Raw genomic sequence first — 108493 nt, forward strand, 5'->3', positions numbered from 1 at the left:
CCACTGTACGGCAAATGCCCTCAATCCTCACTTAGGGCAGGTCCCTTGGAAAGCAATTTCTGACGACTTTTGTTTTTTAATTAGAATGTGGCTGCATAAAAAGTTATAAAGAGGTCGCTGTTAAACTATACTTTTTACAGCTGCGCTGTGGGGAAAAAAGCCTTTGCTTTAAAGCACGAGGAGGAATCAAGCGGGTAAGAAAGGCATAGCTTCCCCGGCACTCTCCTGATGAACTCAGGGCAGCTGAGCCTGGGGGGAATGCCAAAACAGGCAGCTCAGCTCCATCGCTCTTGCCTTCACCCACCCAAAACCACCACCGTGCCCCCGCCACGGCCATGCAGCCCCCACCTTCCCTCCTGCAAAGGATCTCCTGCACGTTGACTTCCACTCAAGGATGGCTTCAAGAGGCTTGATTTAGCAACAGATGCAGGCACCCGATCAACCCCGCCGTTACCTCCGGTTGTGCACCCAACGGTTTCCCTCTCTCTTGCGGACGCACGTTTACTAAAAGCCAATTGAAGAGAAAATTACAAAGAAAAATAACAGAAATTGTTTGTTCCCCTTCTGCAAAGGATGTGGGGGGGTTCAGGGACCTCTGTGCAGGTATGGCTGCACTGCCACTGATACCAGCCTGATTGAAGGTAGACTTTGCCAGAAGTTAACCGCTGGCAAAAACTTCAGAAGAGCAGCCCAAGTGCATTTTTCCATCGCCGGTCGCAGATGCGTCATTGAAGGTTCTGCAAAATTTCTCCCAGCGTTTTTCTTTTCTTTTTTATAGCCTCATAACCACTTGAAAACACTTCTTTTGGAGGAGAAGGGGTCTCTTTCTTTGTTCAGAAGCAAGGAGTGGATTGGTAGAGGACAAGGACAACCCCTTTCAAATGACTCACCGTGAATCAAGCAAAGCGCCTGGATCTACAGCAAGATTGAGGCAGAAATCTGTCTTTGCTGGCTCTCTTTGGAGAAAGAAACACAATAAATATGATTTATACAGCAGCTTACATGCTTGACAAAAGGCAGGCAACAGTTCAGCAGTTTCCCTGCTCCTGAAGGTGGGAAATCTGTTTGGTTACACTCACCCCTTTCCCGAGTTGTTGGCGTATCCCAAGGAGAGCGTGATATTCCCGTGTTTCATTGGAGCAGCATAATATGACAGAGACCTAGAAATCAAGGGCCAGCACAAAAGCAATGAATACCAGCCATAGCACTGAGCCAATTAGCAAAACAAGAGAAAACCAATTCAGCCTTGGGTTTTCATTTAAAGGTAGCAACACCACTGCTGCAGCCTGGGAAGTTCACAGGCATTGGCAGCTCTCTAAGTTCACCTCGTGTAAACTCAGCAGAAAGATGAAAAATACAGTCCTGCTCCAGGCAAAGCTGCTGAGAAGCTGCAAAGTGGCTGAAAGAGGAGTCTGCAGGCAGATTAACGTGGGGATCGACGAAATAGCCAGAGCAGCCAAATGAACTCAGCTGGACATGTGAGCGGATCGATCGGGATATGTGAGCAGCCCCCAGTCCGGCCAGTTAGTGAGCGCACTGGAAACGACAGACCACCTGGGTCAAAAGCAGTATTTGGAAAACATGCCCAGAAAATAGGGCTGGAATCAAGGCTGATCTTCTCTCCTCGCTGCGTGAGGAGGAACCCAACACAAAAATCAAAGCACCCAAATCACCGTGGTACTTCGAGAGCGCTTGCATGGCGGAGAGCAGAGCACCGCAATATCCTACAAAAGATGTACGTGAAAGCATGAACAGAGGTTTTTGTGTCAGTAGCTCTCACCCCTGATGGAGGGATGTCTTCCAAGTTGGGACTTTAGTTCAGTTCCTGAGTTTCTACACAGGGAAATCAATGTCTGACGTGCCAAGCAGCAGCTCTGTTTTGCCTTTATTAACCTGTAACCGAATAAAAGGTTTTAAATAAGCTTTTTTTTTTTTTTTTTTTTTTTGCTGCAGAAGCCATGGCTCTTCTAAAATCCTCTTTGCAAAAAAGAAGGCACCAGGAACAGACTCTGCTGCTGCATGAAGCTCCCCTACTCCAGAAGCTTGTGAGAAATCTCTCTCCTCAGTGGGAGCATCAAGCCCCGCTAGCAAAAAATAAATTATTTTAATTCATTAGACATTTCAGCATTACAGCCAGTCTTCATCAGTAAGAGCAAACATAATACTGCTGACTTCAATGCACCTTGCTGAAGAACAGGCTTTGAAACTCCTCCCGATGCTGCTGTCCTTACGCCCATCGCCCTCAAAAATGGGGATATTTGAGATTTAAAGGAGGCTGTGCTGCACCAGCTAACAGCAGCCCCGGTCTGCAGAGGACAGAGCAGCCCAACCTGACCCGAGGGGATGCAGGAGCATGAAACCCTGAGCCAGTGAAGGCTGGGGACCGGTCTGAGCACCCCAACGCTGGGCAAAGTGCCCAGGGAGCACCAGCACGGGAGGGCAGAGGCGATGGCGAGCGGCAGTAAAACGGGCTGAGCTGGTCACCTAACCACGGCCTTACGAGAGCCGGTATTTATCACTCCACAGGTATCCGGGCTGGCAGGTAATGGCTACACAGCGCTGGCATCAGCTCTCCGCAAAGCAGAGTCTGCAGGACGTCCCCAGTTCTCCGGCCAGCGGGGAAGTTTTTATAGCTGGGGACCTGTTCTGTTTCAAGGTCTCCTCATGGTCCCCTCTAAGTGTTTTCACAGTCCGTTGCCCTCTCCTCCGCAGCAGGGAAAGGAGCGGGGCCTCGTGGCTACCTCGCCTTTCCCACGCTGGCTCTGCCAGGCTGCGAGCGTCAGCAGCCGCCTGCCTTTCCTCGGCCTCTCCCAGCTGAAATCAATGGAGCGGCTTCGCTTTTTAACCCCCACCCCGTCTTACTTTTGGAAACTCTGGGCCCCACCCAGCCGAAAGCTGCCGTCATCCCCAAGATAGCCATCGGCTCCCGGAGCCGCGGTACCTCTCGCTGGGATGCCGGCAGCAAATCCGGGAGCCGCTCTGCCGACTCGATCCATCACGTCGCCGATAGCTTTGATCGGGAGCTCTGAAATTGAAAATACTGTTTTAAAAAGTTGTTTTCAAATGCAGAAGGATATTCCCACTGGGGCTCGGAGCCAGGCTGGCCACCAGCCCTGCCTTGCAGGGCGATACGCAGCAGCACGGACCCGCGCGGTCTGGGGAGCGACGAGGGTGCATCGGGCAGGAAAGCGGAGGCTTTGCTTCATCTTCTGACAAAGCACAAACCCAGGGATTCCCAATTATTCCCCATTACCTCCGATGATGCCTGAAGGATGCAGGGAAGGAGCAGGCGATGCCGGCCGGGAGACGAGAGCAGGAGATCCCGTCTCAGCTCAGCTGGAGCGGATGGTGCTGGGGCTTTGGCACGTTCATCCTCCGGACATCGCCCGCGCAGGGAACGGAGCACACATCCCTCCTCGCCCCCCAGCACAGAGCACTCCCACCTGCCCCCGCCATCTGCAGCAAAACCCTCGGCTGGGACAGCAGCAGAGGACAGGGAGCGGCAGGAGAAATTATTTTATTTCATCTCCGCTGCAAGGATCAGGAATCCGTGTGTAAACTGGCTTTGCAGCAACAGCACCTCTAAAGACGCGTTTGCTGGCTGAGCGAGAAAGCTCTCTGTTTAACTAATGGACTTAATAGAACACAGCTTAAAAACTGTCTATTTCTAATTGAACAACCCAAATTCCTAATTTCTGCATACGCTCGCTGCCCTGAGACACAGCACGTAATACATCTACACATACCGGCATGCAGTCTGAGAGCTGAAATACTATACCCATCAGTTTGTCTGAGGGAGGAAGAGTTATCAGATTAAAGATCAGCAAGATTTAAGAACTGGTAGAGGATTTATCACAGTGTCTTTTGCACCCATCTGCCTTATGTACTCAGCTGGGATTTACTCAGAGTTGTCACTATTTGGGCTCTGAGGAAGAAGCACGCAGAGTCCCTCTATGTTTCTCATTCAGTGAGATATCTGAGCCTGTGCCTAAATTCACCCAAGTGAAGGGTCTCACTAAAGCCAGTACAAGTATTCATATACTTAAATGTAGGCATGTGTTTTAAATATCTCGTGAAATTGAGGCTTGGGTGCAGTAATCCAAAATACTTTCACGTTTCTAAGCTTGTCCCCGGCCCTTCTCCTTTCAGAGCTTCTTTCAAGTTGATCAAAACCCTTGCACATTAAAATCTTCCATTTTGTGTGGATACTGTGTCGGTTTTACTAGCAGCAGCCGCAGCCCCAACAATTCAAATACTTCCAGGGACAAAATCACAGAAACCCGGCATTCGATCAGGTACTTGGGCTGCATCAGAAATGTATGCATTGTCTTTATTCTTATTTATTCCTTGCTGTAAGAGTTCAGCTTTGCACCCCTTAAATCACCCAATTTCTGAGCACTGTTTTCTTCAGCTATTTCACTTGCCATGCAAAAGTTAAGTATCACAGATAAAAATTCCCATTACATCAAACACCTTTTGAAAAAAACCACAACAAAACAACCTTTTCCCTAACAAAGATACCTAGCAAGATACAGAAATAGCTGTAAAAATAACAAACGAAGCATAATGGCTGTCCTGCATCCCCCTAATTTTGTGTTGTGTCTCTGGTGGCGGTCACCGGCAGATGCCCACAGCACAGGAAAAGTAAAAGCTGTGACAACTGTCTCACATTTTCTGAAAAGGATCCAAATTTCCAGCTAATTACCTTGTGTGAGAACGGGCCTTTTAAGCCATCTCATAGCCTAGGAAATGCTCTTGCAGATAGGAACCGGGAAGGAACATTTTTACGCCAGTAAAGGCTTTGCAAGAGGACCGTGCTTCCCCGCCACGCAGCGCCCTGCCTAGAAACTCAGATCAGTTTTTCTCTGCTTCTGTTTAAGAGCAGCATTCCCAGGCTGCATTTCCAAGAGGTTTTTGGTTTTACAGCTGTCATGACAATAATTTTCTCAGCTTTGCAAAGTTCCCTCATATCCTGTTCGAACCGGCTTATCTCTGTTTAGAAGTGATGTTCCTACACGGCATTCTTCAGGAACAGATGTTCCAGCTGATCCCGCATTGCAGCACTCAACGTATTACACGGCCCCATTTTGAAACAATTAGCCTGTCACCGTTGAAAGAAACCTAATGGTTGGCTACTTTACATTTTTGAAACAAACAAACAAAAAAAAATCAGAAGTAACCTATGGTTTATACTTTTTCCAAGTACGCTAAGATGCTCTAAATTTACAGTTCATTAAAATGGCAGCATGTCCTGGTTCAGCTGCTGGTCCCAAGATTTGTTATCTGGAGAAACAAATCTCTGGGCAAAGTTGCTAGCAAAGAGCTTCCCCAGCCCCACAAGTGACTGAAGAAAAGCAACAAGAATCTTTATTTACACAAATTAAAAGCTAATGAATTAGCAAGGAGGGTTTAGAACAGTGGTGCCCATAGCTTTTGGACCACAGACTGCTGTCAACACACGGAAATTATTGTGGAATACAAGGCAGTCTAATGACTAAGTCTTTAACAGAAGATGCTCTGGAGAAGATTGCAAACACCCAACTGAGGGCCACGTAACCGTGGTTGTGACTCCAGTCATCCGCAGACAACAGCTCGGGAACTGTCCGTGCAGGGCACTAACGCAGACCCAGTAAATCACAAGACGTGGTAAACGGCTGTAGCGCCATAAAAGTCAATGGAGCTACAGGCAGAATTAGATCAGCCAAGAACTTGATCCCCTACATTAAGCGGCAACAGGGAACTTGCAGGCCGCTGTAATAAAATTATCTCCCTTTGATCTCGTCGAGATTCCTCCAGCCTAGTCTCACTCGGTCATACAGATCCAGAGCAAAACGAGTAAGCACCCAGCACAGAGCCCGCCTGCTGCCAACACACGTCCCCTACTTGTCCCTATCTGCTTTGCACCTTCCTTGGTATGATTTTCTTGTCCTCTCCCTTTCTCCCTGTATCTCCCTTTCTCTTCAGGACGCATGCATACAGCAAGGTGGGCGGTTGAGCAAAGCCGGAGCTGGCAGCCCCACGGCTGACGTTTCCTGGCCAGCACTGGGTGCCGTAACGAGGAAGACGACGGCAACAACCGAGTTGACGGCAACAACCGAGTTTCCAACATGGAGCAGCTGCCAGGCCACGTGTCCCTGCTGACACCCAGCCTGGCAAGGCCACGTCCAGGCTGCCAGGACCAGGCTGAGCAGGAACAGCATCTCCAGGAGCAGGCTGAGAGCCCAGGCAGGAACAGCATCTCCGGTGACAGCTCAATAGCGGCAGACGGAGATAGGAGACGAGCTGAGGGTCAGGAGAGGGCTTGCAGTAACCACGAGCTTCAATTAACTGAAAACAGCAGAGGCTGCCTGAAATAAAGCTCCTTCTCATATCAGCCAACACTCAAGGCAACTGCATTTTTGACTATCAAAGCAAAACCAAAAAGCTTTGCTCTCTGCAATTGCTCACAGACCTTAGCTGGGAAGTAATCCTGCCACTCAAAATTTTAGCGAGAGAAATGCTTTCTCAGGCTCCTGGAAGGACCACACAGCACAAACGTGCCAGAGACATTCCCAGGTATTATACATGCATATCAGATGTGAAACTCTTTTCATGAGTACATTTTACTCTCCAGCAGACAGCCCTTAAAATAGGAGCAGCTGAACTGAAGGGCGGGAGCGGAACAGTGGAACGTTTGCAGGGACCCATCCAGGTCACTGCTAACTCCAAGCACGCATTTAGCAGGCAAAACTCCTCAAAGAAAGGTTAGAAGACGAGGTCTGCTCACTTGGAGGCTTTCAGGCCAACGGTGCTATTGGAAAATGACCCTTGGCGTGGGTTCATTTCTCCCACCCCCCGATCCCTGCCATCCAGGGACGCTGAAGGGAAAGACACCAAAGGAGGTGACTCCAAGAGCAGAGGTGACTGGCATCCTAGAGGACCTGTTCCAAAAACCATAAGGAGGTGCAGAGGGCTAGCAGAGATATGGACACCTTCATTGCCCAGCAAACTGAATCCCACCCTCAAGAGGGACACGGCAATAGGACCTCTGTGTAGGCTTCCTTTCGCATACACAGAAATAGTTGGTTTGTAATGAAAGGCAAAGCACGGCCACTGCATTTACCCCCTGGAATATTCCTACAAGGTTCATCACTGATTAAAGTGATTTTGGCTCCCCATTCCCCCCCTTCCCCCAGACTGGCCTTTCTGCCTCTGGGTTCTTGCACATACCCGGGAGCGCAGCAGTCAGGGACCGAATTACCGGGGTTATAATTCTTGGCTGTGTACTTTTAACTACAGTGAGGCATTGGCAGAGCTCAGCGCACTAATTCACCTCCATGTAAACATGATTATTTTAAATGAACTCCAGATGAGGTTTAACTGTAAAAACATCTCCAGTTTTTGTAGCATTTTTTAAGTGTTCAGCTCAGAGTTGTTTTCATTACGGCAAGAACTTACCCTTTCTTCGGTTTACAAAGAATATTTTCAGAATTAATGATGTCCCAACACCCCCCCAACTATAACATGACACTTGAACGAAAGTCACAAGTCTGAAAATTAAGCTGCAGTGGGATTTCATGGTCAGGATTTTCCCTTTCTTAGCCGGCCATTCCTTTCCTTACAAGCAAGAATGCTTCGCTACAAAGTGAAGTTGAAGAAGAGAAGTAAAAACAGTAAGAGGTATTCACTTGGCCACATTTCTTTCAATGTTTCTGGCATAGGGTTCCCACTATAGCTTGCAAGGAGAAGTGGCAGAAGAACTTTGTGTATACATTGTAATGGTTGTACTTTCTCTGAACAGACATGCTTCCAGGAGGCGGCAGATTAAAGAACTGGTGTTACTTCAGACAGAGAAAAATAACATCTTGCCAGTTGTGTTTATTTGTAGGAACCCATGATTTATGCTTTCCCATTTGTAGAGGGGTTGAGAGAAATGGATCACGTGGGCTCTGTTTAGATAATCCCTGAGGAAATTCAGACTACATCAGGCAGGGAGAGAGAGGGTTTGTTCTCGTAGATGAGAGACGCTGGGAAATGGTAGGAAGACACGAGATTTCCTCGAGATCCTGGAATGAAGTTCAAGGCTCCGATTTTCTGAAAAGATTGAGTGTGGGTTGTGAGAATGAAGCAATTAAGATAACAACAAAAATAGTCCAGGTAGGCAGGGATGAGCAGTTCTTTGCTGTGATTTATTGGGCCAGTGCAGAGAAATAAAATGTTCCTCCCTAAAGCATTTTTACCTGCCAAACGGTACAACAAGAAGATGCAAAACTGTTCCTACAAGCACGAGAGGGATCTGTTACCCACCGACCCACACTCCTGCTCTTTGTTTTCCATAAGGATGCCTCTTTGTGGTGTGGTCCCCATCTCATCTCTCTGCACCCTCCTGGTTTCAGCAGGACTTGCAGAAACCAGCCACTATTGCCCTTATAAAGGTCTATAAGAACCTAAACAAAACCACTGGCATCTCCTGCCCTGAACAACATCCTTGTCGAAATTAGAGGAGGCAAGAGTGCGACTGCTTTTAAAAAGAAAATACTTATTGCAAAGATGGCTTTAGTTAATTGATCTGGAGAAACAAAAGAAAGCAAAACAAAATCAGCTGTTCAAAGTTTAGCATCGACAGAGGCAACAGCACAGCAGCCCATGCACAGAATGGGAAATCCTCCTCAGTCTTGAGCTGCAAAGCTTATGGGCCAGAGGAATCCTTTACTCTACAGCACCTGGCACTATACTGCCTGGAAAGCTGCATTAAATAATCGGCATTAACAGACATAAGTGCTATTTAAGCAGATGCTGGGTTTCACAGCAAGTAGCACGTTTGATTCGTGGCTCGGTGCCCGCTGCTTTGCCATAGGTGCTGATTAAGGAAACGCAGCGGGGAAGGAGACGTGACTCTGTAGCACGGAAAGGGAAGACAGTATTTATGTGACAGATGCAGGATGCTGAATGCCCTTCTCCAAGGGCACATCATGCTGGAAGATCACAATTTCCAAGACTGTCAGAATAAAAATAAGGGGGGAAAAAATGACAGGATGCCACTCACATAGCAAAATCCCCAGTCGCTGCAATAAGCATCACCCAGAACCTATTAAAAATAAGCTCTAAGTCATCATTTCAGTGGCAAGATTTTCACATGGTGATCAAACAGTCAGCTATCCAGGTGATAACAGGCGGCGGGGTAAGTACAACTGTACATATATTAAGCAACAGGCACCAACCTGGGGAGCATTTTTCAGCTGACAGTAAGAAATCGGTGCGCCGAGATGGTAGAGCAGAGAACGACCCCACCGATACGACCGCAGCGTGTCCCTGCTCAGGGGGGTCTGCCTTCAGCCAGTTCAAGGCAAAATGAAGTGTTAGCAACCCTAAATTTCAGGGCCGGGCGCTCCTGCCAAGAAAAGACAGAGCCGAGGGAGGGTCTGAAGCGTCAGAGCCGCTGCCTTGCCTGCCTGGGGCAGGCAGGATAAAGACGGGGAGGGCTGGGAGCGCCCTGCCTGCTGCCTGCAGCGGTCACTGCCTTCCTCCCCATCCCTCCGGGCAGCTGCCCATCGGCAAAGCAGGCGGCAGTAGCAGGATTGCGACTTTCCAGTTGGTTTTAGTTTTTTGAGTTCTAGCAAAGTTCTTTGCTCAGCGCCCACTCAACTCTTCAGATGGCTGATTTTTTGCATCTCTCTTTTTCCCCAGATGTTTTTCTGAGAACTGCCCTGGACCTGCAATGGCAACTACATGGGCGAGAACCCCACTGGCTTTTAGTTCAAGCCATTTCAGGGTCTTCATGCATCCCATCAAGGTACTCAACAGCTTGAGTGCAAGACCCATCATCCTGGAAGACCTACGGGCCTTTGGGGTGAAGTCTGATCAGAACGACGATGCTTCTCTGGCCCAAGCAAGCTCCACAGAGGGGTGAAAAAGCACCTCTTCCCAAAATGGCCCCTTTCTTGGACTGGAAATATTGGGGAATGACCTCCCCATGAACATGGTACCTCACAGGATTCTGGTTCCACTTTTGATTTGACTTTTCTCTTACCTTCTTGTTTCTAACACAAATATGAATCAACGTATAAGAAAGAAAAATAATCCCTAAACTATAAGTCTACTTTCTGCACTCCCCTCTGAAGGCAGAGGATGAAAGCAAAAGGGGGTTTCACCTTCTACCCAAAATACAACAAAAGCTCTAGACTTGGACACAGGATTGTGGGTTTGTATTATTGCCATCACAGCAGCAGGGCCCAGGGCATTATTATGGCCGTGTCACCGTAGTGACACTTCAATTTTTTTTTTAGATTTCTGTCAAAAAGCTTCTGTTGCAGTTCCCTCACCTGTTTCTGTAAAGAGATGTCAAAAGGATGACCCTGGAGAGGCAGAGAAGAGCCCTGCCTGGCTGAAGAAGCCAGAAAGAAGTGGCCAGAATTATCTCAACATTTTATAAATAACTGTACCACTGTCTTGACAGAAACAAGAAAATGTTAAAACACACAATGGTGTGGCTCAAGGAGACCACAACATCAAGATTTGGATAAATGATATGGCCACATTTGCAGGACCAAAGCAGCAAAATCACATCCAATGCCTGGAAGATTGGGGGAGGCATCAACACACAATCACAATAATGAATATTTTAGAGACAACTTTTAAAGACATGTATCTAAATCAGGAGTGCAGCAGAAGAAAGGGAGGAAATAAAAAAGAGAGCTCCATAGGAACACGCCTGCCAGCCAGTACAAATATCTCAATGCTTATACAATAGCTTTCAGTCCCACACACAAAACACTGTTGGGACACCCATAGAAAGGATGAACTTCTCATGTAGTACAAATTCCGTAGGATGCAATCCTCTTGTCTTTCTGTCTTAAACTCTTGTGTCAAGTGTTAACAGCGAGCTGTTAAACAGCCGCGGGTTCCAGCTCTTAAATGGCTACATTTCAGACTGAGATCCAGCAAATTTTTGCACATGTGTAATTTTAAACATCTGAGCACTTAATTCACAAGGAGGAGGTTGGCACATACATCTTTACCCAGTCAGGACAGAAACATTATCCTGTAGCGATTTGTAAAGCACCTTGGAAGGTTAGCACCTGTTTTTAGCAGCTAATTTTGACAACTTCCATCTCTGAGCTAGGAAAGCGGACAGGAATAACAAAAAAGTCACTTCATCCTATTTCCCACAAGTCAGATAAGATTAAGCGTGCACGTGAAATTTTCTGCTTCCTACACTGAAAACCAAGGTAAGTTAGCTGACCAGGGGAAGGGTGACACTGGCATCAGACAAACCACCTACCAGCTTACGGCTGGGATCCTGCCCCAAGAGCCTGGGCTGGCCTGGGAGCGGGGATCTCTGCCTGTGCCAGGAATTGCGTGATGTCCCAGTAGATCCACCCATTCTCTTTATTGCTGCCACCCTCACCATCCAGCATCTCTCTTTTTTTCTTCAGGGAGTGGGAAAGCAGGAGAAAAAAAACCCCTGGATTTTGAGCACCTCACTTCTAAACTGCCAGATTTTACTTATCAAAGTCAGAAAAAGATGCTCTGCAAATATAAACACTTCTGACACTTCAGTTTTGCACTTTCCTATACTGGAAGTCCAATCCATGAACAAATACCCTCCTTCTAGTGCTTTCCTCATGTAAGACACGAGCAAGCTTCACCAGGAATTCAGTCAAACCAAAAAATAAAGCCAGGGTTTTGGTTTCCACACTACAATCCTGAAATCCAATAACAGCCCTCTCGCCCCCACCTCTCTGCTGCTGAGAATTAACTGAAAAATATAGCTGTATAGAGGTGGTTTTTTAATACTTTTCCTGGATGGAATTCTATTTGATGCTGTTAAGCTTTGATGACATACCCCAATGACTTGCTTGGAAGAAATCCATTTAGCAAGCTTGCAAATCATGCTGTTTCAGTTCTGTGAGTGCCCATGAGAAATGTGCATTTTCAATCATAAAAGCCGTAGAAACAAAATGGAACTTGGAGATGCAGACAGATGAATTCCTTATCACGGCTTGGCTGTGTTCACAGAACATGTGCTTACCATTTCAAACTCCGGAAAACTATTTACAGGAATCTGAAATACAAGACTGAATCCAAAAGTAAGAAATAGATAAATTTCTAGAAGATACTTTTTTTTTTTTTTTCCCATTTCAAAGGAAAAATGGAGACTGATTAAAACCAAAGGACCCCCACCCCCTGCCCCTGCAGCCTTTAGCTTTTCCGAGGAATATAAATACTTGTAATACAATCTATGCCCAGGGTGCCAGATTTACAGAGGTCCCCTTATGTTTATGTGGCAGGATACTTCATTTTGGGGAAGCTTGGGGAAAGGAAAAGCAAATAGTTTGCAGTTTCTTCACCTCTCCAAAATTCTCTTTGAACAGGAACCGTGGACGTTGCAGTGGGAATGAACAATTAGCAAGATCCCACTGCCACAGTGTAATCCCCACTGGCAGCCCATCTTTGAAGCACAGTGCCAGGAACCCAGAAGCTTCCAAAAAGATCAGTCACATTGAGTTGGGAGAGAACATAACTCTACGGGGAGTTTTCAAAACTGACTGAAAATGGTCTTCACTAGGCATTTTCTGACATACGTTCCTAAAAACTCAGCTCATTTCTACAGGATTCAGTCAATGACAATACCTTTGATTTAAATGCAGTTGTTCCCAAGATGAGAAAAAGAAGAGAATTAGAGAAAAATGCAAGACGCTTAGCACCGCAGACAGTAAGCCCTGACACAGTTATTTTCCCCGTATGATGAGACGACTGCCTCATCCTTTCTTGTGCACTCTCCTTGCCTGTGTATCCATCTGCTGTCTCCTGTCCCATCCCTTAGTCTGTCAGCTGCCTGCATGTTCTCCATTTGATTACTGTACTTCGTTTAGCAAAGCGCAGTCCTGATCCAGGCTTACAGCTCTGGGCGCAAGAACAGTACAGCTCCTTTGCTTTTTACACTGCAACAAAGGGGACCTCAATTATATATTAGCATCCTGAAAAAAACTAGCAGATTGACAGAGCGCTGGAACATAGTTTCATGAAGGTTTTCTTTTGCAGGAAAGCTAGTTTAAGAAGCTCTTGCCCTCCCCACTGCATTTTGTTATCCTCTCACAGTTGATCTAGTGCAAACACTTGATGCCCTGCTGTAGCAACCTGCTGCAGGGTAATAGAACATCTCCACCTTCCTAAAAAAGGCTGCCATTTTTTAAAGCACTGATCATATCAATAGTCTGATTCCTAGCACAGTTCCACAGACAGCAGCATCAGCACAACCTCGCAAATACTCTCCTCTGCTCCTGGGTGTTTGTCACAGCATAAGAACACCTAGAAGCAGCTTTACCACTGCAGACAACGTTCCTGGCATCACATGCTGAAAACCAGCTCCCAGTAATGCTGTCTTATTTGTACCTTTTCTTTTTTTAAAGTGATGTTGCATTTTGCATGAAGCCTGCCACGCTTTTACCCCTCACCCAAATCCACTATTTACAAGTCCGTCGAGAGAGACAAGAAATCAACTCTATAACATACTAAAGAGATTCCCTTTAAAGTTGAATCCTCTGGATATTACCAAACTTGAACAGTTGAAACTCTTTCTTTTTCCATTTACCTTTGCAGATTCCGCAGCAAATCAACTGAACCTTGTGGTCAATGAGATCAAAATAAAACCAAGAGGAACTTCTAATCTTTCTCTGTTATGGAGAGGTGAAATCAGTGCAGGCTCCATAAAATAAGAGTAATGGGAACTGTTGACGGTTATGAGTGTCTGCAACAACAAAATGCCTCTCATTAAGTGATGCAGTGAAGCTGTGCAGATGAAGTTATATGCTCCGGTCACAAGGTACAAGTCAACCAAAAAGGAGTTATTTTTTCCTAGCTTTTGAGAGATGCCTTCATGCCCCGTGTCTTTGAAAGTGCCACAGTATCTCCTCTTCTCCACAGACATCCCATGAAAAGCTCAGACTGGATGAGCAACAGAGCAAAAGCAGTGTTTGCCCTGCTTGGAAAAGAGCTCCCTTCTTACTTTTCCTACTGGAACATGTCTGAATTCCTCTTTTTTTGTTTCACTTTGATGCTGCTTGGGGCAGACGATCCTACCTTCCTCCCCAGCCACTGCTGGATCGACCATGTTGTCCTGATTGAGGCAATAAAAAACTGAGCAGTCCCTGCAAGGGTGACTAGACATTATCGCACTTCTGAAGGGTTGAGACTGCAGCAACTAGCTCTGTCCCTTGAGAAGGAGAAATTTACATTAAAAAATATAAACAAATAACCTTACCCACACAATCTCTCATTCAGACATGTTTCAAGATGGGAAAAAATCTTTAGGGAAACAAACATCAAAATGCTGAAAAATTCCTGTAGTTCTAAAAGAAGAAATTCATCATCACAACAATACAAAGTCTACTGGTCTCTTTTACATACAATTTTGAATTACTGTCTTGTGATAGCAGTCTTTTAAGGATGAACAAGCTCTGAAGATACCCAGAAACACAATTTTCTTGCAAACTTTAGTTTCAAATGTATTTCCCTTTGGCTCAACATTTTGACATTATATTGAGCTAAGCATTTTTTTTCCATCAGCAAAACAGACTTTTTCCATGGATTTTAATATCAATCACCTCCACGTTCAGAGAATCACAGAACGGTTTGGGTTGGAAGGCACCTTAAAGATCATCTAGTTCCAACCCCCCCTGCCATGGGCAGGGACACCTTCCACTAGACCAGGTTGGTCCAAACCCCATCCAACCTGGCCTTGAACACTGCCAGGGATGGGGCATCCACAGCTTCTCTGGACAACCTGTTCCAGTGCCTCAACAGCCTCATTCTGACAGAAACACACAAATGAGAGTACGTACAATAAATATTTAAATTGCCTTTATTGACTTAAGCTCACAATGATTCTGAAAGAATTGCATTTTATTTGCTTAAAAATACCTGATATATTCACAAACAGAATCATTGCCTAAATTTATAATCATAACAAAATTATAAGAAAAGTAGTAGAAAATAAACAGTACTGAAAGACTGGTATTTGGATAAAACACCCAGACTATCACACTAGGCAAACAAATGTACCAATGACAAAAATCTTCAGACAGCGACTGTCATAAAAAGCCACAAGCTTTAAAATGTATCTGTCCCTGAAGAATCTGAATCGCCATGTATACTACTTATACTCTGTTCTTGGTCATCTGTGTTCATGGAAGGCAGCTTCACTGACACCTTTGCCGCAGAAACATGTGAATTTAAATGTGGGGCAGCATCCTCTCCTAAAAAAAAAATAAAAAAAGCAGAACAAAACACATTATTTGCTGTCTATGACAAACAACTAAACTGTACTGAAGTAATCTCCATATTGCATCACTCCATGGAAATACAAAGACACAGACATCCTTACTGTCGACAGCTTTGAGGCATTTGAAAGAGTGCTGTTTTAGCCATCACAGTTCTCTTTATCAGGTAACAAAGGGATTAATTTATTTGTATATACAGACTGGGTTGTATATACAGATACACGCACACGTACATATATAAACTTCAAATAGATATACTGGCGTTTTCCACATAAATGAAATGAGATTCGTAGATACTAACGGTATTTCTAAATTCCATCTATATGTGTATGTCTGCTTGCATCAAACCCTTAGAAAACATTCAGATTGTTCAAGGCCACATATCCATGTACAATCATAAAAATCAAAGCAATACAAGTTGAAGCTATTGGCTACAGGTCCTATGGAGAAAAACACCCTATCAGTGCTTCAGCTGTCCAAAACACAAGCGAGAAGTTGTTTTAGCTCTTCCCTATCTCCAACCCATTTCCCTAACTCATTAAGGGTCCTTCTTGCTACTCCTTTGTGGTTTATCTCCCTTCTTTCATCCTCTAACAGACTCCAGAGAAAATGTACACAGCCTCCCCCTTGGAGATGTGGCTTGCAGGACCTTACAAGCCACGTTCATCTTCCAGCAAGCCTGAGATGGCTCCTTGCCACTTCCCAGTCTTGCGATCTGACCCTGAAAAATGTGGCAGAGGGACAAGCCCCCGCACAGCCCCAGCCAGCGCCGTGCCAGCAGCCCCTGCAAGGAAGAGAGACGCGTCGTGCAGAGCTTCCAGCAGCACTGGCTGCTGAGCAGCTGTGAAAGATCACTGCAGTGCTGAAAAGTTCTCCCGTCTGGGAACCACGGGAGGGGTAGAAAACAACCTGCAGCCAGACAGCAGAGATGGGAAGGGAAAGGGGTCACAGGCCAAAGTTACTATATTTAGCCAGAGGAAAGAGACAAGATGAATCAATACAGGGAGCAGCGGGAGCAAGACAGGAATCAGGCTACAGACACGGAGTGAAGGAGAACAGGAGAAATGGCACTGGATGAATGGTACAACATTCACAAAACTACAGAAAGAGCATTTTGAGATTTCAGTTGCCCTTGGGACATTTATTTTAAGTGCAGCAGCTACAAGCGAAACAAACATATATAAATCTGTGTACAACAGCAAAGGCTCTCTTGGAGTTTGTTCTTATTCCAATAAGCTATAACAATTCTCCCTTCCTCTGTGATAGACTAGGTAATTAAACCACTATTTTCCCAATAAACCCAAGAAGTTAGGCTTTCTTTCACCCCAGTTAATTATCTACTATGTCACTGTAGTAGTAATCTGCTTTCATCTGACTTGTAGCTAAGCATGCTTCAAAAGGCTAATTAAAACAACAAAACCCCACTGCTAAAATAAAATTTCATCCGGTGTTTTTCATGCTCGAACAGCAGCCAAGAGCCTAGGATGTCAAACACGAACGAGGCCAAAGACAGTAAAGCCAGTACATGGAGCGACCTGTGCCAGCCAAGCCTCCTGCCCCCCGGGAAGGCAGGGATCTGGAGAGGTAGCAAGAGCACAAGAGCATTTTTTTGTGCCCCCAGGGAATCAACACGTCACCTGCTTGCCACAGCTGCTCCCGCACTTTGTCCATAGTTTCACTAGACTATCCTCGGTAGCTGGACAGCTTTCATCACCCCCAGCCCAAACTCCTCTACAAAGCACAGCTGCCAACGTTTGGGTTGGCGTGGACCTGAGCAAACCTAACACACGAGCAGTAAGAAGACATGAGAAATCCTACGTCTTCTGAACATGATTTGAAAGCACATTTATGGTAACCCCACAAAGGTGTGCGAGCAGTATATGTGTTTTGTTTTTCCAGAAGTACTTCCATAAGCTTAGTCTGTAGCCATGTTTGCGTGATAAAAATAGGTTATTCAGAAGGGGAACTGAAGAAATGCAAAGTGTTTATTTGGTTAGACATGAAGCTGACACACAGTAAAGACATGAATGTGTAATGCCTGAGGAAACTTTGTAAGTCATCCTAGACGCTAAAGCAACTCTCCAACACTATATGTAGTTTGATGCTTTCAAAGCTTGACTTTGTTAATAATTTCCACAGTCATGTCACATTCCATGATGTCATTGTTTCAACAGCTGTTTTCAGGTTTGTTAAAAAAAAAAAAAAAAAAAAAAAAGAAAAAAAATAGAGGGAAAAAAAAGAATATTCCCTTATCCCAAGGCTTTATAGCAACTTCCCAAGTATGTGATTCTGGGGTGCTGAAAGTAAGTATCATATTAGTCTACATTCTTCCTAACACATACTCTAATATATTTTACAGACATACTATAGTTCAATTTTATGATAGATATAAAATACTAGAAGGACAGAAAAATTAAAAGAGTAATTCCATCTACTTGCTCAACAGAAAAGTTACCAGGTCCCGAGTTATCTAAATAGCCTTAAAAATAAGCTTATAAATACCCAAAGTAAACATTTGCCTTTTTTAAAGACAGAAATCTGAAGTCTTTGACTTTGTTAGACACATGTAGAAAATACAGAATCTGGATTTTCAGCATTCTAACTGTAAAAAAAGTACAGACATCCTATTTCAGCTGCACGGGGGATTCTGCTCCATGACTGTAACTTTCCAGGATAGAAAGCTGCTAGTCCTGAAACTCTACGTTGGCCCAAAGATACAACTACTAAGTTGTTCTCACATGTGCTTTAACATTATCACCTCTTGCTTAATCTAACCTCGTGCATGCACAGTGCATAAAACATTCACATATACATCTAGAGATGGGTATGTGAATAAATACACAAAAAGAAGCACACAGGTTTAAATGTTTGTATTCCTGCTCACATAATGTTTTTAGGCATACGTATTTACTGATGGCAGGATCTGCCTTTTGCTGTACACCAGTGATAATGTTTGTATAGTCCCTGGCCAGCTCCTTGTTTAACAATGGGATATTCCATTTTATTTCACCCCCCATCAGAGAACAGCTCATAACCAATGCTAAGACGGTTTCCTCTTAAACATTGAGCTCTTCACCGCCACAAATATGCAAATTGCAATGGTGCTTATAATCTTCTGATATGCCATAAAAATGGAATGGAAAATTCCTCCATTTACAAAGCAGGGCAGGGCAGGGCAGGAAGGCAGGTAATCTTCACAGCTTTTTTCCCCTCTTTCGAGGCTCTGGAAGTACTCAGTACAATTTTGTAATCATGTGCTTAGATGTATTTATAAAAGTTTTCCTTGTTAAAATCCAATAACTGGAACATGTGACCTGAGGTGACCTCCAGTTCTCCAAATTCATTGTCACTGTCTAATAGAATACATTCATATAAACTGTGAAAACCGACACTCTTATTAAGTGTGTAAGGGTGCTTGACTGGTAGAAACTCAACAGTGACTGAAAACATCTTGGTGACCCACTGACGGAAAAGGTCAGATTTCAGATTAGAGATTTTTCCTGTTCTTGGCAATCTATAACAAATTCATGTACAGTACTAAATTTCCAGATCTTTGTTTAACAGAAACATAAAAATTAATGGTGTGTCAACCATCCGGTGACCTGTGAAGGGAGTTTTTCTCTAAGAGGTACCGTCACACAGAGAGTATGCTATATACAAGTGTATCGCGAATGTATGCCAAATGGAAAAGGAATTAAACACACTGAAGGGAGGTTTGGTTACTAATACCATATGGCAACAATAAGAACAAAGAAAAATGTTTAAATCTTTCTTTTTTAAATTTTTCTATTTGGCAAAATAAAAAGACTAAACAAGTCTGACTTTTAAGCCAAATAAAAACCACGTGCTTTAACTCCTTCAGGTCGGTGTACATACATTAAATAAAACTTCTATTTTTAATCTATCCGGATGTAAACCAGACCCATATCTTGTACGTGAAAAGAGCTATCTTCAAGACAATAAATAGGGAGGGGTTTGAAGGATCAGGACCCAGGTTATTGTTTCAGTATAAAACCAGAATCATAATTACTGTAATTACCTACATATTACTTCCTAAAATTTAAAAACAAACATCACCCCCCAGCAACCCTCCCCTCTACTCTCTAATTTAACAACTGAAGCAGCTAACTTCTAGAGCAAGAATAAACTTCCAAGCATATACAAAAACAACTCCAGTGCAGTGCTCTCATTCCTTTAATAGCACGGGTTGATATGAATGGCTTGTTTCTTCTTCTGCCAGATTCCAGCTGCTTCACTTTGTTTATTACTGACTTCAAAGTTTAAAACACTGTCCTGTCCCAACAAATAACTTCCTCCAGATGGCATTATCTCAAGTGTTCAGAGCACTAGGGATAGCACAGCACCTGCAGATCTGTAACTCAGCATCTTAAAATCTTCAGTGAAAGTTCCTTTTTTTTTCCCCCTGTGTCATTCCCCCATTTTGCTCTTTCCCTACAAAAAAAAAAGATTTACATCTAGGATATAGCTACAAAGACCATTAGCAGGGAAACAGAGTTGTCAATTCTGTCAAATTCTTTATAGTAATGACTGTAAAGTAGAAAACCTACAAGTCCAAAGGTAACAGAACCACTATCAGTAGAAACACTTTATCTGCCCCTCTTACCTCTAAGTAAAGATGTGAGATATGTATTTGTGCCAGTGGGTGTCCGCTCTGTGTCTCCATGGATGTCTGTATGGTATCAAAGAAAAAGTCACTCATTTTCGTATGTGGTTATACAGGCAAGTTACCAAATACAGCAACCCAAGAAGCAGCATTTTCAGCAAAATCAAAATTATTCCAGACTCGCTGGGCTAACATATACTGATAAGAAACATCCATATTTTGATGTAAGCAATTCTGAAGGCTACACTGAAAGGAGAAAATACACGGCAATGTCCGTCATGTTACTAATTATAATTATATATAGTGTTTCCAGTTCAGACTCATATCTAGCTATACTCAGCTATTAATTCAATGCTTCTGGAATTTGATGGCTTATACAAAGTGGGTACAGTAAGGAACGAGTCACATGGCCTCGAGATGGTAAAGAATACAACATTCTCAGGAATAATCAGGACCATCAACAGTTTCTCAAATAATCCAATTGTTTGGACAAAATTATTCTCCATTCATTAGAAATTATAGCTCCTCCACTTTTCTAACCTTGGCCACCTTGAATCCATCTGCATATTTATGTTACTGTGGAGAAGATGTCCTTTCTCAGCTCTGCCAGAAATGAAGCAAAAATGCTTAAGTGTGTGTGCTTTTTAGGGCATGGACTCTGTAAATGCTTTGCTAAGCATAGGGCTCCTGCCTGCAGGTCAGACCGCCCACCACTAGGATAGAAATACAAAAAGCAAGAACAAGATGCTCTGCAAATGCATGCAGTTCTGTTTTCGTAACTCAGAAAGAGACTGCTCCTAACTTAGCCGGTTTCATGACAAACAGAAAAGAATCTAGGCAAACTTAGGCCAAATTTCTAGGGCTGAGTTACATGAAAGGGATAGATTTACAATTAAAACACTTCAGTTGTTTTACAGAAATGGACTGACATCTGTAGGACCTGAGCCAAAAATGTCTGGATTTAAAAGCATGAGTCTACTGCTTGAGCTGAAAAAACACGGTTTCATTCTCAAAGGCTTCAGCCAACTCATAAACCTCCATAAGTGGGCCACAGACACCAGTGGAGACAGAAAACTATATAGTATGAGTTCAGTTCAAGTTTTGACCTAAACTTGGCAAATTCCACCTTCCCATGGTGTAATGTACTTACAGAAACTCTGCATACAAGCACACAGAAGATAAACATGCATACACACACACACTTTTCTTTTTGTTTGTTTGTTTAAACGCTAATGTATATCCTAGCTATAAATATTTCTGAAAGAAAATAAATTCAGATCCCGAGTCAGTAAAGGAGGGTGGGACGCAGGCTAAACAGCTAACAAATTTTCAAAGCAGAATATTTGAAAATTATTTTTCCTCCTCTCACATCTGAGTTCAAGGTTCAGTGTTTTTCCAAAACATGTTATATTCCCACCAATAGCAACACTAAACAGAACAAAAACTAGGAATACATAAAATAAACTAGAACCAGATTTTTCAAAATCCTAACACAGAGACCGGTAGGGAAGGGCAGACAGAAAGCAGCTCCAAAAACATCTAGGAATGAGATTGCAGAGTTTACTAAATAAATATTTCCTTTTGGTGCCTAAAATCTGCTCTGCTTTTTTAGGTCTGGCATATTTTGCTCTGTAGAATATCTCATTGCTTAACAAGTTCATTCCCTGGCCACAACTCTTGCTGTTGTTTCCCAGCAAATCACTTCCAAAAGATGTGTAATGATCTTTCCAAATAACTACAACAATAATTAATAATAAGAAGAAATATTAAAAGTCAGTTTGATTTTTTCTGTACAGATGCCTGTGATTTTTGGATGTGCAATTGGCTAGAAACAAGTAGTCTTTTCTTAACTTTTAAGCACTGCTGTTTCTTGACTGCAACCATTTTCTCGAGGCGAACCAAGATGAGGAGTCTGCGGTAAACGTTGAACCAGCAGCTTTTATTTCAAAATAAAAAAGGAGAAGGAGTTGGTTCATTACTGGTCCAGAGTCCTTGAAAAACACCAGGAAAATGTGTATCTTGTGCAAGGGCTGGGGGGATGAGTAATCTCTAAATCCACAAGAGACAACCTAGGTAAACAGCTGGTGGAATCAGGAGAATCTGACAAGTGATAATTAAAAACTGCATATCTAATTGTGTAATTAATATTTTATTTCTTCGGTAAAATTAAGTGTCACCTACATACTAATCTTTTTCTCATTTTCTGCAAGATCTAACAGGCAAGTGGACAGGAAGGTAATTTTAAAAGTATGCTTCTAAAATATATTCATCTCTGTTATTCACACCTTCATGTTTGGGGATCCGAGAGATATTTTAATGCCAGTATCTGAAGCAAAATAAAGAAGCTCAAAAAAACCCCAACAAACCAACTCAAATGATCCATAGTGGGAATTTACACTAAATTCTAAGATAAAGTTATGCAGACTTCCCTCAGGATGCAGAATCGTTCACTGCAATCCTAGCAGCAGGACTGGCTCCACAGAGACCTCATATCTTAACAATATTAATTGCAGCAATACTGCCTCCAGCTTATCTACATCATACCACAGTGCTAGACATAATAGCATTCATAGCCTACATGGGGAGTGGCAAGTAAAAAAAGTAAATTAAAAAAATCAAATCATCTTTTTAATTCTTAAAAGTTACATGGCCTGTTTTTATTTAAAAGTAATTTTAAAATAATTTACACAAATAATTAAAGTTGAACAAACAAATCCAGTGATGTTTCATCATGAGTAAGGGTTGCAGTGTGTTTGAAGATGAACATCTTTCCAGTTGACACTTAAAATGAAGATGGGCGTCCCAGTAAGGGGATCCCCTAAGCAAATGATGTTCTTTTATAAGTTAGCCTACTGGCCAGGATACATATTGAGTTACTCTGGAGTCCCATCCTACCTTCAGATAAATTTGGCCCACGCAGTTAAGTTACCAACAGTTGCCAAGATGCTGCTTTTACGTAGTGTTGGATGCGTGGTTGTCCGTATCACTTGGGATGCACATATGACAATCTCTACTTATCAGACACGTTCAGTATGTTGCAGGTCAAGACTGAGCATGTTATCTGCAGCAATGCTTGCACTGCATATGCTTACTAAGCATCGCACGTTATCCAGCCCTATTAACTCCTCAGCTACATGACTACTAAAAAATTTGTTAGGAATGTTAAGAGCACAACTTTCAGTGAATCGGTGTGCGAAGTCACAAGGTACTTTCTATCACTTAAGAGTGTGATGGGAGACCTTGATGAGCTCCCTCAAACAGACAAGAAGATTTTGTGGGCAAGGAGGTTACGTCCCCTCCAGCCATGGCAGCAATCTGCACCCAGATTTGAATGAAAGCTAGGATGGGCATCAGGAAGAAAACAGAAAACTTTCTGTACTGCACTAACTGAAGGGCAGTGCTGCAGGGCAGAATTTTCTCAATGCATGTCACTCTTCACATGTAATGGACTCACTAAACGCATTCTTATAATAAAAAATTAAATAAGATATATTCAGCTTGAAAAAACTGTTCAAACAAGTGTTTTTCTAGATGGCCACAAACAAAATAGCTGTGTTTCTCTGTTCTGAATACTTAAATACTCACATGACCCTATTTGTTTTGATGATTTTCACTTACAAAGTCATGGGATTCTCCATATGGAGACAGTTTGCTAAAACTCCTATTACTGCACTACCATTACAAAGATCTGGCATATTAAAACGCTTATACCTACAGCACAATTACTCGATTTTTGTAATTACGCCTTTTAAAAAGGAGATGATGAATATTTTTTTCCCAGAAAAAAACAAAACAAGACAGAACAAAACAGGCCCTACACAGTTAGCATTTTCCAGTGATGCGTTCTAATAAACACTGGGATGTCTCTATGCACATTTCTAGCACGTATACTGACAAACTTGTTAAAAAGACCTCCTTTCAAGCCATTTGTTTAACAGCAGAAGATGACCACTAAAGGTCTTACCATTTGTACATATCAATTAACTTTGAAAAACGTATCAGGAATAAGCAATTCTAGGAAGTTTAGAGAGGCAAGCAATTTTTCTATTAGCTCAGAAAAAATACTGTAGTAACCTACATAAGCAAGCATATGTTCAAATAAGGAAAACATTAAATGCCTTTACTGGAAGATCTGCTAGGAGACCACCATTATGCAAGTGTCCAGAGCCTATTCTGCCAACGACTGTCTAAGCCTTCTTGAAATGAGTACCTGGTGTGATGACAAGCAACATTGCCTCTACAATTTAATGCTCAGGACCAGGAACTTGGAAGGTCTGAGAGTAAATATATGTTTTTATCCTGTGCTATTTTAAAGTTTGTTAAAATCTAAAATGTTTAAACTTTGTGCAATAAAGATAAGCATTCCTCCTTGTAAAAAAAAAAATAAATACAATGCAAGAACCTTGGCCTGTTACATGGGAAAGAGTAAAACCAGAATTCCTTTGCAATACTTGGGTGAATCTGAGCTCTAAATCAGTAGAATAAATGAACTGCAGAAACATATTGCTCTACATCTATACTGCATATTCATCACACTACACCACCTTCTTAACTCTTTCTTGGGCCCATCACTACTGATTTTAATATGACGCACCCCTCCCTTTCTACTAACCACTATAAAAAGCGTGGAAAACACTGCAGACTGCTCCCAGCAACACTGTGCCTCTTAGAGATTTCACTACCGACCAGCAGTTCCCCAGCAGCAACAGTGAAACCAGCAACTGTTGTTAGCAACCCAGGAGCTGCACTGCACAAATCTTCGAGCAGCAGTCAAGCAGTGCCTTCTGAGACACTGAGCACACTCGTTTGCATTAGGGTCTCATTTGGGCAGATGTTCTTTACCTCTGAAGCTGCACACACACACACACACACACACACACACAGAGAAGTTGAAATTTTGAACGCTGGCTGCATTAACTGATGGTGACAACTCCTTCTGCTATCTACTGCCAAGTTATTTTAGAAAGCATTGCAGCTCTTTGACATTCACTTTTCCCAGTTCAAGCTGTTGGTGCCAAACCTGGCTTGCACTCAGTTCATCAATACCTTTCTTCATTGCTTTGGGCCACAAGCATGATTAATACAGCCTGTAAGCCGCCTGAACGAAAATCATTTATCAGTTGTCTGGGTTTAAATATTCTTGGCCAAAATACAGGGAAATCTGCACTGCCAAGGAGCGTGTACGAAAATCCAGTCGGCACGTGTGGGAGCAGCTTCCTTGCAGAGGTGTGGGCTACTGCGTGCTGATGGGACACGACTTGTGCAGGTGAACGGCACAGACGCCTGGGTCTGTTCACTGCTCTAGAGCACACGCTGCAATTCCTGAAGTTATATAGGGTTCACAGGAAGAGCAATTATGGAAAGCTCCTTAAGAAAGCAGCTTTTGCAAACCCCCCATATATCTGACAGTGACATAAACCCAATTATTTAGCACAATCCTAATCTGCCACAATGACACCCAGTGTCTACCAGTAGGAAAAGCACAAAGGCAAAAAGAAAAATCTTTCATGTGTCTCATGGGATTTAATGGCTCCCCAGTATTTTACTTGAAGCAAATTCATTCACATTATATGCACACACACATGCACTCCCAAGTTCAGGAACGCTTACTCTGCAAGTATTAGATAAATCAATCTGCTTTCTAGGAGTTTCTTGCACACGCTCACAGTAAGACCAGAAATCTTAAAAACATTATCCATTATTTTCTTTCTCTCCCTCTCTTAAATATCATGAAAGAATAGGCTCCAGAATGTACTTAAAATTCAAGGCACATACAAGTTGGGGAATATGTTTCCCCTCATCATTACTCTGTCATTGAGAGTTACACGGCCTACACAAGAGCAGAAGAGAACAAATGCTTAAAGATTATCTTTCTTTACACAAGACAACATTTGAATGTCACTGTTATTTGATGCTATGTTGGGGGCTTTTTTAAATCTTGGAGGGAGAGAACGCACGTGTTGCAAGGTCTCTCAGCACAGGACTGTCTCCTACCACGTAGGAAGCCTGGCAGAAAGGGGCCAGGATCATGCCTGGGGCCTCAGTCATTGTGCAGTGCAAACTGTGATATAGTTTTACTGCCCAGGTTACAGTTATCCAATCCTTCCCTATTCCTTCAGAGGAGAAATAAACAGGTTAATGCAGACTCATTGTCCATTGCTCTGTATTTTTAGATAGCTCCTTGGAAAGCGAGTAGCGCAGTAGCCAAGGTGTAGCATTATTCACACAACCTACCTTTATCACGCACAGAAAGTTTCCTGGAAGCGTATTCTAAATCTGATAAGAAAAATCCTCATTAAGAATCATTTGCTTGTTTAATTTTCACTTATTGAGCTTTAATGTACCATAAAAGTAAGTAATAACAACAGTGCCTTAAATAAATATTGCTTGTCTTGTACTCATTAATGTTTTAGAAGAACACAAAACTGCCTCTAGATACAGGAAGCTGCTGGAAAATAAAAACTAACCAATCATATAAACTCAAATGAGAGCTTTAAAGAATTTTTTGTTGAACACGGAGTTCAACAAAAATGTATTCTGTTCACTGTACACACGACACCAATGGGAATAAGAGCCAGTTCAAGTTCTAAGTTACCATTACTTGGGTAATAGTTTCAAGCTGCAAGGCACAGCTGTATGGGCCCAGCCAGACAGGCTATCACAGCAATGCTTTGATAGCATGGGGCCCTTAAGTGTCAGGATATAGAAAAGGCAGCAGTTGTTGGCTGTGAAAACAGTCTGATACAAACCAGATGGGGACTTACTTGATGGGCAACACAAAGGAAAACAATTGGCTCATTCAACAAAGTCAGGCCACTGCCCCAGAGAATTAACAGAAGACAATAACAGTCAACCAGAGTTGATGCAAACAAGAAACAGCCATGTGGTTACGGTTTAAGGAATTGTTTCTCCTCAGACTAAACATAAAGTTTTGATTTCTAATTCTTATATTCATTAATTTCAGTCTCGTTTACAAGCCCCCTCTTCCTCCAAAGTCTTCCGTATAATTCATTTATGTAGCACCAGCCTTCACACACCTACTTAAACAAGAAAAAAATTATATGACAAAGGCAGCTATATTAATCTAATGTTTCCTGAAGAATGCCAAGACCACAGACAACTTTCTGAACCATGTCAGAACAACATTGTAGATACACGGTACACAGCGTGTTATTAGACACATTTGCATGCATATGGCAGTATATTTACTGATTCTTCTTGATTTGAAATGCATAAAGCCCAGTAGGTCACATGCTGGGTTACCAGAGTACAGATGTCTTCCAGTTTTGTGAAGAGTTCTTCTGGTTTCTTACTTAATTTTTTTCAGAAGTAAACTTCAGATCAATTATGTTACCACCTAACAGTTTTGTTTGCCAGGCTACAGTTAAAAATCTATTAAAATAGCTATTACCAAACATTTTTTTTAAGCAATCAAAAATTTAAAAATTGGCTATTTCAGCCATAATCCAAAAAATCCCCAACCCATTCATTTTTAGAAGCTTGTAGAAGATTATGGTCCAGAATCTTAATTGCTCTTGCTGTTTTATTACAGGAAATATGAAAGTGACATGTGCAAAGGTATTTTGATTACAAATTACTTACAGAGATTGCAAAATAAGTCAGACCTCTAAGGGCTTTCTGCAATTTCACTCTCAGACTAAAAACATCTGAACTTTCTTTTCATATACTTCAAAATATTCCCTCTGGCAGGCTCTGCACTGCAGTGCTCTACACGAGTGTGAACGGTTGGATGGCATGCTCTGGAAGACAGTCACATACTCGGATACCCAAGCAAGTATGTCTACAAAATGCAGTGACATACAGATGTCCTGGATGCCTTATGAAATTCCATCATCCTGGGACCCGTCAGTTTTAACACACCACCACAGGTCCCCTGAGCTTCACTGCCTCTGGAGATTGCTTGAGGACTAGTTCACGTATTTCCGAGCTAGTGGTGTTGCATGATGTAAACATCTCCTAAACACATCACTTGGACCTACGATGTGTACACATGAAGTCTACTCTTCTTTATAAGTGCGTCACTTTCCACGCAGACTTGCAAAAAGCAGCTGGGTTAAAGAGCTGAATGTATGGTTCTCATTTAACAGCCCACGCTGGACAGACAGAGCAAGGGAGTTTGTCCTTAAGAAAAAAACCCTACTGAATTAATGAAGTATAGAGTCAGACCCTAATTGTCATCTTAAGCGGCTCTAGCTTTTAGCTGCTGTGGTTCTTAAGCCTGTTAGCATGGTTTTACTTCAAAAAAATTGCAGCCTTGGCTGCATTCAAAACAACCACCACATATTGTAGGTAGAAAAGTAAGGTTTTACTTCAGTTTCCTGCCATAAGCACAGAGCCAACACTCCAACAAAGCCGTTGTGTGCTGTGCTCTGTCTGAGCGAAAACATCTCTCCGGCAGAATCATGAGGCTTATTTCCAAAAGCGCAGCCAAATTCTTGAAACCTCCAATGAAGGGGTGGGTTGTCACATCGTAGCAGAGAAGTTTTTGCTTGCAGTGCTGCTATTATTCATTTTTCACATCATATATATCTTGAGGTCAGAACACATTTTTTACATACAGCTGAAATTTGGGGTTGAGTCTCTTCATTAGGCCATTTCTAGAAGATTACGAATCTCGGGAACAGAGCAGCCTTTATCAAGCCTTAACCTCAGAGATACTGGCTGTTGTAGCCTTCCTTTTAAAAGCAGATGAGAGAGCAGCAAAAACCTCTTTAAATCCCAGGGCTGCCTGGACAGGCAAACCCCAGTTGCTCTTGTGAAAATGGTTTTGGACGTCGTTTGTCAGAGAACGCCTCCACAAAGGACGGCGTGTAAAGGCCAGCTGGAGCAGGGGGAGGCACGACTGCCCAGTCTCCATTAGTTAAAGTGAGGACTCCAACAGGAAACTGCTCCCCCCTTTCTTTTCTCCTTCTTTTTTTTTTTAAATCAGGAAGGAAGCTTCATCTTCAGAAACAAGCATTCCCTGTGTAATCTCCCTGCTTGCCTGTCTCTAAGAGCGGGTCCAATTACTGAAATAAGCAACAAGCACTTTTAAGAAGTTAATCGTGTATTTACACTGTAACTCAAACTAGTAAATATTTCCCATTTATAATTTTGATTTACATAACAGGGCACAATGGCAGCTGCTAAGTAAATAAAACAATTTTCTCAAGATCTGTAATTATGGTTTTAGGATTATAAAAACAAACTAAAAAACCCCAGAAATTAAGCAACTGCCAGCAAATTCCATGCTTTTTACTTCTACTGACGATACAATGGCCTGACAAGGACAGAAATTGCAGCTGTTATACTGTCTTTAAACACACACAGCTCTGCCTAACTCTTGCAGTATGTACAGTATATAAAACAAGGCCACGATATGCAACCCTGAGATTATTACTTTACTGTACCAACCTGAGTTAGGATGGAGGTCAGCAGATCATCCCATATTAAGTCTAACCTGCTTTGATTACATAATTTTGAGCCAAAACATAAAGGTAATTCTACCAGACCCAGAAAATGCGAGATACACATTTTCATTGTTCGCATATGGTTGATGATTTGTTATTTTGTATTAAAACTACATGCCTATCTGACGTTAAAAAAAGAAAGAGTTAATAGAAAGTCAAAGTCATGCCATACACAAAAAGAAATAGTTACCTCCCTGCGGCCAAAGCATTGGGAACAAAAAAATATGCATTTTACAAAACTGCTACGTATTTTGTGCCACACTCAACAACTTTCACCCAGGTTGTTTAGAACTGTGCTTAAAAACAGTTCTTCCTTCTTTAAAAGCAAAACATAAGTTTCAGATTAGAGAAGAATGACAACACAGATACAAAGGTTCTAAATCTAAATTAAGTTTTTCTAGGTGTAGGGCTTTTTTTTTTTTTCCAAATGACAGCATTCATGATGAAAACCAGAGCACAGTAGTCCACAGACAAAATTTAACCCATCTCCATCATTTACTACTGTTCCTTGCAAATGTTGTCACCAAAAGCACATTTATAAGCGGTATTTCAGAGACGAAGATTTGTTGTATTTTACTTTCAAAATTAGTTTTATGGAAGATGAAAAGTGTTTTAACCAAGTTTTACATTTGCACATTTGCACTGTGACAAAGTGCAGTCCCATATGCAACCTCAGCAGTGAGCAACAGGTCACGCATGACAACTTTAATCTTCACTCACCATTCCTTACCCTATTTTTAAGAAGAAAGCTACATTGGCAGACTGCGTTTCTCAAAATCAGCATGTTACCAGAGTAGCATTACCATTATTTAAATAGTATTCTTCATTTGGAAGACATTCTAGATAACATTTGCTCCATGCTGTTGCCTTATTTGAAAGTTTCCTGGGCTCCTAGTCTTAAGAAATGAATCATATGGGCACTGGAAACATATATTTATATTTAATTATAGGCAGTCTTTGTATCACTGTATTGAGAAGGTGGTGCTGGAAAAACCTGGCCTCTCTTCAGTGCATGAAGTAGAAGGTCTGTTTACTCCTAAAGTATCTAGAAAAATAAGCAAATAAAGTACCTAGTAATGACACTGTTCATGAGCATGAAAACTGCCTGTAAGTCAAGCCCTTTCACAATATAATAAGCAGTAAAATTTAAAAAATAACATTACAATTTGACTGTGGACACCAATCATCTAAATATCCATCTTTATTGGCCAGTTAGGCTTTATTAATGACTTTATAGCTATGCCTCGCCCCTGATAGCAGTGCAAAAATTTACAATGCATTAAAAAAGAAAAAGAAAAAAAGTTTAATGTCTGAGATTGACAGCTTTTGTAAATCCCCCATCTCCTTTATAAAAGAGGTTTGGGGGCAGACAGTCACAATCTGTGGGTTATTCATCACTCACATTAAGCTACCTCCACTCTGCATATACAATCTTGTCCTAGTAATTTCTCTTCTACCCAGCCACTCGCCACACAAACAGCTGGCTCTTTCCAGTTTTTATGTTGTGCTTTAAAAAAGCTGAATCGAGAGCTCCTTAAGAACAGGTAGAGCTGAAGGGAGTCCAGCTGCCTCTGCCAAAGGATCCCCAAAATCAACACAGTGGGGAAAGCAGAAGCTGTTCCTTCTGTTGTGTTGCTCTCAGACATGCACAAGCCACTGAATTATAAAGGGCAACATCTGCCTTCCCTGCCAACCAGAAAAATAAAACAAACTCAGCACATACTGAAGACAGAAAGCCTACATTTCTCCTACCACAGTGCTATATATGTTTCTCCAAGTTGAAATACATGTTTATAATACTCCTTGTTTTCACCTGTCACCATACAGTATCCATGCAATATGTTGACAGCACCCAAAGGCATCAAGACTTTCCGGTCTGATACTGATGCCTTTTATAAAAGAAATGCAACTTTCACACTAAAAAAGAAATGTGAGATAAGAGACCTACTTAAATGACTGTTAATCCAAGTAAGGATGGTCATCCTAGAAGATCCTGTAGTGCATCTGCCAAGTGAACTAACACAGAGTCAGCGGCACATCTACCTGAGAGAGCTGGAATGGTTCCTGACTCCAGCTTAGCTGGCATTGATGTACCAGGCTGAAAACAAGAGTGACTGAGGCGTGTAAATATATCTTATTCAGGAATCTGCCTTTGCAGGCTGTAATCTCTGGCAGAAACTGTAGCATACTCCTGGAGGTAGTAACTCCAACCATATGCTCTGCTGAATAAGAAAAAGACAATGCTATTTCTTACAACACATCTTGTTATATTGACATACTGACGCACATTGTTTAGAACAACTAGGAATCTCAATTTAAATGCATTTGCTATCATTGCTAATGAATAGGCATGTGAATTAAAATAGCACAAGACCATAAAAATCGAACACCTCTTTATTATGACAACATTATGACAGAAGACACTGTGTAAAGGGACTTCAGACTCAATTATATGCATATAAATCAGTAGCAGGTTCAGGAGAGACTATTCTGATCATTTTCTGTGACCTACCACAAGACACAGGCCACAGACCAGCTAAGAACGCTTACTTTCTAGATGCACATCAGTTCTTTTTTATTAAACCATGGGCTCAGAGCTGTGGAACCACTAATTTGTGAGAAACTTCTCCCTCCAGAGAAGAGCTAACTGGAAACAGCCCTCAGGCTGATGTAAGCATTAAGTACATGGGGAGTCTCTGTCCTTAGGTGGCTTGCCCAAGCCCATTAGTTTTTTGTGTGTGTCCCCCATTTATATAAGCAATGTTTGCATGAAAGGGGAAAGCAGGTCAGCCTAGTCAGCTTGCTACCATCTGCTTTTATTCAGAGTTACTCAAGATCAGTGCCAGTGGGATCAGTGCCCATTAAGGGGGTTTATTGTGTGTGTTTATTTTTTGCTCTTTACAATGAAGGCAACAGCAATTACTGTAAGTTTGTAAAAGTGCATACAAATCATAATACACAATACAAAGCTGCTTCAGTCAGATCCTAGCGTGTTTATGAATCCTACACAGGCTGTGAGAAAGACTGCTTTGGCACAACAATTTGGATACACTGGTGCGGAGTGTGTTAGTGTCCAGGAGATCTAAGACTGTATTTAATACTTGCTATCAAGACCATACCCTGCTTGCAATGCACAGCGGCTTCATCTGATTCACCACCCCACAAGAATCTCACACAAAAGAAGCAGCATCACATTCTAGCTTGGCCCCCAGACGGGTTGACAATAGGTGGATTTATACAACTGGAAACTGCAACTGGTAAAAGATCAACGATAGATTGCCAAAGTAGAAATAGCAATTTAGGGCTCTCAGCTAGTACATTCCAACTCTTAAGCGTGGATATGCAGCAGCAAGAGGTACTCTCCTCTTAGTGAGATTTCTGCCTAGGATATGGCTGGCCACTTGAGACAACTACAAAAAAACCCAAACCAAAACAAAAAAACCAACTCCCAAACCAACCAACTATCAACAACACCCCCTCGAAACCCTAAACTGGCAAAAAAACGAAAAAAAAAAAAGGAAAAATATGGAGAAAGTTGCATTGCAGGGATGAGGCAGTGGTGCTACATGCAGCTTAGTAGAACTGTCTGGCAGTCTGGACTGCTTTGGTTCTAGCAGGTAGTTACAAGTGTTTGAAAAGCAAATGCAATTATGAATTGAATTTTTTTTTAAGAAATTCTAATAAATTTGGAAGTAAAATCCTTTACATTATTAAGATACACTCAAGAACAGAAGATCCTCAGAACCCTCTGGTGTCTGTGCAATGTGATAAAGACAGCTGATGCTCAGCAGACAGCCATACTGGGTAACACACGCTATTCTGAGGCAAAAAGGACGTACAGACTCCAGAATGTACATTGGATGCTTTATGCAGCAGTACCATGGGTTTTCAGCTCACAAGTATGAAAAAGGGACTGGTCCCTCATTATTTGCACATTACAACCCCCATGTGTGAGTGAAATAACAGGCTTAATTTTGTCATTGCCCTGAACTTTAGTTTATGATATATAAAACACACTTTGAGGGATGCCACAGGTCACTGGATTAATTCACCTGCAATCCTGTAAAATCTAGGCTTGAAGAGGGAATCAGATGAGATTTCTGGATATTTACCTTGAGCCCCAGTAAATCTGAAAAAAGACAAGTAAAAATCCAAGTGTTTGACAGTCTCCATAGGAAGTAATCCTGTAAGTAGTGATCATGTCAGTTTGAATAAGTCTTTCTTTCCCTATGCACATAAAAAAACCCAACCGGTGCTGGAATTTCAGTGAAAATCCCTGCTGCTGTGTACAGACCAGAGGAGGTACTTTGTACAGGAATACATCCTGAACCTCAGCAAAATAACTTTAAACACAAAGATCTGATCAAAAGGGAGAAAGAAGCAACTGTGAACTGCTTTTACCTGCTCAAGCAATGGGGCTATAGATGCCAGCTTCACCTCACAAACTTAGAACTTCTGACCGGGAATATTCCTTAAGCCCACACTGGAAGATTTCCTGCTTTATTCTTTTTACTGTACAAGAAGTGAAAAATACCTTCCCTACAAAGATTAACCATACAGACATCCAGCACGGCGCCAAAGTTGATTCTCATGCGGACTGTACAAGGGAAACTTGAAGATATACAAAGCTGTGCAAATTTCACGATGGGTGTAAAGCATCATCTGTATAGGTACCAAGGGAAGACTAAAAGTGGAAGTTTTCTGCCTTTGCACATACCTCCCACAGCAAAAGCCTCAGCACAAGGTCAGAGAAATGTCTTGACGATACTGCAGCAGTGGGAGAGTGCTGTATCCCTCTGTGCCATTTAAGGAGACATGCAGTAAGAGGAGAACTAACTCTCAGCCTCTTAGAAGTTGAAGAAAATTGCTAAGTGAACAAAAACCTACTGCACGTACGTCTGTAAGAAAAGGGCCAGGTGATACATGGTGTGGAACTGGACTCCAGATGAGAATGACTTATACCTGAGCATGCTAGTCTGTAGGAAACCCTCAGACCGCAAGGCAATATGAGCCTGCTTGGTACAGTTTTCTTTAAGTATAAACTGAGGGTTTGGGGGGTTTAATTTCTCTGATTACTTTGTTTACAATTAGTTTAGATGCCTCAAAAAATCAAATTACATTCTAGGACTCTAAAAAACATATGAGGGAGATTTGTGCTTCACCTGCTAGTAGCTCTTGTTGTTCATGCCTTTTGCACAAATAAGTGAGGGGAAGAAATGACAGGTCCAGAAGACCGGAGGATCATTTCCCAGGAAGAGATCTCTTGGGAATAGGTGCAAAGATGTGCACAGTCCCATGAAACCCACACCAGTTCCTGGTGCTTGGTTTCCCAGCACCCTAACTTGAAGCAGCAGAACACACCCATAGCAGAAGGGCATCATTGTCTACAGTAACAATTCTACACAAGACTTTGCCTTAAGCTATGAAAAAACAAACTTCTGTTTTAACATTTTGTCTGAAAAATAACTGAAGTAACTCGGTGGGAAAAGAAGCAACCATAGATATAAATGGCAATTCTCAACAGATAAATAATACTTACAAAAGCCAAGAAATTCAAAATTCCTGTTCCAAACATACTGTAACACAGCTAAATATTCACTTACAGTAATTCAAACTAGAAACTCTGAAGTGTGGCCACTGAGGATTTTATGTAGGAATATTATGCAAAAAGCATAGTTACTACTCAGATGCATGTTTTCTAATGCATGGCTATCATGTAACTGCTATGGACACGTGCAGAAAAAGCTAACGAAAACTCTTTGAGAATTGGTGTTCTAAACCACTTGGAGCACCTAAAAGCTAATCACTACTTAGAGAAAGGACAGAGTTTCTGTGGGAAACGCAGCTTAGCATTTCCTGACTTGCCCAAATGTAAAATATATTAACTGAATTATGTCAATGAGCCATCTGATAGCATGGGGAGGTAACTGTACAGGAAAACCAGAGTCAAAATACACCAGAAATGAGTTCTGAAGAAGCACTGAAAAACTTACATAAACCTCTAACGGGACATTTGCTTGAAAAATGCCATTAATTATAGCTAAGTGATTTCATTACTTCAATTTCCAAGATATTATCTCAGAAATTAGTCAAATTCAAGGAGCAATGTAGCCTATGCAAACTATTTCTACGCCTCAGGTTATGGTGGTACTCTCTACAGTGTGAAAGAATAGCTCTGTTTTGCTTCACGAGCTGCTATTTTCAGGGTGGTATGGACAGTCTTTAGCAAAAGTTTTTAGTGAAATTCAGTCCAAAAAAAGAAACAGCAGGATATTAAGGAGAAAGTAAACTTTCAGTAGAATAGTTAAGAGTTTGACCAAAACAGTTCCAGTTCCAAGGAAAAAAAAAAAAAAAAAAAAAGACCTTTAGCCTTATCCTAATCTTCTTCCTTCCTTGAAGCATCTGTTAGAGATTTGCCTCATGCCACAATAGTTTTAAGAAAAAATAACCCAAAACCTAACTCAGAGCAATTCCTGGCTAAAGAAGAGGCAAAGAAGTATTTAGTTATAGCCATATTTTCAGTATTACAGTTTTCAATACAGCGTAATGTCAATGTTAGCACAAAAGTAGCCCATTTTCAATACTGAACGGAGACTCTGGAAACTTTATTTTTCACACAGACTGTTTTAAGGGCTTCTTGCCCTCTTACTCATTTCTTGCACAGATCATCTCCTCCCACAAGCAATTGTGCAATCTCTCTGTGGCAACAAAGCCAATTGCTTAGTGTCCCAATATTACTTTCCCATGCACTTATGGCTGGCTGAATATAATTCACTAGCTGGAGATAAAAAGGAATTACTATCATGAAGCTGTGCTCTCTAGCTCACATTTTGAGTCTGTGCTGTAGAAAAATAATTAAGTGAAGGTACATCTACTTCTTGGTTCTGAGCCACCCGTATTAAAGTTTAAAAATGCTCTGCAGTCAAGCATTGCCACCTGTTCCTTCATTTTAATTTGAAAATTCTGAATCATGTTCATGTAAGCCTGAAAATGGTTGTATTCTGCAAATATGTGCATTCACCAACCATGACAATTATTATCATATTAAATTTATGAAGATATATGAAAGAATGGTACAAAGATTAAAGGGTATTATAAAGCCAAAAATATATATGCATGTATATTATATACTACAAATATATGTTTTCAAACCACTGTCTCCACTATGTCTAGAGAACGCACACATTTCAATTAATAATACATTCAGGCTTTATTTTCATTTGTAACTTTCAGGAGACATTACCCTTTCAGGCATGATATTCTAACAGTCCTACTGAACTTCAGCTTTCATTAGAAGACATCAATCAACTTTCTTTCAGTAAAAACATATGTTCACTGTAGACCACAAAAATTTTTTAAACAACAAAAGAAAGCCCTATCATACATATATTTATGACCATAGACAAAAGATGAACCAAATCTTGTCATGTATTTATCAATTAAATATAAAAAGCTTTATTTACATCCAACTCTTAAGACTAAAACAATTTCCCTTTTCTCCCAACACCCTGAATTCACACTTCATTTCAGGGCTCTAGATTTTCTAAGCTCTAATACCAGTATAATCACTTACCCTTTCAACTCTGAAAAAATACCTAAATGGTCCTGCTGCTGAAATGTTTCTCCATTTTCAGGCAAGCACTCATAGTGCCTTGCTATCTCAGTAAAGGCAACTGTTTGACATGAAGTTTTTATAAACAGGGTGCTTTGAACTTACAGTAACAGATGTGCTTAATTTTAAAATGTTGTATTTATTTAAACCCACGTATACTTATCATGTTGCAAGTTTTCATTTTCTTTCAAATGATTCCTATTAATTTTTACCCTCAACTTTTTGCCTGATTAAGGTCGCTGTGATGAAGCTTTTAGAGACAAGACCTTCTGGTTAAAACCGACAGACAGTTGTTTCCATTTGCAAATCCTCTAGATTTTTATTGGCTTATTAAATATGTATACTTTGAATGAGATTTAAATTATCCTGGTATATAAATCATCCTTTTTTGTTCCTTTCAAAGAAAATTGACTACTGCCATCTCGTGGTCAAACATTTTCATCTGGCATGTAAACATAGTTGGACTGTGCTCAAATACCTTGTATTACAGTATAGATAATTTTTTTTTTTTTTTTTTTTTTTACGATAAACATTCCAGAAAACATCAGACTCAATAAAAATAATATTTTTCCATTTCCATCCCTCACTGACACCCTACTCAACAATACAGACTGAAGTACATTCTTGTTAACACTTTGAGACAAAGCTGAGGTATAAAATCACGAAGTACAGTGTTAGGAAGACTATCCCCCCTTTCCTCCTCCTCTCTGATGCTTAATAGCAAGTGTTGGGAAGAAGAAAAGGAAGATTCCTATAACCATTATTAAGGAAAGCTGCTTTTAAAGTTGGGAACGGGTCAATCCTGCAAGGCAGACCTGCCACGTAATTTCCTTTTTGGCAATTTAGAGGTCATACTCAGCTTACTGGAAATTCACTTTCCTCAGGCAATTTGGATTTTCTGAACACCAGAGGAAAAATACAGTTCTTCCTATTAGAACTCATTGCAATATTTTCCACTAATTTTAAATAAAAGGGTTAACCCCCATTTTTTAATAAATTAAGTCTTTTTTTACCCACTTTCAAAACACGTTGATAAATGTCCCTACAACAAAACACACGCATGCACTAAGGTGTGACACTTCAGTTCTACAAGCTTTTCCACTAATTGTCCATAGAAGCTAAGTTTTGCATTATTCATAACTTTCTTCATATGTAAACCATGGTTTTGAAATTAGGTTCCAAGTCCCATGACCAATAACATTGGCCTAGGGCTTTTCTTACCACTTATAAATATTTGAAGCAAAATAATTCCATCAGAATTATAATTCGATTAGATGTTTTAAAAAAATTAAATGGAAGCAGTTCAAAGAATTATTTTAAAAAGAGCTTCAAGGAAGAATTTGTCTATACTGGGGTGGAGCAATTATAATTGCATGTATTGTAGACATGCAAGTTTTTAGATTCCTGTTCTTAGCACGTAAGATTACAACTGCTACATATCTTATTCCACCACCTCCACAAACTTATTATCTGCTAAAACAATTAAATATGGCAGTAATATGCACAGTTTATGTCATTCCAACTCTGACTTAAACTACAGGAAAGAAAAAATATTCTCTCCCTGTCATGCAACATACTTAACACTTTTAATACTGTTAAGTAATCTCCAAATAGCATGGTTATGCATAGATAATACATAGCGTCCTCCACAAAAGAAAATCACTGTTACACACTAGCTTGAAGCCCATCCCAAACCAGGCCATTTTAACATTGAAAAATCTCTGGGTTTTTTTTCGCATTTGCATGATCTTAACTTTGTATTATCCTTCAGTTCTCCTCTAGTACCCCTACCTTTTCTCATGCATATGACCCACTGCCATCTCTCACAACATTATGAATATTTTGTTTGCTGAACAGCATTCTATACAGCAATTAAGATTCAGTTGACTACATAATGTGCACACTGTAATACTCTTAGCAAATACAAATTTAAATAAATACTTAACTGCAAGGATTCTGACAACTTACATACAGATACATTTCCGATCCTTTCAGTGCACCCCCAACAATATCATAACTATGTACACAGATTTATACACACTATATATAAATGCTTGGAAATTTTGGGAACTTGGTAGTAATGAAAACCAAAATTTTAAATATCAGAACTTTATTGTACATCAGTATACAACAACATTTAAAAGTGATGTCTTAACTGATATAACTGTTAGCTTATTGACATTGATTTACCTTCTTGTTGCATCTCTTCAGGCTTCCTTCTCACATGAATAACTCGGGGTCTCACAGTCTCAACTTGTGCAGCTCCTTGGCTTTCCTGCTATATATCATACATTAAAAATCACATTACAAGTCTGACTTTTGATGTAAAAGCAAACTAAAATTACGTGGAGCTTCAAGAAACATCCAAAGAGGTTTTTAAAGATTCATTAAAGGATATGCACTTATTCTCCTTTGACTTCAAAAGAATTCAGATCTGAATTAGCCTACTGCAATACTATTTCCTCTAGATGAACATCCAGGGAGCAGTAGGTATGGCAAAGTGCCTTTTAGACCTGAGGATACAGGAGACCCTCAATTTCTACTCAAGCATGTGGTGGAAAGAACATAAGATTTCTCTGGCTTTCTTTAATACCCAGGACTTCTTCCCAGGTATTATCCTCCTGAGTGAAAAGAGAAAGTTGAAAGGGAAAACAAAAATAAAAATTTCAACACAGGTTGGAAAACCCATGCCAAGTATAAAATTTATTTCCTTGACCGTGTTTTTATAACCATTTTCCACTCTTCCTGAAATGCCCTTCAGGACCTAGGCCTGCAACAATGCCTATAGGAAAACAGTTTCTTAGAAGCAACAAACGCTTTGCGTGTTAAGAAGGGAGACATCATATTTGTCAAGTACGCTTGTTATCTTATGTGTTAACTAGAACAGGAATTATGGCCCAAGGACATTCTACTACATGTAGACAGGAAACATGAGAAGTGAAAAACACAGTCATGGAGTCCTAGAAGACTTAAGCATTCTCCATGACAGACAAATTTGAGTTCATCAGTTGTTCTGTTGATTCCATAGATGAATATAAGTTTTTTAATGAGGATTCTTAAAGAAGGAGGAACATGAGAAAGACCATAAATGTTTGCATATCACACAGCATGTGGAGCGTACAGACAGAATTGCTGTATGACGTCTGGAAGAATTATATGCCCTGAGAAGCAATGGCACAGATATTCTCTTGAAGACCTGATGACAAAGTACCAGTGGTATTTTGCTCCCCAAAAGCTAAAAAGGAAAAAAAGGAAAGTATGCTTCAATTTTGTAAGAGAAACCCTCCACTACTGTGGAGGCCACAAGTGAAACAAACAGCCAAAAATACACATGAAAAAAAGAAAATTGTCATGTCTGGCAAACGATAAGCATGGTGCGAACTACGCAGTCAGGGCTTCCCATTTCTTTCGGCTAACAACTGTCTCCTCTAATAATAGGAATCTCAACAGTAATGATATTGCTTCTTATGTAATTAACCTTCATTTAAGCCACTGTTGCAAAAATCAGGAGGAACAAAAAGATAAGCCATTCAGTCACTGTCTTTTCCTCAACGGCTGCATGGACTTGTTTACACTCCCCAGTAGACAAAGCACAGAGTGGGCTACGCTAGTAAACAGCATGTCATCTCTAACAAGCACCAACACAACCTCACCAACACAGTGATGAGCATAGGCTGACAAAAGTGAATATACAAGCACCTGAGATCAAGCTAGCGTCTCCACAAGGCACTATGTGCATGGATAGACCACTTAGGATTGGCACTAACTTGGGCACCTCTACACACCATGATGTTGACCAACCCTCTTCATCGTTTAAAGCTGACAAGATAAGAAAGAGTTGAGATGACTTTCTGAAAGGAGGAAGGTCTCAGGTAAATGTGATCAAAGGCCACCAATCTTACAGAACATTAAATGTAAGCAGCATAACAGTATACTCATGAGTCCATTTGAAGCGTTTTTTGTTTAGTTTTTGATTTTTAATAAGACAAACCAAAAACCAGTTTAAACTGAACTGAGGTGAAAACAGAAGTTGAGAGATAACATATAGATTCATAACCTACAATTATGCATTCCTGAAGATTACAAAAACACGTCTTTTGAAATACTAAAAATGAAAGCTAATGAGAATACCAAAGTGGCAATCCCACTTGAAAAATGTTGATTGTATGAAAACATTCATACTCCTATAACAACATTATGAAAATATTTTGCAACTAACTGATTTTCTAAGATTTTAACAATGCATTTGAGACTGGAAACAATTTAGATTTACCATCTTTGAAATGTTTAGCCACACAAATAGGACTTCAATGTTCATGTTCCTTCCACGATCAAAATAATTTATCTAGAACAGGAAGAGCCCAGTTTCTCCTAGCCATTCTGTTGGTTCTTAGAGCTAAGAGCACAGGGGCAAAGTGGCCACAAGTAACAGTCAATTCGTATTGTTGCACAAGAATGGACAGAAGGGGTCAAACTGAAGATGCATTTAGTCTGGCATTCTGTCTAACAGTGGTTAAAAGCATATATAAATCTCAAAAAAATCCAATGCCAGAAATGGAGGAGCAGCCAAGGAATTTGGGTAGATAAGAAAATTCCTGTATGACTCAAGCCATTTGTTTTGGAGTGAGCGATCAGACAGACTTCACTCCTCAGGACTAAAAGGCATTTGCTCCTGTCCTACGTGAAAAAACAATGTCATTTCTGTTGGTCAAGATCTGATCTACACACCAGTGCCAGGGAGCAAACAAGTAGTACCTATATGGCAGCTCCACATCACTGCCCACAGCTCCCTGAAACGAGGATCGTGTTCAGACAGATTACAGAAACCACCCAAGCTTTGCCATAATAAACCCTAACATCCAGGAGGATCGTATCCAGTTAAATCAGAACAAAGGTCTACCAAACCCAAGGCCCAGCTGAACACCATCTGAAATACAGTGTCTTTTCTCAGGTCTCTCAGCAAACACCATGAGAAGCCTAGCTTTGCTCCTAAACAGATTTGTATGTAGCTGATACAGTTTCTTTTCAGTGAAGGCAAACACTGCCTAGAGATGAAAAACAAGATGTGAAACAACTGATGTGAGAGTCAGTGACTAACTTGGCAAGAAATCTTTTAAGAAGTTTAAAGTGACTGTCACCTTAAACATTGCATAGAATGAATCATTCTGAAAGCCTGAGTATCTCTTGCTCTCTTAGCTGATGTTACCAGAAAAAAAATCTGTTCCCTACAGGCAGGTGACAAAACAGATCCAGCCATAGATCTGAATACAGATGCCATCCCTAACTGAAACTAGGAGAGGGGTTCATAGTTGTTACATGGTAGATAGATACTGTCAAAACAAGCTTTCAAATCATCTGGTACAAGGATATTTTTTTTTTTTCACAGAAGGATGTACACATCTAGTAGAGGATCTTATGGAGCATAGCTTTACCCTATCCAGGACAGACATTCACTGCGGTTATTGCTTATAGGTATGGTCACGTCATAGAAAAGCTAAAAAGTTAGCTAGTGAGAAAGTGTGAGTTAGAGTCTTGCATCAGGAACACCCATGTACAGGAAGAGACTATTTTGTTTGGGGGAAAAAACCAAAACAAACAAAACCACACACACAAAGTTCAGGCATTTGTTTGTTTGGTTTGGAGGGAGGATGAGTTTTACATGCCAGCAGGCAAAAAAAAAAAAAAAACAACCAAAAAAACCAAAACACACTAAAGGTTCAGATGCAAGAAAAAGTTTCTAAAGATAAGATAATATATAACTATCTGTATATTTTCTATGAAAGACACTGTGTCAGATCACCTTACATTTCTTGCATAGGTAAGACTATGTACATGAGTAATCTTATACATGGTACATTATCATTTGCCTGTACCCAGGCAAACAAAAATCAATCCTAACTCCATCAGCTAATTCTCCAGAGCATGAGATGCAGGTATCATTACATTCTTTATCACAGCTAATGGTGCTAAAGAAGAAAACACGTTTTACCCTCTCTATCCCTTTTACTTTTGGCTAGTGAAACTATAACAAAGGTATGAGCTTCACCCCAACAGACACGGCAGTTCAACAGAATCCAGTCTTGTCTGTGAACAATCATTCCAAGTAATAATATGTCCCAGTGATCTCAAAGTGAAAGAGGTATAACATTTAAAATCCTCTTTGAAGATGCAACACATCACTTCAGATGACATATTTAAGAACTGCTCAGACACCAATGGCACGATACACATCAAGGCTCAAAAACATAAAACCAAAGACAGGTCAATATAAGAGACTTTAGGTTATTTTTAATATAGAACATCAGGGAAGGACAGAATGCATCCATGAACATAGCAACCATGGTAAGTATATTATTACTTTCAAACACACTGTGAAGCTTAACATATTAAAGACCAGTCTGCCACCACATTTTTAGCTTTTGCCACTCATTATTCGAATTTATCTTTAGTTAGTGAGTAAACCATGATCTCTAGGTAACAGTACACACTAATAAAGTAGCAACAGATTAACCCTAGAGGTTGCAAGCAAAGATCAATAGGATCTTCCTCTACCTTCAAGTAGTGTGAGGTACATCATCATTACCACCTTTCAAACCCTGCCCCTACTAGGACAAATGAAGCTCCTGAAATGCTGAATCAGTGGGTTACAATTCATGAGGCTGAACCTCTATTGTCGCTTCCTCTCCCATATATCCATCATGTTATTATTCTTCTGTATTTGAAGCACTTGTGCCCCTAAAACACTGGAATGCCCCATCTGAACTGAGTATGTATAGTATTAGATCCTGTGAGACCAGAGAAGTTGTGAGGAAGTGCAGAAAAAGTAAAAAAGAAGGTCTGAGTCTAACAGAAAGCATATTGTAAGGGTTCTGTCACAGTAAACACAATCATTTTTATTACACATGTACTGTTGTATTGGGTCTGGCTGAGATGGAGTTAATACTCCCCATAGCAGCCGTCATAGGGCTGTGCTCTGCATCAGTAGCTAGAAAGGTGTTGATAACACACCAGTGTTTTGGCTACTGCTGAACAGTGCTGGCACAGCATCAAGGCTGTCTCTCCAACATTCTCCCCCCGCCCCCCTCAATGGCAGGCTGGGGCAGGGCAAGACCTTGGGAGGAGACATAACCAGGACAGCTGACCTAAACTAGCCAAACAGATATTCCATACCATATGACGTCAGCTCAGATATAAAAGCTAAGTAAAGGGAGATGGAAGGGAGTGCATTTTTGGTCTTCTGGAGCAACCACTAGGTGTACTGAAGCCCTGCTTCCCAGGAAGTGGCTAGACATCGCCTGCTGATGGGAAGTAGAGAATAACATCATTTGTTTTTCTTTGCTTTCACTTTATTAAACTGTCCTTATCTTGACCCACAAGCCTTCTGTTATATTTTCTCCCCCCCGTCCAGCTGAGAAGGGGGAGTGATAGAGCGGCTTTGGTGGGCACCTGGCATCCAGCCAGGGTCAACCCACCACAACTTCTGACTTCAGTTTCACAGCTGAATATGTCACTTTAAATGCACCAGTTCTGTGATGTCAGTCATCCCAGTGAAACAGGAAAATTTGTTTTCCTATGTTTGAGTTTGCACTTTCTGACTAGTCACAGAAAAGATCATTTGAGTTTACCTGGGACAGATCCTCTGAGAGAGATGTCACTCTGCAGCTTGGTTGGGCTGCTTGCAGAATAGGATTTGAGACTGGTTGCGATTCCAGTTCAGCCATAAGCATTGGACCATGACTTGTATCTGCATCTCCAAGGATTTCTGCTAAGAGAGAAAAATAAAGAGAAAAAATATCTTGATGAGCTGGAGCAATAATCTCCCAGTCAACTCATGTGGCAGGATGTGGAGCCTTTCAAGATTCAACAATGGGACATGCAATGTTAGAAGAGAATTATTTCCTCCTTACATGGCTCACTGTACATCCCTGAAATTGTTCTTGTGGGGAAAAAAGAAGCAAGATATACATGTCTGTGGAAATTAAAAAAATAAATCAGTTCTATCATCTGTAGATTTCTAACATGGCAGGCATTTATGAGCTTCAAAGCTGTATAGTTCATCATACCATTATATGCTTAATGAGCTTTATCACACATATTGGAAAAAGATTGGAAAGGCTTCTTCATGAAAATGCTTCACTGTTGTGTGAATGAAAAGAAAACTGCATATAGTCTTTATTTAAAATGATAACTTGCTATATAATCCAGCATTTATCAAGCTTTTGCAGCCTGCAAGTGTGTAAAGCATCTTTATGAAAAATGTACTGACAGCTCATGAACTAACTTTAGCCTACTGCTATCATACAGAGCCAAAGCATGAATTTTAAGCCTAATTAACTATAATCATTGCTTAATTAACTGTAATTATTGTTCACTTTAAGACTACATGTGCCACATTTCATTTGCATGGTGGTTTTTATATCCATGACTTTAAGCACTGAAAACAAGGATTTATAAACTAAAAACTGATCATCAAGATGCTGTTATATACATACATAAGCAACACGTGCTCCATCTTACAGACAGACATCATGTTTCCATAATACCAATAAAAACTGGTCACAAAACTGAAGACACCCATAGACACAATCCCCAAAATTCTTACGGATGTATCTGTGAGTGACTCATTCTGACAGAGAAACTGAGTATCCATTGCAAGGTTATATGTACAGAGATATACACCCTGAAATACATGAACTTTTACACCCATTAGTGTAACAATTATTTAATTTTACTCCTAAAAATAATTATCAAATAAAATGATGGACCTGCATTGTAACTTACACGGCTACCAGGAACTAGCTCTTAGTCCTGACATGCAGTAGACTGAAGGACATGCAATATCACATACCAGTGGACAGATAAAAAAAGATTTGGAAGAAAAGTGGAAACATCACAGATCATTCCTTCCCCCAGCCCCCCAAGAACAGATTGTTTCCTATTCAGTGTTGACTTCACTATCAAAAGGATTTGGGAATAAGATTTTCTGTTCCTCCCTGATATGACAACACTCTTGTCTTGAAAGCACATGGTGGTTTTTATACTGTTGTTTCCTTAGAAATGCCAATGAATACTGTGCCATGTGTTCAGAGGTGGGGAGGGAGGGAAGCTAGATTAAAAATCATCAGAATGTAACAGAACTCAGTCTGGGATTATGACAGATTATGTAAAGGCACAGGGCATTTCCCTATGGTAGTTAGTCCAGGGTACTTGCCTCCTCTCAAAAAAAAAATACAACAGAAACAATACTATAAGTTTTAGAGAGATGAGCATAAAAAATAGTAGAGAAACACACTGCTTCTAGATTATCATCACATGCAGTAGCTGGTTTTGAAAAGTGTTAGATATTTACAGGACAGACAAAGAGCATCCTAAATTAAATTAAATAAATTTAAAAAATAGATATAGAGGAGATACAAACATGTTATGCCAGATACAGCTATGGACTGGGTCTGGGTAAGAAGAAAATATCCCTAGTAGACAGGTTCTCCCATTAAAGTGCATCTTCTAACTCTCTATATGGTCCTGAGCACTTATGCACTTACCGCAGATTGATCTAGATCACTAATTTATTCCTACAACACAGTGTTCTTAATGGTGACTGACTTTAACAACACAGTGTTAAACAAGTGACTTGGAGAAGTGTCTTGTGCCCCGAAGCCTAATGTAACCAATCGCCAAACAACATTCCACAACCTACTTTCAAGTAAAAGTTTGATAATATATAATGTACCAGAATGTATTTTCAAGACTGACAGTGGTGTAGCTGGTCCAAAATGTTAGGTAACAGCTAGCTTAAAAAGTTTACTCTCTGTGTAACCAGCTCAAATGTAAATCAGTTCAGAACTAAGCAAATACTCTTACTTCTCTGAGATTATTTTTGCCGCATGTTGAGGAGATTAAATTTCAGTCCACTTCCTACTAGTCAAGGGTTGATAATGTGAGATATGCTTCTCTTGTCAAATTCATAAATGTGAAAATTAAAAGGAAAGAAAACCAGCTGTTCGATCACTTCAGTTTCACAACTTTTGATGAATCAGTGCAACTACATTGGTGTTGTAACAGCTTAATTATTATTTCAGTTTAGTGTAATCATATTTAAAACCACAGTCAACAAAATGATGAGTTTCTACATGCTTGTAGCAGTTTAATTAAGCAGAAGTACGTTTTCAGATAACAATAGAGAAACTGGGATAAAAAATAAGGGAGAGGAAGGATGGGCCATTGGTTACAGGATTAGTTTCAACCAAAAAGAAATAACTATTTCCCTGCTTTACCACAGCAACTTATCTCTGCACTACTTTGTACAAGCCATTATGTGTGTGCCTCAGCTACCCACACGGGAAAAAAAGAATTTCCATATTGTTATAAGAATATATGAAGCTAAAATATATTACCGATTATGAGACACTGCAGTATCACCTTGATGGAGCGATAAAAACAATGAGGAGGAATGCGGTGTAAGGGGATGGAGAGAAGTAGCTTGAACTGCCAGTGTTAATACCTGTTCTATGGAAACCAACTTCAAAAATGGTCAAATTAAGTGTTTTTGAGAGCTGAATTTGACTTAGAAGAATAAAATACCTACTTTACAAGCCAACTTTTGCATAGTCAAGTGGCTACTTGCCATGATTTTTGTTCAAATTGTAGAATATTACAAAGAAGAGTGAAGACAAGGCTTGAAATAAATCCAGTCCTCAGAATAGGAATGCTAATAATTTCATTGCAGCAATTGCCTGTAAATTTTTAATTTTGGATTTTGAATATATTATCTGAAATTATTTCAGATACTGTTATAGAAAAATCCTCAGAATCCAGATAAATATCACAGAGAAGAAATAACAGTCTAATTGTACCTCCAATTTGGGCAAGCTGCCCTGGTGATGGAGAACGGAAACCCTGGTGTAGTCTGTTCTCAGAAGTCTGAGTAGTCGGATGGTCCATATAAACTGGATGTCCCATTAGGATTCTCTCTGCTGCTCTGGTCAGCCTTGGTCTTTGACCTTCACTGAGCTCCCCAACACTACCATCAGAATCCTACATAGAAAAGCAACATCAGAACAGCAGGTATAAAAAAAACCCAATGTATTTCTTCCAAAACCAGGCATTGTTATCTAATTACGTTAACCCTTAAAGCATATATAAACTTAAGTCTATACTATTAGCACTGAATAAAGAAAACTGAAACTGAGGAGATATCATCTAACTGGGTTTGAAAGTAAGATCTACTTTATCAGTACTGGACAGAATAGAGTCACTTACAGCCAAACAACATCACTTATTTTGTTAGTGGTATCCCAAATGATCAGAACCTAAGTTATATTTTTAGCACATGAAGTCTTTAATGTTACACATATGGCCATTGTTGACTGTCTGACCTTGTAACATTGGAAGCATCTAAAAACTACTGACTCTCTGTTGTATAGCATGTCAGATCAAAAGTTCAATTTTTAAGTAGGTTTGGATAGCACTTAAAATAGGGACGGTTCTCTGGATTCTGACTTTCAAAGCTGCAGAGAAAAAACAGGTTGAATACACATACACATACGTGCACAGTATCATTCTAAGGCAATACTAAGGATACCTAAGGAGCCTTAACATCTAAGACAGTAATCTTTCTCTTATAAATGAGAAGGTATGCTTGCACACACCTTGCCAGAATCAGGGGTGGTGGGGGGGAGGGGGAAGTTTATTAGTGTCTTGTATGGACAGACTGAGAGATTCATAACTATGGGAAAGAGAAAAAGCAAATTAGAGATGCGTTTGTAATTGGCAATGCTGATGAGAAAACGTCGCTACAATTACAGTCAGACTCAGAGCTGACACTGTAGAAAGCTTTTCACTAAGTCCATGCACCAGAACTCATTAAGCAAAATAAAGACAGACAAAGGAACAGTTAAGGAGGTAAGTGAAGTTAGTAATTATTTAGACTAAACTGACCAAGACAGAAGGAAGAAACTGCATATGCATCAATAAAATTACAAAAAGCAAGATCTTCATGATCCACTGTAAATAAAGGTGTTCACGAACCACACTGCAGTATTCAAAGTTCACCTTCTTTAAACATTCCTCCAGCTATGTCAGTTAGAACAGACATCCAGTCCAAACTACTACTTTCCACACAGAAAATACTTAGAAGTGTGACAAAAAATTACTTTTGTCCTATGTTATGAAGACAGTTACATTTTTCTGTTAGTCTGTTTTTTCTGCCAATTGAATATGAATATTTTGAGGTTTTGTTCCAAGATCAGTATCAACAGCATGTGCAAAAGTGCATGTAAACATTTGCTGAGTTATTCTTCATCCCTCCCTAAACACTCATATGGCTGTTAAGTGCAGTGAACTTGTACTGTTAAACATACCACCTATATTGCTGAAGTGACAGAAAACTTCCCTGGTATTCAAAATAATGGGACAAATCTGGTACACTGGAACAGTCACATACACACCTTGAAAACTAGGTACATGTGATACTATGTACAGTTAACGTGTTTATAACAACATTTAACCTTCAGTGTTTTTAAAAATTTTACATGAGAACATAGCCAACAGAAGCGGGATCACTTCCAGCAGGGAATGAAGTATATGAACCTGTTCTATAGCAACAGGAAGGGTAAGTTTGAAATATTTTATCTACTTTGGAGTATTAAAGTATCACTTCAAAACTACTGTATTGGAAGGAAAATGACTGTAAGTTACCTCCAAATGGTACATTTCTTCTTGTGCAGCAACAGGTGCTTGATTTAATTTGGCTAAAAGAGTCAGGACAGGGTCCCTGTGATAGCCTTTATCCAGTCTTCTCACCACTTGCCCTTCACTGGGAGGATCAGAATCCTAAAACAAAGAAAGAAAATCCACATAATACATGATATAAAACTGTTTTTCTTAGGAACTTGAATCATTCTTACTCTAGTTCACAATTAAGATTTTTTCTTTTATAGTAAGTTGTTACACTTTCCACACTTCGAACTTATGTCATGAAAATCTAGGCATTTAAAAATAAGCAAACTGATGACGCACTGCCTTCTCCTTCTACCCACAGACATGCACAGTCTTTATCTGATACATAAGACTGCAATACTTAGAGAAGAACAAGGTCATGTAGGCCTCCAAAATTCAGGGAAACAGTTAAATCCTCACACTTACTGGTTGCTAGCAACGATCTGGCTGCAGACCTGCTCTCACCAGCAAGGATTTAGCTTCCTCAACCAGAGAGCCTCGTTTGAGGATGGAGGACTATTGAAAGGAGTTATAATCCAGCTGACAGAGAGGGAAGAACACCTTAGCAAGCAGGCTTTCTAACCTGATGAAGGGAACTTTAATTTAGGTTCACCTGATAATAGAGTTTAAGAGAGGAAGTGTGGCAGACAGAGGCTTCTAAACGGAAGCCCACAAAAGGAACTTTTACAATCTTGATCAGGAGAGAAGTCATTCTCCTCAGGCGCCTATGTACTCACATGGCAAAGTCTGGACAACAGACAGAAAGATCTTCAAATTTAGGGCACAGTCTTACAACTATGACATGAATGAATTCATGGATATTAGATGGGAAACTATGCACAGGCAAAGTATGGCCATGTATGGGTAGAAATGTTTAGGAAGCATAGGCAGGGAAAAGAAAAGTGGACTTCTACTCTAGGACATTTACACTTTGCGTTATTGAGGTTGGAAGGGACCTCTGAAGATGGTCTAGCCCAACCCAATTGCTCAAGGCAGCACCTCTTCCAGTGTTTAGCCACCCCCACAGTAAAAACATTTCTTATGTTTAATAGGGATTTCCTGAATTTCAGTCTGTGTCCACTGCCTCCTGTCTCACTGGATACCACTCAGAAGAATCTGGCTCTGTCTTCCTTCTTTCCACCAGGTATTTATATACATTGGTAAGATCCCCCCCGAGCTTTCCCGTCTCCAGGCTAAACGATCCAAGATCTCTCAGTATGACAGATGCACCAATCCCTTAATCATTTTTGTAGTCCTTTGCTGGACTCACTCCAGTAAATCCTTATTTTTCTTCTACTGAGAGCCCATAACTGGACACAATACTCCAAATGCTTTCTCACCAGTACTGAGTAAAGAGGAAGGACCACCTCCCTTGACCTGCTGGCAATGCTTTTCCCAATGCAGCAAAGGATGATCGTGGCCACCTTTGCCACGAGGGCAAACTGCTGGCCCATGTTCAACTTGTCCACCAGGATCAGCAGGTTCTTTTCAGCAAAGCTGCCTTCCAGCCAGTCAGCCCCTAGCACGTACTGGTGCATGCAGTTGCTCCTCCTTGGGTGCAGGACATGACATTTCTTCTTGTAGAACTTAATGAGATTCCTGTCAGCCCATTTCTCTAGCCCAGTGAGGTCCTTCTGAATGGTGGCACAACCCTGTGGTGTATCAACTAGTTTTCTAACATCTGCAAACTTGCTGATGTTGCAGTCTGTCCCATCACCTAAGTCAGTACTGAACATGTTAAACAGCAATGCCACTAGTATTGACCCCTGGCATACACCACTAGTGAGTGGCCTCTAGCTGGACTTCGTGTCACTGACCACAACCCTTGCAGCCCAGTATCTCAACCAGCTTTCAGTCCCAGGTCAAGTAATTCCTTGAATTCACAGACCTCCACGTGCCTACTGATGGTCTGAGTCAGGATCAGAGGGGAAAGGTACACTAGGGATGTTGTGGGCAGGGTCTGCTTCAGGACACCTGACAAATAGAAGGTAAGAGAAGGCTTTCTACAAAACATTAATGGGGGTCTGATGATTGCAGGTCTTCATCCTCATGGCAGATTTCAACTATCTGGACATCTTCCAGAAGAGCCATACAGCATCATGGAGACAGTCCAGGAAGCTTTTAGAAATCCCTCTGGAGTCCCCTTCCAAACAATACTATTACAATTTCACTATCAATTTTTTAATTCTTTCATAAAGAAAACAGTTTGGTTTACGCATAGTATTACTCTACCTGATACTCATCATTTATACGACAGCTATGTCCTACCAAAAGGCATTATACAAAGTCAGAGAGGGGAAGTCCAGGCATTTGAGGAAAAGACAAGTTTTAAAAGAGAAAGGGAATGGAGAATACCTTGACTTGGGAGGCTTTCAGGATGATGGACTAAAGCAGATGTCAGATAAGAAACTATACTGAAGTTTTAAGTGGCTTTAACTAACTTCAGCCTCAGCTAACCTGCTTTAATAATTTAAGCACACAAGCAATTAAAAGATGGCTCAAAGCTGAAACAGCTCAGAGCATAACAATGTTCTACTCTAAGATGTCTTAAAACTAAAAACAATAAAGAAATGAAAATAGGTGTTAGCTATCTCTCACCTATGGAAGTATATAAATCATTCAACTTTTTAAAATATGAATTAGTTTGTATAATGTCTTTTTTTCCTTTGGAGCTCTGAAATTCTAACATTCTTTTTAAGTGTACAGTTTAAAAGCATAAATTTAAAAAGTTTATAAGTGAAATTGCTTAAAAAAAATCCAATTTATCAAGATGCTCAAGGCAAAATACCACACTAACTCTGTTTCCTTGTGAAACATTTCCTTACCATTTCATTGGCATCTTGTAAAGTACTGGTTAAGCTCTCAGCGAGGTTTGGAAGAGACAGTCCTCCTTCTGCTAAGGCTGAAAAATATTTTAAATTACAAATACTAAAAAACATGCAAGTTTTATGAAAGAAAGCCAAGGCCACATTCTTTAATAATTGCAAGACAGTGCTTTAGTAAAGTTGGAAATTCCTACTGCTGGATGTGTATTATAAAGACATATTTTCAGCTTCCAAGAAAATCACTCTTACATTTTGCTTTACAATAAAAACTTAGTACTTAGTACCACATGGTACTTGTGCAAGACAGTCCCAATTATTTTCCACGTTGATCTTATGACAAAAGAGCAGATTTAATCTTTTTTCATTAGTAAGCAGAAGCATTTTGTTCAGAGACAAGAAAAAGAACAATGAGGCCTCTTCAATCCAAACCCAAGAACTGAAAGTTAAGGACCAGGTTAATGCTTGCAGTTTTATCAGAAAATGTATGAAATGTAACTTCAGTAGACTGGAAGCAAAGTTTATAAAGAAAAAAAGTTAATCCAAATTCTAATTTCCACAAATTTGTCTAGTTAGTTACCTCTTGCAGCCAGCATCTGTCCATAGCTGAAGAGTACCTCCCCTTCTGAGATGGGTCTGTCTGCAGTTTCTGTTTCTGTCTCGGTGAGGGTAAGGCTGCTTTCCTGCGTGGACTGCCCAGAACTAACTGTAGGCACAGGTGACGGAACCTGTGGATTGCAAGGAAGCGATTCGAAGGGCTTCGCTGATGACTGCTGAGACGGTAAAATCAAGGCCTCTGGTTCCTCATCATTAGCCACTGACATCTCACTATAATGTAAGAATATGCATTACGAATACACCAAAATGCATTTAACAATATAGACTAAAGTCTTAAATCAATACTGAAAATAAATTAATTTGCAAGTATTTTTTCAAATTAAAGAGCACAGCATTTTACAGAATAGTCCAAGAATCAGCATGGTTAAATGACGTTATTAATGAATTTCTGGTTATAACTAAAAATTACCATGTGTATTCCCACTGAGGCAGTAGAAAAAATAAAATGCTAATAATACAATATTTCATTGTAACTACATTTATTACTGGCAGATGTAACAATATGAGTTTACTAAGTACAATGTTCAGCAGGACAATGAATAAGGACTGATAAACTCTGAGAAAGGTCCTGATTTCACATTTTTCTCCAAAATATAAGTCAAGCAATTAAAAAAAAATAAAATCCTGCTTTATCTCAGTGCCTCCTGACATATATATCAGGCATTTCTTTCTACTGACTTTTTGACGATATATATTTATGGACAATATACATACTCATTTTTTTAAGAAATGAGAAAACCGTGCAGCCTGTTCAACTCACACAGCCTTGGGCCGGAATGGTTCTTCAGTTAAAGGACTGGGCTTCTCTTCTTCTAGAGGAAGTTCTGCACCATCCCATGGGTTTGGAGGCTTTGGACTTTCTATTTTTGCAGCTTTGGAGACCCATTCTGAGGCAGGAGGGCTTGGTGTGGTTGTTCTAGGAGGTGTATTGACAGGGGTAACCACAGGTGTGCCAACACAACTAACGGCAGCTGGAATCTCAACTCCTGCATGTGTGAAGTCAAATTTCAGATCAGAAAGGAAAGCAGGAAGTAAATCTCAGACAGAGAGCTAGTCAGTTCTACTAAGCACTTGTAGTTTTTGTGATACCTTTTGATAGTTATGGAGACAAGACTAGATTAAGACTAGTTTCTTTTAAGTACAGTGTTGGCATCTGAAGGAGCTAGAATAAAGCCTCAATTGCTTACTTCCTTTAATAAGGAAGACTGCTCTGCATTTTAAAAACTAAGCTGCTTTACCTGGAGAGTGTAAATTTTCCTTAATTAACATTAGAAACACAGGAAGGAGCAAAAGACATCTATTTTTCTGATGTGAAAAAGTTTGGAGGGGCTGGGAGGGGTGGAAATCACACAGACCATAGAAATGTGCATTAAGTTTGAAAATAGAACTGTTACCAAACAAAAGACGTTTGCTTTTTATATGAATTAGCCCATGATTTTTGTACTACATGAGTTCCCACTTGAATATAGCCTCAAGAATATTTATCCTGAGAGATAACGTGTCTTTGAAGAAGAAAATTAAAGGCAGTAGATTAAAGCATATTTGCTACTTCTAAACTTCAATTATTATTTTCACTACCTGTTTCTTTAATTTTTTCATGTTCGCAAACTTCTCTACTCATTTCTGTAAGAGATAGAGAAGACTCTGGAGTTTTGACCGGAGGCAATTCTTTTTCTGAAGGTGGTGTTTGTGGTGGTGTGGCCTGGGGTGTTGGCAATGGAGTAGGCACAAGAGACTCCTGAGGAGGAAAAAAAAAAAAATCAACAACCATAACCACAGTTATTATCTCGATGCAAAATTCCTATCTCCCAAGTACCCTCAGAGATAGCTGAGGAAGAGAGAGAAAGGCAGGTTATCACAGAACAGGAACAGTTGTGGCTTAGATACATGCTTCAGGGATCCAACTCCTCCATCTAAACACAAAGTTGCACTAGGCTAAATGGTATGCCTGGACAAAACAAATTAAAAACCAGTAAATTATACATTAGAATGATTACATTTGGAAATCATTATGAATAGAATAGAACAGAACAGAATATTTCAGTTGGAAGGGACCTAAAATGATCATCTAGTCCACCTGCCTGACCAAAAGTTAAAGCATGTCGTTAAGGGCATTGTCCAAATGCCTCTTAAACACCAACAGGCTTGGGGCATTGACCACCTCCCTAGGAAGTCTGTTCCAGTGTTTGACCACCCTGTCAGTAAAGAAATGCTTCCTAATGTCCAGTCTAAATATGAATTATATGATTATATGAAGTTTAATAAACATTTGATACAATGTTAAGCAAGAAAATATTCTGTGATAAAACTGAGTCAGTATGATAATTTTATGGTAAGAGAATCAGCTAAAGAGAAGATTACAAACAAAGCAGTAACCAAGACAATAAAGCACTAGAATAAGCATATAGTTGTGATGTTCCTTAAAAAAATTACAGCAATGGAGATAAATCTGACAAGCAAGTATGATGGTTGTTTAGCCTGCTATGAAGGAATATGATGGACCTTTTCAGATTTTTTTCCAGCCCTGTTCCCTGATATTTCATAAAGAAAACAAGATAATGGGGCTAAATGCAGCCTTTCAGGCTAGTTTCTGAAGCATAAATCCTCAGACTGATTATTTTTATTAAAAACTCTTATGGGAAGAGGAACACGCTAACACATTTGGCAGTTCACACACAAGTGCATGACATCATGAACACCAAAGAACTCGGGAACTGGGCAGTTGAAGTTCTAGATAGGAAACTTCACAGTAAGAAGGGGCAGATCAAGAATGCAGAAACTACATACTCAAGAACTTCTGCTATAGGCTGAGCAGAAATGGAAAAAGGAGAAGAAAAAAACCTTATGAATGTACAAGTTATCCAAAGGATAACTGTTAGCCACAAATGTGGGAAGACTTTAAAAAAACCATAATTAGCTACCTGAGATTCCAATAATGGCAGGAGAGTATCACTACTATAGCACAAGGCACTGAGGAAATCGCATCTTGCATACTACATTATTATTAAAAATGTCTATTAGCATATTAGTGTTACCTGTGGTTAAGACCAATCTAAATTGGAAAACATAGAAGTGCTGCCCATCAGCAAGAGTCGAAAAATGGTACACATATGGATGATTGCTTTATTTAGCCTAATCAAACAAAGACCAAAAAGGACAAAACTAATCTCTTGAAGTGTGCAAATGAATATATACTAAGGAGAAAATAACCATTTCAGCCTAAGGACATTTCCGTTTAAGCTGGTACAGAAACAAGGAGGCTTAAGAGGACCATTAGTAAATGTAGAATGGTTATTAGAAGAGGTTTCTAAGTATCAGAAGAATAAGCTACAAAGAACAGTCCTCTTTAACATACCCTCCTTAATCTGTAATGGAGTGGGGAAGAGCCCTATAGATGCAGGATGGCTGTATTTAAGCCTACAGCAGTGAAATGATTACTTTTGACTACAGAATGATCTGTTGGTCACAGCAGGCACTAGGTGGTATTTCAGTCTATATGCACTGTGGCAGAATAGAATAATGGATCTCACTTTCAACAAAGCTTTGAATAGTTAGATTTCCAAGTGCAGCAATGTCCACATTCATCCCAAAGACATTATACAACACCAGATTGTAGCACAACCATGTTATTAGCAAAATTAGAGCCAGCTGTCATTTGGTTATCAAAGGGAACAGAGAAAATTATCCTGTATTACAGGAAGCTCCACTAATCATTTAAGCATTTACAGAAAACTACTGAACTCAAAATTAGAAAGAATTAATACTCATTTTCATAGATATTAAAGAATGGCTGCAAGCCCATTAGACCAAAAATAATACCGTTCTCAGCTTCTATTTCTTCTTCTATGAAGAAACTAGTTTCTTCATATTTCATTTCTTCACAAGAAAGTAGCACAGCTATTTCTGTTGAAAATAACATGAACTATCTTTTGGCAACATGAAATTAAGCACCAAGTCCTTCCCTTAGAAATCAGTTTTGTCCTCAGCCTTGAAGTAAATAAATAAATATAGCACGTTGCATGCAGCACAAAGGAATTAATTCTTTTTTCTTTTCAATTTTTGTTTTTAAAAGTGAAATAGGTTTAATCTTGTTGCTTGCTGGGGTATAATAAGGAATAATCAAAAAAAGCAAATCATGCACATTCAGTTCATCAGTCTTTTTCTGTCATCTTTGTCTTGGACATAATTGAACCATCATGCCACGAAGAAATTATCCCTTAGAACTTCAGTAGGAAAGTTTAAATAAAACGGACTCTTACCGTCACAATCATTGTACTTGGAAGAACATTTGTAGCAGGAACTGCTTGCTGAGCCTGCTTGTTACCCAGCATGGTCGCAATTGTTTCACTGAGAGCTTCATTTACAAAATGACTTATCATTTCTGAGTCCACAGGCACACCAGCATTGATAAAGAGTTGAAATCCTCCACCACCTGCAACTTCAACTGAAAATGAAGAAACATAAAGCACACATCCAGATCTCGCTTCTTAAAATGCATGCACTGTACTGCAGCTACTCATTTTATCTCCATGAACTTTTAAACATTCCTTTGCAAAAAGTGATTTTTTTATTTTACAGATAAAGAAACAACAGTAGAGAAGCAATTCAGGATCATAAAAGAAGGGAGCAGTGAAGGAAAGTGACATCACAAGAGAAATGCATTTGTCTCCCATTCTCACACATTTATAAGGGAGGTGATTTTTGACATATCTATTAACAATAGAAAGGCAAAAATTACAGGCTTAGCAAAATGCCAAATCTGATTTAGATGGCCAAAACCAGAAGCTGATTTGTACAGTGGTGTGTTTTATGTGTTCTTTTTCTTTTTTTAGATATTTAGTTCAATGGCCTTATAATGCTTGCTGTGTCTCAACATAAATTAAAGCATGCACATTTGCATTTTATAGTTTCACTGGTTCAGCATTATCCACTTTTAGGCACAGGCAACAGCTACCTACACAGCTTGTTGAAATTAGCCAAAAATTGAGATAATCCATCTGCTGAGAACAATAACTCCTACTTACCAATGTCAGAGGTTACAGTCTCACTGTCTTCACTCTCTAAGGTGCTAACACTGGGCACTGTTTCTTTCTGAACTGGGTACATCCCACTGATAATTTTTGCCATTATTTCTTGTTCCACCCTAGCAGAATAAAACCCGTTTAACTATCAGCAAACACCAAGACACCTAAAAGTGTACAAAAGAGCATTCTTGACATAAAATGCAAGGCAGCCTAAAGGAAAAAGGAGGGAAGGGAGGGGAGGAGAAGAAAGGGAAGGTATTCTTGTGGAGTGATTCCTTCTTCCATATATATTCTCTCGCCACTTTGTTACACTGCAACTCACCAATTTATCAACCTGTTTTCTATCGTTTCTCTCCTTTGAATCAGTTCATCCAAAACATCAGAAGACTGCTGAGGAGCAGAAGCCACTGGAGGAAACAAAGGACCATTGTATTTTGGTGAGGCAACTTTAAACTGTCCATTAAGCTCCAGAAGAGGCTCGAAGAATTCTGGAATTTCATCCCTCTCCTCTTCCTGATCCTAATAAATAAGTAATAAATTAAGTTACTGGGAGTTTCTGGAAGGCAATGTCATTGAGGTAACCGTCAGATTTTTTTCTTTAAAAAACATTTGTAGATGTGTCACAGCACACAAACCACATTCTCCTTTCTTAGTACATCGTAGTTAATTGATACAATTCTAAACTTAGCAAATCATAAATCTGCAGAGGTATAAAGCTACAGGAACTGCTAAGTAAAACATGCTTTGGCTCATATTTCCTGCCTGTGCTGCACAGGGCAGGGAGCCAATGGTAATGCTAATACTTGAGAAATTTACTTGTGACATAAGTCAGGTTTCTTTAATATATATTCCAGAAATGCTCCTCCTTTAAACAAAAAGTTGAAGAAACTTTCTACAGTTACTTGTTGTGTTAGGTTTTTTGGTTTGGGTTGGGTTTTGTTTGGTTTGTTGGTTGTTGTTTTTTTTTTTTAAATTAAACTTTTCCATCTCCTGTCTGAAAAGATACATTCTCAAAAGTTAACAAGCATGTCGTTAGTCAAAACTCTAAGAAAGCTGTCAGCACTTAAGACTAGATATTAATAGTTTATGCGTATGTTACATTTATGTTTACACTTTCATTAACTTCAGCTGCTGAAAGTTAAAAGGTATTTCGGGGTAATCAATTCACAAGGCCCTCACAAACACTTGAATATAACCTTAATGTGCTATTTCTAAAAAGTTATGGAAGTTACTCAGTGTGCATTATAAAGTTTGATTGTTTCTAAAGATGTCACCCTCCTTTCCCCCCAGAGCACATACACAGCATTAAGTCCCGAAAAACAGTCACCAACCTATCATATTGTAATGTAACACTTTAGAAATGTCTTGTGATGGATGAGAACCCGCATCCTTTACTCATAATATTAAAAACAAATGTCTGTAATAGTAATACAATTCTCTAAGAAGAAAATCTTGCATGCCAGAAAGAGATGAAGAGCTGAGCCTTAAATTACCAGTAAGAAATATGTGATATTGCATAAAAGATCTCACTGTAAATCTACATTTACTAAGATTAATATCCAACACAGTGAAAGGAGAAAAAAGGGGGGGGTTCCCCTTATATAAATTAAATTTACTTTTAACCCATAAAATAGAAAAAAACCTATATATTTTCTATGAATAAAAGAACAAATCACTAAACCCAGAAAGAACAGAGAAGGAAAAAAAAAAAGGATAGTAACATTTTCCTGTCTCCTTCCCCAGCCCAGCATTAATACTTCTCTCACTACCTTAATATACTTTAAAACTGAAAAGTCAGATAGGTCCATGATGGGTATTACAACAAATAGCTATTGGGGAGTGGGATCTTTTCTGGATTTTTGAACAGTAATAATTCTTCAAAGAAAAGCTGTAAGTTACAAAGCAGGCAATACAGAATATGTATCTTTGGGTGACAAAGAAATATCTCTAAACCATTCTAGGCATAGAAATAAGACAGTAAAGTTAAACTCAGAATGGCACTGGATGCATTGCAAGCTGATAAGCAGTTCATTCTGTTAAGATATACGTGTTCATAACCATAATTCATTCTGACAGCAAATGTAAAGATGTCTTTGTCCAGTGTTTCATTATGCATTTTCTTCTGACTGCATTACTCCATAAATTTTCTTTGATGTTGCCTATTTAATATAATCTGTTCTGAAAGTATGCAAAATACAAACATCTGGATGAAATAAACCAAGTACATATAATAAATCTTACATATATTTAGGAACTTCTGACAAACTTTTGCAGTTCTCCAGCATTTCTAAACTATGTGCAAAAATGTTTTATATTTAATAGTGCACAAATCCAAAAGAAAATTATATTCATTTGGGGGTCATATATTTTCTCTGCTGAAATAAAAAAATAATATAATAGTCAGTATTTAATTACACAGATTGAACTTGCACATATATCACCTCACAGACCAATCCTGAATAATCTACACTCAATTCTGCATTTTACTTCCCTGGAGACTGTTGAAAATATCTATCATGACTCCCAATCAAAATACAGCATAAATTAAAAAGTCTTTCAGATATGGTTGGAATATTAAACACTGTACTTTATTATAGAGTATCAAGCCAAAAAATCTATTTCCCAAATTACATTCAGATAATTTTAAAAATGTTTTAAATGATTAGGTGGTATAGATTAATTTTGTTCCATTACCAAACATGTATACGCATAGTCTTTTATTAAAGTGATCCAAAACTTAGCCATGGATTTCTTCTTGACAGATTTCTAAAGCAATTTTCACAAGCGAGGTCAGGCTGCATTGCAGGTGCCACCTGTAATCTTTTGTCTGAAGAGTTACACTTGTAAAAAAATGACTGCCCTCGAGAGCATCTATGGGAAACCAGGGTTGAGGAAAATACGTTTCCTCTGATCTCTGCAAGCTGTATATTTTGCAGTGATATTCAAAATGGAAGCAAAAATTCTGAGAAACAAGTCCCCACCTTGCAATTAGGGCATGTTCAGAGAGAGCAAAATGTGCCTCTAATTTTAAATTCTAGTAAGTTTGGTAAAGGTACTGCAGGATGCGGCTGCTCATAAGAGTTGGACAGAAGACTCAAGAAATCTGAGTCTCTATTCCGGCCTATGTTAGCTAAGCAAGTTTCTCACTCTGGTGTAAGGCAGGGTCCATGCAAGGGCTGGCCTTATGAAACCTCTTCTGTGCAGAAAGTCTGAACCTACTTTGAGGTAGGTGCAACCACTGATAAAAAATAAAAGTCTGTAAATCAAAGCTGTAACAGCTTTTTCTGCTTTATTCCACGTGTGAATTTTCTTATTGTGAAATAAGAGCACCCAATTTAACTATTTTGGAAGATGGAGCTCTGGGTCTTTAAACACTAGACAGCAAAATTGAAAAGGGAGACCAAGGCACATCACCTCTTCCCATGGCAGGGCTTGTGTTTTACAAGTTGGGGCATGTTGCATTAGTCCTCAAAACTGTTAGGATATGTGATAAAAGGTTTGCCTCCAACCACACAAAAGAGCATAGAGGAATGACACCAGGTGGGAGAATATGACATCTGAGCACCCCAACGTGGTTACTCCCAGGGCTATCACAGGAGAAGGCTCAGCCTGTGTCCAGGAGTGAAACCCAGCAAGATGAGCCCATGGGAAGACTCTCCATAGGATCCTTCTTAAGGTTGGGCAGGTGCATTTGGATGAGGTGATAACACAGTGACTTATTCTGGGATGCAGGGAAGAGTATTTTGGGATGGTACAGCATTTTTTATGTGGTATTTATAGGGAGGAACCAGAGGTGTGGAAAGGGAAGGACCAAGGTGGTTTGGAGAGGTACAGGTGTGGGAAAATAGAGGGATAAGGGGACAAAAGTGGTAGGTCAGCACACTTGCCTGGCCTTGCCCTATGCCTGAGCAGCGCAGTCTGCCCTCATGTACACGTATGTACACGTATGTATCTGTGTATTGCATGTGTGTGTGTGTACCTATTGGCAATATATGCTCAGCCTCACCACTGGCTGGACCTGGAGGCAGGCAGCTACAGCAGCCTTGCCTTTACTGGGCTACCAGTGCTAACAACTAGCATTTCGACTCCTAAGTAACTCTTAAATAGGTATCTTCTAGTAGAAAAGGTAAAACGAATCCTAGGAAAAGGAAATGCCTGGGACAGGGCCCCGAGACCTTTTTGCAATATCCATCAGGGAAGAAAAAAAACAGAAAAAAAGGAATTTTTTTTTTTTTTTTTTTTTAAAAAGGGTGGAGGGGTTATTTCACACAAACACTTAGCCTCTTCATTTATAACAGAATTAACTTTTCATAATAAAAGGGGTTTGGGGGGAAGACAACAATAAGCTATTTTCCTGTATAGCATTTTATGCACATTTTTTCATGAATCTGAAGCCTCTTTTATAACAATAACTTTGTTTTCTTTTGATGTCTTAAATACCCCTGCCACTCCAGAGGTTGATTTTATGCTTCCACATTGTGTTTGCCTTGCACATTTTTAAGAACATTGTCTGTGTGGTCATAGGCCAAACATATGTTTCACTTGGAACGCTTTTTGGTACTGTGGTTGAAATATATGCCATTGCCAAAAATAAAAGATAAAAGCAATCCAGGAGAAAAATGAAAAAAGAAAAGATGAATAGCTATTATTCACATATAAAAAAATCTAACATTGCAGCATTTGTTTTGTTAGTTCATAAACTGATTTCTTAAATAGCTCTCCTATTTATTTTTATAAAATAAAGCTTTTTTTGTGCAAACAGAAGAAAGTTGTCCAAATAGACTTAACTCCTCCCTTCCAATAACATAAGGTAATTTTGAAACTAAAAATGAATAAGCCATTTCCCCACTTTTGATAGGTAAAACACCCCTTTAGGACTGTTTTAACTAACTGGTAATGTTAAATGATGAATTAACTTTAAAAATAAATCTACCATACTGACCTGTAGGCTATAGAGTTAATATTTGATGTATACTCTAATCATGGGATCATGAACACATAGAACAGGTAAAGAGTACATTTTTGGGTAGATTTTGATATGCACACAGAAAGTCTAGCTCACTGGAAAGAAGCTCGAGGAAAAAAGCATTTCAGGAGAAATACTAGCCAGCTACAGCAATTTCAAGCTCCTGGTATTTACTGAGTCCTAAAGGCAGCAGGAGGTGGAAGCTGCCATCTTCCACAGAGGCAAGATACTCCGCAACAGCTGGGTGGCAGCATCTTGCTTCCTTCAGAGCCAGCCTTTCCCACCTACCATTGAGTTTCTGCTCTTAATCTGGAGAAGTGAAATACGGGCTGGTTCACCAACTTTGAGAGTTTGTCAGCCCTGACTCTGACTAACAGGAGATCAGCTAACTGAAAAAAGGACTTGCTACCTAAAACAATTAAACCATAAAAGACTATCTGAAATAAAGCCATGTTATCATAAGCCAGAAACAACAATGTTGTTAAACTGTGCACAGACACACTAACAAGGCATTCAGCAAGACAAAAATTTTGTAAACTCTTACTGGGATCCACGAGATGAGTAGTACATGTTGTACATGTATACTCACATACACTCCTTGTCTTTTTTTTTTTTTTTTTAAGTTACCTAATGCTTGACTGAAATGAGATAATATACTAAAGCATTTTAGGACCTCAAAAGCATATGCAAATTGCTCTATACCAAAATTTCCTAAAAAAGAACCCTCAGAAAATACTTTCACATTTGAAAATATAGGTCACCTTACTTAATATCTGTAAAAGCATCTTATATATCCATTACATTTAGAGTTTGAAATTATGAAATCTAAGTGCTATAATCACTGCTGATTTTAGAGGACTACTTATAGTGGATTCTAACACATCCAAATAAAAGCTAATTTTAGTTTTTTATTGTAATACTTCAAGTGTCCTTTACTTACTAACACACAGTAATTTCTAATATTGTTTATAGCACTGTAAACAGCTCAGTATTGCTCACAATGTGTATTTGGAAAGTTGCTAGTAAAGCCCACTAATTTTCTACATTGTGTTGTCAGTTATGACAGAATAACCTAAAACAAATATAAAAACATTTAGGAGGAAAGGACACCTTTGCAATATAATTACCTGCATGACATCAGTAACATCAACAAAATTAGTTCCTGGAAACTTTGTGTCTTCCTCCTCACTATGTACATCTTCTGGTGTCTTATAAAGACAGATAGAAAATGTTAGGTATTTCATATTGGGGGTAAAAAATACATTAGCAGAAAACCTTCATGACAAGAATGAAATAAAATCACCACTCACTGTCAGTAGCCTGAATCCAGGAAAAAAATGCTTTACCCACTTTAAAAGTTAGGAATAATTTTTTTTGCATAGCATAGAGATTGAGAACTTTTTTCTTGTATGCTGACAACTAAAACATGCTGTTACCAAATCTTATGAAATAGCATCAAAAGTTCTAGGGCAATACCTGTAACTCTTATTAAAAAAACCAGTAAGACAAAATATTGTAAAACATAGCACACGAGAGTCTAGAAGTGTCTTGAGCAGTTTACTTATGTGCGATTGCTACAGTGTTATTTAATAATATAATTTCCAAATAATAATCACAATTTTAGTCCACGGTCTCTGTCTTATTCAGGGAATACCTTGACCACAGGACTCTGGAGGACTTAACTCCTTAAGTCAGAATAGCAGCTAACAGACAGAGAAAACAGAAGGTATAATAACTATACAAAAATAATCACTGCATCACCATGCTTTTGCACTGTCCAGTCCGTGCACAAGACAGAAGTCCACTGGAAGAAACAATATGCCATCCTGTAAACATGTGCCCTAGTTTACAACCTTATCATTCAGCATGCAGCAGTTAACCTTTTAGTTGTGCAAAAACCTTTGTTACTGCGCAGATAAGATTAATAACACTTCTGAAAAGTTACGTGGAAAGAGAATAGAGTAGACCAGCCAGCTCCACACACAACAGGCTACCAGTGAACAGGCTATGCATACGTGCCACTAGCCACTCAAGTACAGTCAAGGAGCAGATGGAGGAATGAAGAACATCCTCAGTCTTCATGCCAGAACATTGAAACCAGTATAAATAAGACAGACATGGGACAATAAGGAATTACAATTCTTAACAGGACAGAGAAATGCTGGTTTTCCTAGAGTTTTGCTGTGGTCATTATTTAATCTTGGAAAAATAGCATCTTGCTGCAATTTTTCATTTTCTTAAACAAATACCTGATATTATAAATTCTTCAGAATAATTACTCCATTTTTTCCTGGAACTGTCTAATTTCTCTAACTAAAACAAGATAATGAGATAACTTTGTAGTAATTTAACATACTTTATTTTTTAACAAATTGGAATTCACAGACATTTAGACCAATCAATACCTGTATTACAGCATCAACAGGAGGAAGTGCAGGTTCGGAGCCTGGAAGAACGTGGTTTACGCTCACACTGTCACTTGAAATACTGTCAATATCTACATTTGGTAATACCTAGGACAGAAAAAAGCACCAATCTGAAAATCTATGTATTAGCTCAGCTACTATCGTTGAACTTTTTACATTCTCTCTTCCACTTCCTACGGAGCCACTAAACTTCAGTTATGTCCTTTTCTCCTGTATCTGATAATAACTTGGTTCTGAAAAACAAAATACTGTAATGTACAAAAACTAACCCCAGAAATACTCATTGCTCTTCTTGCAGTACCTGGTTTCTCCTGTTCTCTAATTCCTTGATACTTTGTCTTGCATGTGACAAAAGGTGAGTACACCTGTAACTATTTATATAGTGGATGTGTGTTTGAATTGCAATTCATTTACACTATGTTCACCTACAAGCCACTGTGTAGGCTGGTTATTGGCTTCATGTTGTCATACATCTCCATAGTAAAATAAAGGGATAAATGTATTACAATATAGTTTGTAATAAAGGCATGTCCATTACAGCATCGAAACGTGTTGTGGTTTTTTTAAGAACAAAAATTTAAATGCTTGCTTAATTCTTTGGAGGGGTGGGGGGACAGAGGGGCAGAAATAACCTTAAACATTTAAGAACTGGGTGAAATAATACAATATGCATGTGGGTGCAATACAGTGATACAGCAAGGGAACAAACCACATACTACTCTACCTGTATTTAACTCTGAGTTCCATGAATCACTTGTATCTGAAAGGCATGTCAGAGTGTGTATATTCTCAACAATTTGAATCCAAAATAATGAACATGTAAGAAACATTAACCTCCTTTACAACAGATTTATATAAAAAATTTAACACACACACACACCCCCCCCCAAACAACCCTTTAGGTAAGGACTGCAATGGTTGATTAATCAGGAGTGACATCCTTGGGTTGACTATCATGCTTGAAACAGAAATCTTAAAGGCCAAAGCAGTTATCCAAGAAAACTGACATTTATATTAATACTTTTTTTTAATTCCAAGTTTGTTCTGGATCAAAAGTCTCATCTAAAAAAACCCCAAACAAACAAACAAAACACCACAAAAAAACCTAAACATGACAGAACTATTTTACAAACACCCAGCATAGGTGACTTACAGAAGAAATAGTTTTCTATTTTGGTCAAATAATAAAGATTATTGTTAAAATATGAATAAAAATATTAGCATAGCGTGACAACTTCTTGGTCCCTCCATTCTATACGTTTCTAATGCTTACTGAAAACCATCTACTTATGTCAAAGTAAGTTACTGATGGATGAGACTGGTTTTAGTTAGCATTTATTAAAATAAACAAACAAATAATCATCACTCTTGACATGTACCTGCACAGACAGTTGAGGTGGATCCTTTTTCTCTGATCTCATCTCTATTACAGCTATGTTTGGTTTTTTTATCTCAACTGGTGGTTTTGGTGGCACTTGAGGAAGAGAGGTTGTAACTGTAACAGGGTGCGGTTTACCTATAACTACTCCGGCAGGCTGCAGTGAGAGGTCGCTAATTTGGGTTTGACCTAAGGACAGTTTAAAAATAATTAAAGATATATATAAATCTTTGAAGTCAGTAAATTAATAAATAAATTAAAATTAAAGTCTGGGTGTCTGTGTTTCACATGACACAGACTGAGATCTCATGCACAATTATAGACCAATTAGAAAGTCACTTATTAAAACTAGCTAAAGTATAGTGCTTCACCAGGTAATTTTAAGGGTCTCCCAGCAGAAACTGTAAACTCAACATTGCCATTTTTTAAAATTATTCACTTTTCTTGACTACGGTGACACCTACTGCTGAAAACGAGAATAACTACATTGTGTTTGCCATTCAAAAATTACGTCCCCCACCTCACATTTTCTGAATCATATTCAAAATACTATTATATTTAGTACAGCATCCCACAAATTTTTGTTTGAGACACCCTTTTTCTTAAATAATTATCTTCTTTAAATGCCAGTATAATACTAACCCTTCCCAAAACAAGGCCTATGTAGAAATTCTATTGAAGGTCCAAAAATATAGAAGCCATGACAATGAATTTAGTCTGTTTGGCACAATCCTACTGAAATCATTCGGCTGAAGTCATTGTAAATGTTGAATCCAACGGCCTGCTTACATGGATACTAAACTTAAAGCCAGAACAAGAACCCTATAAATGTAAAGTGTATTAAAGAAGGTATGTATAGCTAAGCAAATAACAGCTCTGCCAGGGTGTCACCAGATATGCAGCATGAAGAATGAGGAGAACCATGTTTCCCCATGTAGATTTCCCATGATAAGGGCAAATCTCATAGGCCAGGGCAAATCACTGACTTAAGAAGATATAAGTTGTATTTCCATGAAGTAGCAGTAAGTAAACTTCACACATCCTTCTACAGGTTATTCGCTCCTACCTAGTGGAATAGCCATAGGAATTAGGTGACCTTCAAGTGGACCGCAGACATCAGGCACATCTTGACTTGGACTAAAAAGATACTGATTTTCTTGGGCAAGTGCATATAAAGGATGCTGTTTCCTAGGGCTGGTTACTACCTTCTGCGTGTGAGAACAAGTCTGTGTTCCTGCTGACTTTACCTTTGTACCTGAAACAAGAGCAGATAAACTGTGTGTCATCAACACATGTACAGACCCAGTAACATCACACACTCTACTAATTTAAGCCCTTCTGAAACAATTACAAATTTTTGCTGTGGGATGGAAGGAACGAGGGAGGGAGACAGTAAGGGTAGAATCTAAAAGTGCTAAGTTAGCTGTCTCAGTATTGACAGCAATGAAGGAGTTAAAATTACATTTTTTGAGCATCTGATTCTAGCAAATAAAGGCACATAAATGTGAAGAGAAGGACACAGGGACAGTAGTAGGTTGCAGTGAAACATGTGATTTAGCAGCTAAGAAGAAACCTATGATTTAGGCTTGAAATGCACCATTAGAAGAGCATGCAAGCCTGGCATAAAAAATAGACAGAATATAGAATACAGCCAAGCTGTCATCTGTTGTTCATCTGATTGACTGCCTCAATTTTATAAACATGGAGTTTGTCTCCAGCCACAAGATTGACAGGTACTCAGAGGAACAGGTATAATCTACAAATTCCTGGTTTAACAACTCACTGCTACTGGAAAATAAAGCCATAACTAATACCCATAAGTCTTGACTTGCAACATTGAGGGAGCACTGAATTTTTGGTCCAATCTTGAAAACATATTGTTAAATAGCCACCCAGAAGTAATTTGTATGTAGCAATGCCTAAGCATATAGCAGAGGAGAACGCTTATTGCTATGTTACATTTCTCACTATACAGTCATGCAAGGTCTTACTCAACCTACATTCTTTGCAAACAATGGATATTATTAACTTTAATCTAAATGGATAAAAACTGTCTGAAAATTCCCCCCAAAAAGAGTCAACAATCATGAATCAAACAGAAGTACTTCTACTACTATTTGGAGGCATTAGGAAAATGAACCTGGAAAGAATCACATTGGTAACCAACTTCGTATCTTCACTACAGCTGAAAAATGTCATCTTACTCCTCTGTTGTTTCTAATCGTCACTCTTCCTGTATTAATGGCCAGTTAACACATGCCAACAAGCACTTTTTAGCTCTGTTCACATTTAATAGCTTCCTAATTAATTGAAGAATAAAAGTCGATGATTATAAAATTTAGGATAATCAAGATTGATAATGTGACTTTTAACAAATGCAGACAGCAAGTAAGGCAATTCACTCAAGAAGCGGTATTTTTGTACACACAAATTTGGGGTTATAAGCCTAGAAACAAGAACAGCAAGTCGTAACTCTTCAATGAGAAAATACAGGTCAGAAAGAAGCGTCTCTGAAAAAGGCTTTAAGGTCACGTTGGATAAGCAATGCAATGAGAAATCACAATACAATGCTGTGGTCAATAGGATGAATGTAATCCTCAGATGTCTCAACAGGATGTCAGTGAGGTGGAGTAGAATAAGATTTCCATATACGATAATAATGCATTCAGCACTAATTCTCCATCTCTTTAAATATTAAAATAGATTGGACGTATAAAAGGCCTTTTTCATTTTGTAAGGAAAATCACCTGGAATCTGAAGCCAAAATCTCTATATATCAGATATATATCACTACATTTACCACTATAAATCAGATACTAAATTTGAAGTGCCCCATTTACTTTTGAACCATAAGGTAACTAGCCATGGGAAGAAGTAATTAAGGGCAGAAATTTCTGATGTCTTTATGTGGCGAGCATGTGCCTTTCTGCAAAGCATAGGTTAGCCAGAAAAACTGTTCTTTAGTTAAAAACAAATTACTGGACTCAGTAACATAAATAGATATAGTTCAGTGGCTTGTGATTTAGAAGAGGTCATACCACATGATCTAACAGCACACCCCAACCCCCTGGCCTTGAACTTTTGAGTAAAAACAGAAATTGGCAACGTATCTGTAATACCGCCAACTTGTAAAAACAAGGTTCTCACAGTAAGAATGATTAAGTACTGTATACACACAGCACCTCATTTTAATTGCTTTCAACTTTTCATTTCCCCCTGAAAAGATTATTTGCACTGGGCAGAAACTAGACATTTAATTAAACTTAGCTTTAAAAACCTAGTGTTTTACATATATTTTATCAGTTCAAATTATGCAGGAAAACAACTCCAACTTTTTTAAGAAATGCTCTCTTACTCATAAAAGTGTTACATGGATTTTTTTCCTAACTTCCCATAAGAAACCAAGCATTAGTCACTACAGTTTATTTGCAAAGAAAATGGTTGAGAGGGTTATAAAATGACTGAAAAGAGACTCTCCAGATGGCCATTTCAGACTTAAATAAACATCCTCATTCTAACACTAATTTAAAACAAGCTCAGTGGACTGCTTTAACAAAATAGAGTCATTTAATAAGTCTGGATTTTGCAGCCAATCAAACCCAAGGCCAACAACTTCCAATAATTTTTAAGCCTTTATCACCTGGTACATCAAGGCCAGGAAAGGAATCTGTGGGTGCAGATCCATGAAGGAAAGAACTAAGCATGCCTAATGCAAGCAAGATTTCTTTCTTTCTTTCTTTTTTTTTTTTATTTTTAAGAATCTGGTGCTTTAAAGTGTTCATTCAACTTTGTTTCATTTTATTTACACTCCTACTATAGAGGAGTACAGATCTGTTTCTAATTTTATTATTTATACTTTCCTGCCATAACAGCATCTTTCAGAATAGCAGCCCTTAAAAACATTTAACTATTTTGTCTTCATGAAAAGATTAAATGCTTGTGAAACACAGAAGTATTACTTTTCCATTTTATTAGCAAGATGCAGGAAAGCTCAAAAATTAAGCAGCTTGACCAACTGTCTTGTAAGAAGAGTCAAAGACAAGTAATGCCAGTATCAAAGAAAGGCTGACCTCAGTCTAAGGCCATTAAAATCAGAACACTTGGGAAATAGGACACATATTCATTGGAGTGCTATTCTTTTGAGTGACATGCAAAAAAATTCTGTATTCTTCCTTTCTTCCCTTAGATAAGAATAGAAGCGGGTGTCTTATTTTATGTACTGTCATGATAGAGACAAAACCATAACTTTTTGTAAATGCAGTCTGCTGTGAAATAGGAAACAAATTTTAAGGCAGCTTTATTATTGCAAATGCACATGTTACTGTACTGCTGTAGTATGACTTAATGACTTGGAAGAGAATCACTTTGGGTAAAGGCTATCCAGAGTTCATTCCATTTTCAGGCAAATAGCTTTTAAACTGTATTTGTCACACGCAGGATTTCTGGAAGATTGAATGCAGCGTGGATCCAGTACACAGTTTTCTCTTTCATTTCTATTTGCCTCCAGCAGAAACAACCTAAAGCACAGGAGCAGCTTATTACAACTGCATGCAACCTGTACCTTTACATTTCACTGACACTACTGAATCAGACAAGTTACTGGTAGAAAACTGGTAGTATCAGGAGATCAAATGACCTATTTATTATAATCGATTGGGTGGGAGGGGGATACTTTTGGTGCCTCTTTACAAGATACTGTTTCCAGAATGATGAAATTGGCCTCCCTGGAAAGGTTGTGACCTTCTATAAAGGACAAGAGCCCAATAAATACAGAAGAAAAATGTCATTTAGGACTCAGCAAAGGCAGAACTGCTGATGAAATATTTTTAAGGAAGTGTCTGTTCTTAATCCAAATCTTAACAGTCACTGTATCATTGTTATTGCTACACTAAGTGCTTACTAGCACACATTTTATTAGAAAAAATAATCTGTACAGAATAAACTAAATTACAGGTGTGCAGCATAGCCAGTAGTCAAAAAGAGTGATACATCATGCTGGTCCTTCAAATGAGTATGCCAGCATTCTTCACAAAATAAGCTTTTCAAGACAGGTAAAATAAAATATATAAGCAACAAGACTAGCAGTTTTCATATTCAGACTTCTCACCCTTTAAAAAATACTGTAGGTTTTGAAAAGTCTTCTAGATTTTAGCCAGGACTATAACCCATGTTTTCCAGGAGGGTTATGAGAACTGCAAATATTTTCTACCAGTAACACTCTTTCTTCACAGATCTCAACTGGGCAAAAGTGCCAGGAAATGGCATGAAGACTACACTAAGTAAGCTTAATAATAGATTCTTGTACTGTTTTGAGGACTTGCCGCTGTGGATGTTTGTCATAATGTAAAAAAAAAACAAACCCCAAAACACTCAAACCAGCAGTGCTTGTCTTCAAAGAGATGCATATGTTTTATACTATACGTTTTAATGGCCTAAAACCATGGTCTCATCAAGTGACTGCCTTCCCATGTTAATCTCTTATATTTCATACAGAATATAATATTTTGGCAGTTATATTAAAAACTCAGACACCATTTTTTAAACATGACAGTTAAGATTGCATCAAGTATATTTTCCCTGCATGGGTAACAATAGCGTAAGTGCAAGAAGCGTAGAGGGAAGCCAACCAACGTTTTTCCATTGATCCTCATCCTATTAACTTGATTGTGCCCACTATCACTTTAACTGCCTCTTACACTTAACACACTCTTTCTCTCCATCATTACCTTTTATCGTGTAATTTGCTCACTCTCTCCCGCAGCGAGATGATGATACACATATTTTTTTTCTGACATATCAGTTAAAGACTGTTAGTTTCTGTATTAAGAATCAGTTAAGTTTTGAAAAGATAACTAGGAAATAAAACGGATCCAATTAAAAAATTACTTTCTACTAACTCAAGATAAAGTTTATCTACACTTACCTATGTCAGATATCATATAGTTTGACTTTTTTATTATTTTTACACATTTTTAATAGGTTTGAAAATTAGAATCTTCTGATCCTAACACTTTGCCTGCAAAACTAATGAATGGAGTTCATTATTAATCAACTAATAACCTTTACCAATCAATTAAATAACCTTAACAAGCTAGTACAAAAGGGAGTTATACTCCACTTTTAACCCTGACTTGACTAACAAAAGTTACCTGCATCTAGTCAACTTAAACAATGCTTCTCATTAACACGTCCTTCAATATTTTCACATTAACAGATGTCATCTTCACACCCATAAATTCAAATTTTCATATTTCAGTTAATATATTAGAAGTGGGAAAGGGAATATCAGGCTTTAATTTTTCAAATCTCAGTAGATTTCTTAACCCCGAATGAATCAATCATTAAATGACATAACTGGATCTCAGCCAGACCCAATACAACCTGAGATGAAGAATACATTCATTCCTCAGTAACCTTACTCAAAAGCAGAGTTAGTTTTTCAGCACACTCAGCTTTCAGGTGCTTATGTCATTACTTCTAGCAATTCAGCTCTTTAAGACTTGGGCAACAATAAATATATATTAATATGTTTATTAAATTTAAAAATAAGTATTAATTTGACAATCTAAAACACACGAGATACACCCTAAGCAAATCTGAAAACCTACTGGTAGTTTTTAGTTTTGAAAAGAGCATCTTTTACAGTAGAATATTTCAGTTGGAAAGAACCTACAACGATTATCTAGTCTAACTGCTTGACCACTTCAGGGTTGACCAAAAGTCAAAGATGGGCATTAAGGGCATTTTCCAAATGCCTTTTAAACACTGGCAAGCATAGGGCATCGACCACCTCTCTAGGAAGTGTACTGCAGTTGCTAAAGCTTTAAATTGAAGAGCTGGTGAGCAACAATTAAATAGTTTCATTTATACAAGGAATTCCTAATAGAAAAACTGGGAAGGAACACCTTGTTCACATAAAAAAATTACATACCTCTAACACACTCTATCACCTTGGGTCTTTGAAGTTTAGATCTGGGAGAGGGAGAGTTGAATCTCAAATATGGTGCTTTTTTAAGCGTGCTACGATGGCCCTGATAAATTGGTTTACCATAAACTTGAGACAGATAGTCTTCGTTTTGTAGCATTGCATTTCCATTCACAGGACCCTGCGCACACACACAAAAAACCCAGGTAGTTTACAATTCTTCATGTATGAAAATTTGAACACACCAATATTGTTGCAAAAGTCTAAAGGAAAAAAAGTAAGAAGTTCTGCAACAAACAGTATGAATTGCAAGCACACGTGAAAACACATTACACATACAGAACACATACAAGAAACTTACTAGCAGCTGAATAAAATAGCAGATACTGGGTAAGACACATTTGTAAAACAACAATGAATTCTACGTTGTTATGTAGAAGCTTCGGCTTCCACAGCACATGAAAACAAGGACAGAAAGGACAGAGGACAGAAATCCATAGGACAGGGCTATCACTTTCACTTAAAATTATCACAGTTACGCATACAAACAATTTTTCATGTGAATACTGCAAATCTAAAGCATAGCAGTAATTACAAAAAAAAAATTTTAAAAAATCAACTACTTGGGAACTCACGTCTGCCCTTTTTTCTTTCCTCTGCAAACTTTCAGAAGAAAAGTAAGTTCTAAACCTCTGTTTGCTTGTGTTATCTTCTGCTTGCTTCTGCAATGGCTTAGCTGCAGATAAAGGTTTCTTTGTCAAGCATTCTTGGATTTTTTGATTTTTTGCTTTAATTTCTTTATTGGTCTTCATAGCCTTGATGTTTTGGGCTCTCTTGATCCATGGGACCTTTTGATCATATTTCACTTGTTCTGAATCATTTCTTGCCATTTCAGCCTAAAGATAAAATATAAATGTAATAAAAGGAGATTGTTATCTTCAAGGGTATCAGAGGAGTCTGTGGATAACTTTGAAGTTCTGAGAAATGGCCTGTTTTTCATGTTAGCCAGCAACTGTGAGCAGTGATTTTCATTAAGCAATTGAAGATTTAAAATAGAGGTAAATATTTTACTGAAGTTTTAAAATAAAGGTAAATATTTTATTATAGCATACTACATGCTAGTAATAATAAGCAGTTTTCTCATGTTTTCAGGTTGTGAATGAATCATGTTTAACTATTGACATGAAAGAACAATGCAAGGTGGAAAAATCTAATGCAAAAACCCGAACACATTTTTTCCAGCCATACCTGGATTTCTAAACTGATTGCCTTAATCCACTCATCCACAGTCTTTCTGATACGAATCTCTTCCAATACATCTCTGAAATAGAAGAAAGAACTATTTTACGTCAGTGCGTCTTAAGTTGCACAGATTTGTTCCTGGGAAAGTAGTGACCTATAAACACTATAAAAAGAGAAACCCAGAACACAGGCGGTAAGATTATGTACCCTACAGTCTCCAAAAGGCACCAAGCATAGCCTATCTGAGTTTCCCAAACCTAAATCTGTTCTTACATAATGCCACCTGCAAACCCCACCCCTTGCTGGTACGTACTAACATTATTACAAACATCTACGAATAAGTGGCAGTCGTGTGTCAGTTCCTATTTTGATCAAAAACTGAAAAAACATGGCAACAAAAATATTCCAACTCAAAAGACAAATAGCAGATGACAAAAATTACTACTTCCTCTAAAAGATGATGATAGCAGATATCACGCCTGACAAAAATGTTTACATGAAGACAATAGTTACCTTCCTCAGGAAAACACAAGATTAAATTATATTTTAATAGGAAAATGTTCATTGTGATTCAGGCAGGAGTATTTAACATAACTAATGAAGCAAAAGTTCAAAAGCCAAAGATATGCTGTAGGATGACTAATGCTGTAACATTTACAGGCTTATGAAGCCTCTTCTGTTCTGAATGATGAAATTACTCTTTAATTTTCCTATTAATGCAAGTTTGTCTACAAAAAGCTAAATGCCCCCTTATCATGACAGCAGAGCAGTTTGTCCAGATGACGCAGTCTCAGAACTCAGATTTACCAAGTAGTAACAGGTACCTGTCAAAACATTCAGTTCACATCAGGAGGGTCAAAAACTATTTGAAGTTCAAGAGAATTATCTAATGATTGCTATGAAGAGTGGATAAATACTTTTTGCAGGGAAGTGCACTAGATGTTCCATGCTCAGAATTAAAAAAAATTGAGAGGTGATAAAAGGCGAGCACATACCATGAAAAGTGACACAAAGCATTGAATCATAGGGTCTAACCTGTTCGTAGTCAAGGCGTTAATGAAAGTATACATGGCATCTCCATCTTTTGCGCGAATAACAGCTTCCAAATTTTCTTCAAGAACTTTTTTATTGTTTTGAACTCCTCTCAAAATCCTTTCAGCATCCCTCAGTATAGATTTTGGCACTTTAACATTTTGAAGGATGGATGGTTTATTGAGCAGATGATGTTGAGGAAGATCAGGTACAACAGTAGGCTTTTTTGACTAAAATTGAAACAGAACCTCTAGCTTTTAATCAGAGATTGTAATTTCAATTTTCTACACACTGATCAGAACTCCTATTAATCTATTATCACATCAATGCCCATCATAAGAAATACCATCCACGTGTACTATCATCAACTTCAATTACTCAAGAACATTCAGTTTGTTGCAAATATATTTAAGAGTCAAGCAAACGGAAAGACATCCAAAAGCTCTCAAATGCAAAATGATGTAAGGTACGAGAAGCAATGCTGATGAAGCTAATAAACATGTGAAAAGATGCCAATGAGATACTTCATGTATCACATGCAAATCTCTCCATGTAACAGTATTGAAGTATAATTAAAAGACTAATAAAAACAAAGTCCTCTAAATAGATGCACTCATTTGGCATCAATCTACCCCAAGAAACACCAAGCAATATACTTAAGTTTTAACAGCAACAAAATAAACCCCTCAACAGCACCATGATCCTCTCGCCTTTTTGCTGATTTTCACTTTTCAGAAGAAACAATGGAGCAACTATTAGCCTTTTACTTTGCAGAACCCTTTTACAGAGATAAAAATCAAGCATGTATTAGCTGTTAAATACAAAGGGACACAAGTACACAGGGAAACAAGGAGCCATACAGCTGCAGTTCTGACATTAATTCTCACACTCCTGATGAAACCCAGAGGTCCCCCAGTAGAGTGCTTCATTTTCCAGAAAGGAAACAAAAAATAATTTTTAAAAGTGATAAATGTACATAAAGAAAAAAAAAAGCAAAACAAAATCAAAATACCCAAACTTGAGTAGACTCTGAAAGCATCAACTGAATGAACAGAAAAAAATCTCAGAGATCACTAATCAGTTTTGGCTTTAAGGATACTCTTTTATCAAATCAGAATTAAACAAAAGTTTATGTTCTAACAGCTGTACTGCCAAAGCACAATGGACATAAAATAGAAATCAACGCACTGATCCCATGACCTTGATTTTGCCTGGTGAGATAAGGACAACATACCAAATTATTTACCAATTTTATATAGGTTTTCATTTTTAAATTAAACTTTTTGACAAATACTAGCTCAATAAGACTGGTGAAATTTGTGAGAAAATGTAAGAAACACAGATATATGTTCAATCATAAAATGATGTAGACTTGCCAGTTAGACCCAGATCATGCAATGGTTATTATATCAGCAGTGCACACTATGTTCATTTGCGATGACAGCTTTCTGCCTGACATTTGTATTATTCTCTCAAGGTAGTTCACTAAGATTGAATGAGACAAGTCAAAGAACAAGTTAAATCTTACTTTGAGTAATGTAATCTGTACATAATAGCAACCTTTAAAAAAAAAATAACACAGGTATGCCATAGTTACTCTAGTGTTATCTCACTGCAGGCATATTCAAAACTGTTTCAGTATTACAGTACTTAAAAAACCCCAAACATAAAAATTCATGGTATACCTTAATAAGATCATTCATGTCTGATTTCCATGAATTTGCTTCCTAAAAAGACAGAAGAAGAGCTGTTGAAACTTATCTAAAGACAGATTTGTCAAGATAAAATCTAGAGGATGTATTTCATCAATTTAAGTGGGCACAATGAATTCCTTGTGAACTACTAAATCTTACTGCACACTTCTTTTGGATTAGAGCACCACCTTCTGTTCCATCACAACCTATCTCAGTTAATTCAGGCCTTTCATTTGCTTGTATGATAAAGCTAGTGGTCATTTATCGCAAGCATTTATTTTCTCACTCTACAAATCTCTCAACGATGAGAAGTCAATAGCTAAGTATCTAATTGACTCAATTCCACATTTGCTGAAGTCATCATCTCTGCCTTCCTATTGACCTTTTTCATAAGAAAGAAAAAGAGATTTGAAACCATTTGTGTCGACTGTGTCTTTCCCACCTGCCATTCCTTCTCTGATCTCGTCCTGTTCTGTTACCTATACTAAGGTATGTTACTCGATTAAGTTTTTACCAATAGTGGCAAGCAAATATTTGCAACATAAATGGGGCATAGGGCATCTGTTCTCTTACTGGTACAAACGGTTAAACACAATCCACTAATATGTTACAAAATCTGTGAAACAATGCATCAGCTATACTATAAGATATGACAGATAAAGTTATGTTTTCCAAAGACAGAGCAACAAATAACTGGCATGTAATACACAGTATTTTTAGAGAAATATGCAAGCTGAAACCCTCAACCACAGAAACAAACCAATAGAATCAAAGTTATCATGTTCCAAGCCCATTCACAAACCTGTGGATATTCAAAGTCTTTCTTCTTTCCCAACACTTACATTTACAAGAACAGAGAGGACCACAGCAGGCAGGCTAAATGATCAGGTATATCTCACTTCCAAATGGAACCAGGTTAACAAACAGATAAAAGCCTCTATTTTCAAAAGCCTGATGCAAGTTACATGTTGCCAGTACAGAACCATTCTAGCACCAAACGTACAGAATCATTAACATGAGAAACAATACAACGATGTATACCAGGTAATTCTTCAGAAACAGTACTCTTTACCAAAATAAATGGCAAAATGAGAAAGGAAGTAGCTTAAGTCATCCCTAAAGTTGACTGCAGATAACTAGAATATTGTTCTTTCCCAAACGGGAATGTTAACATCAGCTCTGTAGCTCTAGTATCACAGGAAGAGAGCAAGCACAAAACAGGCACTGAAAATATCTGAAACCTTAAAACAAGCAAATAAATAGAACACTTTTTTTTTGTTGTTTTGGTTTTTTTTTACTTTTTTTTATGTTTGGTAGAACAGCGGTAAGAACCTTTACAGTCTAGTCCACTGCATACTCATTAAGACATTACTCAGATTCAAAGCCCTTCCGCATACAAAGACTGCAGTATTTCAAGTTGTGTGAACAAATGTCAGCCTTTTTACAGAGGCAGAAGCAAGAACAACATTTTTACCAATACCAGACCTCTAAGGTTTTTTCCACATTTTTTATTAACCTTATTCAAACTCTTGGTCATTCTGACATAACATGGGCTTTACCTGTAGCATGTCATGCATTTCTTTCCTCAACTGGCCAAGATCCTGAAGTAAATCATCTGCTTTTTTCACCGTTTTCTCAATTGAATTGCAATTTTGTAAGGAGCTTTCAAAAGTGGGGAATGAGTCTGTATGCAAAGCATTATGCCTGGTGGGAGAAACACTCTTGATTAAAAGTCTTATGGCTCCTCATGTGGCCCAAAAAAGCAGCCAACCTTGAAACTGAGCATGAATTTAAAGTGCAAGAATACCAAACCTTTATATAAAATGGAATTTGCTTTTTCACCCGAGGTTACAGACAGGTTATTGGGCTATCTCTGTTTACCACTTAACACGTTGAGCTGTACCCTTGTATTTTAAAGATTGAAACTACATCTAAAATTCAGATTTAACAGAGCAACATTTAAACTTTGGATAGCTTTCCATTTGAAGCAATTAATATTTTTGTCCGTACTATCAGAAATAAAACTATATATGTAGCTGTTTCTCATTGTATTAGTGAAATTATGACATCAAATTATTGCCTGGGGAAAATATGTTTCAGACTGAATGGCTATTGTATTCAGCAATACCATCTGCTTCTAAGATTTTGGCCACTGATACCAGATGTATGCCTTTCTACTCTTCTTGTTCTGAAGGATTATCCTAGAGAAGGTGCAGCACAAGAAGATCCTTCACTGCTACTGGAAGACAGCAGAAGACCTAAAGGTAAGACACAGCCTCACCCACTCTAAAGCTTAGAAATTGTTAGGCAGATGCTGCTCCTTCCCAACAAAGCGTTGTCATACAGCTCCCATGAGCAGGCAGCTTGGAGTGTCACTGACAAGGGCAATTCCAATTTAACACAATGCCTGTATAGTTGACTTCCTGACATTACTCCACAAGCTGCCGCAATAGAAGAAATATACTCCGAAGACAGCAAAACACTTCAGGTGGCACCCCCTGACCTCTGAGAAAGGTGTTACAAACTATCCTTAGCAATGAGCTTTTATCTACCTTCAGTACCACAGAAATGCGCAAGTAGCATAGAATACCAGTGCTCAGGGGTTTTATTTCAAGCACAGCTTTGTCAGACTCAAGGACCACGCCAGTGACTCTATTACACCATCGATATCTAATACACCTTTCTCAATTTCATTAAAACAAACAAACAAACAAATCTTCCTCAATTTGGATTGTTATGTCTATTTACCTGTCTCTTTCAGAATGCCAGCTCATTTTATTAGTGTTTAATGCTGCCTTCTTGGAAGACTCAATTTGCCTCAGTGGCATTTCTTGAGAATTCAGAATATGCTCAAGAAGTCTCCCTTCACCTAAGGCAGAAAAAAGAAAGTTAAGTTTGTTAAATGTATTTCTTTCGTTTCCTTTCCAGATATTTCACCATTATATAATACTGTCCAAGGATAGTAAAAATAATTCTTAGATTTTAAAATATAGATTTAGTTCAGATAAGACAAGTCACATAATACCACCCACACTAATATACCTTACAATGACTGCTTTATATTAGCAAAGTCAGAAAACAGATGAATGAAACTGTGACGGCAATTAACTGAGTCACAGAGAAATATACTGTCCATCATGTCACAAGTCGCTCAATTTTTTCATCTGAGAAAACACTTCAGTGAGCAATCATGTTGAGATGCTGTAGGTTAGATCAGTACTGTTCCAAATGTACTTTCAAATATTCTGAATATATGCATTTAGGTGCCAGCAACCTGACAGCTCAGAACAGGTGAGGACTACATAAAGTAATCCCCAGGCCATACTACTCATGCCAGTGGAGGGCAGGATTGTCTTACTCACAATACCTTCACTTGCAGATTTAGGAATATTTTCCTTTTCTGTAACAGTGTTTTCTTTCTTTGAGATTTTCACATTTTTTGACACAGGTTCTGGAGCATATCTCCGAGGAACTGGTGTCTTTAGAGGAGATTTTTGTGTGTGAATGCCACAACTTTGAAATTGGCTTGAATATGCTTCAGGGGGAAAAAAAATAACATTATTTAAATGTTAACAATTTTCTTCATAGGAAAAAAAATCTAGAAAAAAAGTCATGCCAATATTATGAATTTTTCACAAAAATTCAGAACATAACAGAACTAGTTAAAAAAGTAAACAGGAAGAAAGTTTCATACTTACAAGTGCTAGTATAAAGAGATCAAAAAGACCTCTAACCATAGAATGAGCTGGTTCATTACAAGCTTCCACATAGATTGTTACTCAATAAGATTATTTTAGGTTAAGTCTAGGCCTCTCTTGGTACAGACTAAGCAGCTAGTAAACACCAAACTCTCACTTTAATTTAAACTGGAACCTTTTCAGAATAAGTGGTATACGTTATATAGTATATTAGGCAATAAAATCAATTATGCAGAAGAAACGTTTACTACTCATTACTGATGGGATGTACAGTCCAATATTAATGGAAACAAAATTAATGCAAAACTAACAGTGGAAGTAAGATATTAAGAATTTGTCTTCACCTTGGTCAAGTGGACCACCAGTAGGAAATAAACCCCTCTGACATGAAGATACTTCATTAGTAAGCAATCGCTGTTCTGGCTTCTCAGATTGTTTTGTCATGAGACTGGAGGAAGGCACGTGAATTTGTTGTGAGCCACCCGTGTTGACTGCAGAGCTAATGAGATGAGACTAAGAGACAAAATTACAAAGTATTTCTGAAATATGCATTAGTTTCCCCAAGTAAAACTCTAAGCATGGATACTTGCCATGTAATCACATTAATCAGGTTTTGACATGCTATGAGAGAAAAGACATTTACAACAACCTCAGAACACAGACATGCTTGGACATTATTCTGCCTTTCAAAAAGCATGCAGGACTCTCCAAAGAAACAATCTATAACTATTCTTATATTTTTAATCTGACTGGCTACTTATTAAATGCAACTTTCTTCAATTAACAAAGGTCTAAACAATTTCTTAGTGGGAATGAGAACTTTTCACAATTTTTGCATTTACTTTCCACAGACACAAAAACTAGGGAGTAGACAGGAGCAGGTATCTGGGACAGAACCAAAAATAAAACTTTTCCCAAAAAGCTCATGTGCTGGCCACTGGATCTTTCCTTCTTTCTTTCTAATACTAAGATATAAACCAAATCATTATAATATTAACACTGAGATACAGAAGAAGTTAGTAAACTAAAGCTTCTGCATTGTTACTTAGATACCTGAATATTCATTTGTTGCTCTTGTAACTTTTCCAAATGCTGAATCCGTTCCACCATGAAAGCATTCATTTGTTTTTCAAGCTCACTGACTCTTTCGTGACAGTGGGGCTTCTCATGCTGAGTCTTCATATTTGTTTGCTGCTCAGCAACACGCTGCAGCTGTCTGTCTGTCTCCTGTAGTTTATGAAGTAATGCTGAAACTGAGTTAACTTTTGCTTCCAAATCATTTTGAACCTGCAAGGGGGGGGGGGGGGGGGGGAAACCTTACTGCAAAAGAGGTGCAAGAATGAAGAGAACAAAACATCCTTCCCATCATCATGGAATGATTTGCTTCCCAAAAAACACAAATAAAATCCTAGTTAGCCCTAATATTTAGTCGTTTAGCAATACTATGAAATTTTTCTAAAAGATAAATCAAATGGTCTCTGTCCATTTGCCCATTTAGCCAAATACAAATTAGTTCTCTCCGGTACACTGGTCAGTAAGTCTGAGATTACTAACACACAGAAAACAGTAGGCAGACACATTCAGTCTCTCTGGCTCTGCTACCAACAGTTTCAGGCTTGCTTAGAACATCTACTATTTTAAGTGGACAAAGAACTAACGTTTCCACAAGCTACTTACTTTAAGAAGAGGAGCTGTAGTAGCAATTGCAGCAGCAGTTGCTGCTGTGATGGTTGTTACAGAATCAACTTCCCTGTGTGCTGACCTGGTGTCATGACCAACACCTTCCTTTTTTTCTGTGGAGGCATTTCCTAAGAGCTGTACCTTCACCTCCTTAAGTACAGGAGTATTTTGAGTTCTATAGAAATAAACAAGTGCTTGTAAATAGCATTGTTTTCTCCATATCCCCTCCAAGCAAATGATTTCCCACAAGTAGCACTGATATCACTACTTATATAAGCATTTCTCCTTGAAGCTCTTGACACCTAAGAAACAACTTTATTCTCATCTTTCAGCATGACACGAGAAATTTCTCAGGATTCTGTTACAGATTCTAATATAAAGGGCATCTCCCCGTGATGACTGCAACCGCAACAAAGAATACATTCACAGGTTGTATTTTGTGAAGTTCAATGTGCTAGTAGCAAAGCCCAACTAAACTTCTGATCTTCAAGATTTCCACCCTGTGAATAAACAGCATGTGTCCTTATCTGTCTTTAAAAATTTACATGGTTTTGGCACAAAATGAATTATCTATCAGAGCAGATCTTGCCTGACTCTTGTGTCATGAAATTATTAATTCAAACAGTCTAAAGGCATTACCAAAAATATGCAAAATAAACACAATACTCCAGTGAGCTCTGAATGATGAAATAAAGTGAAAACAACTCCATAGACAGAAAAAGAATGCTAACAGAGAACAATAAAGAATACTTTTTTCCTTACCAGCTATGCATTTTGGCAGAAACTGAAGTAGTATTGTAGTATATCTGTACAGAAACAGAACAGCTGAGCCACTAACAACACATACTTACTTTTGCTTTAATACTGCTCTCAAAGCCTCTTTCTGGCCAGTAGCATATTGAGAAATAAAAACATCATCTGTAGGGAGGGTCATAAAATATACTTGGTGAGTTAACTAACACAAAGTGTCTCTTTTAGAGGTAGATACAAAGTGTTACCTCAACAACATGTACAATTTTGCTGCAAAGAATCTGTTGCCTGTACAAACTATATTATCTATTGCAGTAACAAATTGTTTCCCTTCACTACATAGCAGACTTAAATCATGAGAGTAAGAGTGGGCTTCATTTAACCCAATTTTATACAGTATTGAATGTCAGTATCAATAAAATCTATTTTGGTATGCTGTGAAAATGACAATAGCTTACCTTCATAAAATCTGGGGAAAAATGCCATATAAATGGCAACTTGAGCTCAGACAACCCATTCAATAAAACCCTGCAAACTCTAACTTGAAAAAAATTTAATTTAAAAAAATAGAATTGTGATATGAATATTTCCCCACAGTCATCATAAATCACAACACATTTTCTTAATAGCTTTAAATTATGCTAAAAGGATTGGAGGCTCTCCTTCATCCACTGTTTGCTGGGCAGAGCTAAAAACCCAAGATGTGGCAGGTCTGGTGTTTCTCTGCTGATGATTACACACAGCTAGTATATACATACTGATAAGCCAGCTAGCTGCTGCCTCTGGGAGTGCAAAAGAGGAAACTAAAGTATTGATTTTTGGCGTTAAATGGGGGTATTGATTTGTGTTTCTTTCCTCTACACAGCCACAGATATCCAAGAAACCTGCAGAAGTGTATTTTCTTTAAAAAGTCTTCACCTCCCCAGATCTGATTGAACCTGACCAGCAGATTCAGAATTTAAAGGAAAAGGCATTGGCAATGTGATTTCTTAGATTCTTAAGGATTAAAAATATACTTTTTATGGTGTAGGTCACTTGCAGAAAAATATGCATTTGTAGTGCAATTACTCACAAAAGGAAAATGCATCCAAACAAGGTCCCCCCTGGCAAATTCTCTGTTCAGAGACATGAATAGTTTGATTAGCAAAAGGAATCTCAACATTCTGGTGCACTGGTAGAAGTCCCTCTCAGTTGATCACAAGAGCTACATAAGCCAGTGTAATGCCAGCAAGACTGAAGTAAAATTTGCAAAATTTAAGGATATAAATTACAATTATCATCTCTGTATCAAAGAGACCTTTGAATATTTTCACTCAAAAGTTTCTATATTGAAGAAAAATACCCAAGATAAAATTAAAGCTCCCTTTTCCTATAACTAATAGATTTTCTTATAAAAAAGTACTAATAAGTTTTCTTATTAAAAAGAGGCTGTAGCAGTACATCAATGTGTCTTACCTTTAGGTCTTCTGCTATCTTCCAGTAGCAGTGAAGAATCTTCTTGTGCTGCAGCTTCTCTAGGATAATCCTTCAGAACAAGGAGAGCAGAAAGGCATACATCAAAGCCTCTGGTATCAGTGGCCAAAATCTTAGAAGCAGATAGTAATGCTGAATACACAAATGTAAGCATCTCCACACACTAACACAAGGTCTCGGAACAAAACATGTCAAGATCTCTACCACAGAATCATCTGGATCGTAGTCAAGAACTCACATGACATTTTAGGGACAAACTCCCTAGAAATACAATTAAAATTATAAGTATATTCTAAGTGCTGATTAAGTGTACTTTCCTCCTTTATGGCCAAAGAAGTAGTAGCAAAACTACACGTGTTTAAATTTATACAAGCTGCTAATCTCAAACAGTTCAGGATTACCCATACACACAGAATTAAGCACTCATAACACTGACTGTGGAACTGAAGAGACCGAGCTGTATTTTCCTGAAGTGGAATCCATGAATAATCAGAGTCTACAAAGGAGTCATAAAGGCAAGTTAGGAAAGTAAAAATCTCTTACTTAACCTTATTTGATGGTGGAGTACTCCACCATCCTTTTGAGACTTTTGTTCAGCTCACTAGGTCTGCTTTGAGCCATGCAGAGACATTGCTGCAATCCCTTCACAGCTTAGGTTAATTTTACCCTCATGCATCCTTATCACCATATGGATGCCCTAGAGACAAGTTTCCACTCTATGTAAGGCACAACAAACAAATCAAAGCCTTTTAATTGTAAGTATTAAGGAGTTCCATATAAACTAATGTCCATTTCATTACCTATGATATGAAGAGAAAAAAAAAATACAAAAAGTTTTAGGTTTTTTAACAAATGTTGTGCCATGTGTAACTGCCTTTTCAAAGGAAAAATTACACTAAAATGTAAAAACAAGCCTTGGTATTAATTATGCAACAGGTAGCAGTACAGTAAACAAAGCCCCTACAAACACTTCAGTATTAATATCACATTAGAAGCAACTCAAAGAGGAAAGCAGCTGCACAGTTATTGTGCAGAAGCTGAGCCAAAGATTTGCTATGCTTTTACAGAAGCTACAACTTCTTGAGAAAAATGCTGTCCTCTTAGTCTGGAATTGCAGGAAACAACAGTAACTTTTCTTACCATCTGTGATAAAAACACGGGCTCTGCAGAATCTTCTACTGAAAGCAGACGTTCTGGACGTCCTTTAGTACTCGGGACTCCTAAAATAAAAGCAGTTTTACTGTGGTCACAATGATTTGTTACGCATTTTCAGTATACCTTGACTAACCCAAATCTCAACATTTCTTCTGCCTGTATTTTTGAATATCTAAACATAATGACTTTCATAACACAAATGACTGCAACCATTAAGACAAAGCTTACAAACGTTAATGAATTCTGTGAGCCTGGATTATAGACTTGTTTTACAATGTATGACAAAGTCACTGAAAAGCAGAGCATCTAAAACAATCCACAATGTCTAGCTCAAACTCAAGTCTAAAGATCATAGGAACATAGAAAGTTACTTGTCTAGAGAAACAATTATCATTATATGATAACGTAACTTACAGAAGAAGGACACTGAGGAAAGTACACAGTTATGTCAGATTCAAATATGTCTTCCTAACACTATAAAAAAATAACATCTTTTGAAGCTGTTTGAACCTTGAACCCCAAAGGACTAAAATCCCTTCCCAAAACTCCAAGGACTGTAATTGATAGGTATTTCAAAGAAACAAAATGAATATTCTGACTAGATAAGTGGCACAGACTGTGTCAGTTTTTAATTTGAAGAGTACATAGTACATCACTACAGTTTCATTCCATTAAAAAAAAGACTTAGAATTATTTAATTAATACTACTATAAATAGTTTTTTTAAAAAGTTACAGAAAAGGATTGTACTAGTTTCAGCTGGGATAGAGTTAACTGTCTTCCTAGTAGCTGGTACAGGGCATTCGTACAGGCAGTTGACCAGCATACGTTGTTTGTGTCAAGCAGGTGGGGTTTAGGAGGGGTAGGGTTGGTTGGTTTGTTTGTTTTCCAAGCTACAAGGGAAGAAAAATAATTTTAACAAGTAAAATTTAAAGTTATGGTAGATAGCAGGGATACTTGGTTTTTTTCCTTAGAGTTTTTTGATAGTTGTTTAACTGACCAGCTCTGAAACACATATTGTTTCATAAAACCTGCAAAATCTCTGCAAATTAAAAAAAGACTAGAGCTGAATGACTTTCTCAGAATGCCTACTTCCAGCATTTAATATTTACTACCTTTGAAATGTCCAATGAACACTTCTTTAAAAAGGCAAGCTTGTCCAGAAAAAAAATCACCTTTAAAGAAGCAGAGAAAGGGAAGTGTTCAAAAGACTTTTGATCTCTCTTCCCATATAAAACAACAAAATAATTAACAAAATTCCATGAAAACGCAAATGTCGGACAGCAAAGAAGGCCCAAATATTTGGACTACTCAGAGCTGTCTGTTGGCAGGAGCAATATTCTGTTAGGCACAGATTTGCCTGCTGACTATTCTTTGGGCATAAAATTGAAAAGGTACATATGGTGTCTAAAAGGATGATCTGCAAACTGCATTAAAAACCGTGACTGGAAAGGCATCAATCTTGTTAACTTTCTGACTTACGTCCCTTCACGCTTACACTGTTTTATCCTCTGATGCTAACTAAAACCTTCCCGCCTAGTATATTTGTGAAATGTCACGACGATAGTCATGATTTTTCTGTTAAAGATGACAACTGCCTAATTTGATTGGAACCGGAATCTGGAGTCAAGTCTGGAGTTCTGTTAACAGAGCTCTGACTGACCACCTCACCCTGCACGACTCGCCTTTCCTGTGCGAAACAAAGTCTGGGAAAACAACAAACAAACAAACACACACAGCTTTTGAAAGAGCGCCGATACCTGCGGTACCCGAACACAAAAATGATTTCCTTAATTATAAAGGCTACTACATGACTGAAAACGCCGCACAGCCATTTTGACCTCAAACCGAAGCTGAACACTGACGGTAAACCACGCACCTGGTGCCGCGCTGCGTGGGGGGCCGGGGGTCACTGTCCCGCAGGGAGCCCTGTTGGCCAACAAGGCTGGAGGAAGGCAGGGTGTTCCGTCTCCAGGCCAAGCTGCCCGGCAGGGAGAAACCACTTCACGAAGCTTCTCCACAGCGATCGTCACTTTTTTCGTACGGCCACCGGCTCCTCTCACAGCGTCGATGGGCTTCTTCTCCCTGTGGACACCGGTGGAGCGGATAAGCACGTCGCCCGCTGTGAGACTGGCCAGGGAGTCTTGGCTGAGGCTGGAGTTGCTTCCCGCTTCCATGAGGATCTCCTCACGCAGCTCTGGAAGAGAGTCCAAAAGCAGCAGCCTGACAAAGAGGCCGTCCCCGCGGGCCGGGCCCCCGTCGCCTTGCCCCCGCGTAGGGAAAGCGGCCTGAAGCCTCCGTGGGACGGTTTAGCCTCCGTGGGACGGTTTAGCCTCCGCGTCCCGGGCACGCCTGCCCTCTCCGGCGGCCTGAGGGACAGAGAGCCCTGCCGCGGCCCAGCTCGCTCCCCTCACCAGAAGCACCCGCCGCCATAGCAACGGCGCCCGCCCGCGCCCGCCTCACGCCTGCGCGGGGTCGCTCCTCAAAAGCGTCCGGAGGGAAACTTGAGCCCGAACGCTGTCCGCTTCCCAGTAGAGCGCTGTCGCTTCGGGGGAAAGGAGAGTAAAGCCGTCGGTAAGTCCGCGTACCGCCGATTCGCCGTGTGACGAATCGGCGGGGCCGGTAAGGCCTGCTGCGGCCTGGCTCTTCCCCTTCCCGCGCGGTCCGGGCCCTGCGGCGGTGAGGTGCGGCGTTCGCGGGGCCGGAGGGAGGGAGAGCGGGGTGGGCCGTTAGCGGGAGAGGCGCCGCGGTGGACGGCGGCCCCGTGCAGGGCGGGAGGGGCGAGAAAGGTCGCAGGGATGAAGGAAAAAAACTGTCCGTTTTCGGGTGTTTTCTCGCTGCCCGGGGCGTCTCGTCCTCGGTTGGGGTGGAGGGGAAAGGGGCAGAGCTCGTGTAGCCGCACCGGTGTGTTGGGCTGGGGCTTGGCTGAGCGGGTGTCTCCTTGGGTAGAGAAACTCAAGGTGCCCTTGAAAGCAAGAACCGAAGGAGGGAGTTAAAAAAACAAGAAAAATCAAGGTGAAATTATCTTATCTCAGCTCAGGATTTGATCTGACTGGGTCAGAAGTATCAGCCAGGCCTAATCTAACTTAAATAGGAGAGCACTTATGGAAAAACACGTATTTTCTCCCAGAACAGACACCCTTGTGTCTTAAGCTCGCTCTGATTTCAGACTTACTCTGTTAACTTGCCTTTGGCGTTCGGAGACTTCTACCATTGACCTTTTTCTCTTCAGACCAGGGTCTAGCCCACAAGTACACGGTCATCAATTATAACAATCTATGCACCAGGTACATCTCATTATCCAGCCACCTCCCGACCAGCCCCTCTCTCATCTCGCCACGTGCCTCTGAAGGCTGACCGTAGTGTGCAGAACGAGAAGAAAACCTTCCTGTAACCGCACGGCAAGCACCAGTTTGAAGGAAAGCAGCTGGACCCGCTCTGGGTGTGGGGGAGAGCTGTGCTCTCTGCCTTCCCGGCAGGAGGGGACGCAGCAGGGCCGTCACCGGTGCCTCGCTGGGCTGGTGCAGGACGGAGGGAGGGTTGCTTAGGCGTACAGCACTGGGAGTTCAGTGTTAAACTGCCTTTTGCCCTGAATTTATTGTCATTAGTTGAGCAGCCTGCTGGTTTCATAGGCATTTGTAGTTTGATTAGCTTCAGTAATAGAGCTCTTTAAATCAATGAGGGTTTTTTTTTTTAATCTGATGTCAATCAAGTTCCAGCCTAGGAATTCCCAACGATAAAAAAAACTTTCTCTACAAGTTGTGGGTGCTTTATCTTGACACATTTCCTTGTCTTGATATTTTTATTATTCTTTGTCCTTTTTACGCACGTGCAGAAACACTTGCATGGTGTTCTCTGCATACCAATGGAAGAAAAGGTTTAAAAAAAAACTGTAGCCCTCTACGTATAGAGTACTTGTACCTACACCTAATTCAGATTGTTAATTGGGATAAGTGTGGTAGATTTATGGTGTCTCTCCATAGCCCTTCTCCCCCAGTAAGATGTAGCTCCTCACAAAAAGTTTGAAAAAAACCAAAACATGGGGCTTGTTTAGTTTCCATGGGGAAGGATACTGTTGACACCTTCCACTAGACCAGGTTGCTCAAAGCCCCATCTGACCTTGAACACTTCCAGGGATGGGGCATCCACAACTTCTCTGGACAACCTGTTCCAGTGCCTCAACATGCTCACAGTAAAGAATTTCTTCCTAATATCTAATCAAAATCTACCCTCCTTCAGCTTAAAGCCATTATCCCTTGTCCTATCACTACATGTCCTTGTAAGAAATCTCTCCCCATCTTTCCTGTAGGCCCCCTTTAGGTACTGGAAGGTGCTATAAGGTCTCCCCAGAGCCTTCTCTTCCCCAGGCTGAACAACCCCAACTCTCTCAGCCTGTCCTCATAGGAGAGGTGCTCCAGCCGTTTCATCATCTTTGTGGCCCTCCCCTGGACTTGCTCCAACAGGTCCATGTCCTTCTAATGTTGGGGACCCCAGAGGTGAATGCAGTACAGCAGGTGGGGTCTCACCAGAGCAGAGTAGAGGGAGAGAATCACCTTCTTTGACCTGCTAGAAATGCTTCTTTTGATGCAGCCCAGGATACAGTTGGCTTTCTGGGCTGTGAGCGCATGTTGCTGGCCCATACTCGGTTTTTCATCCAATAATACCCCAAGTCCTTCTCTGCAGGGGGTCCTTCTCTTCTCAATCCGCTCATTGCCCAGCCTGTATTTGTGCTTGGGATTGCCCCAACCCATGTGCAGGACCTTGCTCTTGGCCTTGTTGAGCTTCATGAGGTTCACATGATCCCACCTCTCAAGCCTGTCAAGGGCCCTCTGGATGGCATCCTTTCCCTCCAGCGCGTTGACCACACCACACAGCTTGGTGTTGTCGGCAAACTTGCTGAGAGTGCACTTGATCCCACTGTCCATGTCATTGACAAAGATGTTAGACAGTGCCGGTTCCAATACTGACCCCTGAGGAATGCCACTCGTCACAGGTCTCTACTTGGACATTGAGCCGTTGACTGCAGCTCTTCTCCAGATACAGCTGTGGAAGTTGTATTCCCACAGATAAGAGGTTTTGGAAAAGTTCTGACATACATAGTTCTGGCTCCTGTTCCTCATGCCATAGAAACGGGTAGATGATTGACCCAGGTTAGCTAGGAATCCTTAACCTAATCACTGTTTTTATTTAATAAACTAGCTTTACCTTTTTAAAAAAAGCTGTCACTATGTAGTGATTTCATGTTTCCATGGCAATGGGAGTGGCAGCCACAGCAGAAGCAAATATTGGAAGCATTTTCCAGATTCTAAAACAGGGCTGGGAGCTGGGATGGATCTTTCACAGATAATAGGTCTGAATAGGCTGAAGCCTTTATTATCTTTGGAAAAAGGATGGAAAATCCATTATGCCTAATTATGAGAAATCAAAACCTCAAGTTATCCTTAACTGCTAATTTTGCTCAGAGAGGCTTATCTTAAAAGAATGTCTCTTTAGAACATCAAAACATACTTGGAAGAACTCCAGGGCCCTTAAAGAAGGGAGATTTCCCAGCTGCTGCTACTTTGCTGGTAAACCAGCACATGCAGAGCATGTGGCCCTTGTTGCAGAGGTTTATTCAGAGATATCTGCTTCCTTCAGTGTGAGATGTTTAAAAGTGCAATGCTGAATTTTCAAATCACATTTAGCCCAGAAGAGAGTAATCCAGGCTGCATAGGCTTAAACCTGAAGCATGCTGGAGTAGTTTGAGCTGCTATGTAAGAAGCTATGTGGTGTGTTAGCTGAGATGCCAAGCCCTGTAATGGGCTCTTTCATCACTTTTTTTTTTTTTTTCTGTTTCCTGCTTGTTTCACAGGCTGGAGGGAAAGGGGACAAACAACAGGAATACTTGATACGTTTAACAGACTTTAACAATAAACCACATATGCACATTTCTGGGAATGTTCAGGTAGCACATTTTCAGATGTTAAGGCAACTGCCTGTAATTTATAGCTACTGAAGAGGTCTAGTAGAGCTGCATAATTTCACTGCCTGCTGTGTGGAAAGTGTAAAATACCTGTAGAGGGACAAGTGCTTCAGACACTTAAAATCAGATAGTGCTATTGTGCTGATTTAAATCAGAGCTGTTTCCCAAGTGCAAGTGTAAAAGCTTTGTGGAACTGCAGTTCAGTAAATCTGTAATTTTAAGCTTGCCAAACTAGACACAGAAGAACAAAAGATCAGGTTTGTTATAAACAAGCATAATGAAGCAATATTGAGTGTAAGAATATGGTGCTGACAGTTGAAGCTTTTAGCTTTTTGTACTTGGGAGAGAACAAGTGTATCTCCTGTTCTCTGTGGTTTCTAACTCTATTTAATAATCTGCTTAAACTGACTTGATAGAATTGTCACTGATTTTTCTTCTAACAGGCTGAGAAATGAGAGTGGAGTTGCCATCCATTTTCACTAGTTGTCACGTCCACTTCTCCTAAAACAAGTTAGAGGTTTACATTAACCTGAGTAATGCCTTGTTTTTTCTGAGCAACCATATCCTGTAGGTTCTTCTTAAGAGTAACCTGTGTCGCCTATCTACCCATGAGGAATTCTTGGTTGTGGGGGTATGCATCTTAAATCCAAGAATTTTATGTGCTTTTTACCTCCAATCCCTGAATTGGCTTCCTGTGTAGTGATAAAGTGTAATGGTAAGAGGTAGATGTTATAATAGCTATGCTACTGCGAGGGGCTATAGGGAGAGTGCGTGCTTGTGGGAGCTACATAATGCTATTTTTAGTTGCTTAGTTTTCCTTCTGTTGTAGAAATAATTATTAATGTCTTTTTGTTCTTGTTCAGAAGGCTTGCTTACCCTTCCCCCTGCTGAGAGACTGGAATAGTTTAAGCTTTCTAAAGCATGAATGTCTTGCTCAAAATTTGGCAAAGCATAATACAAGATTAATTGTAAGTAGTCCTTGCTAAAGGGCTAAATGAACTTTTTTCACAACGTGATTACACTTCCACACGTTGATGTGAATTAAACTGAAAGATCTTGTTCTCATCAACGTGTAATACTAGCTTGCATTATCACTTATGTCTTAGATAATAGGTAAATTAAGGGAAAAGGAAGACTAGCTTGCAGTATTCTTCTAGGAAACCTGCAGGGATACTTTCAAGCCTTAACTTGTTTACTTTGTTGGATTAGGAATGTGAGTCTTCCTTGAGGATGCTTGCTTAAATTCTTGGATCTATGGCTGTTCATTCTTCCCTTTGTCTGTTTCACTTCTTTTAAGGCCATTCTCCTTCTTCTATGTTTTCTTGCATTTAATTCACTATATTCAATGACCAGACATTTGCTGTAGTTTAAGTGTTTGGTGAGAATGCAGCTACATAGAAACCAGATGTCTGCTTCTCTGATGCAAGCTGGCTTATGCTGCATCTACTCGGAGTGGCTACCATTTTATACTTGCCTTTTTTCCTCACTGTTTTTACAGATGACATCTAGAGTCACTGAAAGTATAAGGCTAGAAAATGTTATTGCTTACTTCTTCCCCCACTCCTACCCTAGTTTTACTTTCTGAGTTTGAAAGCATTTATAAAATACCTTTTTTTTTAAGTTGCTAACTGTTTGAAATGCTTAAAAAGTGTTTAAAGGACAGCAGTTAACAGGTGGATCTGGGAAGGTTTTATACCCAGAATTAATTGGGATATTCTTTTAACTAAATAAGTCTCAAATAGATAACTTTCCTTCAGGTGGATAGCTTGAAAGTTTGCTAGGGAAGTTGCATTTAAAGACACTTCAAGGACATGTAAAATTCCGTTCTGTTGTAAAATGTTGCAGTTAATATGTATGCTTTTTGTGTGAAACTGAACTTTTATCTTCAGAATAGGTGACTGAATAGGCAGTAGAATATGGCTGGACAAATATCGGAATCTGATCAGATCAAGCAGGTAAGATGCTGTCTTCATGAGTGGTGGCTTTGGAGATCTTCTGTTACTTTGTCACATAGAGTAAAAGGTGTAGGGCATGGAGAAGGACAAAAAATTTATCACCTGAGTTAAGACTGCAGTAGTTCTGCAGCAACCAACACTTAAACATTTTACCATTGACAGACACACTATAGCATCTAACTTGAGTACTAGCAGCATTTGGTGCTGAAATCTTCTGACTGATAGTAAAATTTTTTTTTTAGTGACTTGTCCTTTAAATGTTAGTGTCACCAGATGGCCCATGCAGCTGTGTGTAAGAAAAATTAATGCAGGGTTTTTTTAAATACTCATTGTCCAATTTTTATTTATAGTTCAAGGAGTTTCTTGGAACATACAATAAACTTACAGAAAACTGCTTCCTGGATTGCATAAAGGATTTCACTAGCCGAGAGGTTAAACCAGAAGAGGTAGGTAAATGCTTTTAATGACCCTTTGGTAGAACTGCTGTGTAGCACTCAAATTTCAGAAGCAACTTAGAAAGTTTTGATCTTTCAACTAGCTGAAAATCTATTTAGCAGTCTTTGGTGCAGTATAGGTGTCTGGCATGTAGCTTCCAAGTGAGAAAGCAAGTGAGTTTGTGGAAAGAAGGGAAATAGCCTGTCAGTAGTTTTGCTTCTCCAAATACGTCCAAAAGTGATGACAAATACTTCTTTGCATCCTCGCAGCCTGTTTACAAAAAGAAACCAACCAACCAAAGCCAAATGCTTTTGATGTATTAGATCAAAACTATGGGCTAGGATCTCTTGAGGTTTTGTCATTGTTGTCTTTTCATTACGTATACACAGAGGGAATCTTCCTGATCTCGCTTGAGTATTGGCTGCTTATTGCAATTCTGTGTATTTCATTCTCTGAGCTATCAGTGGAGGTTCTTGTGCCTCAACTTCTGATGGGTGGTACCTTTATGGACATGGAAGTTGCCCACCTACAGCCTGCATCTCGTTCTTTGAAAGCAGAGTCCTGCTGCAATACTTGTTTACCTACCCACATTCCCTGCATTGTACTGAGTCATAGAAACGTAGGCCTCCAAAGCTCTGGCTGTTAAAGCCACTTCTCTGCATTGCAGGGAGCTCCATCACATAGTCATCTGCAAAAAAAGATTAAGCTCTTGGTAAGATTAGTTGCATGGTTTTTGCCTCTCCTCTCCTGTCAAGAGGCTGTTTCAGAATCTCATAATTTTGTTGGTTAAAAGTCTAATAAACTTTGCTTGACTCTGCTGGCAGGGGAGAAAAACCCCTAAAGTTTTATACCAACCATTGTTTTCGAGCATTTTCTGCCTCCTTGGAGTTTAACTCCTCAGCGCAGGCAAAAATCATGTCTCCTTTCAGCTTTTGTTTTGCTGTGCTAAACAAAGCTCTCTTAGCTTCCCAAGGCAGATTCCTTGTTTCCCTGATATCTGCATCTGCTTTAGTGGAATTTTTTTTGGCTGCAGGAGGTCAGAATTATTCTGGATGAGGTCTTGTTACTACATTTACCAACTCATTTTGAATTGCTTGAACAACACAAGGAGTGTCAGTTAACAGAACTGACAGAAGTTAGTGGCACAACCTCTTTACCTTTCTGTGATGGTATTTGATTTCCAGTAACAGATTATACTTCTTTTCTTCTGCTACCCAAAGTGTTACTAGAATTTCTTTAAAAGTAACTGCTCGTATAGTCTTTCATTAAAGACCTGGGATCCAAAACCAAAGAATGCTAGTTGGAGGGGAATTAAGATTATTTAGATACAACAAATATTCTTAGATTCTGATCTACTTTTTTTTTTTTTTTTTTCCCCTTGTTTCTGTGATCTGCAAAGAAGCCATGTCCAGCAGTACAGGAGCCATCTGTTAACGATGGAGGCTAGGAAGAAACTTTCTTATGGGAAGTTTTGTCCATAATTATCCATTACGGGGTTTCTTGCAGAGCATCCGGCTCTCGCCCCTGCTGGAAACAGGACACTGGTCTAGATGGACCACTGGTCTGATCTGGTATGGAAATTCCTATGTTCTATTTAAAGTTGTAGTTTCTTATTAAATAATTAAGATTAATACCTCCAGGAATTTCCTTTGAGATTCTACATTTGAAAAAGCAACTTCTGACCTCTTTCCCTACAGCAAGTCTGCGCTGCAAGTCTAGACTTCCCCGAGCACCATGTCATAAACACCACACCCTCTGGGAGAAGTGGCTTGGGGTAGTTCCAGAGTTTGTTTTCTAGTCAGACTTAACTTCTGCTTAACAGGTTTTGCTGTAGCTGATGCCAGGTGAAGGAGAGAGAATGGTGGGTGGTGGGTGGTGTGCACAGCTGCATGGGTTTTTTTTGTCTTGTTCATTTTCAGCCCCTCTGCTTTTCTCGTCCCTTTATACTGTGCAGAATCAAAACAATTTCTGTTTTTCTAGTCATCACGCAAAGTGGTTGTCTTTCCTTTCTGTCTAAATTTGTTAACTTTTACAGCGATAGTAAAGTATAGAACCATGATACAGAATATCCAGTTGGTAGAACTGTTGCTCAGAAATAGATCTAACTCTTTCTCTACACTTAAAGAAAGAAAAAAAACCCTCTAAATTTAAAAAATAATACCATGGGTGGGATAGTCCCTGGTACTTCTTTCCCTGTCAGCTGACTGATCAAACTTCAGAGGGTGCTGTGGTTGCTTTTGTGAAGGTTAACCAAGCAAGTACAAGAAGACTGATAAAGCTAGTAGGAACAAGGTCAAAAAAGGTTTAAACTGAGCTGGCACACAGGAGACCATATTTGGCTGTCAAAAATAGTATGTGTTTGTAAACAGAATTAAAAAAAGATACTAATTTAATAGATTTAGTATTTATTGCAAAATAAAATGCTTTAAATACTTTAATTTCACAAGAGGAGCCCAAGGATGAAATGGTAGTATCTCTAGATCTGAGATGTTTTCCATGAAGACTTTCATATGAGAATGGAATGTTAAAAGACATTTCAGACATCCTTCAAAAACTAAACTTCACCTTTTCTGCTGCACAGAGAGGCTGTGCACAATTAGGCCCTCATCTTGAGGCTTAACACAGAATATGAGATGTAGTCACCTAATCATTTATCCCTGTATATGATTATATTTTGGGTCCTGTTTGGGGAAGTGTTTTAACTACTGTTTGAAGCCTTCTGTTTCCCTCTTCCTCTAGATGACTTGCTCAGACCACTGCCTACAGAAGTATTTAAAAATGACACAAAGGATCTCCATGAGATTTCAGGAGTACCATATTCAGCAGAACGAAGCTCTGGCAGCTAAAGCAGGACTGCTTGGCCAGCCTCGTTAGACAAGAGCACTCTGTTCAGACTTTACAAGCAGTGCCAGCGTTCATTGGGCAAGAACACATTCTGGATTTTCTACTGTTGGCATGTATGTCTGGCAACTCAGAAGAGACTTCTGGATGCTGTTCAGACAGTGGAAACCATGAAGCGTTAAAAACGAAGTTAGTCATAATGGATGGGCAATGGAGTCTGTTTCTGAGGTCCTTTTCACTCTACAATGGAGTAATATTGATACAAACTTTTCCAGGGCCCACAGACTGGTATGTTTAAATTTCAAGGTGGGTGGGAGGGTTATACTTCTTTTCTGCTAGGACTGGTTCAGATGAAAAAAGTGTAATATGGGAAATACACTTTTTTATTTAATTCACATAAAATAAATGGGAACCGTACCGTTGTATGTATGTTCTTTCCAAAGATCCATTTTTAGGACACTGCTTGAGAGCAGTGTTTTGTTTGCTGTTGTCTCATTCCAGCTCAGCTACTACAGAGTTCTGTCCATTCATTGCTGCTTTAAGTTGCTGATAGGTAACAGAATTAGTGACTTTGTTTCAGCAGCTGGGGATTTGTGAATATGTTATTTCCTCTTAATTCGGGAAGAACAACTGTTAAGCCACCCTCACAGAGCCCTGTGATCATTCTCACTCTCCCAGAGTGCTGGATGGTAGTGATGAGACCATCAAGCCAAGGGTGGTTATAAATGGCAGACAACTGCTGTAACTAATGAGTTCAGGTAGGCAGGGGTGCTCTGCCAGCTTATCCCTAGGTTATGTTTGCCTCTTGCTTCACCGGGTCATTTACAAGGAATAGAAGTGTGTGTCATTAGCAGCACCTGTGCCCAGGGCAACTTCTACGCACTCCTTGTTTCCCTCAGGGAACCCCAGGGGTCCTCCAAACCCAGCTTCCTTGCCTGATGCAAGCGTGATGCACTCCAAGCACTGAGCTTGCTAGCAGTTTTCTCCTTTAATTGTGTGCATGCCAATTGTGTGAATGCCAACAGAAAGTACAAGGTATGCACAAAACGACATCTTTTTTGCTGCTGGATGAGTACAGAGAGAAGTTTGTGGAAGCTAGCTGTTCTGATGTTGTGGTTTTGGTTTAGAAAAAAACACCAGTCCTTTGAAAGGATCTTGATAGCTGAAATCCTGCAGTCAGATTGTTAGTACATTAAAGGCACATTTTACTTTAGTTCTAACTAATAAAATACGGTAACAAAAGGAACTGAACGTCAGGATTACCATATTGATTTTGAGATTTCAAGCGATGAAGACTGAAACAAAGCTATTTCATGTCAGCTGCCAGGTTCTGTTGTTGGGTAGAAAGGCAACAATAAGGAACAGAAATGGCAGGAAGCCTGCCTACGTGCTTTTTTGTTTTTACCTTCTCTGTTGCTTTTTATTTCTAGCAGCAGTTTGAAAGAATTATTTCCTGCCTGCTTTTTTTTTTCTTTACTGCTCAAACTCTCAGCTCTCCAGGCTGTGGATTACTAGGCCCTGACCGCAGCACTGTACACCTGCCACTTGCACTGGACACTGCTCTGCATGCTCTTTAAAGCTGCCCCAGCTCTCCACAGAAATCTGTTCATATGCCTTTCAAAGGTGGAAGAAACAACTATGTTCCTACAGTCTCATTTACGTGTTTTATACTAGCCATATGACAGCTCTTTCCTATATAGCCCATGCCTTGTTACCTTGGAGATGGCCAAGAGCTAACTCTAAAATAGTATAGGCTAAAAAAGAGCCCAAAATAAGGCAGCAAGTCTCTAATGTCCTGTTTTTTCAAAAGAATAACTGTCTAGATTGTTTGCTACAATTAGGCAAATTAGAAATAATATATCCATAGTAAAGATACAAGGCTTTCTTTACAGCAGTTTTTTTTGTTTAAACATTTGAAAATAATGCGTGACTGAAATTATCCCATTTTCCATTGCATCTTAGTGTGCAAAGAGAACAGTTGCTCAGAAAAGTGACTGAAGAGTTTAAGTGATGGGACCGCAGGATGTTCATGTCTTCTGGGCAAAGCTCCTTGGGGCTCAAGTGAGGGGGGTTAAAAAAAAATAATCATGGTTTTCCCTCATGTTTCAGTGTTTGGGGATTTGGGCGTAGGAAGATGTTTAAATATTTGTTAAGACAGATTTACTGTACAAAACATTAAGCAAGTGTTAGAGGGACTTGGTTAATAAATTACTCACTTTCAGCTTCCCCAGTTTCCTTTTACTCCAGTTTTAAAGCTGCCTTAACCCCTTGTTATCCAGGGAAAACATGTATTCTTAAAATCTAATTAGATGTCACATCCCCTTGCCTCTCCCCATGCTCACTAAACAAATAGGTGGGATGAAAAGTGTCACTGGAAGTACGGGCATTGGGTTGATAGCTGCTACCCTGAAATTAAGCTGGCCAGACAAAAGCTCCTGACTTCTACAGGAGCAATGTGCTTATAGCAATGGTAGTTTGTTTATGGATGTACCTGTTAATTATGACTATTTAAAAGCTAACTAGAGTGGAAAACAACTTGCAATGCTACTGCATAAAGATGCAGATAAGAATGGAGTTACTGGCTTGCTCTTTTGGATAACCAGTTTTGTCCTAGCTCTATTTCACTCAAAAAATGTTGCCATCTTTCAATCCAGGTGACTGATTGAAGAAAGATGATACAAATATATTTTAGCTGGGAAGTGCATCTGTGTAACTAAAGCATCCAGGTGCTGCAGAAAGCAACAGTGAAAACTTTCTTAAAAGGTTAACTTGCTTTGCTGAGTTTTGACTTCCCTTTGCCTCCTTAATGACTTCGCACATCCTGATGGGTGGCTCAAATCATGTTATTTAGAAAATAGCACTGATAAGATTTTGTTAACAGGACTTGTGGGTTTAGAATGATTCAGAACACAAAGTGTTTCAGTGCCTCTCACACATATGTTATCAGCATGTATTGGCAAAGTGTTGCAGCTGGTCTTTCCTCCTTGGAGCAAGATCTCCCAGCACCTGATTCTCAAAAATATTTAACTGCAAATGCAAAAATCAGTATTTCTGCAGTGCCTGGATGCATGTCCACTGTGAGCGTCCACGAAGGCAGGCCAGGCTGCATGTTTTCTCTCCCAGCAGAGTATTCTAACTTCCATGACATAGCTTAAATCTGGAGTGTTCTCCATTCCTCCCCTTGAATAGCTTCAAGCTTGCATGGCATAATGAAATGCACAGCCAAAATCAGAATAAAAATGAGGCAGTTCAATCTCTGGATCCTAACTGAAAGGCAACAGTATTTAAGATAAGGTGTGTGGACAGTAGGTGAATCACCTTGATGAGGCATATTAGGTTAGGTGCAGGAATGGAACCAATCCTGACGGAAAGAGGAGCAAAGGGTGAAAAACAGGGTGCTGCTGAGGAAGGAGTACTGAGAAAGCTGTGGAAAAAGTGAGCCACAGGGTGGAGGTTGGAGGGGAGAGAAGGCACCAGCAGTGCAGCCTGCCAAAAACTGGCATGATGAGACTGGGCTAGTGAACAGATGCTCATTTGGAGGTGATGTTCATTGCAGCACAGCCAGGAACACAGCTCCTTCCTTCTGAAATGAGTGTCTGAACCAAAAAGGCTAGAAAAGCATGCAATTACTAGTCAGCCTACAGAAAACAGAACAATTTCAACAGGAAGGGTCAAATGAGAGTCTTGCTCCAGAGTGCCCTGTACATCAGTGGTACTGGCAGAGTGATCAGATCAATCATCTGGAAGATTATAATAGAGGTTCCTCGAATTCTCTCAAGGACAGGAGCAAAGTCCTAATTTCTGTAACCCCTTGCTGAGAGCTTCCACTACTGAGCTGTCTGTTGGAAGGCAGGGAGAGGATGTGACTGCAGTCTTCTGTGAAGAAAGTGTGGGTTAAACACCTTATGGCCAGAGATAGAGCGTAGCTGTGGCTTCAGTGCAAGGAGGCATTGCTCTGTGCTCTTAAATACCTAACTTTGAGAACTAGAGTTTATGCAACAGTTCTTTTTTTCAACATTTTCTATTAGCTAGGTTAGGAAGTCAGAACACAGCATTTGAGGAATCTAGTTCAAATCTTGGGAAGTCCATTAAGCTCAGCTCTAAAATTTCTTTAATGAGTCTGGCCCAAACTCTAAAACCTGTAAAAGCAATTTGAGCTTGTACCTGAACTTGCATCATGCTTGCACCTTGAGTTTCAAGAAGACGGCATTAAGAGAACTCTAAAATTTGAAGTTGCAATTCTGCTAAATATTAGAATTTTTTTAAATTATGTTTTACCTTAACTTCATGCTCCTTAGCATTTTGGCGTTAGGTTCATTCTGTATACACAACGGGGAGCATTCAACATTCAAGCTTTAGTAGTTCAGCACTGTAAAATGATGGTCAAGTCTGTTTTGCCAGGATTTCTCACATACAGAAGCAGATGTAACTGAAAGAGATATGAAGGACCCTAATGACTCTTAAAAAACCCCAAAACTACACTTATACGATGCTTGAACAGACCGCAGCTGGTTAAAATTTTTTGTTCTGTAACTCACTTTAATTTGAGGGAAAGTGAGAGTACTGCCGAGGGAGCTGGGCTTACTGTGTAAATACTTAAGGTAGCATACTTGACATATCACCATTTGTTTATGTAATGTGAAGGGGAGCTTATCTAAATTTCAAATAATCAAAGTAGAAATCCAGCTGGTGGCTATTTCTGTATTTTACAGATCCTGCCCTTCCTAGGAGATAGAACTGGGGACCCTCTTCCCCTCTTTTTCTGCCCGAGGATGCGTTGAGTTTCTGTGCGTGCTGCTGCCCCAGACACCTGCTGGGAACTCTCTTTCGGGTCATGGCTGAAGGAAGAGGGTTTCAAGCCTCCTTTGCAGCAAGGCACGCTCTCGCCACCTCATCAGTAGGAAAGCGATGTTGGCCGCCTCTCCTGCCGTGCTTTTGCTGCGGGTCCTGCTTACATCTCCAGGAGAAAGTCCCTCAGTGCCCCACGGAAGCCATGGATCCCTCAGGGACGGCGGCAGGACCTGAGGAGAAGAGCTGCAGGACTTCAGCCCTGCCACCTTCTCCCCCGGGGCCCTCCGGCTCTTCCAGCCCTTCCCGGGGATGGCGTCCATCGGCCACCCCGCGGAGCGCCCCTTCTCCTCAGCGGGGAGCGCGGCCGCCGAGGCGGGAAGGCGCAGCCGACCTCCGCGGCGGGGCCCAGCGCCATGGCGGCGACTTCTCCCGCCCGCCTCAGGGCAGCGCGTCCCGGGCCGCCGCCTCCGAGCTCCCGCCTCTCAGTCTGGGGGCGGCGGCGGGGCTGGCCCTCGAAACGCCGCCTGAGCAGGGCCCGCGGTGGCGGAGAGGCTGAGGGACGGGGCTGGGGCCGTACGGGCGGCCGGGCACCCCTCGGTAACCCGCCCCTCACGCGTGGGGACCCGCGGCGCCAACTTGAGCGGGGCTGCGGGAGGGTCCTGCGGTCAGTGTGTGTGTAGGAAAGGGGGGAAAAAAAGCCCACGGGTTTCTTACAGGTTTTTATTGGCTTCAGGGCACGTAGGGAGGACGTCTCGAAGAGGGGAGCGAAACGCTGCGGCTGGCGACAAAGGCGACGGGGCTGCGGCCATGGCGGGAGAGGCGCTGCTGGGCTCCGGGGTCCGGCGGCGGGAAGGCAGCGGAGCTGGAGCCACCCCCGCGACAGGGCTAGAAACTGAAAGGAAAGAGGAAAAAAAGAACGAAGGGTGTCGACAGCAGCACTTGTAGGCAGTCGTGGACTTGACTATAGAAAGCCGTACTCCACGGAGAAGCTGCTGAGGTGGCGCACGGTAGCTGCTCGCAGGGTGGGAAGCAGAAGGAATCAAGGGTTTGGGGTTTGCTTTTTTCCTTTTTAAATAGCTTTAAACCTTTCCCATTCCTAAAGGAGGTAATTTTCAGAAAATTAATGAGCATCAAGAGAGATGGTTTGAAGCTGCGCGTACACATAAGCGGCTTGTTATAAAAAAAAACCCAAACCAAAGCCACCCAAACCCACCCTTGGGCAATATAACAAAGTATTTCATACAAATTCTGCATCTTACCCCTCCTTACGTAACTGGCATAGCTGGCTGGATCATGGCAAATTGGGTCAAGCTGTACCCAGATGAGGGATTAGAGGAGGAGTAGTTTAGAAATAGCTGAAGACACTGACAGGGCTGAAACAGAAATGTTGTTGGGTTACGCTGAAGAGCAGGGAAAGAGAGACAGCACCAGTAACATCTGTGTCCCTCACCCACAAGGCTCAGAGTGGGAGTTAAGCAAACACGCTACTGATAAACAACCTGCAGGTTTTCACAGCTGTAATGGAGCTCTTGGGCTGATTTTCTTTGCTGGCAAGCTACGCAACATAGAGAAAGTAAGCGTCGCAATGCTTCCATGTTCTTTTCGTGATGTGTGAGCTGTACTGGTGAGTTAAAGCTAAGTGTCATAAAACAAAGACAGACACTTTTTCACCTTTGAAAACTATTGGTATAGGATAAGCAACAGCCTCAGGGTACTAACTAATATAAATAGCAGGTAGTTGCAGACGTGAAGCAGAACTAGCACAGCCCTGCTCTGAAACACAAAGTAGGATTTCTCTGAAAATGGGAAGGAGCAGGAATAGCAACACAAATAGGGCTGAGATAATTCAAAACAAAGAGGAAGCCAGAAAGCCCTATTCTTAGAAAATTGTGAAAACAGACTTTTTTTCACCCTAAGATTGCCTTATCTTTTCAGCTTTCTTTAAATGACAATGCAGCAAGTATTTGTCATTGGGCTGTGACTAATCACAAAATTCACCACTCAACTGCACGTATCCAGACCAATAACACTGTAACACAAAAAATTGAATTTACATATTCCTCCAAAGCAATGGACAAGATGAATAAATGCTTGTGGAATTTTGGGAACTCTCAGATTTCCAAAACAAATAAACAAAAACAACCCAATAAATACCAGATACTTAGTGGTAACTAGTAAAGGTGAATAATTTTAAACTCCCCTGAGACCTCTTAATCATCCTATTTGGTGGAAGATAATATGGTAGTGTGACAGATTTTCTCAAAATGTGAGGGCAGTAGCTTGATAAATAGTGTAAGCAAATTATAAACTTTTTCCTGAGCCTTGGAATTATAGTGAGTCTGTCTCTGGCAATATATCCCCATTGGTTCCACTGCTTTATTATGTTCCTTACATCTCCAGAGAGAGTCTTTATCCTGCACGTTGTAGCAAATAATAAAATCCCAAGTACAGAGAAGTAAAAATAACCAAGATTTTACTGCACAATACCTGCAAAACGCAAGGGCACAGTGAAGTAAATGGTTCGGCATACTTTTGTTAACACATTCACCTTTTGTTTCAGCTGGTAAATCTGTCTTCCAGCTCATCTGTCAGATTTGTTTCAAGCAATCAAACCAAACATGTTCTTTTCTTAAAGCAGCATTTCTTAAGACTTAGTGCTGTAAAAGAATTCCAGTAAATGCTGCCCAGAAAACCCATCTGGCTGCCTCAGCTTCCAAGAATATTTTTAATGGGGAAAAGAAGAACATTTTATAAGAATATTCATTTTTGCAATGTGAAATTCTATCTGACTGACAAACCTATCCAGAGAGAGAATGCTCTCTCAAGAGTGGATAGTCTGACTGAGACACAGGCATTGACAATCCTAAGATTCAGATTCTCTTTCTAGCTCCCCATCAAAGCCATTCTGGGTAATTTTGGTAGCCGTTACTATGTGGCTCCCTACACATAAAATAAGAATATGTATCCATTTAAAAAATTTCTGCCTGGATCATTCTAATACTGCACCTTTAAAAAAAAAAAATTAGATTCAAGTGGAACTTGTGCAAATACCACAAACAGCGAAGAAGCGATTTAATCACTTATTCTCTTCTACTGCTGTCCTTCAAATTAAAGGTCTTTGCTGCTCCCCATGAAGGTCAGATACATTATGCTTCATGAAGATACACACTTTCACTTGCCCTTGTTACGCTTTTCTTTCACTACTGATTAAACAGATTTACAGAAATAACCTCTGTTGAAATAATGGCTTATTATTGTTCCGACATCTTTGCTTCTCCTGCCTCATCTGTTCAAACTGATTAAGCAAGAGGTTTCTCAAACACAAGCAATCTGATCGAGGAGCCAGAAACAAGTGGAGATTTAACTGGGTGTTGTGAAACTTACACATTACAGAGAAAATAAAAGCCCATTAGTATACATGTAGCTGGTATACTTTATGGAAAGAAAGTAAAAACTAAAACAAGTAGGGAAATGAACCTTTTCTTACCTTATGTCCTCGCATGCAAATGTTCCAAATTTTTTCCAACATTCAGATATATGCTAATACAAAAATAATAAATCTGCCAGAAATCTGACAGTTCTGTCAGTTGCAGGAGGTGGGGCGAGAGTCCAAATTCTTACAGCCCTGTTCTTTTTAACAGTTCTAACAGTGTTTGATCCCCTAATCTTAACTGTATCTTTTTTACTTCCTAACTAGGCTTGAAATAACATGTACCATTGAGAAAAACTGTCAAAGATTAGAAGGCAGGAGAACGGTGTGCAGCTTGCCAAGAGGGTGTTTTATTGATTGCTCTTGCAAATGTACCTAATCTCTTACTAAAAAAAAAAATCCCAATTCAGTTTAATCATAATTACTGTGTCCTCAACAGCATAAACTTTCATTTAAGGCCGTGGAAGACACTTTGGAATTTATTTTATGTCAACAAAGGAGAAATAAGGGCATTCTAGTTAAGTTAGAAATAAAAGACCTGTTAGAGTTTCTTGTTGAATTTACCTTTAGTACAGGACAGTCCCATATTATATAGTTAATCTTCTTTTCCCTGTGGTATTTTTAAATGTCATAAGAAACTACTTTAAACATCTACCAAATAATCTGGCTAACTGATACGCTTCTTGCCAGAAAGATAAAACTAGGAAATGAGTAACATGCTAGAGGCTTTGCCAGTGGCCTGGCAGAAAGTCCACCTTTTCTTGCAGGTTTAGTGCTCGGCCAGAATAGCGATGTTAGCTGTTACTGGGGGCTGTGGGTGGGCGTGAGTCTGTCTGTCTGATGAGGACTCGCGCAAGGTAAGCAGGTGGAAAAAGGAAGTAACGCAGTGAGTTCTCTGTGTCAAGGAGCAACTGTCTGTTAGAACGGGTTTCCACATTTCATGGAACCAAACCTTCAGTCTCCCATGTAGTATTTTAAACATTCCTAAGAGATAAGGAGAAGCAGTGAGTGTACACACTGTGAACGCCTATGCCAAAGTACAGATGGTTAGGAGCTCATCCATCATCTGTGCAAGCCGAGTGTGTGTATATGCCTATTAAAGGTCTCACACAGCTTATAGACAGAGGTTAGATATCTGTGCAAGATACAATTAATCCTGTTATTTCACTGAATTTAAAACTTACTTCTTCAAATACTAAACATGGAAGATAATCTGAGAAAATGTGACCCATGTTATTTCCTTTTAAATGAGTATTGCTTTTTATTCATAGCTATTGTAAGATTAACAGTAAAGGTTAGCTCTGAAAAAAGTCTATACAACAATTTATGGAGATTAATCTTCCTATTTAGGTAAGTCCAGACATTTACAAGAACAATCACTTAAATAAAAATAGAATATAAAGCCTATGTTTAAAACATGGCCTTTATTAATGCTGTCTAGTGAGCTCCATATTTTTCTTACATTGAAATAGTTCTGCTTTGCTTAAGAAAAGACAGAAAAAGTGCATTTACAAGAGTACTTTTTCTTTAATTTTCTGCGAAAATGGAAGGAACTGGAATCACAAGGTGACAAATGTTGTAAAATGAAATTTCAAGAAACATCAATTTTAGTAATGCTACGCCATCACTAGTGTTTCGTTCTGACTTTCTGCTGTGTGAACCAGAATATCCTGATATACAGTCTAGAGCATCTATGTTATTACTCTACAGCATATTAAACACAGAAAAAGGGGTTAAGAACCCCTTTCAATGTACAAACATGAATAAAAAAATTGATAAAAAAATCACTTTTATACATAATGTATATGCAAACTGTTTTAAATACATGGTTTTGGAAGAGTTATTTACAAACTGTATCTGTCTGTGGGACAATCCACAGACAAAGCATACACAGTTGCTTTACTTTATTGTTGCATCTCAACTTTGGGAGATATAAATTCATTCGGCAGTACAGCAAACATAAGAACTTGTGACAAAGTATCTTAAGGGCAACCCAATAAATTTTGTTCCTCAAAACAATGTAAGTACTAGGACTGCCAAAGTTTCCAAATAAAGTCATAGTTTAATCCAGATGCCCGCTTACAGACCTATGTTGTGGAGGATACGTAGACAGACCCATGTGAAATACAGGCACAGCTACTGGATAAAACCTCCTTAAGAGCCATAACTGATAACTATGTTTTATCGAAAGAGTGAACTAACCTAGAATTTTTTTTCCAATTTTATTAATATTTTAAAAAATACATAAAAATACAACATCCAATGTCTGAATAAATATATTTAACAAGTTGCAAGATACCTTATTTTACACAAAAATTTCAGCTTTAGAAATCTTGTTAAATAACTTCATTGTTGTTATATATTTCATTTTTCGTCTTTTTGTAACAAAATAAAAACTCTGAAATTACATAGAAAAAAGACAAAATATTTTTGTCAAGGGATAAGATAGTCCACTGAAAACCTATTCACAATTCCACTGTAAACATTAATAAACATTAAAATATTTGCATAATC

The 108493-nt window shown here is 39.5% G+C and overlaps 2 protein-coding genes across 25 annotated transcripts; one reads left to right on the forward strand and one right to left on the reverse strand.

Annotated features, from left to right (window-relative positions):
- Positions 1 to 14845: 14845 nt before the first annotated feature.
- Positions 14846 to 89014, reverse strand: KIAA0586 (KIAA0586 ortholog). 11 transcript variants are annotated; one of them, XM_049828695.1, is made up of 32 exons: positions 88445 to 89013; positions 86552 to 86631; positions 85394 to 85463; positions 84040 to 84106; positions 83186 to 83363; positions 82562 to 82795; positions 81853 to 82021; positions 81178 to 81345; positions 80559 to 80679; positions 79370 to 79514; positions 77802 to 77843; positions 76120 to 76346; positions 75091 to 75163; positions 74478 to 74738; positions 73849 to 74023; positions 67984 to 68172; positions 66919 to 67106; positions 65519 to 65626; positions 64241 to 64321; positions 58470 to 58666; positions 58148 to 58266; positions 57383 to 57567; positions 54702 to 54861; positions 53884 to 54109; positions 53086 to 53333; positions 52509 to 52585; positions 49663 to 49797; positions 47820 to 48000; positions 44592 to 44728; positions 39157 to 39244; positions 19885 to 19950; positions 14846 to 15236 (listed from the first exon to the last, which is right to left on the reverse strand). In XM_049828695.1, the coding sequence occupies exons 1-32, from the start codon at positions 88740 to 88742 to the stop codon at positions 15091 to 15093; spliced, it is 4839 nt and encodes a 1612-aa protein (XP_049684652.1). In that variant the 5' UTR covers positions 88743 to 89013; the 3' UTR covers positions 14846 to 15090. The 11 variants fall into 11 exon arrangements, with proteins under 11 accessions (XP_049684652.1, XP_049684650.1, XP_049684658.1 ...); XM_049828693.1 differs by having other exon boundaries at positions 44592 to 44731; XM_049828701.1 differs by lacking the exon at positions 88445 to 89013 and adding an exon at positions 87681 to 87830 and having other exon boundaries at positions 44592 to 44731.
- A 48-nt stretch (positions 89015 to 89062) lies between these two features.
- TIMM9 (translocase of inner mitochondrial membrane 9) lies at positions 89063 to 103353 on the forward strand. 14 transcript variants are annotated; one of them, XR_007509604.1, is made up of 6 exons: positions 89378 to 93495; positions 94417 to 94482; positions 94833 to 94928; positions 97657 to 98046; positions 102471 to 102655; positions 103283 to 103353. XR_007509604.1 is itself a non-coding variant. In XM_049828722.1 (5 exons), exons 3-5 carry the CDS (start codon positions 94444 to 94446, stop codon positions 97789 to 97791), a joined length of 270 nt encoding a protein of 89 aa, XP_049684679.1. In that variant the 5' UTR covers positions 89069 to 89139; positions 89798 to 93495; positions 94417 to 94443; the 3' UTR covers positions 97792 to 99318. The 14 variants fall into 14 exon arrangements, 13 of the variants coding, with proteins under 13 accessions (XP_049684685.1, XP_049684679.1, XP_049684678.1 ...); XM_049828722.1 differs by lacking the exons at positions 102471 to 102655; positions 103283 to 103353 and adding an exon at positions 89069 to 89139 and having other exon boundaries at positions 89798 to 93495; positions 97657 to 99318; XM_049828721.1 differs by lacking the exons at positions 102471 to 102655; positions 103283 to 103353 and adding an exon at positions 89158 to 89249 and having other exon boundaries at positions 89798 to 93495; positions 97657 to 99318.
- The last annotated feature ends 5140 nt before the right edge of the window (positions 103354 to 108493 follow it).

The sequence above is a fragment of the Accipiter gentilis genome, chromosome 25 (genome assembly GCF_929443795.1).
Source record: "Accipiter gentilis chromosome 25, bAccGen1.1, whole genome shotgun sequence".
NCBI lineage: Eukaryota > Metazoa > Chordata > Aves > Accipitriformes > Accipitridae > Astur > Astur gentilis.

Excerpts from the sequence above, each read along its gene's own strand:
- TIMM9 (XM_049828728.1), top strand. The coding sequence starts at position 94,444 with ATGGCTGGACAAATATCGGAATCTGATCAGATCAAGCAG. Across the intron at positions 94,483-94,832 it reads AATCTGATCAGATCAAGCAG|TTCAAGGAGTTTCTTGGAAC; the intron begins GTAAGATGCTGT and ends TTTTATTTATAG. Across the intron at positions 94,929-97,656 it reads GAGAGGTTAAACCAGAAGAG|ATGACTTGCTCAGACCACTG; the intron begins GTAGGTAAATGC and ends CTCTTCCTCTAG.
- KIAA0586 (XM_049828693.1), bottom strand. The coding sequence starts at position 88,742 with ATGGAAGCGGGAAGCAACTCCAGCCTCAGCCAAGACTCCCTGGCCAGT. Across the intron at positions 85,464-86,551 it reads CCGTGTTTTTATCACAGATG|GATTATCCTAGAGAAGCTGC; the intron begins GTAAGAAAAGTT and ends CTTGTTCTGAAG. Across the intron at positions 74,739-75,090 it reads CAATCAGTTTAGAAATCCAG|GCTGAAATGGCAAGAAATGA; the intron begins GTATGGCTGGAA and ends TTTTATCTTTAG.